The 101,399-nt window shown below is 43.0% G+C and overlaps 1 protein-coding gene across 2 annotated transcripts; it reads right to left on the bottom strand.

The window, feature by feature from the left end:
• Positions 1 to 14,864: 14,864 nt before the first annotated feature.
• On the bottom strand, positions 14,865 to 79,188 carry PGBD5 (piggyBac transposable element derived 5). Of its 2 annotated transcripts, none has more exons than XM_061378779.1 (7): positions 78,476 to 79,188; positions 49,152 to 49,579; positions 40,561 to 40,695; positions 29,860 to 30,040; positions 24,079 to 24,324; positions 18,599 to 18,704; positions 14,865 to 17,136 (listed from the first exon to the last, which is right to left on the bottom strand). In XM_061378779.1, the coding sequence occupies exons 1-7, from the start codon at positions 79,152 to 79,154 to the stop codon at positions 16,941 to 16,943; spliced, it is 1,971 nt and encodes a 656-aa protein (XP_061234763.1). In that variant the 5' UTR covers positions 79,155 to 79,188; the 3' UTR covers positions 14,865 to 16,940. The 2 variants fall into 2 exon arrangements, with proteins under 2 accessions (XP_061234763.1, XP_061234764.1); XM_061378780.1 differs by having other exon boundaries at positions 24,079 to 24,276; positions 78,476 to 79,184.
• Between the last annotated feature and the right edge of the window lie 22,211 nt (positions 79,189 to 101,399).

Here is a 101,399-nt window from a genome sequence, read left to right as displayed (position 1 = left end):
TCTTACACGTTTTCTGTACATGCTATTCTGAGCAAACTTCTCAATGTAAGTATCAGGACTGCATGGACTGTCCAGCAATGAACTGTTCAGCAAATCTTGCATTGCTACTGACCAGAACTCCATTGTTCCCTTTGCCTTATATTCAAGTATATGTATAGGGGAAAAAAAAGAGTTTCTCATTCAGTGTAATTCATTTTGTGGAATTCCAGGTTATATTTTTTAGCCAGCTTTTATTCATGGGTTTACTCTGCTTGCCCTTGTCTGCATCAAAGCAGGGGTGTTCATGCCTCTTTTACAAGGGAACATTTAATAGTTCCTGTTTGTGAATAAACAAAAATGTATTTTAAATCCTCAGTTTTCCAGAAGATGCCTGCGTGCATTTGGAAAGGAAGACAAGTATTGGGAGAGATTAAAAGACTGTGATGTATTTGAGGTTGAGGTAAGGACCGTTGTCTTCTTTCAAGTGGTTCCTGCAGAGCTTTGTCCAGTTCCTGGCTGGGGTGCTACTGCCATAACCTTAATTGATTTAAATTGCTATATTTTTGCATACAAATACCACAATCCCCTTTGCCTTACTTAATTGTATATTAAATATAGTGACTCTATAAAATTGATATGGTCCTGAGTTGCATGTGTGCATCACCTGTGTCCTAATTCAGACTGAAATGCAGTGAATAATTTCATAGCAATAACTTGTTATCGAACACTCTGGTAAGAGGCTGGTTCCTGCACAGAATGATTTCAAATGAATAGAAACCACTGAGAAAAAAATAGTCTGGGATAATGAGCCATGATTACGGAATGAGCACAAATGTCGGGGTTGCATCTTTTGTTAGACTGCACATTTTATTTACAGCTTAACATCCAGCAGCTATTTTAAGATCTCCTAGTAATCAAGCCTAAAAACTGGGAATAAAGTCAGTCCACAGATGTTCTCTCTGCACAGCCCTCCAAGAGGTTGTCTGAATGGGTGCAAAATACTCTTTTGATCTGATTTCATTTGGTTTGATTTCTGGCTGCACAGCAGCATGTTGTTGCTCCATATGCAGGAAGAGGGACCTGTTTGATTTCAAATTCCTATTTATACCCAGCAGATGTTTTTAATCCTAGGGGTTTTTATTATTGTTATTAATGAAAAGGATCTGAAATAGCAAATGGCTGCTGTCTGCCATACCTGTATTAATTAAACCTCACCTTTGGTTAATATGGGCATTGTGGCAAAAAGAGAGTTAGAAAAAGACCACCAAGAGCCTGTCGTGGTGTGGTTGTGGTGAGCACAGCTTCTGCAAAACACTTTTAACCTTGTTAACCTCTGTGCCCCTCTTCTTCCTGCCCAGCAAGTTGTGGATGTGAGGTGGGTTCATAGGGGGCAGCTCCCTGCTCAGCTGAGCCAGCCTATTTGTTAATGCTGATCCTGCCTCTCCTCCCCTGGGCTAACATTGGTGCCTGTTCCATTGAGACAATTAAGTGAATAAAGCAGCAGGATGAGATTAACTTTATTGTTGTCTCTCCATCTTAGAGAGTTGAGTTGGCCTTTCGAAGGCTCTAGAGAGCCGAGGGATGCTCTGTTTTGCTTTCCAGTTGAGATACCTTTAATGATGATAATATTTTTTATTACTTATACCAAAGCAGCCTTACTGGTGGTATCTGAGTCTTAAGCCAGCAACGCCTGTAGTGGCAACAGAGGAGGAAGAGGGAGCAAGGGAGATAAAGAGTTTTTAACTTAACACTTGGGCTTAGACAACCCTGAGAAAGAAAATGCTGTCTTATCTGCAGTGTGTGTTCTGTGGGGTATGGTGCAAGCCACTCACCTGCTGCTTTCAGGTTTGTATAAAGATGTTGCTTTTTCTTTTCCTACTGAATGAGTTATTCAAGAGAGGGTGACATCTTTAGGTCACTGGGTAAGGGTCAGGGCTTCTGCCATAGAAGGAGCTACAAGAGATGATGTGCTTACTGGTATCTTGATGTCTAGGTAGGGAAGTGAGGAAAAAAAGAGAAGGGGAAGAGAAAGAGGTGCAAAGTGAGAGAAGCAGCAGCAGAGCTGCATTACAGTGTATTTCAAAGTCAGTAAATTTATAGTTTAAGGTAAAAATGAGATGCAGGTGTCCTGTGCCCTACAGCATCAGCTGTACCATCTTCAGCAGTGATATCTGTTCCAAGTTCTCTGCTTCTGTTTGGATGTGACCTCCAGCAAGAGCATTCAGCCCAGACGTAGAAGATAGGATGCAATTTTCAGAAGGTCTGAGGACACATTAATAAGGTGTTTAACACATCTTGGGAAACTGATGGATTTGGGAACTGGGAGATGTCATTCTTCAGCGGGTGTAATTCTCTTCCTGTCAACCCTTCCAATGGAAGTTTTATTTAACAAATAACTACAACATGGGTTGTAACGTGTGAAGAGCTCTGTTAGCAAGCTGATGCTTTCTGCTCTGTCAGGGGCTGCCCTTCCGGCCAGGGGAGGTTACCACTCTTGGATATGGGGGGATTGCACGTACAAAAGAGGCTGGCTGAGTGCAAGGTATCCACAGAGAACATGCTTGTCTGTGTGCTTCTCTGTATGATACGGCTATTTCTGTGTTCAACTAAACATACCAGCACACTGCCTCTTTACCTGTGGGAAGCATCCTTTCCTTTCCGAGGAGATGAGCTTCTATTTGCCTGGATCCCCTCGTGGGAGGGCTCATGCCATAGGCCCTGCTGGCAGCTCCGTTTTCTTTGACTGAGAGCCCTGGAACGCAGGTTTCCCAAGGAAAGCCGGCGAGGGCAGGGGGACAAGTTTCCTGCAGGTTCCCTTGCTCCAGTTTCCTCCTTTTGGCAGAACAGAACCTGATTTACTCATGGCTCTTATGGGCTGCAAAGACCAGCTCTTAAATTAGCCCTGAGGACGTGGAAAGGTAGAGAAAGTTCACTGCAGGGAGCTTGGTCTGACGCATGTAACAAGCACAGGCTCTACCTGGTGCGACTGATGAGCCCTGTCATACGCACAGCACTCTCCTTAGTTTGTTTCTGTTGTTTTAATTAAGTTCTGGCAGCCACACCAAGCACAAGTCCTGTGTCTTTCTTCAACTGCAGCTGCAAAGTTACAGCGAAGCACTTTGGCCATAGCTTGACTTGGGAGGATCACATCCACCCAGGGAGCACACCACGGAGCTCAAGGCCTGTATGAAGGTGACAGAAGTACAAAACATCCCACCACAGTGACTCTTTGTCACTCTTCCCTAAAACACTCCTGCTCCGTCTTCTTCCCACTGCTTTGAGCAGCTCGGAGACCTACAGATCTGCTGTTCTTGCAGCTTCTTTGGGACACTTGTGTGCTGTTTGGCCAGAGATGCTCTTGCTGGACATGCGCTGAAGTGAGCACTTGCAGAGTGCTGTGAAGGGCAGAGTTCTTTCACCTGTACCGTGCCTGTGTGCACCCATGTGAGTAAGCACGTGTGATGCTGGTCCTGCTACTGGTGCCTCTGAAGACTGTCCTTCCGCAGGGTGGAATTCTCCTCATCCCTGGGGACTGTGGAGCAGTTGGGTTGCTCCGATCTGAGAGGATGCCCCTGGGTTGTCCCCTGGTGCCTGCGGGGGGTGGAAGCACGGTGGAGCATCCAACTGATGGGGAGGGAGGGAAGGCAGCACACAAACCCCTCAGTGCCCTGCAGCACTGACAGGAAAAGCAGGATTTAGGTCACCCCCCTTGGGAGTGGTGTGTGCTCCACTGAGTGCCTCAGTCATGCAGCCCTGAGGTGACAACAGGAGGGAAGGGGAACTTGTGAACCAGGGTTGTAAATCCCCACAGTCCAAGTGAGATGCTGTGCTGTGTCTTCAATGGGGGAAGATAACTTTGCAACCACCCGTTTTTAAATAAATCTGCCTTAAGAAGACAGAGCTGCTCGTACATTCCTAAGTGCTTCAGCTTTTGCATTGAACGGCAAATCTCATCCACTGCTGGTTTTCATTAACCACATGAGAAACTGGGTTAAGCTACCTCAGGCACTGAAACCCTGCTGGCTGCTGGGAGGCTGTCATTGCTGGAGAGGCTCTGTCAGATAGGAAAGGGCACTGCTGTCCCGCAACAACGAGCCAAAACGTGTTACTGTCCTGGTTTTGTATGGAACAGAGCTAATTTTCAAGTAGCTGGTGCAGTGCTGTGTTTTGCTTTAATCTGAGAACAACGCTGATCACACACCGATATTTTACCTGTTGCTCAGTAGCGCTTTTCAGTCCCATGCTGTGCCAGTGAGAAGGGGCACAAGAAGCCAGGAGGACACCTGACCCGAACTAGCCAAAGGGATATTCCATATCACAGCACATCATGCCCAGTATAGAAACCTGGGGGAGTTACCCGGAAGGCCCAGATCACTGCTTGGATCAGACTGGGTATATTGTGCATCACTTGTGGGTTTTCTTGTGGGGCAGGGTTTATTCTTTCCTCTCTCTATTTCCTGTCCACAGAATCACAGAATGGTTTGGGTTGGAAAGGACTTTAAAGCTAATCCAGTTTCAACCCCTTGCTGCAGGCAGTGAAACCTTCCACTAGACCGGGTTGCTTAAAGCTCCACCCAGCCTGGCCTTGAGCACTGCCAGGAATGGGGCAGCCACAGGTTCTCTGGGCAACCTGTGCCAGGACCTAACCACCCTCATAGTGAAGAATTTCTTCCTCATGTCTAATCTAAATCTACCCTCTTTCAGCTTAAAGCTATTCCCCCTTGTCCTGTCCCTACACACCCTCATAAAAAGTCCCTCTCCAGCTCTTGGAAACGCTTTTAGGTACTGGAAGGCTCCTATAAGTTGTCCCTGGAGCCTTCTCTCCAGGCTGAACAAGCCCAGCTCTCTTAGCCTGTCAAATTCTTAGTTCTATTATTATCGTTTTATCATCATATTTTACTTTCAGTGATATTCTTATCTCAACCTACTCATTTCTTGCATGTTTTCCAATTCTCCTCCTCATCCCATTGGGAACTGGGGAGGGGAGCGAGCAAGCGAGTGGCTGTGTGGTACTTAGTTGCCAGCTGGGCTTAAGCCATGGCGGTTATAAATAACTCCTCATTGTTCAAAAATAAACGGTAGGAAGAAGTATTTACTTTCTCCCGTTCTGTTCCAGCTTTCTCGCTTTTGGACAGCATCAAAGGGATGTGGTTTCTGCAGCACAAAAGCAGAGCTGGTTGGGAGCAGCAGCCATAAAACCAAGGAGACAACGGGTAGGATGAGCACATGGGGAGAAGAGGGATCTGGCGTATCTGGTGGTTAAACCTGATGCACAGGCATGAGGTTGTTTCCCCACCGATAGCTGCAGGGCAGGATTTCCAGCACCGCTGAGGTTTGGGCTGTAGCAGGCAAGCTCTCTTGGAGCCCAGTTGTGTCAGGCCCCAGTTCTCCCTTGCTCAGAAGGTGCCTGCTCACCACTCCTGCAGGCTGCTTTTTGGGGAAGTAGTCAGAGAAACGTTCATGCCAGTGCCTTGCAAACCATTCATGACAGGTGATGTACAGCTGGCCTGCAGAACCACCCTGCCTCTGCACACGTTTCCATTGACATTTGGTGGTGCTGTGATTGGAGAAACCCTGAGAAACAGATCCTTCATGGTGGCCTGTGGGAATAAAAGTTCACGAATTTCCTTTACTGCAGGAGCAATAGAAAGCTGATGCTGGCACTCACTAAGTCCTCTTGAGTGTCAACATTTGGTGTGTGCATGCTTGCCCCAGCCCAGGCAGAAGACAAGTGCATTTTATGCAATGTAAAAGCAGCTTCTGAAACCACTGTAGTGCACAACGCCTTCAAATTGGCTGCTGCCACCCCAGGTAAGAGAGTGCTGCTGGATATGGATGATTTTAACCTGGTGTCTGTTTGTTGTGCTGACCAAGACCCCCGTAAGGAATGCAGATGTTCAGCAGCTGGTCTGAGTCCTGCTGAAGAGCCCTGCAGGTAGGTCGGAGCTTCGCCAGGGTCACAAGCGCCAAGCTCCTGGCTGCAGTGACAAATCTCCATTAAAAGTGCTAGTATTGCTCTGATTTCACACAGCTTATTAAACCTGACCTGCAGTCTTCAGCCACACTGATTGCTCAGTCTGGCTGCAGAGTGTGGCTTGTCTCCATGTGCGGGTTAATAAACACTTGACATTATCTGGTGCCTGAAAAGACAGGAACTGTGGAACGCTGCAGGGGTACTTTTGAAACTGCTTTTCAGAGCGGAGCAGAGCTCTACCTGCTCCTGTGGAATAGCAGCAAAACAAAGGTGATTTGGTGACCACAAAGATGTTATGCTGTACTGGTGTTATACAAAGCTAGTTGTTGGGATAACTGTCTTCCATACAGTCTCAGAAGTAGCTCTGTACTGGGAGTGGGTTGTTGGGAATGGTAATGGAGAGGACTGAAAAAAGGTGGATCAGAGGCAGAATGGGAAGAGAAGATGCACAGACTGGAGGAAAGCTGGCAGGTGCAGAACAGTGCTCTTCTCTGCAAGTATCTGATGGGGACTTACTTCTGTGGCTGGGGGGGGATGCAGTTGCTTATGTTTGGAGACCAGGTTTCCAGCCCAGATGTTCAAGAGTGGGCACAGTAATTCATGTGTTTGCCTTTATCATCACCAGTAAACTCCTGCCTTGTTCTTGGGGAGTCCCAATCTGGCAGAAGGAACATCTAACACTTCCTGTAAGGCTGATACCCATCCCTGAGTCATGGAAATATGAAAAGGAGCATTGCACCTCAGCCTGTTTATGTCGCAGTTGGTACCAGCTGCCTGAGGCGCAGCGTGGGGCGAGGGCTGCAGTGCAGTGGGTGAGCCGGGCTGCTCAGGGGAGCTTATTCTCATCCAGTTTTGTGGATGGTGAATTCCCCAGGAGCCTGAGAACCTGCTTTGCTGCTGCTTTTCCTTGGAGGAAGGAAGGATTGCAGGCTCCCAGGCAAAACCTGTAGCAGGGAACAGATTCTGAAAAGCAATAGGGCTGAAGCTGGTAGAATACCTGAATCCCGTGCCACTTCCCTAATGCAGGTGCTCCTGGGGAGTCCCATCCAAACCCTTACCTGGGGAACTGAGAACAGTGAATTGGGGGGAGCTCTCTGGCTCCTTGGTTCTCATCCTCTTTTGCTTTTCTTAAGATCTCATTCCCAAAGACCAAACTGGCTGGCAGAGCATCTGACCTGTGCTGTAATCTAAGGAAACTGGAGCGTAGAGATGGTCTCTGAAGAGTCGAGATGGCTTCGCTTTGCAGGGGTCTGATGAGATGCCATTCACTGCTGCGTGTAAAGTGCTTGTTTAAGTATCAGATGAAAGTGCTTCAGGGAGTGCCTGTAATTTGACTTAATGATGGCTGGGGGTATTCTCCTCTGCAGCGGCTGTGACTTGGCAACTTCGTCTCTCTGCCCCTCTCCAGGGACAGAGGGGCAAGTGGAACAGGATATTAGAAACACCACAAAACGGAACATTGAGTTTGGCTTAATTAAGAAAGACTACGTTGCTGGAATTATTCATTGCAAATTCTCTTGAGGATAATTTCACAGGAGATTGAGTTACTGCAGGCCCTGGCCTGATCTGAATGGATGGCATTGATCTAAATGACAGCGCTGAGGTTATGTGCGTGTGTGTCTCAGTGTTAATCAGATCCTAGATTTCATAATTCTACAAAATAAATTCCTTGTTTTATTCAGTTGGTGTGTAAAGCTGATTTGCATTGCTTTTTGACAGCTCTGGTCCTGTACCCCTATTACACGCAGCATTAGCTCTGGTCGCGGCACATCCAGGGATGAGGGAGCAAAGCTATGTCCTGCTGGGGTTGGCTCTCCACCCGTGACAGTGAACCCAAAGCCGTTCTGCTTTGGTTTATGACACGGCGGAGCATCTTGGCTGCTGCGCAGCTGGTCTCACTGCAGGGGCTTGTTATCATCTCCTCAGGTCTCTCCTGCCTCTGTGTGCTGCTGCAGTGATGTATGGAGCCACCCGTGGATACCGTGCTGTGTGTGGCTGTTCACATCTCGGGGAGCCCTGCCACCTGCCAGGGTGCCAATCCACCACCCTGATGATGCACCTATGCGTTTCCAGCCTCAGCACCCATTTGGGATACACCAGCTTCCACAGTGTGCTTCAGGTAAGCACTGTGGTTTCACTGCTGCTTGATCATGGGTGCGATGTCTCAAAAGCAGAGAAGCAACCTGTTCCTTGGAGAGGCTGACTGTGTGAAGGGACCAGCGTGTCTTTCAGACCAGCACATTCTGGGTTGTCAGTTCAGATACCTGCAGGTTGAAAAGGTTTCTGGGAGCTTGGCTTTGCAGGACATGCCAGAATCTCTTGCCCTCACCCTTTTTTTGTTGTTAGCTAAGCGACTTAAATAAAACAGTCACCTCCCTAGGGACTGGGTCTACAGAGATATTAAACAGGTCAAGGGATCGCTGCTGCTTGCTTCTGTTAATGTTCTATTTTCCCTGAAAGTCTGCAAGAATTTTCTTTGGACAACCTAGATGTAAACTGAATTTCTTTCTGTGGAAAACTCCAGTTACTACGAAGAAACACTGAGCAAGCCAGACAGGCCGGAGACCTGACACATCACAGCAAGAGGTCAGTGTTGAGCCGCACTCGCACGTACCTGAAGGATGCCCTGCAGCCCGGTCCCCGGTGGATGGCTCTGTGGCCACGGGGGAAGGACGGAGGCAGGCCCAAAGAGTGGGGACATCTCTACTGTGGCTGTTGGCAAAGACCCACTGGAACCCCACTTACGTGTTCCCCTGCAAGGTTTCTACTCCCTCTGTGGGTTAAGGTGTAAACCAGGTCATATTAATTGCCAGCTTGGAGCTGAGAAATGGGTCACCCCAGATGATGCATGTCTGGTTTTGCCTGCAAATGACACTGATTTAAGCAGGTCATTTGTGGTTTTGGGTGGGTGCCATTGGCGGTACAGACAAACCTTGCCAGGAAGAGTCAGAGCAGCACAGACAAAGGTATCTCTGAGACCTGGGACAGCTGCCAGTGTCCTTGTGTCCACCCATCCCTGCCCTGAGGTGGCTGGGGCGCATCCCAGCTGGGTGTCAGGGCACATGTGGAGGCAACTACCCCCTTCAACGCCTGTGTGCAGACCATGTTGAAAGGCTTTTTAAACTCAGTTCTTGGTAAAGAAAATGACCTTGACCTCAATGGCTGGATAAAGATGTCAGGCTTTTGCTTCTAATGGGCTTAGAGTGAGAACCTGTAATTCAGACAGATAGCAGTATTTTCTCCCTATCCTTTCACCTACGCACCCAGAGGATGAGCACACATCTTCCCCATCTACGCCAGAAAAGAACGAGACAGAAGAGCAGCCGGTAATATATATCTGACTGTATTTCAAAGTTGTTGATCGTAAACAAACTTTGTTGAAGAAATAAAATCACATGACAAGAGATCAGAGTGATAACTATAAACCCATTCTGTTATTGTTGCCACACTTCACATTTTTGGAACTCAGAATTCAGCTCATGGTGTACAAAACTTGTAAAAATTTATTGCAAGCGTGCCTTTGTGTAGAACAAAACTGGTGTCACAAAAGTAGTTCCCTGTCCCATGCAGAAACACAGTTGGGTATCTCTTACCATGAAGAGGTCACACACCTGCATTTCCTGAAAAGACTTGGCTGTTACAGATTTGCTCTGAAACATCTTTAAAAGAAACAAAAACCCAAGGGGGTGGAAAAAGGAGAAAAAAAGCCATTGCCGTGAATGCTTTACCACTGGGATCTACACTGCCAACAGAAATCTCTACAATTATAAAGAATATGGAACTTTGCAACAGAACCCGCAGCTGCTGATGTTGAGCACAGCCCAATGGAGTCACCTGTGAAGCTCTCAGCCAGCTAGGGCTTGTCTTTGCGCCTGGTGCTGTCACTGCTCTTGGTGGAATGTAAGTTGCACGTATTGAAAATCAAGCCTATGAAATGTCCTTTTATCCAGAATCCCCATTGTTTCTGTTTCTACTGTGGCGTTTCCTCAGCCTGTGGCTTCCATGCTGTGCTGACATGCAGCAGTGCTTTGACTCCAGGGTTTATGACTACTGAACATGTATAGTACAGGGAAAAGGCAGGGAGGGAGGCCAGGGATGTAGCTAAAGCAGGGTTCATGTTGCTAAAGCAGCTGTGCAGACTTGTGCTAAATATCAGCCTTTCCTTTTTAATTCAAAAGCAGCAGGGGATGGGGGGGTACCCATGCTGGAAAGATGGGAGTTAGAAGGGATCACCTGGCTCCTCTCCCTCTGCGTGCCCAAACTCTGAACTTCCCCCTGCCTCTCAAACCCACTGCTCCCCTTAAGCTCCTCCTTGTGTCAGACTGCGGATTAGCCTCACCTATGTGGGATCAGATCAATCTCTGGCATAAATCTGAGTTCTGCCATCTCCAATCTCACCCCAGACCATGAGGTCAAGCTATCTTTAGTGTCGGTACTGACAGATTTGGTTTGTATCTAGAAGAAAAATCCAGGTTACAAAAGTAAGTCACAAAGAGACCCGCAGGTTGGTTTCCATTAAATGAGTAACTGTCTCACAGATAGGTGTGAACTGTTCAGCAGTCATGTTTTGCATACACCTTGACACATTAATTGGAGAACAAGACCACAGCGTTACTTTGACACCAAGTGGGTTGGGGTTTCTGGACAGATGAACCTAGTGTACAGGGCTTTGCTTTTCGGTTTGTGGAGGTTTTGGGGTCCTTCTTTTTTTGGTAACTAGTGCAAATAAGTCAAAATGCTTTGTTTCATGAAGTTCAGGTCACACTGTAAGTACATGAACAGTGACAGCATTTGCCAGTTTTATTTTTAGAGACAGAGTTGCCAGGGCTGGGAGCAAACTGTATGGGCCTGGCCTCTTCCCTTCCCCAGTAAAACTTCTGACAGTAGCTTGTCTATGAAGTCTGTTTGTCCAAGGAGCTTGGATCCCAAATCGCACTCCTCTCTCCCCTCTATGTTTATCCGATTAGGTCCCTTCAGGGCTCTTTCCCACTAGGTTCTTCATCCAGGTACCCCCCGACATTGCATTCAGGGGTTGTTGCAGTGACATCAAATGAGAACTTTTGCAGAGTGATGTTTCCATAGACAAGATTTTTGCACTACACATCTAATACAAGCTTCTAATACTTCTGAAGAGTGATACAAAAGGGATTTACCACTTAAGGCCTTTTGTGATACCTATCAGCTGTTCACCAGACCCATCAGAGGGGAAGGGCTTAAGAAACAAAACAAAAACATCAAAAACCTGCTCAGATACGTCGAAGCCCCCTCTTTGACAGCCATCAAGAGGATCTAGAGCTGAGGAATGTTACAGCCATTTCCATGGGAACAGTGGTGCGGTGATGCCGTTACCTGTTTTGGGTCCATACAAACCTGATGAGGCAGCACTAATGAGGCAAAGCAACACCTTCACAGTGATTACAATTAGTACAGGCTTCAGAACCAATACCCTGTTTCATCTGAGATTTGCAAAGTAGCAGAAAGGGCCAGCAAAGTAATACTACAGCAGTAGACTGAAAAGCCAACTCGCTGTGGTCATCTCTTCCAGACTGACGTGGAACTGGTGGGTTAATTTGGATGGTGGGAAGCAAAGGAAAGCATTGGGAAAGAAACTTCTCCAGAACTAGATTTCTGAAGACACAGAGCCATCTCTCAAAAGCAGAGGGGAGGCAAGAGAAGAGATCCTTCCTATACAAAGCACAGAACCTTACAACTGCTCCCCAGCAGTGAGATGACAATAAAGGGGATGCTCCAGTTCACAATGCCTCTGGAAACAAAGGTAAGTTTGGGAAGAACAAGAAGGAATATTTATCAAGTAGCACTGGGATAGGCTTGCATTTGAGCAGATGATGAGGTGATGTGCCTGTGCAAAACATCCTAAGTAATGATAGGCCAAATGTATGCATGTTTTGAGCTTAAAGTCCGTCGCCTTTGTGAAATGATGCTAACAGTGCTTTGTCACTTCAATGTTTCTCTCAACCAGACTGAGATGAGGTCTTGTCCTAGCAACAAGAACGTGCCATGGCAAACTCCACAACAGAGATGGATGGAAGACTTTATATTCCAGCTAAGCCGCAGGGATTTTTTTCAGGTCAGTCTCAGTAATTATTTGTCTGAATTTCACATTGATTACTGGACTATGGCAGAGCTTCGGAGTCTCCATTTATCTCCTCTAAGCTCCTCCTCACACAGGCTGGACTGCTATGTTTTTCCCAGTTTTCTCTCACCTTCAGTGCCATTTGGTTTTGACTCTCACGTATATGGAGTATGGAGCTTGTGCTGACAAAGCCCTGCCACCTGCACAGTGGAAGGATGTTCAGCATGCTTTCATTTCTAGTTTGGAAAAGTGCACGTGAACAAGGACCAAGTCACTGATAATGCAGAGCATGGGCTTAATCAGCAAGAGTGCAAACTCCACTTTACAGTTTCATAGCTCCCTTACCTGCGCTGTGCCTTGGTCTCTGAATAGGGCATAGGGAAGGGAAAGGAGCTAATGAAATCCCATGAGTACTGAGGATGATATAGCACTTTGCAATCCTTGTGCTGAAAGTGGCACCGATGTACAGAATTATCAGTGCAACAGAATTCCCCACTCATCACTAAAATCAGCTCCAGGACCAGGGCACTAAGACATGTCAGACTGAGATACTGGAGGCTTCTTTCACTACTCGCCAGCTCAAGGCAGATTGATAAATAAGGAAAAAACCCTCTTCAGCCACAGTGTAGCTGGAGGTAAAGAAGTGAAACACTGCTTCGAGTTGCCGTCCTTAATGTAATCTGGAAACTGACTAAACTCATTTTTCTCTAGGAATTGTCTGAGGAAAATAAAGTTGTACCCTTTAGCAACAGTGAGATTTCTACAAATTGGGATTCTCTGACTACCTTGTAAATGTGGAAGGGTTGGGGTTAGAGAACAGAAGTGGAAAATGGAGATGAGATTACTGTAAATTGCGCGCTAGTGTCAAGTGCACAAATGGGCTGAAGCAAGAAGTGGCAGAGTTTCTGCAAGCCCTTGAAACATTTTTCAACTGAGACAACAGCCGTGTAAACCATTTCACAGTGGCTTCTAAGCTCTAGCGAGTATTATATTACACACCGGGAGAAGAAATGTTTTCCAAGAATGGATTGGGGCACGACAGACACTTCTTGACAGGAATACCGAGCATAGAAGGAGGTCAGTATGTCTTACTCATGGTCTTGGTTCTATGCGTGCCACAAGCAATTGTCAGTTTTCAGAAGTACGTGTGACTGAAAATTCAGTTCAACAGGAGAGAAGCGAGACCTGCTGCTCCCTGGTCTACTTCACCTTCAACCTATTTATTTATGCCCCCCCCCCCGAACAATATAGACATATTCCTCTTTGACCTGATTGGCATTTCCATTGTGTTTCAGCTACTGCTGAGCTTTCAGATCTCTTGCCCAGATTATCTCGAGTCTACACAGAAAATATCCCCCAAACAACCCACACTTGCTATCATTTCACAAGCCACTGCACAACTAACACATGTGCGTGCACACTATAACTAGCATCCTTGCACTACTTTGAGCCTAACCCCTCATTTTTTTCCCCTCTAACCAGGGAGAAGCTTTAACGTTGCAAGCAGGTGGGGAAACAAATCTGAGCAAGCCAGTTTGCACTAAAGGAAATAGTACAGAAGCTGAGCTGCAGTTAAAAAACTTTTGCCTCTTAAAAGTGATTCAGTTTCTTCTTTAACTACTTTGCCTTGTTTGTAGTAACGCAGTATAAGTGCAAGATGCTTTCTCAACAAGGAGATATCATAACTTTCCCCAACCTTATTCACTCTCAGCCAATAAATGGAGAAGATGAGGTGGGAATAGTCATCTGTAGATATAGACTACGCTTTGGTGGCTTTTCTTGTTGGCTTTGAGAGCCAAAATTCAGGCAGTTTGCACATATAAATATATATATAAATATTTTTGCTTACTTATGGAATGTCAGTGCATATTTAGGGCACCAGTTCAAAATGATGAGGGATGGTTAAGGCTAAGAAAATTAAATTCATTGCAAAGCTATAGTTCTGTCTTCTTTTTTCTCCTTTACAAAGGAGACTAAAGCATCTTCCCTGTAATAGTCAGCCACTGTGTAATCCCCCGTCAACACCAATTCTAGGGAAAACTACTCAGGACCCAGTCCCTGAGGCAAAAATCTAGGAATTCATGGTTTTAGCTCAAGTAAGCACATAAGTAACAGCATACATTAGTGGAAAATTAAACATTCCAAGGACTTGGACCGACTGCTACCTGAAAAAGAAAAGGCATTTTCTGTACAGGATAGCTGAGATCCAAGCCTTTAAGCGTATATAGCAATGTAGCTATTGGCCAAGGGCTGCAGATCTCTCTCGCGGAGCTATGACAGCTGGAACATGCTATGCTGGCTCCGCAGAAGTGGCAAGTGGCTCCAAGGAGGTCCTGCAAACCTTGACGTATCTGCTGGGGGAATGTGCACCTTGCAAACGCTCTGGCATTGTGGGGAATTGCAAGGAAGCATTTGCATTGTTCATTCAAGCTGTCCCATTAGCAAAGTTCAAGCCAGACCTTTCCCTACTGCCCCAATTTTGACTGCCATATACATCTATAGAACATAATGAACGTACAGCTACTCTGAAGCAGGGTGCAGTAAGAACACTATTTGCCTTTAGGTACCTCTGTGGAATTCCCTAGAAAAAGGAAACTGAAGGCTTATGTTGCTGAACACTGCTTTTCATTCCTCATGCTAGCTCCTCTCTCACTTTGAATACTTGACAAGAACCAGCTACCACACTCAGTCTGAAGAGGGGTGATCTGAGTTCTCTGCAAGGCCAAGAAGACTTGAACTCATCTTGGGCTCCTATGCAGCTTGATGCTGCCAAGGACTACAGTGGTACAGACGCTCTCTTTCCTTTTGAGGCTTGTCCTTTCTTCCATGTTTCCTTTTTGAAGACCTTGCAGACTGAGAAGTAGAATGGGATGCTTAGGAACCCCACTTCTGTACATCGTGAAGCTGGCAGGCACAGCAGGACATGTGAGACAGTCTCCAGGCTGCATTGCAAGCAGAACCACCAGTTTGCTGTCCCCTTAATCTCCCTGCAACCAGGTGAGATCTGCCTCTAAGCCTACTCCAAACAAGTAAGACTTTGGTGGAAAGATGTCAGTGCAAAGATGTGCTTTGGGCTAGTCAGTAATTCACTAACCCGTGTTGGATTTTTCCCGTTATGATCTACATGCTATGCATTTGAACATCACATAACGAGGAAACCTGAAGAGTTCTCAAATTCATGCTGATTACCCTCTATTGGCTCTTGCCAGATAGATACATATACCCTGGTGAGGATTACACTGATGAAACCAATCAATCACTCCATTCCTCTGAATCAACCCAAGTCATTCTTTGGTAAAACTTTTCAGGTTTGGGCACCTAAAATCAACTGGTCCACTAAGCAACATGTTTTTGCCCTGTAAGTTAATGCAATTCTTTTTTGCATCCATTACTGATTGATAACCTTTGGAATACAGGGCTTTTGCTGATTGAGTTGTGGACTGAAATCAATAACATGTGGAGGGCAGCAGGGTAGTATTTCACCTCAGTATTAACTCTCCCCAGTTTCAATCATACATCTCTCAGCATTATTTTTCAAAGCTTCATCAGCCTTCAGATTCCACAAGAACCAAAATGTGGTGTTTCAACCCTGGGCACCAGCTTATGACTATGCTTGCCCTCTACAGTGTTACTCAGAAAAGGAGAACTGTTTGGGCTTGCTCTGTTTTGGGAAGGTTTAAGGTCTGGTTGAGATTGGACTACTTCCTTTTTGTAAAACACAATGCCATGTTATTTTGCTAAACATGTAATTTGCTTAATCACAACTACTGTGACAAGCCCTGAATTCTAATAAGAATTCCTACAGTCCACCCCACAGTGATAATGGGAAACACACTGCTATTAGCGACTTATTTTTTTCCTGCCAACTCTGTGCCAAATGAAGTCCTAAAATGGACCAAAAAAAGTCTTGACAAGTTACACAAGGAAAAGAAATTGCTGTTCCTAAAAACTTAACAGTCCATTACATTAGGTTTTTCAGCAACATTTAAGATACAGTTGAAATCAAGATGTACTCTGATTTCTCACCTGTACACAGACCGTGGCAGTTAAGATGTGAGGCAGTATTACTGGTTTACTCACTGTTTAATACTTACACAAACAAACAGTGAGTAATACTGTATAAAATGTCTCATCCTGGTTAAAAAAGAAAACCAATGTAATGCATTTCCATTTTAATTTCATGAAGATATTTGGTTTCTTCTAATTCTGCTGTGTTCTAACTGGGATCAAATTGCCATACATTACATTAATTTAAAAAAAAAAAACACAAAAAGAAACAAAAACATAAAAGGAAAGAAAAAGTCTGAACTGGTCCTCACTTCCTGGCTGCCTGCCTGTGAAGGTTGTGTTTGTCAATATGCTTGCTTCCGTCTTCATGTATCTGAACTGCTTCATTTAGCACACTGGGAGGACAGCAGCATGCCTTACAGGACGGCAGACACTCCCCACACCAAGCCCATGGTGCAGACTTACGCTACTTGTCCCAGAATTTAATAACTCCAAGCAAGGTACAGAGTCTTCTGTAATGCCCTCCTAGGACTGCTGAGCTACATGAGGTTATGACAAGCTCTTAGCCCAAGAGGAACTTTACAAGATGACTCTGTTCAAGACATAGTATTGAGATGACAACTCATATAAGTCTGTTTCTGGCGTACAGATTACCACAGGGCATTCACATATGCAATTTTGTGTCAGCTTTTCCAGTGGCACTTTCTGCAGGACATGTTTACATCCGGCTCCTACTAGGACAGTTTCCAACTCTATAGTGGCATCGCTTGGCATTTTTGGATGACAGCACTGGTGGTGTCACAAGTTCCTTGCTTTGTCATTCCAGGTGCAGTACCTTCTTCTGCTTACCCTCCAGCCCCTGTCTATGCCACCAAAAGCAATGCATCAATGGGAGGGTGAGGTGTCATCCAAGCCCAGAAGCTCCTTTACAAGTCTTTCCCCAAACTGTGCACGGCTATACCTCGTCACATGGTAGGCCTCTGACATTTTGTACAGGATGTAGGCATTGTTTATAGCGATGCTGATGGCAAACCAGAATACTTGCTGCCAGGTCTTGTTTGGTTTGTGAGAAATGAAATACCTAAAAAGCCAAGAGAGAAGGGGAGGGAAAAGCACTGTTCAGCCAAACACTTGCAGCTGGGATGAAAGAAATCACTGCAGGCAGAGATTCTGCAGTCCCAAAGGGGAAGCAGGCCCAGGACTTCATACCTAATGCAAGTACCATCGTAACAGTTTTTGTACAATGTATTTGACAGCCATTTCCAGTTAAGTTGTGAAATTTTGGGAACGTATAGTAGTGTCTAGAAGAAGAAACTTCCTTGCTCTCAGAAGCAAAGCCTCAGCAACACTCTCCTCTACAGAATTCCATGTAAAAGCGCCAATACAGACTCCTTGAGCTTCTCCATGACAAACATCCACGTGATGGGAGCTGTGGGTCTGAAACCCTTCAATTTGTAACTAAAATAAATGCCTCAGGCACACTATGTTACAGTTTAGGGAAGATTGCTGATGCTTCTCCTCTTGTTTATCTCTGCTGCAAGCAAAGAACGATTTCTGCTGCTGTCAACAGCAGGTGGGAGGATGTGGGGGTAGAGCCAGAGCGTGCAGTGCTGGTATGTGGAGCAATAATCCATAAGGCAGAACTAGAAAGGATTGACATCCTTATATTTAGGTTGTGACTAAATCTAGGACCACTCTTTGGTCATAAGATTTTCAACTTTCCTACTTTCATTTTTTTAGTAACCATTTAAATCTACTACTTTACCTCTTTTTCGTATTGATTTCCTCAGATAAGATCCCAGCATCAGTCTCCAGCAACCACCTCCTCCTCTTTCATCTCTTCTACTGAATTCTTGCTGCCTTGTTCAGAACTGGTTTAGAAAAATCCCTGATGCTTTTTCTCTCTTTTCATTTTTTAGTTCCTGAAATCTTCTGCAGTTCTTCACTATTGCCATAACCAAGCTTCACCACTGCTATTCTTGCTCATTTCTGTTTCTCCCTGCTACATTAAGAGCTAATATGAAGGACCACAACTGGAATTCAGAGGCTAAAAGACCAACATTATGCTGTTCCAGGTGATCTAGATCAGCTTTACATCCATAATTGAACATCTTTTTCTGCTGGCTCTAGTTGGGACAGATAATCACTGAAACACCACCTGCTGATAGGGGAGGAGAGCTGAGCTAGCCTGAGAGAGTTGTAGAGCTGCTAGACCCTTGCTGAAATCTCTGTTTGAGCCTTCAATTTGATGTGGCCAAGAACATCAGTTTGCAGGCTCATCTTCCCAATGCTTCTTAAAAGTCAAGATGTTAAGAACACAAGTCTCAAGTTTTGTTGACAGGTGGATATACAGATAGAGCCAGAAACAACACTAGCAATGCAGCTCTTGCTCGTGCAGACTCAGCTTCTGATCTTTGACTTGAAACAGGAATTTTGTTAGATATTAATACCCTGAAAGCAGGATTGGGCCCTCAGCTGCATCTCAACATGGAGTACTCAAATCAGCAACAGAGAAATATACACAGACACATATTCTTACTTACTTGCTGTATTTGTCATCGTATTTGCAGATATAGCTGAGGTGAGCAGCAAAGGCTTCAACTGCCAATGGGCATGGAATTTCTCCACTTTTTCTCTTAATTATAACTCCTGCATCAAATAGACACATAACAGTTTGAAATCCATTGGTCTAGCAATTAAAACAAATGGTTTCTATATACAGTCTGTTATAAAATAAATCTTATTGACAGTTTCTGACCTAAAACTGGGAAGTTCTCTGTAACAGAGACACTAATTTGATTTTTTCTTTCTTGGTAGTACACTGAGCAAGTGGAAGGGTAAGAAGAGGCGTCATTTGTCACCTGGAAATGGAGAGGCATTAGACACAAACACTTTTACCGTATGTTCAGAAAAACCCACACATGGCCGTGGACTCGCAGCAGCCCCCTACAGTCTTTCCTCTGTTAGTTCCCAATGTGTTGTAGTCATGGCTAGAGCTGTGACTTGCCAATTTATGCTCTGAGTTCTTAAGGTCCCAAATGGGCCCTTTGAAATTAAATCCCTTACCTCCACCCATGGAAGGCAAGAGCAACACTGCCTTCATGCCACTGGGTGTTAAATGATAAAGAAAAGAAAATACACTAAGCAGGAGTCAACTGGCTCAACCCAGTCAAGACAGAGGTGATGCTGGTGGGTGAGTTGAGGGAGTCACAACCACAGTATCTTTGAAATGAGAAGCAGCTTCATTTGCTGCTGTAGGGAGACAGAGCTCAGATGCATGTTTAGGTTGCTCAGTGGCGCTGAGCACACATTTCTCCCCCTGTGAGTGATGCTTCCTGCCCTGCCTGGTTAGTTGGCTTGATACTTCAGCTCACCATAGGGAAAGACTACCCTGCTTACTGCAGAAATCTGTGGTAAGGCAACAAGTCCCCTGCACCTACCTACCAATCCCTCTTTGCATAGGCAAAGATGTGGTGCCTAGAGCAGGTTACTCCAAGAACGGGCCCTGTTCCCTCTGACCTGGCCTTCTCCAATACTACAGCAGTATATCTGAGTTCAACACTCTCCCAAAAACCCCCCTAGCTCTTCTCTGATTTACTATTTCTGTCCTCCATGTTTTCCCTGTCGAGGGAAAGCTCCTTGTAGGAAGGAAGCTTGAATAAAAACTTACAGTATGTGAGTCTATTCCCTAACTTTTGACTTTATGTCCCTCCAGGGTGTGATGGTCAGCTCTCCAGGATGTGGGACCACCTCTTGCTCAGTGTCTGTGGCACACTGTCTAGTGAGGATCCCTGTTTGCTCCCAGGTACAACACTATTTTTCTCCAGGTCTAACGAAGCACAGACTTGGTTGCATCCTTTCTCAGCATTCTTCCAATATGGGTACAATCCTGGCCTTTCTCAAGTCTTCAAACACTCATTGCCCTTCTTTTGCCAACTCATTTTACAATCATCCCTAAAATGCTCCTCACGTTTTGATTACAGACTTTACCATTTCATTCCTTCAGCTGGAAGTCTCATTTCATCCATTATCTCTGTCAAGCCCCCTGTGCTGTCCTAGCTGGCAGGCTCTATTCTGAAGCAAGATGTATGACACATCCTAAATGTCACGTTACAGCTGAGCCAAGCAGCAATTTATCTGTGGTCTTTAATAGTCTGATTTTACAAGAGGCCAAAATGATATCACCTCTAAATTGTTCAATATACTCTCACCTCTGCCTCCCCAAACTGGGTTTAAATGTACCCCAAGGGCTGGGAAAAAAAAGCAATCAAACAAATAAACACATCTTTCATTACATTCACATACTTATTATAGTGCTCTTTTTTATTTTTTTGATCCTTTTAATGAGTCCTACAAAAATCTGTCCAGCACGAGGTAAAATGGGCTGATATATCACCAGTCTGCATCAGTGTTACAAGATCACTTGCCATCCCACCTGGGCAGGTCAGGAAAGGGTGAGTATGTTCCTGGTGCCAGTGTTTTACAGAAAAATCCCCTCCTTTTTCCTCTTACTTTCTTCTCCTTCCTCTCCCTCTCTACTTCTTGGAGGATTTATATTTCCTTTGCAATTTGCTTTGTATTCGCAGCCCTTTTAAAAAAATGCAGTGGCAGCTAAGCTGGTATCACATACTCCCTCTCACTTTCTATTGTATTCCATGTAACATTCCCCTGTTTTGAGAATACAAACAGCTTTACAGCCTTCCCTAGGCTTGCTTTGTAGGCATAGGCCACATCTCCAGGGAAGACAAATGCCAGAGCTGGGTCCTCCCTAGCTGCAGGTCTCTGTGGCAAGCAGTCCCAAGCCAGCTGACTCACCAGCACATCCGATGAGCTATTTCCCCTCCAGGTTCTCCCCCAGCATTGCTGTGTTCCTATCCCTGGCAGCACTCCAGGGAACGCACCGCCTGCGCTGTCTTTGCCTGTGTGCTGGAAGGAGTGCTGGCTGCCATGCTGCCACTGCGGACAGCCATCAGCTTTTGGGTTTGAAATGTAGTCTCACAAAGGACATATGGAAATTTCTAGTTAAAACCATAAGCTTCCCCATCCTAAACCATACTTTTTAACATTATGCTTATATCCTCAGACTTTCCACTTCCTGGCTAATCCCACAAGCTGATTTTTTCAGGAAACTAGATTGTGACTGGACACTCCTCACTCCAGCTTCTCCTGGGCTAATAACTGCACAGGGACTTACTTACGTAACTGCTTCATGCAATTGTGATGCCTCCACATCTCCCATCTTCTCACAAGGCACTTGTGAGATGCCAACACGACATTTTCAGCAATTTAGTCATTGCATGTGTGTCCCTACCTTTGTTTTCTACCCTTAGCTATTGTCTACTTAGCTTTTAAGTAGAGCTGGTTGGTGAAGAGCTTCAGAAAGAAGCTACTTAAAAATATCTTGGGTTCAACAAGTTTTTGCTAAAGATGTCATCCTGTGCATGCTGTCATTCTTGTCGTTCTGTGCAGCAAGTGAGGTTACTGCCTGCTCCATCCTGCTTCATCTGAGGAATAGAAAAGACTGTAGCTATTTCTAGAATATAGTAATGGAGATGCTGGGAAAGTGAGCACCAGATCTGGAGTGGAAAAACAAAAATGCAGCCTTTTCCCACAGATGGGGACATTTGGGTCAGCACATACCTCACCTGCTTTAGAATAAGGGTAACTTTTTTACTCTTTGGGGGTCCCAATCCCAATCTCTTTTGGTTTCTCAATTCTTCTGTAATACAGACACAAGGGAAAATTAACTCAAGTTAAAGCTTAAGGGAAATTTAAAACCCCACTGAACTTTGTTCTAGACAGAAATTTCATGCTTGATAGCAGAGTAAGCAGGGCATTTTTGCAAGACTAAAGATAAAACTCATCCTTTAGCATCTGAGATGATGTATTATGACACATTGGTTCAAAACATCTATAATAAATAACCTGCTGCATCTAAGAATAGTATTCATAGATCAGCTCTGACAGGTGTACTGCCCTCCTGGTGCCTCTGTCTTGGGTGGGATTTGCACTCCAAGTACAGGCAAGATTTACCCTCTTGACTTTCCTTTGGATTGCAATAAATAGCTCATTATTAGCTATATTCATCTCTTTTGTCATTCTGTTTGTTTTGACCATCTCTTGCCTTACGTTTTTAAGGTTTTCTCTCCATGGCCTCCTCCACCCCCCTGCCAACATTTACCCAGTGCAAACACACACTATGAATTGTCACGCAATCCCACTGATGCCAGTTTCTGTCCTACCCTGTGTCGGCTTTATTCCCCTTTGTCTCTGCCTCCTCTCCCATCTAATGCACGTTCACCAGCACGTTTGTGCTCCAGGCTTTCCTCAAGGACAGTAGATTCTTCCTCTATATTTACATGCCTTAGAGGACACTTTGGCGGTCCAGCTTTAAGGTGGTTTGAACTAGCTTTGCTGCACTGACTACGGAGATGCCAAATTAGAGGCAGGCAATCTGCTCTCCTGCCTTCCTACCGAGTCTCCATCTGTTCCCACCTCTCCACTAGAGACTCTCTTCTCCCCAGCACCACTCTTTAAAAAGGCAGTCCCTGTTTTCTGCTCTGATTCACCGTGAACTATGTCAACTGTCCCAGCCAGCATTTGGTGAGCAGTGTGTTGGGCAGGTCTTGTCCATCACAAGCTACCTCACACAGTCCCAGGTTTGCCAAAACAGACCCCAGGTCAATCACAAGAATAACAGCCCACACCTCTGTGTGCTTCTTGTAAAGGATGCTGCCAGTGCAGAGTCTGCTTTTGTTTTCTTTTTTTAACAGTTAACACTGTTACCTTAAAAACAGAGTATTTTTCTAGTAATATTTATGAATCAGAACCAAATGCTCTGGGCTAGCCTATAAAAACCAAGTGACATGTAGTGATAACTCTTGTCCAGTTAGAGCAGCTGAATGACCTAATTCCACGCCACTTGTAGGGAGCAGCACTGCTCTGGAGACTGGCTTCAGCAGGGTCCCCAAAGTGTCATACTTCTTTCACATATGTATTTTCAGCATTTGTGCTCAGACACTGGTCCATGTGAGTCACCAAGTCCTTGCTGTGCTGTACTGCTCAGCAGAACTCCTCAGGATCAGCCACACTTTGCTATGGTAATGAGCCTTCTGGCAAGGCACTGAACAACGCTAAGTCAACCTCTCAGCTTACCATACGGTAATTCAAGACCTTAACATTGCTTCTGCTGTCTGTAAACATGTGTGAGAGTCACTCAGGATTCAGAACATCAGTGTACAAGATGCCTTTGGACTGGTGGCTTTACAGTTAAAGATTTAGGTTATTCACACCTGTCTCATGCAGTTATACGTAAGTCTGAATAATAAAACTGAAAAGAAACTGAATCAAGATTTTCACTGAAAGATTAATTTCAGAGTGTTAGCTAATCATACTGCATCTTACAGAAGTTTCCAAAGTTTCTTAAAACCACCTGTATATGTGCACAAAGATTTCAGTGTCAAGAAGCTCTTTGCAATTTTTTGAACTATCCAACTTATCTGCTTTGGCTTCTTTTCGTCAACTGCTAAAATCAATTTATCATACAACAGGAAGCCTTAATCACATTTACTTCTGGAAAAAGATGTTTGTTTGTGACTAAGTTTTTACTGGATAGGATAAATTAATTTTAGGATCTGCTCAGAGCTCTAAGTACATCATGACATTAATATTTCTGTAGCAGCAATTCTATAAGATGCTTTCCAAATGGGGCTAGGATGGTGTAATACAACAACCATCTTCCCTTCTCTGACCATCAGCAAAGCTATCATCTTTATACCTAAAAGGACACTGCTTCCACCAGCTCAGGAAAGGAGGCTGCACTGCAGTAGGATTTTAACCTTTGTATGGGAAAAGAGAATAGCTTAGGAAGACACAAAAGGGAAGTAACCACTACTGCTACTGTTTATCTAGGATATTACTATCGAGCTCTTTGGTCAGGCTTACTTTAAAACTCAGTGACTCGTTTTGCCTTGTCACATAAAGCACGTGCATTTTTGAGATGAGCAGTAGGAATGCTGCTTACCTTGTTGAACTGGTGAATAGGCATTGGTCAGAAAACGAAAGTTCCCTTTATTGTACCAGCAGATCAAGGACATGTTTCCCTTCATTCTTATTCTGTACTGTCCTCTGGACTGGGGAGTTTCAGGGTTGTTCAGCATGGACGGAGGTAGGCCTGTGCAGTCACTCTTCCTGGTGCTCAGCAACCCACAGCAGTAAATCTCTGCATGTGAACAAAAATACTCTCTATCAGCAAGCCATTGCATGGACCCTGAAAGCAAGAGCAGTAGAGCAACTTCTTTGCAGTTCCACTGGCCTTCTCCTGTAATATCAAAGATTTGTGTCCTACAGTAATGTCTCTGGAAACAGAAACAAGTGCAGAAAACCTGCTGTCTTGATAAAATGTATTGACACCTCCTAAACATTTATGATGAAGGAAAAGAATTCAGGGTACCTTCTCAACACTAACATCTATAATCTGTGTAATAGTGTTCACAACATGTTTGAAATTGGACTGCAAATAACCCCAACAATGATATGCATTATGGAACAAATCAGGATTTATGCTCCAAGTGTCTCTGGTGCATAAATAAGAGAATAAAATGTGGAGGGAGCAGGGAGGTAGGGAAACATATAGCAGCTTAGATGTTAACTGAAATAAATTGTCCTGCATGACTCCCATAATGCTTTTGATCACAGCATACATAGCTGACAAACTCCAGTTTATTGTTTCATCGTGCTGCCCAGTTGTTGATTTTCAGCTCACTACTCCTTGTACCTGCATCATCTCGTTTGTTAAGGAAATGCTGCTTTAGCAATTAAGAACCACGGAAACTGCTGGTTGATTTAAAAAGTGCATGTGCCAGAAGGATAGAGAAGGTGGAAATATAAGTTCAACAAAAAGAGATTTTAGGGAAAGGAGATAAAGCAAGGCGCCCTAGCTGAATGAGCACTGATCTTGACTAGTACAGACATCAGAGGTTGCACAGGTGACACATTCTGCTGCTTACAAAAGCTCCTTGGTCTTTTGTGAGGCAAATATGTGAATGAATCAATTAATAAAATCTAACACCACAAAGCACATGTCAGTGCAACCAGGTAGGCACAAACAAGATTTGGAAACAACATTAATAATGACAATGGTTGAATTTGTCATTACGTGGTGAAATAATAACAGCCTGTTTCTGTTAGTTCAAGAGAAACAGAACTTTTTGATCAAATTAACTTTTGATCAAATTAACTGAACTCAAGGAAATCTTGGATGGGAATTTCCTCAGTTTCCCTAGGCTTTCTGCTAATCCACAGAAGTGGGAAAAAAACCCAACAAACAAAGGCCATGGATCATGATGACATCTGTGCACATCCTTCATATGGCAGCAGAGGCTTTTGGCAGTTCAAAGCTCATCTGTCAGCTAAGTCTGCTTGATCAGATTTTTCATTGTGCTGAATTCTGCACATTGGACAACTGGATATACTTACAGGGGACATGCCAAGTCAGACTACCATGTCTGGTTTCCCTTGAGCGTGTTGCCTCTGTTCTTGGGTTTCCATTTATGTGGCTTTTCTGCCTTTGTCTTTCTGGAATGACCTGAGTGCTTGAGTGCCTTTGTCTTGGTTCATGTAGCGGCAGGCATGCTGAGCATCCCCTCAACAGCTCACAGATGCTACAGGAATACTAATATAAAAATTGCTAATACTCATCAATTGGTCCAGTTGCTGTGAGCAGGTCTACACAGAGCTCCTCCATCACAAATTTAACACGCTCATTTCAGAAGATCAACCAACACAGCAGTGGGGAATCTTTATTCTGAATGAGGAAATCTGTACTTCATCAGTTTTTTCTAATGAATGAATCAATCCCTCCAAATTTCCTTCCACAAAAGACAACGAGAAAAGCCTGCAAGCTTGCAAACTTTGGCATTAACATAACAACCTTCTAGAAAGCTTTCTTCTAGTCGATATTAAAATCTTCCCGCTCTGATATCGGCAAGCATAAGAAGGATTTCCTTAGCTGCCTAAGATTTAGGACTCGCTGAACTCCCCAGGAGACTGCAAAGGTATAAAACCAACCTAGTAAGTACATTATTCTGCTAGAGCTTCAAAACAGCAACACCCATCTCTGAGATCACATAATAATTAATTGTAGCCTTTTCTTTAGCCTGAGCAATAAGCCTGCAGAAAGATTCTAGCAGGTGTTTCACTCCTCATACAGAATAAAGGATCCTCTCACTCCTGGGAACCTTTTCCAGTCTCAGGCACATACTGTGTAACTTTCCTGCTGCATAGCCCAGAAAAGTGCAGCACTTCTGCACATTTACCAGCATCTCTCATCATGGTTGACACCCTTAATCCGCAGAGTTCTTTAAAACCACCCAGTTACTATAGCAATAGAAGCAATAAAAATTATGCCCATATGGCTCAATGAAGTTTTTGTGTGTAATTAAATCAGAATCACAACAGGTGTTTGCAACATACACAGGAAACATTGGGGACAGGCTGTCCTCTGGTCTTTTATATACGCAGTATAAACACATACACCTAAACTAGCTTAGCAAAGATGAGGAAATGTGGTGTAGTCACCCAAGATTCTCCCTGCGGTCTGCAGACCCTGGAGAGCTTGTGCTGAAGCCTGTTTCCACATCTTCTTTAGTACCATATGCAAAGTTAGCCAGGCTTGAACAAGTTCAGGCAAAAATACACATTCTGCACTCATTCTGCATGCAACGCTGAGTCATGTCAGAGCTAGGGCAATTGGGGGGCCTATGTGGGAAGCAGGCAAGAGCTTGCTTTAGTCAATACGCTGGAGTTGCAGCATCCTTCAAAGCTTGTGGGAAGTGCCATGGTCAACCAGGCTGGCAGCTCCTGCAGCTTTGCCAACCCCAGCCGCTTTGCAGGAGAGAGCCAGCTGCTTCTGCTGGTTCAGAAAGTGCAAAAGGGACTTCAGGGAACCCTACGTTTAAGAGAAGCATGGGACACAGGGCTTTAGGAGGGGCTGTCCTCTGTAATGGACAACACTAATGCTTAGAAATAATGAAAACAGAAGCTGAGCTATGAATGAACGTCACAGCAAGTAACAATGACAGCTGTCTGCTTGCAGAACAGAGAATTTGGGGCATTTCAGTGCAGGTTTCCAGTCCTATTAAGAGGCCAGAGAAAGAAATGCTTTGTATGTCCACTGAAAAAAAGAGGTCTATGCAGGCTTTTTTGAAAAAGACCCAAAAGCCCTGTCTTATTTTCTTAAGTTTTCTCAGCTCTTGGTATCTTCATAGATCTTAGAATTATGTTCACCAACATCGCTTTACACTACTAGGCACAGATTCTCTACTGTGGTACAGTGAAGGTGCTACACAGCAGGCTTTCAAATAAAGAGCTGTGGATTTTGCAGTAATGCATGTGTGGGTTAGGGTTAAGAAAAGCAAACGACAGTTAAGGTTCCAAAAAAAGTCTTCATTGAATCACAGGATCCTATGGATTAAAGTGTATTTCAGGTTAGAAGGGAACTTAGGAGGTCTCTGGTCCCATCTCCTGCTCAGAGTAGTGTCAGCTCTGAGGTCAGATGGCACTGCTCAGGGCTTTATCTTGTCTGGGCTTAAAACCATCCAAGGACAGAGACTGCACAACCACTCTGGGAATCCTGCTGCACTGCCCACAGGACAAACCTTACATCTAGTCTGAACTACTTTTTTTGTTTCAGTTTTTCTGTTGTTTTTGTCCTACCATGATGCACCACCGCAAAAAGTTCCATTCAGAGAGTCATAGAACAGTTTGGATTGGAAGGGTCCTTAATCATCTAGTTACAAGCCCCCTGTCATGGTCAGGGACACCTTACACTAGACCATGTTGCGCAAAGCCCTGTCCAACCTGGCCTTGAACATTTCCCACTTCCAGGGATGGGGCATCCAGAGCTTCACTGGGCAACCAGTGCCAGTGTATCACCACCCTCACAGTAAAGAACTTCTCCCTAACGTCTCATCTAAATCTACCCTCTTCCAGTTTAAAGCCATTCGCCCTTCCCTATCACTACATGCCCTTGTAAAAAGTACCTCTCCAGCTTTCTTGTAGACCCCCTAGGTACTGGAAGGCTGCTATAACTCTCGATAACCTCCCTAGGATAGCATAAGACTGTTGCTGGGTCCTCTTGAAGCCTACACTTCTCAGGCTGAACAAGCATATTTCCCTCCCCATAGCAGAGCATGTGGTACTGCCTCTGGTCAGGCTTGTGGTTCTCCACTGAACTTACTTCAGTTTATCAGTTACTTTCTTGTACTGGGGGACATGCTGTCCAGAAGTGTGCTGAGTAGGATGCGATTATCACCTTCTCTATGTAGCCTCTACAGGCTACAGACCTCTTAACACAGCCCAGAAGGGTGTTGAGCATCTTTGCCGCCAGGGCTGCTCATGTTCAACTCGGTGGCTACCAAGACCCCAAGTCCTTTTCATCAAGAATTTTGAGACAAACTAATACATTTTCAGTGGGTGCTTCTTTCTGTATTTTCCAGAATTCCCTTTAGTTCCCTTAAATGTCAGTTTAAGTTCTCCAAAAGTTTATTATTAGCTTATTTAAATTATTAACTATATTATTGGCTTATTTGAGTCTCTCCCTATTTCCCCCCCAAAACCCAAACAATGTAAAGTAGTTAATATCAATACCAGTTTATTTTTGTTTTCAATTCTCAATGTGATCATTCTACTGCTGACAGTGCTCTAGCCCAAAACCCAAATTTTCTTAAACAATAAAAGCAAATTTGTCAGTTTAAGAATGTGTCTTGAACTGTCATGAGCACCTGAGCATGGATGCTTTTCAATAGGCTCTCATGACACTTCTTGGTCATGATGTGTCCCTGTTCAGATTTTGCTGGATAAGCCACACACCAAAAAAAAAGCATTAAGGTCACTGCTGAGTGTGGCTGTGTGATACATTAGGAGAGATCTCTGTTGAGGCGAGGCTTCTCTGCCTGCCTCTACCCAAGCCTACTGCCAGTGCAGTAGTATCCCAGCAGGTGCTGACAATACATTAACTGCTTTGCAGCAGAGTCAGTAAACACTCATCTCTTCCAGGGCTCTTTCTGACTTCACTGCTTGACATCTCTAGCACTTTACCTCTGCCAGTGTCTCCTGGTCCTTCCAGTTCAACATCACCCTGCAAAACCTCTGAGCTAGTCCCTAGTAACTCATGGCAAACACAGATAATTCCATGGCCTTCTTAAACAAACACTTCCATGTTCTCCCCATGATTTTCTTTATATAGCAGTGCCACAATATTTCGGAAAACCAATAGACTTTCTATCTTAGCGTCCACCCACCTCACAGTGTCACCCCTAGGAAGGTGATAGAGTGTACCAGATCTGAAATTGAATTTTGGAAGCAGCTGTTAAAAATCATAAAAATACTTATGAAGCAATATAACAAATCCTGAAATAAATTAAAATCTCAGTATAGCATTAGCATATTTAATCTGATGGGAATATACATGCTTTAGAAAGACATTACTGAATTTGCTACCTGCTAGATTAGACCTCACATTTGTGAGGCAAGGAACAAGAGTTGCCTTTAAATAATCTTATTTAAAATGTATTTCCATTCTCATTATGAACTTTATAAAAATTTAAAGAAGATTTGAAGAGCAACTTGGAAAGTCCTTTGTATAGTGCCTTTTCATGAATGAGAACTTTTTTTAGAGATGACCAGCTTAACTATACAAGGGATTGAAATACCAGTGAAGACTTATGGGAGTTTTTGTAAACCCAGTGGCAGGAAGCCCCTAGGTCTGTCATCATTTAAACCCAGTGAGTCACCTGATACGTACCTTGCTTCTCAAATTCTTCAAAGAGATTCAGGCTGGTAATGCTTGGGCCTGTGAAGATGATGTAGTTCTTCCCAGAGGCGTTCTGACAAAGGTTTTTGGCCACCATACTATGAAGCTGTGGTTTGTTCTTCAAAGCATCCAGCCCGTCAGCACCACTCCCTTCTTTGAGATGGACATAAATCTTAAAATCAGAAATGGGAAGAGAAGTCAGAAGGTTGTAAGGAATCCAGAGGGAGAGGATGCAATTGCTATCATACCTGCTCAGCTCAACTGGAGACAAGCTGAGAATCAAGGCAGCAGATACTTTTTATATACTGCTAATTGATCTAAAGTCCCTTTCAAGGGGCTGTTGCTTTAAAACCATTTCAGGTTAGCTGGCACAGCTACTGATAAATACAGTGTCCTTTGCCTCAGCTTAAGGGCTTTCTGAGGTTCTTGTCGCTATTGTGCAGTTTGAAGATTGCTTGCTTAGTTGTAGGGAATCTGCATAGACTTCAATGCTGCCAGCAAAAGGAGAGCATGGAAACTTCAGTTTCAAGAAAGGCCACTAAAGTTGACCAGAAGAAATGGCCCATCAGCTTCACTGCAGTAATGTTCAGATCTATTTCTGTTGGCAGGAACCATTAGGCTGCGACAAAAGTGTGTATGCAACCCCATAAAAGAGAGGAGCCAGCAATACACATACCCAACCAGCCAGAACATCCTCATCAAACTCTCCAGGCACAACGCTAATTCTCGGATCATGATTTGAAGACAACCCACAGAAACACACTGAACCAGGAGGCAGGGTACAGAGCAACATGTTGCTGTTAATAGGAAAATGCATCACGTTGCAGGAGCTTTACTTTGTATCCTGCTATAGTGCAGACCACATCACAATGCATTTCCTGAGAGCTGTCACCATCACCTATAGGTGGACATACATGTTTGGCTTAGAGTGCAGGAACATTTATCCCTTAGTAACATGATTATAATTAACAGAACACAGTCCACCAACTGAAACAGCACTTGAAGTAAAGCTGTTGAATAATTCTTACGAGTGATCCCTTTAGAAGAGGAGTCTTCTGCACTGTCATGCAGAGGCAGAAAACACATAACCCTTCCTTTGTACACAACCCTTTGATTTGATTTCAGTGACAGTATTTTAAAAGCCTAACTTCCACCAATGTTGAACGCTTATTAAAATCAACTAGGCATCCGACCTTCAACTTGTTCTGAAAGTCAGCAGAAATAGCCTGCTGGAAAGAAAAACAAGAAGCAGCAGACAGTGTGCTGTCGCTCAAACAGTGCTGTAACCATGGAACTTGCAAAGATTTAAAAACATACCAAAATGCAAATTTTGTGGAAAATTTGCCCAGGCCTGCCTTTATGATTTTGGCTCTGAAATACCCAAATCTTTCAAGAATTTCAGAAAATTTCACCATCAGAGAAAGAGCTGCAATTTGCTCAGTATTCAGGGGCAGGAAAAAGGAACTTTGCCTTGTTTGTTGGAGTGATGTATCTATGACAAGCTTTTGCTAAACTCGCTTGAGCCCTCAACCATCCAGAACATGCAGCACTGCTTTCTTCTACATGCATCTGTTTCTCTTACCAACACACTCCTTCCTACAGAAAAGTTTATTACAAATGCTCAGAGAACAAAAACGTTCATACATTTGCAGTAGTGCTCCCAATGATGTAACTCAATGATCTTGGAGAGGAACAAAATTCAGTTGAACAGCTGCTCCCTTTTTTACATGATGTATCCCCAGCACTGGTATTCTAGACATATTAATGCAATACTCCCTAGCCTCATGGAACAGACCCCAGAGGAGTGTTTCACGTATAAAAACTCTGAGGAATGAGACACAATTTGCATTTTGAAGTAATTGACACGATAAAGAACAAAGTAGGTGTGCAAGGACGAACACACACTAACCCCCAAAAGAAGTACAGCATAAATTAAAAGAAAGTATTAAATATACATTATTTAATACCCACACAAAAAAGCAAAACTAAAAAACCAAACCCAACTCTTTTTTGGCAGAAACAGTTTCCAGATGAGAACAAAGGCAGGAATGTTTGCAGACACCCAGATCATGCTCCATTCACTTTAGGAAAGCTGTCAGATTTGTCTTTCCCCAGCGCTAAGGCTGAGGGCTAGCTAATTATGATAGTCATTTAGGTTATTAATCAGAACTCCAGAGAGGTACTTCATGATTACTGGCAACAAAATTTAGATTAGGTTACTGGTACTCCAGTACAGAGACTATACATCAAACCTTTAAAATCTACAGACAAGGCAGTGGAGACAGAAGATGCAGGCAGATTAGTTTCAACCTTGGATAGCAGCTAGGCTAAAAACAAAGTAGGAATCTCTAAGTCTATAAAAAAGTGTCCTACATCTTCCCTCCCTTATTGCAGTAAGTCTTGGCCAACTGACAGTCTCCCCTGCTTCATGCTTACTTCATGTTCCTTGTGGAGCTACCAGCCCTCCAAGGGATGAGACAGTCTGCTGGCACTGCTGGTCTGCCAACTGCTTCCACACTGTGGGCTGGTTTGAGTCTGCAAGCAGCTAGTTTAAAGAGCATGCCTACCATGCAACTGTCCACTGAGATACCACTGTTTTCATATTAGTATGCTACATACTCCATAGGTTTTGTTCTCAGAGCTCCCTGTCCACTGGCACACTTCCTTTGCGCTCCTATTTCAAGGGTCCTTTGCAATGGTCACCTTGTGATCCTCATTCCCCTTTGCTTTGTTCGCCTCCCCAGTGCCCTTCACTCAAACATCCATACCCACTGCTGAACCTCCCTTCCTCCTCTAATGTTAAATATATCTCGCTTTCTTCTTGGCCATTTCCTTGCCTATCCAAGCACTGCCTTTGTTCTTCACATAATTTTTTCTTGTTTTGCAGAAGCATCATTCAAAGCTTTATCATGCTCAGCTCTGTTGGGAAGATGGGTGACAGCAGCATAATGTTGGAAGGCATAAAGGCTGCTGTGAAACACTGGCTGGGTACAGAGAACTGGCAAAGGCATAGCTTCAAATATTCTTGCAAGTGCCTAGGATCCCATATGGTCTTCATCTTCCCTCTCCCCATCCTCTTATCCAGCTTACTTCGTTCTACCTTAAATGAATAGGATCCTGCCTACTGAAGCCCACAGCATTCCCCACCCACTCTGCAATGCATTAGAAATTGTATTTAACAGTTAGCAGTCTGCAGAAAAAGCACAGAACTGCCAGAAACTGGCTTCAAGACCTTCATAGGCACAGTCAGAAGCTGCTCCCTGAAAATGTTTGTTAAACCATTCACCAGCACTTCTGGTTTGCCCTGTGACAGCGTTAGAGCTTTGTGCCCTTTCCATGTGCTCCAACAGCAAAACAACATCAGGAGTACAGTCTCGACAACTGCTGCTGGACAACAGAGGGAGATGTTGGCAGCAACATCCTCTGCTTCTATGGGTGACAGTCAAAGCAATGCTTCTCGAGCATCAGTAGAGATCATTTTTATTGTGTGTCTTTTGCTAGTGCCTACTGGCTCATTTGATCTACAGCACCAAATGGGTAACTTCTACAGATGTGACCTCATCTGTCTTCGGAGGCAACTGCAGGTTGAAGCTCTTCATCCTGCGGTACCGGTACACAAAGGGGGTTTTCTCTAGTCATCCCTCAATTATTTGTTTCTTATCAGAACAGCTACACATTGAATTCTGCAATTCCTGTCTACAGCAGCCCTACTGCACCAGATACTTTCAATACGTTTTCATCCTGGCGCAGCTCTCTCTTCTCACATCACTTAAGTTGTTGCTCAAACCCTCTTCTCTTCTGCCTTAAGTCTCCATGCAGCATCCCAACAGTCTCTTCCCTTTAAAAGCCTGACAGTAAAAGGCCTTCACAGTCTCTGGTTCATCTCTCCTTCCACCTACAGCTGCTTCTGCCCCCTTCTATCACAAACTCAAAAGTAGGTTTCAATCAATATACTTGAACGACCAAGTGACAGAATATTGGTAAAGATTGTGCTGAGTGATTCCAAACCAAGAAAAAGAGGGAAAACTCTTCCGGAAAGAGGCAGTCAGAAAAGAGATTACGTTTCTGAGTAGCGTATTTCAGATGTTGACAGATCAGAGGTAAATCAATCACCCGCCATTCAGAATCTCAAACCATGTATGTCTGGCTACAGAGGCAGACTTCTGGAGATAGTGCTACCAGAGAAAGGAAGGTCTCAGAGTAGACACCCATGCTACAACCCAGCAGGAACTTCCTTGCTCTGTGCTGGCAATTTACTCTATGGAAAATTTATGTGGAAGGTTCAGAAGGTCTTGTGAGAAACTGAGTAAAAACCTGAGCAAAAAACTGAGCACTTAGGAACAAAAGCTGCACCCTGACTGCACATTTAAGAGTGACCTAGAAGCTAAAATATTGGCGATTCTGCTCATATTCAAAGCTCAGATGGCAAATTGAAAGCATTTGTGAATAGAACATCCCAAATACTCTACATTCATACATAATTGAAGCACCCCAGGGTACAATTCTGAGATGAAATAGATGACATTTGGAGGAAAAAAAAGGGCAGGAGTAGTAATAAACAGGAGGAAGATTCTTGAAAGCTACATTGTCCAAAATATCTCACAAAGGGCAGACTCTAGACAACCACAAAACAGAAACCAAGCTTTTCGGTGACACAATTAGAAAAGCAAGAGAAGAAAGAAATACTGCCATACTTTCTGGATCCTAAATAGCTGTGGAAAAAAAAAGCTTCCTTTTTCTATAGACTTCACAGCCAAATACTCAACTGCTCTTTGCTAGCAGTGCTCTCTAGATCCTGCATCACTCTTATCTTCCCCTCTCATCCTAAACATCATCTTTAATTGTTGCCTTTACCAACACTGTTAGGAGATCTTCCTCTCCCCAATCTCACCCAAACCTGCTGCAGCTTATATTCCCACCTTCTCTAATGCCCTCTTCCCAAGTCAGCTCTTAGTTCTACCTCTTCCTCAGCAGCTGCTGGCACCAGTGATGGTGCTCTTACTGAGACCGGATCTTTCCATTTGTCTGATACTCTCTTCATTCTCTTCCTGCTGAAGGCTACTGTGAAAATAGCATACAAAGGACATGCAGCTTTCCCCATCTGTTACCAGATAGCTCCTGGGGCTCCCTACAAAGCTCTTTCTTTGGTCCCCTCTCTTCTCCTTCTGCCTCTTACTGTAAATTATTTCAGTCTGCATTAACATGCAGATCCAGCTAACATCTTTGTGCTGAGGACTGGCAAATATATGTTTTGTCTGCACATTTTCTTCAAAGTTTCCAACCAGATCTTTGGGATACTGGCAGAAAGATGCTGGTAGAGTTGACAATGCAAACCTAGTATGGCTTAAAATAAAGCTCTTTATTTTCCTTCCCATGATAGTCCCCTTCCATATGATTATCACTGAGGGCACTTCAACATCCTACCAGCATGGCGGACCAACAACCAACAACACAGATTTCTCTCTGTAGCTTCTCCCAAGCCAGCCACATCTGTGTCAGGCAAATTCATTATCTGCAGTTCCTCAGTGATAAAGCATTTCCTGTATTTCTAAGAGCTGCCTGGCCTGCCTCTCAATTACTGCAATCATCCTTCTTTCCTTTGGCTTGCTTAAACTTATCTTGACATTCAGACAGTGGTACACCCAGATATCACTTGCCTAACCCTTTGCTTTGACCACGTCAGTCTTTTGCCAGTTCCCTCTTGAAGCATCAAATGGAAGTGGGGATGGAAAACAGAGACAGGCCTTTGAAGTTTAGCATTACTTACTGAGTTCTTCCTATACATTTTCAGTATACTGATTCCTGCCAGCAACTGCCCTGTGAAGTCAGGCATCCAACCACTGATGCCAAACAAGGCCACATTTTCTTCTTTCCATTCTGCCCTTCTCCTGCCTGGTTGGAAATCACCATTAACCTCTGCAAAGCTCTTCAATACCTCTCTTAGAAAGGATTCAACCCACACAACACAATTGTTAATCCATGCATTGGTGCTGCTGCCTCTTAATGCTGCTTTGCAAGGGCAAGGACTGCATTTTTTGTTCCACCCACAGTACCCAGCACAAAAGGATGGGATCTGTGAGGGGCATTCCTGTGGCAAAACTACTAGGTGACAAAGACAGGAGGCTTTGGTGCTTTTAGCTTCCTTTCCCCAGCAGAATTGTACTGAGTGAGAACAGCTGCAGAAAGGACACAGTTACATAGGTAGTTTTATCATCAGAAACTCCAAGCACCTCAGACAGGAATTAATAAATAACCTTCATTCCTACCTGAAAATAAGACACTAGGACTGTGTGTAAACTCTGGGAGAGATCTTTGCATTAGGTTACCTTTAGATGTTTGGGTTTCTCATTTGTCTAGAAACATGGTAAGATTGTAAACTCCGTAGAAATTGATGGGGCAAAATTGATCTGCAAAACTACCTTCCCACTTAATACCAGTGAGCAAGAGGATAATGACTTTTAATAGAGATCTGAGATTCTCACATGCTGAGAGTACATGCACTAGAAAGGCAGAGCCTGGTGGGAACCAGAGTAAGAAAGGAGGTAGGATTTTCCACCTACCAGTGACTGACAAAAAAAGATGATCCTATTTCCTGGGATCCCATCCCAGCCAAAGTCTGACCTTGAGAACCTACTCAAAGCAGCCAGTACATCTGTACATTCCAGGTGCAACTGTTCCATCAACAGAAATTATCAGGGCACTGTTCAAAGAAGTCCAAGGGCTCAGACTACTCTCTAAACTGAACTTCAACAGGCTGAAACACCAACATTTCTGAGCTGCTTTATTAAACAAAAGCACAGATGGCTAACTCTCCTGCAACTCTGACCTTGAAAACAAAACTAATTCCAGGCTTATTTACCCCTCCCTTTCCCAGTGACTTAATGCACTTATGTGGTGTGTTGTGAAATTATAAATGCTTTGGGGCACTCTCTAAGCTTCCTTTAATTTTGGAATTAAGTTCTTACTCTGTGAAAATCAACAAAGTTATTATGTATTTGAGCTGACTGCACTCTGAAATCAAAAATGAGCTATAGCATTCACTATAAAAGCATGACGTTAGCATTGTCTGGGGTCATTTTTAGGCAACTGAGACCTCTGCCACTGATCTGTGGAGCGACCTCAGACATCTGCCTTCACTGAGTCTGCTTCTTCTCAGGGAGACCCATTTCTTACCTTCTTATGCAGGAGCCACCCTGATTCAGGTTGCACTCTTTAAATCATTCAGTAATGTGTGAAGATTCAAGCTGCAGAGGCACACAGTTCTTTTCTTAATCTGTTCTGACTCATCACTTTTTAAGGGTAAGCAGTGGAAAGTGGGAACTCAAATTCAGTCCCAGCATAAGGATCTAAAGGACCTCATAAATCTGAGCAACACATTTCAAAGGGTTATTAGTGAAAATGAAATGTATTATTGCAAGAAGCTTCTTCCAGTGAATGCTCTGCAAGCGCAGAGCCCATATAGGTGGGGACAGGGACTGGGTGTGGGAAAGGAAGAATGTCCAGAATAGCCTCAGAGAACGAATTTCATCCCAAAAAATAGAAAAGGATACACACATCCGTAAAGTTCTCTCTTCTCCACCTCATCATCACAGTTTTATAAGTGAATAATGAAGTTGATGACATAATTCTATTATCAACTATCACAATGATTAGTATTGCCAGACCGCCCCTTTTCCAGTGCTCTCTACCATCCACTTATTGCCTTCCACTTTTTTGATTGATGGCTTTTTGGATCAAGGACTGTCTTTAGGGTTATGTTTGTGCCATGAGTCTGTGGTTCAGGACAAAGCCCTATGGGAATAGCTCACCCTGCCTGACTCCCTGCAGGGTTCAGCGCATAGCACCAGCTTCCTGTGCTTCCTTCTCTTCCTTCTCCTTCTGCAAAATGACCAGAAAACCTTCTTGTGCAGAAAGAGTTATGCAAGGACTAGGCATCAGTAGTAGTAAGTTACTCATGTCCATGTTCATGCCTTATGAGCCACACAAGAATAGGAAAAAGAGCATAATGTGTCCTTACCAGGACAAAACAACTAGACCTGATCAGATAGTTGAGAACTCTCAGCAGAGTTTTAATAAGCCCTATTGCTATATCTAAAATGAACAAGTCCTACCAATCATATTTATTAGTATGTCTTGCAAGTGTTCCAGACTTCTTGAGAGAAATAAAAACTGACACAAATAGAGTTTTGATTTAAATAGGATGACTTAGCAAATACTCTAAGAAAGAAACACTTCTAAGCTACTGTGATAATTTAAACTATAATTAAGATACTAAAATATGGCTTGAAAAGAATCTTAGTGATAACACACATGTAGGGAAATATATTGGAAGGAAATGAGAAGATGGAGCAGAGAGGGACGCCTGTGCAATCTGAACTTCTTAAGCTCTCTTCTGCAGCAGCAGGTGCTGCCACTTGATGTCCAGCCTCAAGGATGGGTGAAGCTAAATTAGCCTGGTTGATGACATGCTTATAGTCCTATTTTATCCAGAATAAAATGATCTTTATGTCATCATGTGGAAACAATGAGGGAGGGAATTTATCCAGATAGTATTACAGAATTTCTACATATTTCCAAGGGGGTGCTGTAAATTTTTTTCTGACAGCAGACAGGTGATAGACCAGTCAGTCCTTAACTATTCGACAAGTCTTTCCTTCATGATGGCAGCTTCACAGATGGAGAAGGTGGTGTGCATGCAAAGGGTGAAAACACTGGATTTTCTTCTTTGTTAGATCAATTCTCTCCATATGTTAAACACATGGAGAAGAAAAAAAACTCTGTTTTAATACAGTAAATAAACCAACCAACAAATAAGTGCTTTGGATTCTGCTAGATCCTTCGTAAATGTGATGCATAAATGAACGTAGCATTTTAAGCATAACATAGTTGAAGATCCCCATCCTCCTCAGACTAGTCTTTTTCCATTTTAGCATGAACATTCATGCTCCTGCATTTTCTTTTTCACCCCTCCCTAAGGTCCTCCTTATCCAATCATTTTAGCATGATGATGATAATTACAGCCAAGTCATGGAATGAAAATAGAAGGCGGATGGTAAGATGGTCCTGGACGTCATCTGGATGCAAGTGATGCACGAGTATCTAATTCATTAAGGGAGCAGGAGGATTAGGATGGTGCTGAGCATCTATTCTATTTAATTTGACATTCCATTAATTTACTCTCTCAACGGACAGGACAGGGGGTGCAACATAATTATAGCTCCGAATCTGAAAACTCTGGCATGTTTGAAGACTTATTAGTTTGGTGGCAGTTGGCTGGGGGAAGCATAGCAAAAGAGATCAGCAAACTTTGTGCTCACTACACATATTACGCTTCGGTAATAAGGTGCATGTGGGACTGGTGGAGTTCACCTTGGAGGTTAAGGACACTGCCTCTGTGTAGAGAATGACTTTCTAAAAGCCTTGAGAGTAGAAACTTCCAAGGATGTTTCACAAGATGAATCTCTTTTGTATCAGACACAACAATTGCTTTAAAACTGGGATGGAAGATGCATGATCCTAATTTTCTTCTTGGAATGAACAGCACTGCTGAAAATGCAAACCCCTCTTCCCAGCAAGCCTCTTTTCTCACATAGCTACTCAAACAGTCATAGTGATTCACAGATCGAATTTTACTGTGAACAAATGTTCAACAGCAGCAAATCCACAGGCCATGCAGGTTTTACATGCATTCAGCCTGAGCAGGCAATGTGCATGTCCTGCCTGCACCTTCAAACTGCTGCTCTGGAACATGCAGGACACCATGTTGGCACAGAAACTCTTGGGAAAAAGAAATATAGAAAAATATCTGCACCCTCACCTCCAGGCATCAAAATAAATGGTCAGATTTTTCAAGATCTCTCAAAACACATCAGCAACTGGGGAATCTGAGAATTTGGAAAAGCGTCCCCAGTGATTTATAACACTAAACAAACCCTTTAACACATATCCCACTCAAGCTCGTATCTCACCTTGAAGCCACATCGGATTTTATTTCTTTGGTAGAGAAGTAGAGATGTGAAAAGAGATGTAACAGGAAATCCCACTAATATGTTTCTCACAGAAAAAGGGACACCATGATACCACAGTAATTCAAACTATTGGATACCACTGGCTATCACAGATGCAGCCTTAGAGAAGCTGACTCATTAAAAACGACAGAAGTCACAGTACCTAGACACTTAAATAAACTTAGGATGTACAAACAGACAGACCTTTTCACTCCATTTCAATTTAATTAGCTTAGGGCTGGCAGCCAGATGGACAGTATTAAACAGGCACCCTCAGTTAAATCATACAGCAGAGCATCAGGAACTTCTTGTCACCATCCGTCACATCCAGTATCTGTGGGAGACAGAGGCCTGCTGCATTCAGATTGTAGCCCCCACAAGGCAATGAAGAGAAGTGACTGTTCCCCTTGGTCCTGCAATTTGGTCGATGAGAAAATGAACATGAGCCGGCTTCAGTGTGCGCTCGCAGCCCAGAAAGCCAACCGTATCCTGGGCTGCATCAAAAGGAGCGTGACCAGCAGGTCGAAGGAGGTGATCCTGCCCCTTTACTCTGCTCTTGTGAGACCTCACCTGGAGTACTGTGATCTTAAGGTCCTTTCCAGCCCAAACTATTCTATGATTCTATGAGTCTATATTTAAGGACCTGATGGAACTGAATCAACATATCCAAAGAGGTAAAACTCACCTGGCAGATGAAACCAGTGGATGAGCATTGCCGAACCCAGAGACTAAATTTCCTCTTTTTCCTCTTGCGCAGCTCCCTCTCCGTGCAAGTGGCAATGAAGACAGGATCTTCATCAATCAGGGGTTCATGTAGTACCTGAAATCGGCAGGAAAGGGGAACAGGGGGAGGGAGGGAGAAACAGAATGGTGTATGATTGCAGAAAAAATAAAAATGGAGCTTCAAATTCTTCCAAGGAAATACAATCCTTGCACTGTGCTCGTGTGCATCACTTCATACGAAGGAGCAAACCCACTTTCTTTTAATGCTATCCAACAAAATACCATCCAACAAAAAACAAAGCCTGGTCAGGCACAGTCCATGGTGGATGGCTGCTCTACACATGGTTCGCAAACACTGCAAAGCATGGCGCTCACTTCTCACCAGCAGCTACAGTTTAACATCCCTCCAAAATGTGGCCTCTACCCGTCACTATCAGCTACAATTCAATATCCCTCCAAAATGAGGCAGGGGATAGGATGGGATGTGGAGATTGTTAGGAGCATCCTTCTCCAAGCTTCAGCATCAGCTTCATTTTGTTCGGCAGAACATCTTCCACCCAAACACCCCCTATAATACTTTGTAAGGGATGCTCCTTGGTTACAGAAAAGGAAAACACACAGCAAAGAGAGAGAGAAGTTAAGGAAGAAAAAGGATATTTTCTGCTGCCACTTAAGGAAGTGTTGAAGAGACAGAAAACATTTTTTCCTGGTGGCAGCAGCTTCAGGAAAGCCTCTCTTGCCTCAGGAGCTGAGGAGGCAGAAAGATAAAGGACCAGAGGCAGTAATAAAAAAAGACAAGACAGGCTGGACCAAGTAATGAAAACCTGTGAAAGTTAAGCAATTTCTGCATTCTCCATCCAGATGTTATAAATAGTTCCCTGTTCCTTATAGCTGTTTTGTTACATTTCTCTCCATTAATTCTGTAGCAAAGTCATTCAAGTTTTACACAACAGAACACACCTATAGGAAAACACTATTACCTCCTTGCAGCTCTTAGGTAGCTATGCATGACACATACATCCCTGTGAGTTGTTTAGCAAGTCACTTGTAAGCGTAAAAATGCTTGGGAACTGTTGAAAGGTCTCAGCTAATGAATGCTGACAGAATTCAGACACCTACATCTACATCAGAGCAAGCCACTGCAGGCTCCTGTCCTATTAGTTGAGGCGAAAGAAGCACCAGCAGGCCAGAACTCATACTCCTATAAAGAAATGTCAGTCAGGTAGGTCATCATCTAAAGGAGCTCATTCTTTTCCATTGACATAACCCCAGAATCTAGACTCAGATACAGGCATCCAAAAAGCAGAGGCTCACACTCTCAGACCAAGCCTTTCCACTCCTGCATGTGTGCTGCTTTTGTGTACATCTGCATGCAGCCCATGGCGGAAATAAGAACAAAGCTGCATTAAGCCCGGGAGTGATGCTGATAGGAGAGATGTGGTGGGTAAGCAGTTAAGCACCAGTGATGAGCAGCTGCTGGGCTCCTGAATACAAGATGTTTGGTTGAACATCACTCTGTCAGCCCAAAATAGGCACCCGTGCCCTCCCCGCGCAGTAGCGGCTGCACACTTTCCTTTATACACACTCCAGTTCTTAACAACTCATAAAACATTCACAAGACCATCTGAAAGCACTCTTATGAAATGTTCAAATTATACACCAAAATGCAGATGCAAGCAAGGAGAACTGCACACAAAGCTATTTGTTCTTAAGGCTGCAGCTGCCCTGTTTCCCCACTGGAGCCAAACCCTCTTCCTCTCTCAAGGTCCACACGAAAACACCGCTCTTTTTTTCTGAAGACCACCTGGGGCATGTCACACTTTCACCTATGGGAATTCTGGCAGCATTTTGCAAATATCAAACATGCCCTCATTCACTTTTGCCCTTCAGTCTCTTCTGTGCAGAGGGGAGGACCTTGGGATGGGGTTGGACACACCAGTAAGAATTCCTCAGCTTCTGGAAAAGCCCTCCTACCTGCCAGATCCCTCTGAGTGATGTGGTTCAGCTGTTATAAACTCCCCCGCTGTAGGACGGAAAGCAACAGAAAGAAAAGGGTGTACAAGCATCACCTGAGGACATTTTTTACTCTCTGTCATTAGTTAGCTCCCTCCTCTGCACCACAGCATCAGCTTTCCTCACAGCAGCTCTACTGCATCCTGCTTACCCTTCACACTCTTTCTGTCTTCCAGGACACAGTAAGGCCTGTCAGCCTTAAATTTAGAAAGCAAATCTGAATTTTGAAAACATCTCCCCATCTTCCTCTTCTCCCTGCACATGCTCAGCCCTGCCTTCCTCAAGAACTCAGAGCTTCCCTACCTTCACGCTATCCCAAATGTTTAAGTCATTCCCATTTCTCTGTAAGATGACTAATGCTCCACTGAAGTCCCTGCTGAACTGCTGGGAAGAGGGAACAAAAATGGACACAGAGCAGGGCAAGATTTGTTGTTGCTGCTAAGGGGAAATGCGGACAGGCAGGGAAACTGAAATAAAACCCTAGAGCTTGCTCTTGTTTTCTCCCGAGAGGGTGGAGAGAAGTGTTATCGCCCCCTTCATGTGCAATCACTGCTTTGACAACTGTAAAGGACTTTGCAAGCAAGGTACTGCATGGGTTGCGCCTCCTGCTATGACACATGATCCCCAACTCATTTTCAAAGGGGGCAATTTGCTGCTTCTGGCATCGACACAGTTTTCTTATGACAAGAGTTAGCCTTGTTGCCACTGTCTGCTCCTATTAGATGGTTCACCCTCCTCTATTCTCAGTGTCCTTGCTCTTCCTGTAACCTCAAATCCACTTCTTTGCCAAATTACCATGCAAGGTGTTATTTGCTTCTTTCCTATTTCCTGTTCTTTCTGTTGCTGCAATACCTGCTTTTCCAGGAGTGAGCTTACTTACCCCCATGGCATATTCTTTCCTGCTCCTCATCTTCTTTGATAAAAAAACCTACTTTTATGCTGAATTGACTCCTACATGTATTCCTTGCTGCCTCTTCACCATCTCGACTCACTTCCCAAGCCCTGCCCTCTTATTTTCACTTCCTTTGATGCAAGATATCTTGCAGATTTCTACATAGAATTATCCCCATTTTCTTCTCTAAAGTCCCCAGTTTTGTTCAGATCTAAGCAGCTCCTCATCTAGCTGCTTCACTCCCCCACAGCTATGCCACTGGTGTTATGGCTTGGTTTTTTTAACTCTTCTTCCTTATAGCCATTCTTGTCCCTGCTAGATATTCTTGCCAAGCTTTCATTCTTTGTTTTCTCCCCAGTATGTACATGCATTCTAAGTGTTGGAGAGCAAGACCCCAAGATAGGACTCCAGCAATTGCTCCATCCCACAACATCTTTCATTCACTGAACAAAACAGCTAGCCACTGTCAGGAGTGCCTTTCTCCATTTTAGATTGTCTCCAAAGCTCCTTCCACTCCTCAATTCTACCCATCCTGGTCTTACCACAACCCAAATAAGCTTGTAGACAAAGCCCGGAGGCAGTAACTCTGTACTTGGACTTCCTAGACTCCATTTACTCAGATAATGAACCAAGATGTGTTTGAGATATCTGATTTTCTCTAAGCTCCATGGCCATCCCCAATACAGGCTGTCTGTTCAGCCTGTCTCCTGGAGAAACTGCCTTAGCTTGCTTTGTCTCTGGCTTCTGGTGGGCACCATCCAGTTGCAAACAGAGTCCCCTGGGTATCTGCACCTCTATGCACAGATTCAGCCATTGCTTCTGCAATAGTAGCTTGTGCTTCTGCCTCTTTGCTTCAGTGCTCCTCCTGTCTAAACTGAATTCTCTGCTAGTATCTGACATCTCAACTTGCATATCTAGCTGTCAGCTCTGACTTTATTATGCTGTGCTTGAGAGCATCTTCCTCTCCTTAAGGTAACCCCTTAACTGCTTTTTTGGTCACTGCAGACATCCCTCTCCTGCTGCAGATCTCATTGGCCAGTGAATCTGCATGTTAGTCTTTACCTTCAACTCCTTGCAAGGTCTTCTGAGCCAGTCAGTGCCTGCATTTTTCATGCTTTCTGAGTAACAGCTCCAAAATGTTACTCATTTTAGAGTAACAACTCACTCACCCAGTCATGTTTTCATTCAAGCCCACAGCATTCCCACAGCAGTTTTCCTTCTGGCCTCAACATAAGGCAGCCTTGCTCTACAGATAGAATAGCTGGAAAGCTATTCTCCTTGTCCATCACACTGGCCACACCACTTTTCTTGATTTCTCTGATAGATCTTCTCAAATATGCCAGACATACTCTTTCTCTTCACTTTCAAAGTCCTGTTTGGCCTATCCACATATCACTGATCCTCTTTCCCATAATTCAAAAGTTAACTCTCAACTCTGATGGAGCCATGATTTCATGCTCCTCTGCCCATTTGTTCAGTCTTTAATTGACTTCCTTTAAAGAAAAAACAAGAAAAAAAAAAAACAACCAGTTTTTACAGCACTCCATTACCATTAGGGAATTTAAAAATAGCCATAAAGGTTCATCATTTTCTGCTGTCAAACTCTCCCTAAAAACTGGCTTCACCAGAGGATCAACTGGGCAAGAGCTGTGGGACATCAGCAATTTACAATATTCTTATTGCTCTTCAGCTTGCTCCATGTCTTTTACTTCGCTGATACCCTCTGAATACTTACTTATTTGTATTACACTCTCAGAAGCCCTAAGATGGAACAGTCCTGGTTTGGCCCAACACCCTTACTTACAAAGAATCATTTTGAAAACAAGAAAACTGAGATGTAGACTTGAACCGGTCTTCTAATTCAGAAATGCCCAACACCAAACTACATTTATTCATGAGGACACAAAAGAGCTATGAGTTGATCAGCCTGGTTCTGCACCTCTGTGTTTTCAGAGAAGCTGTTGCCTAGTGATGCAAGTTGATCTGGAAGAGCTATGATGAAACTGCTGAGAGTAAATCACAAATCAGTCCCCTATTAAATGGCTGAACTTTAGCATCATGCGCTTGGATTAAGAGGTTGGAGTTATGTCTCTCTTTTTGCCAGGGAGTTCACTCCTGCCTGAAGTAAGGACTTAAGCCAACTGTTCCCAGCTGATGTTTCACTGGGCAGACACAGAACTGTTTGGTTCTAAGATGCCAAAGAGAAGGTACTTTGGAAGGAGAATGAAGAGGAAAGTTCCCAGAGTTGTGCTCCTGAACCCTCCCACACGAGTCAGGGAGAGCCAAACACAGCAATCCTGTCTAGTCGCATCCTGCTGACAACCATATAACTACTCAGCAGGCACTGAAGGATATTTGAGCAGTGATGTTATTTTCCTGAGCTCCTCTGGTTTCTGGAATTGAGCGTATACCCTTGGCAGGTGAGTACCCTTGAATCTGTTGCAGCGTAACTCCTGAGCTCAGGCAGGGCCTCCTCCCTGTATCAAGGCTTCCACTTGTAAGCCAACATCACATCTACAAAGCTAAGCAGCCAAGAGACCACCAATTCCAGGTACAGACCCAAAACCCCACATCTTGTTGCTCAGGTAGAGACAGCAGCAATTTATACAGATGTCAGGAAGGGATAGGATGCAGAGAATATTCCTGTCATTCCTCCCCAATCTAGGTCAGGACGTTTTTTTACTTTGCAAATTGAAGCGAGTGCTCTGATATACAATTATAATGTTCTGGGCTTTCAATACCTTCACAAGCTGGAGAGTAATTATTTCCTTTTGTTTGCTCAGTATATTTAGCAAAATAATTACAATTCACTAGACTGTTTGTTTTGGTATATTGGCATAGTTCTCTCTCCCTCTGTTTCCTTTCATAGAAGCTATGGTGTCATTTTTGCATGTCTTATTTTCTGGGGGGGAGGGTTACACATGAGAAAAGAACCCTAAATAGTTTCTGACAGAAATTCCACTTGAATCTTTTCTAGTTCTCCAGAAAGAAAAGATCCACTCTTCAGAAGAAATAAATGTGAAGGAATAAATGTGAAGGCAGATGTTGCATTATCTGCTGGATGCAGACTGCTCTGCCCATAAAGGCCAGTTAAACATGGCATCTTACTAACCCATGCTCTGTGAATCCACACTGCCAGAGGAGGAAAGTCAGTAACAAGTCTACCTACAAGCCCTAGCCGCTTTGTTGCATTCAACAGCAAAGAGCCCAAGTTATTCCTCTGTTTGATGCCACTTACAAGATGTTAACCTAAAGCTTAAGCATAGATTTCAGCTCAGGCACAAGCCACCCAGATACCGCAAGTCTCATGTTTCAGACACAGGTGTGCCTTAAGGAACAAATCAATTTTGAACGTGGGATTCTAGGTATCACTGATTACAGAAACCTGGGCCCCTCTTCCCAAAATGCCTTCAGAGGCTGCACAACCGAAGGCTCCTCTGAATGGGTCTTTCCCTTGTCTTTTCCCCTTGTTTCTGTGCAACTGGGCTATTATTTTTTAACTATTTCTCACTGGGCCTGACATTCCAGGTTTGATATTTACTGCAGCCCACTAATCTGTACTCAAGACAATTTCCAGGGAGAGGCCTTTCCTGCTGTTTTGACCAGATGCGGTCCATGCCTCTTGAGACAGAAAGTATGCAGCCCTGCCTGATGGCACCCAGGAGGACATTAGGCCTGGAACATCCCCAGTAGTACCGGGGACGATGCTACACTAAAGTTATTATTAACAACAGATTCAAAACCTCTTTCTTTCTCACAGTTATTTTTGAAGCTGCATTTTAGTGCTTTTTGCTCCTCTCAGTACCACTGAAATGTGCTGTATAGTAATCACTGATGTAAACAGTGATAAGGGAGCAGAGAAGTAGAGGGGAAAAAGACAACTGGGCTGTCACTACTTCTCTCCCCTCCTTTTATTTTTTTTATTTAAAGTAGCATCACCTTACCAAGCTCAGCACAAGCATACGTTTTGCTTGTGGAGGTTTAGATGTTTGGCCATTGCAAAAGGATGCTACAATTTTGTCAATTCAGTTCTCAAACCTTTCTCGGGAGGGAGGACGGGAGAAAGGATATACATGCAAATCAAATTTTATCCTTTAATGGATCTGCACTCACAGCAGGTCCCACAGCACACCATTATAAGCATTTACATTAGACACAATGATCACATTTCTGAAGCCTTTATCTTCTGCCGACTGAAGACAGTGGCCATAAGGATTAGATTTCATATCTTAATGAGAGTTCAGTCCCAACAATATTGTGCCTCTCGCTGCCCATTTCGTCTTGATGGAAATGCACCTTGCTGGCATGGCTTAGTGAGAACATTCCTCCCTCCCTCCTTCTTTACCATAACAGCTTTTTAGACAACTGTGTTGTCCTCAATTACACAGATATGATTGCTATTGTCTATGAAATAGAAAACACTGTAATCACTCCCAATTTATTTTAGGCACACTTCAATGGATGTGATGCATCTTCATTAATTTTGTGCAGTGGGCAAAAATATGATGCCTCAGAGGGGAAGTAGAAATAAAAAAAAGATGATGGACACAACACCCTTTCCAAATGTCTAAGTGAAATCTTTATATTCTGGTAATGGAGTTGAAGGAAAAATTATTTCCAGCAGTAATGTATTTCATGCTTATTCCTTTTTTCATTCCAGACTTCTGAACATGACCAGCAGCAACAGCTCCAAAAGGAGATAATTTATACTGGAACAAAGTTTAAATTGCATCTGAGAATATTATGAGAAGATTTCTTTGCACTTTAAAAATAAAAAATTGATCAACTGTACACCTGTAGTCAGACAATCACCAGCTACATAAGTTTCTATATTTAGTTCCTTACATTATCTGCCCAGTCTAAGGAACAGTCCCCCTAGAGAATGGCGTTCTTCTGTACCCCTAATTAAACTTGGAAAAGAAAATTCCCTGGAGTCAGTGTTTGCTTTTATTCTTGGTAGTCTAGAAGTATTTCCAGTTCCCTGGCACTTTGGTTGCAAGGCCACACATCAGTAAGCTCTTCCATAGGAGCATCACCCATCATGAAAAACCAGGACTGACACAAGGCACAGGCAGTGCTGCTGAGGGCAGCTGCCAACTGCAGCAAGCAAAGGCACCTGCCCTGCTGCTTATTTTCCCTTTTCCCTGTCATGAGGGGAAGGCAATGGTGCTGGACCATACCACAGGCATTGGCTGCTAAGGTCAGGGATGCTCACTCCTAGCAAACTCAGCTCCTGTCTCCAACCCTCAGCCTGTATCAGGAGCAGTGACAGGCTTTCCCTCCAGCCCAGCTGTACCAGCTCTGCCCTTTCCATTCTCCCTCAGAGGAGCAGCCTGCAACTTAACATCCTCAGGATAGCAAAACTAGTGGTGCCAACCTCACCAAGAAGTGTTCAGGGTTGTTGAGACCACCAAAGCAAACGGCCCCAGCTCGGAGTGCATCATTCTTACCGAAACATGCCAGGTACCTGAGTACTCGCATAGGACAGTGCTGCTTTTTCTCATGTTTCATGGAGGCACTACAGCATGGCTTCACACTGTTGAAGCCTCACCTCTTTCTTCGGGTAGGCGAGCTCTGAACTTTCAGTCTTAGCAAGACAACCTAAAGCACGTAGGTTAGATATTCCTTGCCAATGGGTTAACTCTCACCTGGGCTTGCGAAGGTCTAAAAGCAGAGTCAAAGCCACGCTGCAGAGAGTCCAGAAAAGGCTGGATTTTGTAGAGGCCATGCGTTGTCTGGCTTGAACGGAAGGCCACGATGTGGAAGTACTTCAGGATCTTCTCAAACCGTGTTTGTGTCATGATAAGTGCAATGCTCTTGTTGCTGTAGAAGCCGCTGCTCCAGATGCTGAGAACAGACTCACAGTGGTGGATGCTGGTTGATATCATGTAGCCTAAGAAGGCTTTCATTTCCGTCAAGGTGACATCAATCCAGGCATCGTCGCTACCGAACCTCTCCTGGTACTTCTTGGCATACATGTTGGTTTGGACTACCATATTCTTTAGTACATTGTCAGGGACAAAGAGCTGAAAAAAGTCCATGGCACTGGCTGTTAGGGGCATTTTTCGGGTTGGACCTAGGACAAAAGCAAGCAGGGAAAGTAAGCTTACTCCTGATCATCACCAGCATCATGTCTAACATCAGCAATTTAAAGCAAGATTATAGAATCATATAATAGGGTTGGAAAGGACCTTAAGTTCCAACCCCCCTGCCATGGGCAGGGACACCTCACACTAAACCATATCATCCAAGGCTTCATCCAACCTGGCCTTGAACACCACCGGGGATGGAGCATTCACAACTTCCCTTGGCAACCCATTCCAGTGCCTCCCCACCCTTACAGTAAAGAAATTCTTCCTTATATCCAATCTAAAACTTTCCTAAAGCAGCTAAACAAGGCCAAAGTGATGGCATGTCAGCTAACTCCTTCGAAAGTGTACCCACCGGCTGACAGATGCCATCAGGAAATTCTTCCCCCCCCCGTCTTCCTCCTAAATGATAGAAATACCACACACTGAACAGTTTGTTCCTCTGCTCACTCTGTAGCACGCAGGTCTGTGAGGTAGCATGCATTTAATTTTACCACTTACACACCATCTGTACACTCAGCTGCTGTTCTGGCCTTTTGGGGGGATAGTTTTTTATTTGTACATATGCATGTCAGAACACTGCCTTCCTCAAAACAGCCCAGAAGAAAGGTGTCTGAGCCCTCCAGACAGAGATTACTGTCCCCATCCCAGCTGACATGATTCCTGGGCACTAGAACCTGATCCCACATTTTCTTTTGCACCTCTAATTCCTGACCGGTTCATTGTCATTAATCCTGTGACTTTCAGTCTGCTTCTCTTCACTCACAGAACCATGCAGATCACGCCTGTGTGCTTCTGAGTTCTTTGTGTCTGCACTCTGACATCCCCAAGAGAGCACCGTCCCAGAACAAGTCAAAGACATCATGTAGCTCATGTCACTGTCCCACATCACAGGGAATAATTTTAGCACTACAATGCATGCACTGGTCCTCTTCCTCCCATAACATAACAAACCTTGCAGTCCTGTGCTGTCATTACTCTAGCTTTTCACTGACCTTGCACCTTCTCTGCCAGTTTCAACTCTTCCATGGGAAAGGGGGTGTGAGACATATCCTCTGTTCTCCCACAGAAGCAGTGAAAATTAATATACCTGAGAAGGGCAGCATGGACAGGGCAGTGCTAAACAGTAATTCTACATCCATGTGCAAAAGATAGTGTCATGATTATAACCCCAAACGAGAAGTTGGATTCAAAACCCACTGTGCCTTCAGCCTTGGGACTGTCTGAAAAACACTCTTCCTGATCAAATGCAGGCAAGCACACAGCTTCTCACTTAAGCTCTTCTGCCTAAGAAGAGTGAAACTTCCTTGTACTATGTGGCTGCCAAGATCTCAGTATCAGCTCTCCCACCTGAATCAGAGCATGAGATTTGCCATTCTACAACCTGGTTCTGCAAAAATCCACTACTGTGTTGGGCAGGTCACATTCCCCAGGACCCCTGTAGCTCAGTTCACATCCTTACTTGCAGCAGCAACTATAGCATACAGAAATTTTGCATGAAACTACAATAATACTGTGGTTGGACTTGCTTTCAAACCTTAATGTTTGGGTGAGCCCTGGTGAACTCAACTATTAGAAGGAAAGCAAAAATAGCACCAAGATATTGAGACAGTGAACCTTCAGACTGCAAAGAATGACAAAAAAGCAAACAGTTCAGTGGGGAAAGAAACATATATTTAAAGGTTACTTCCTAATTTTAACTTGAAAGATAAAGAGACTGAGAGTGAAACAGTTCAATTGAAAGCACACTGATCTATATGACAAGACCAGAGTAGAGATCACAAATCATTTTCTGGTAAGGACAGAGCAGAAAATGTCATCTTAAATGAGAAAACAATTTCATTATTAAGTGAAAACTATGGGGCTAGAATAGATATCATTACTTAAACTTAACTGCTATTGTAATAATAAAGCATCTTAACAAAGAGTTCCCTTCTTTTGATCAGATTTATATTCTGCTAGCACCCACCAGACTGTTATAAAATGCTCTATGAATGATCCTGTATGAATATGTTACAGTACATCATCTCCTTCTTCCCTATAACATAAGTTTTGACATTCGACAGTAGAGACAGCTTTCTCATAACACACAGCACAGACTGTATTCCTAGTTATACATGAAGTCTTGAGCAGATGTTTAATTCAAATCCAGTGCCCAGGCAACCTTCCAGGTAGAGTGTAAAGGTAGTACTCAAATTCTTGCCTTTAGAAGCAGAAGCTGGGAGTAGGGATAAGATTTTAAACCTTGCCTACAGCAAACAAGATGCATTCATAAAGCATTAAGACTTACAAAACGAAATATGTTGGTTTGGAGACGGGCGGATATGGACAATAGATATGTGCTGGACTCCATCTTTAGGAAGTCAAGAGCAGTCAGAGGCACAAAAAGGAACCTTTGATGCAATTCAATTTGCAGTAGCTGCACAAGTTTACCTTGAAAAGTGATTATGGAAAACTGTCAGGTATACTGGATAGGACAATAGTCCTGCTCCAGCTACACAGAATCCCCTTATCTCCTCTCCTTCCTGAAATAAATGTAAGATTTGTATCCCATCGACCATGCAGAACCCACACAGCTCTAAAAAAGTGAGCTGAATCACTTTCTGACTCAAACATCAACTTAATTGTTGACTAAATATAATTCTGAAAGCCCCTGTATAATCTCAATGTCTTAAAAACCAGCCTCAATTGGCAAAGTGAGCACAACTGATTCATAATTTACTAAGGCACAATAAAACAAGAGTGACACTGAATTTCTGTAGGAAGAGAACTAATTTTTGCATGAATTGGGTTTTGCATAATGACTAGCTTAAAATAAATTACTTAAATATAACTAAGTATACAGATATATCCCATATATAGAGACAACTGCATAAGAAACTTGAAATAGTGAATTTGTACTTTTTAAGGACTTTAAGTCCTTAAAATGGCACTTACTCAGAAAACACTGATACGCAAAGGGTTCATTGTTCCATACATGGGCTGCTTACCTGTCAAAGCTTTATTCAGTCAAATAGAATAGTGGCTTTGCCTAGTCTTCTGCTGAATACAACTATGAGTGCACGTAAAATTCATATGTTTCTCTCTCCTCTGCTCTAAAGCGTGTGCATGGAGAATATATTTACTTATATAGGGAGTTTTCTTTTATTACTTTAAAAATCAATTAGCCTCCCAACGTAAGGTATAGCATCAGAGCACAAAAGCGCTCTTGGAGTTTCCAAACATGTAGCTAGAGCCAGGGTTCTGTGCATACCCAGGCAAGGACAGAGCTCTGCTGAATGCCTGGGCAGCACACAAAGCAGCACTAACACATTGAACTTGGTTTAAGTGACCTTGCAGAACATGGAAAACACATAAACTTCCTCGATTATGATAAAACAGGCACACACAAATGCTGCTTCCTTCTCACCAGCAAAAAACTTACACAGGTACCCAGCAGCAATCACTACTGCTACTAGATCCTGTTTTGACCAGGTTGGTTCCATTTTTTGGTTTGCACTCAGAAGGAACATCTCCCCAAGTGCCACAGCTATTTAAACTGTAATAATAGACTCAAAATAAATGAAGAAGCTAAGCAGGGAAAGCCATTTGTGTTTCCATACTGGAGACAGGATTGTGGAACGGAGGCTGGCACCTCGCCCTCAGACTGAGCGCATTGCAGAGCCCATTTTGGCTCAACTCAGCTCAGCAAACTGCAGCAGCCTTGCTGGGTCCAATGCCTAGTGAGAGAGCAGGCTGCACATTCAATGTCTCAGCAAACATCCACATTGCAGAAAAAAACAGAAAGATTAAGAAAAAATTCACATGAAACTTCCCTGTGACCATCCTTCAACCAGCCCCTGCATGTCCTCCTAAAGTCTCTGGTCTTCTTTCTTGGATGTGTTCCCATCAGTCACATTCTTCCCCCTGCTCCAATCCTACCACTCTTTCTAGCCTTCCTTACTGAACAGCACATTAGGAAAAAGCTAAGAACTCCAAGTGAATAAACTGCTTTTTCCCTACTTAACTGATTCTGCAGGACTAAGTAATTTGAGCACATTTTCAGTAAGTTAATTTATCCTTTTCCATTTCTCCTGTTCTGATTACCAAGCCATTTCTTAGTAGCTCAGAGTTTACAGACTCAGAATAAAGATGGAAAGTTTCAAAACCTACTGTAATCTTGGTGTTTCCAACATAACATACAAATCTTAAGGAGGTCAGAAGCATTGTCATTTGGGCAGGATAAATCAGATGTGTAAGAACAAAATGCAGTGGAAGGAATTCCTCCTTTGGCTCTGCTGTGCAAAAGACTTAGTGCTCTCATTCAAAGTGTAACCAAGGTTTGTGACATAAAATATCCTGTTATGTTGGTAGGCCCAGTATTACCATATGTATGCCAATCCAAAGTGCATGGTTTGGAAGCAAACCTTTTACAAAGCTAAACAATGGTTGATTTTGAAATTCATTTAACTTCATCAGCAATTGGGCAGAACCCAGTATTCCTGAATCAGGCACAGGAATGGTAGAAGCATCAGTTTAAGGATTCAGAAGTCATTTTATTGTCCTCTTTGTACAATCTGTAGTCACGCATGAGGATACCACATTTATGTGTGTTATATACTGACACCCAAGAAAAATCTATCCAGAACCTGTTGGGTTTTTGGCAATTGGGAATTATTTTCTACTTTGACATATGACACAGCTGTCAAAGACCAGGGTCTGAAAAACCAATTAATTCCTTCTTCCAAAATCCAAGCAATTGAAGACTGGTTTATATTCCTGAGAAGTTAACCTTTCTGACAGGTATGATTTTGGGGTCTTATTTAGAGAACATAAAAAAATGCTAATGGAAGATTTTTGTCAGAAAATACACAGTCATCAAAAAAATCATGATGGAGAGTGTCAACTGACGAAAAATGACAGGAAGTTCAATTCATTTTTCATCTTTCTCAATGAATAGAGACCAACACAAACAGCTCAAAAAATAGCAACAAAATCAAAACCCAATGTTTTAATATTTCCCAAGTGAGATTTTTCAGAATTCTGTTTCACACCAAGTTCTCTCACATAAGCTTTAGAAGCACTGGAGCTTATCTGGCTTGCCAAAAAATCAGCTCTATTTGTAATGACCTGGAAGAAATGTACATCACACTATTCTCAAACCATAGCCAGTTTGATGGCCTTATGACAAGCCTTGACAGCTTGAATCAAGTGCACATAATAGTTCTCTTCTGTGTTTTATTCCGGTTTGTTTCAGATACTATTCTCCTGTAAGAACTAGCAAGCAAATACCCAAGTCTTTAATGTAGGATATTATAGAATCATAGAATCACAGAATAGTTAGGGTTGGAAAGGACCTTAAGTTCCAACCCCCCTGCCATGGGCAGGGACACCTCACACTAAACCATGACACCCAAGACTACATCCAGTCTGGCCTTGAACACTGACAGGGATGGCGCATTTACCATTTCTTTGGGCAACCTGTTCCAGTGCCTCACCACCCTCACAGTAACGAACTTCTTCCTTTTATCCAATCTAAACTTCCCCTGTTGAAGTTTTAACCCATTACCCCTTGTCCTAACACTACAGTCCCTCATGAAGAGTCCATCCCCAGCATCCCTATATGCCCCCTTCAGACACTGAAAGGCTGCTCTGAGGTCTCCACGCAGCCTTCTCTTCTCCAGGCTGAACAGCCCCAACTTTCTCAGCCTATCTTCATACGGGAGGTGCTCCAGTCCCCTGATCATCCTTGTGGCCCTCCTCTGGACTTGTTCCAACAGATCCTTGTCCTTTTTATGCTGAGGACCCCAGAACTGCACACAATACTCCAGGTGAGGCCTCACAAGAGCAGAGTAGAGGGGCAGGATCACCTCCTTCGACCTGCTGGTCACGCTCCTTTTGATGCAGCCCAGGATATGGTTGGCTTTCTGCTGCAAGCGCACACTGCTGGCTCATGTTAAGTTTCTCATCAAATTCTCATCATGTTACGTTGCATATGTTTTGTTAATCTTCATTAAAAACAGCAAAGCTTTAGGGACAAGTCTCATTTGTTAAGTCAAAGGTACCAGCTGTGGTTCTGACCAATATTTCAGGCAACTAGATGTTTGCATTTCTTATTTTGGTAGATGAATCTTATCTTCCTTTTGGTCACATTCCCCCAGAAGTTTACTTTGCACCCTTGCCTGGGCACTCAGCAGCACACACTCTTGCTCTGCAGTTGGTTTCATTGAAGTTTATTCCAAGCTGTTTAGCAAAGTGTGATTTGACTGCACTTTTCCACTCTCTATAAGTAAACCTTTGACAATGCCTCCAACATCTGCACATAATAACTGTAGTCACAAAAATTGTTGCAGACAGCTTCCATGAAATGGCACTTTTTCTTCCCTCACCAGCATTAAAAAGGATTATTCTACTCACAGCCTCAACAATAGTGATCCACACATTGCAGTCTGACTTCTATCCACAGAGAGAATTAAGAACTGGGTCCAAAAGCAATTCAAGGACAAATGGAAAAAGACTGAAAACCAGCACACACTTTCTCTGTGTTGACTCTGGTCAAAGGAACCCCTGGTCTCTACACCAGACAGTGATGAGTTATGACAAGTTCAATAAAGAACTTATTTAGTAAACTAAACAGTAAAATTTAAACTAAATGGTAAAATTTAGCACAGTGTTTAGTAAACTAAGGAACTTCCTGCAATTCAGCTGTTTTCCCTGCTGTGTACTGGATCCAGATACTCATCTAACTTTCTTCAGCATTACAGTAAAACCTTTGTGAGACAAGTCTAGCATGCCCACCTGCCATAGGTCAGGGACAAGTAGCGTACCTGTTCCTACACAACACAAGACAGCCTTCCCACTCAATGCAACAGCAGCCTCCAAGGGCCCTGGGTGATAGCCAAAGCACCCCTGTCATTCCTCCTGCCTCATGCACCAGGCTGGCAGTTCGGCCTGGAAAAGGTGAAGAACTTCAGCAGGACACCAAGACTGGAATGCCAGGAGTAGAGAATTCTGGCTATCACTCACCAGGTTACCATATAGGGCAACAGTGTAAGAAAAGTTACATTTCTGGACATTTTCAGGGGATGAAACAGGCAGATTTTACACCATTCTCATTAACCAACTGCATGCTGTACCACCAGTAGCACTGGTCTGAGAATGAGAATGTGACAGATGTTGTGCCAGTCTTCCAAGGAAGTGTGGTTTGTTGTAGCTTAAAGCTACAGTCAAAACCCATTGAAGAGATTATTTCCTTGTGTCTCCCATCATGTTTAAAAGCTACAAAGTCTTCAAGCTGTGGCAAGTGAAGGAGAAAAACCAAAAACCCCACTGCAGGTAAGGCTGACACCTTTCATTATACACTTCCTTCATTGCTATGGTGAGATCTTGCAGCCTATCAATCACCATTATCAACATCCATCAGAACCTTCCCAAACACAAGGTCTTACAGTCAAAATAATTTTGAAAATCCAAACACCTTAAAGCAGCAGAGTCAATGCTGAAACTGTACCATGTCAGCTTACATAATGCTTTGCACATTATTCATTTGACTGTGGGAATGAACATGCTTGTCCCTCATCAGGGGAACTCCTGCTGCAGGAGTTCATCGCACTTGCTTCTGCCACTGCAGTTTTCTATTAACGTTCTACTATGCCCAGTCATCAAAGCTAACTGTCTGCTGCTGGCCATCCAGCTGACACCGAGTGTATCTAGCAGGTTAGACACAATCGTCAACATGCCAGCTTCATATGTCATTTTCATGCACAGTTCTGCTGTCCTCAGCATAAAAAGGACATGGAACTGTTGGAACAAGTCCAGAGGAGGGCCACAAGGATGATCAGGGGACTGGAGCACCTCCCGTATGAAGATAGGCTGAGAAAGTTGGGGCTGTTGAGTCTGGAGAAGAGAAGGCTGCATGGAGACCTCATAGCAGCCTTCCAGTATCTGAAGGGGGCTCATAGGGATGCTGGGGAGGGACTCTTCATTAGGGACTGTAGTGATAGGACAAGGGGTAACAGGTTAAAACTTAAACAGAGGAAGTTTAGATTGGATATAAGGAAGAAGTTCGTTACTGTGAGGGTCGTGAGGCACTGGAATGGGCTGCCCAAGGAAGGTGTGAATGCTCCATCCCTGGTGGTGTTCAAGGCCAGACTGGACGTAGTCTTGGGTGGCATGGTTTAGTGTGAGGTGTCCCTGCCCATGGCAGGGGGGTTGGAACTAGATGATCATAAGGTCCTTTCCAACCCTAACTATTCTATGATTCTATATATCATCTGTAATACAGTTCTGCATAGGAGAAGTTACATATCTGTCTGCAGGCACAGCTGTGCACATTAATGAAATAAATCTACAAAGCAGCCTGGATAGTTTCATGTCAGTGCAACTTCCATTCCAGCAGGGTGACCTTTGTAACTAAATCCCAGAGGGCTGCTTTGGGATGGCCCCATGGGGAGATATGCTCTGCACTGGAAACTTGCAGATGCGATCCACCATCACATCTTTCTCTCCCAGGCTCCTGATCTGTTCTAGCGCACACTATTCATGAACACAATTATCTGCATGCAATTTACTTGTTTCCAGCAATTTAAAATAAATATTGTTCTGTATAAGTATTAGCAATATTTGATGTCAGGACCCTGCTCCCTTCCAGCCCAAATCATTCTATGATTCTATGGTTTTGTGTCTGAAGAAGGGAAAACAGCCTAGTATATTTCCCAGGCAAATCATCAGGACATCTAATTTGTCTTTTGGAAATAAAAGTCAATATGCAAGTGACCCAACTAATGAGATCCTGAAAGCCTCCACATCAACTCCTTCATTTACATGCAGCACACACACATATGCCATTGAAAACTGAACCTCTTACTCTTGAGCAAGTCTCTGAGGAAATGGTTTTCTGCTTTGTTCAAAATTAATTTTTTTAAATAATCAAAAGAAAGAATATATTAATTGGAAATCCAGACAGTTCAGTAAAGCATTACAGACAACCTTTTCATGCCAGAACATTCATTTCAGTACAGAACCTCCTAACGATTCATCTCCATCCCACATGAGCTAACATGTAGCTACAGTAGTGGTCTCTGCAACTGCTTCCCAACAGCTACAGCCTCTTCCTGGAGAACACAGAGAACAGTTGTTAGGGTAAGCACATAGTCACCAAAGTCCCCATTCAGTGTTACTTTCCATGAACAGAACTAAGCACCTACTGCTGCATCCACTTAGGAGAGGACGATAAGCAGGGTGCTCTTGCTGCAGCCCAGCTAGAAGAGCTCAAAACCCAGAATCTACTCAAGGAGGCTGGTGCCAGGAGCTCCATGGGAGGTTTCTGCAAGAAAGCATGCACATGGATTTCCAGGTGAGCTTCAGAACTGCCCAGTAAAAAAAGGTTTCTCTGCTGCCATCACCCCAGACTAAGAGGCAAAGGTCATCTCATCATTTTACAGATCATAATAATCAACACTTCAGTCACTGGCACCATCACTTGAGGGCTACACCACCTTTATCAGAGAAGATTGTAACACATCTGCATTTTCACAGCTGCTTTTAAACTTACCATTTACTCACTTTATATTTTCCACGTTATTCTCCAACACCCTCAAAAACCTTGGGACAAGCAGTTACAAGCCACATGTTCCTCACTGGTGCATTAGGCTTAGGGGCTGACGAAAGCCCACATACTTTCTTAGGACACCTAAGATGCAAGCAGAGGTCATGTATTTGCAGTCCATGCTAGGGCCAGGGCTCCTTTACACATGCACAGTATCGCTCTGTGCACTGGTTTTTTTTTGCTCTTTTTCTCCTGCCCTTGTTGTTAGAGTGCCTTTTTCCATCCTTGCTCTGCCTGCCCTTAGAAATGACCAGCACCACAGGCTGTCTGAACTCAAAATAGCCCCTATGGCTGGAAAGCTCAATAAATTCTTTATACTGTGAATATCAACATCCCTAATCCTCTTACCACATGCAGGATACATGATGCACTCCATGGCACTCCAACTGCTTAGACTTCCTAACAACTCCTACAAACCCACAACTTCCCACTTTTAAGAAAACAGAGCATTTCATCAACAATTAAGTGTAAAAACTAAAACAGTCATCTGTGCAAAAAGGTGGATTTATTACTTGTGCTGCCTGTATTAACTCCAGGGTGATGCGGATGTGTTTACAAACCACTGTACCCCCAGGGAAGGCAGACAGGGAGTTGTATGCGCAGAGCAAGCCAGAAACACAACTCAGAGCTAAACAGTGCACAGAGTGTAATCCTCAGCAACACAGAACCACTACTGCAACCTCTGCCCAACTACTTGTCCAGCCAAACGTAATTGCTCAGCACCCCCCATGGCCTGCACCATGCTGCACAGCTGCTGGGGTGCGAGAGGAACAGGTAACAGGCCATGGAAATAGGTTTGCAAACAGGAGCATCATGTGTCTTCTCCCACAGCCTTTCAGGAGAGATGCTTTGTCCATCTCCTCAAACATACCCTTAGTATGCTGTACTCTGAGATCAGGCAAGGATCACTAGACAGGCACTGCTGACTGGTAGCTATCCATCACACCACTACTAAGCTTGCAGATCATCTTCCCCATGCTTCTTGCAGGCTGCCAACATATGAACCAATAAAAGCTGAAAGACCTTGTAGGATTTAATCACTGTAAGAACATACCTCAGCTTATAAAAGGAGAACGTAGCTTGTATTTCTCATTTTGGACCTAGCAGCAGAGATTTTCAAACAACTACACAGTGGGATCACATAAAAAAGGTAAAATTAAACATGGTTGTTGGTGATAAAATCTGGGTCATATTAAGTAGTGGAGTGGAAGACAAAGACAATAGATATTTCTGCTATACAAAAACCAGGCCTGAGCATCAGTTCCTTGAGTCTGCAGGTATAAGTATATAGAATGCACCTGCAAGGTAAACTTAAACTAGTGACATGGGAACAACCACTGCAAAGCATGTCCTTCCGTTTGCAAAGCGCCGAGCACTTCACATTAAGGATTGCTACAGAGGCTTCTGGGCATTGTGACAATAGAAAAAATAGCCTCCCATTCTGTAACCACAGACTGGGACATTTATAGCTTGAGACCTCACTGACTGAAGCTTCACATTACCTAGCTATATTCTTCCTCTTACAGAAGTGCACAGACTTCACAGTAGGGTTCAGAACAGATCTTTTTATTATTACACCAGAGTTAAATCTTCCATGATTTGGAAAACCTGTCTGGACTAAAAGCCTGTCCCTGATTAGAGGCCATAGGGAGAGTCAATAGAATGCTTAAAGTAATGTTTTACTAACATAGTAATAAAGAAGTTTGAGTGTTTTTTCTCTGTAAACCCTAGACCTATCCTGCATGCTCTTACCTACTTACAGACTGATTTTCTTAGAAGGGAAAGGTGCAAATTACTGTTTTCACATCAGGCTGGTTTATAATTTCATGATATGATGATAGAGTATATTTAGTCCATAAAGTAACTGGGAAAGTTCCCATTTAAATAAGGGCTGTGAATTTTGATTGCTGCTCAAAGACAGAAATGGTGCTTCCCTTCCAAACTGGCTGCCCACCAAGCCAGAGCAAGTATTTCCTGAGTGCAGGAACTGGGAGTCAGCTTTCCTGAATATTTTACTCTGTGACTGATAACGCTCTGCTATCTTAGGTTAATCATATCATCTGTGCTTCTGGCTTATCCATGTCTCAGGCTGGCACTGGAACCTATGTCCTGTTTCCCTTTGCTGCATCCTACACATTCCCAGACTTCCCTGCCTCCTTGCTGTTATCTGACCCTGACATACCCTAAGCTCCACCGCTCGCCACCCTTCTTCCTGCAGTTTTGAGACACTGCCACACCGCAGAGGTTAGTGTTCTCTTGGCATTTCACTGAAGCGATGAGATGAGGCTTATGTTAGTATGAATTCTTCAAGTCTACAACTGCTGTTTCTAAGGATACGTGTCTGGAGACAAGGATTAGCTGCCAGATAAAACGAGTGTTCAGCTGGGTCAGTGTTGGTTAGGAGTGTTTCCAACTGTATGTTATTCAGTTGATAGTCACAGAATAAAGATCTGCACCTGTATCTGGCCACACTGTGGCTGCTTAAAAAAGAATTGTATGTCCCAACCCACTCTGGCTCCTGTTCCACTTCATCTCCCTTGCTCCCAAGCACTGGCAGATGTGAATTAACACTGTGCTGAGATCTACAGTCATACTTTCATACACTATTTTTCCATTAAACCCTTTCTGGCAAGGAACACCTAATTAGCAAGGGAGCACAGATCAAATGCCATAACTACTGGTGAAGGAGGTAAGCCACTGGAGACTTTTCTTCTTAAAGCCATCGTAATGTTAACTGAAAATGTTCCAAGTTGTCCATGCCCCTTTTCCTACAACCCACAGTTATGAGCATGCCACGCATAAACCTTCAATCGTTCTCAACATAATGGAAGAAGCATTCAAAATCTTCAAAGAATGGATCCAAATTCTGTGGGCTTCAAAACAAAACACCAAAAAAGATGACGTGCATATTTCTGCAAGTGAGCAAAGACAGAAATGAACTCTTCTGTATAGCCCAGCCAGCCCACCAAAATCAATTTATTTTCATAGCAGATGCGAAACAACTCACATAGAACTGCTGTTGCAAATCCCTTTCTTACGCTGGCCAATCCCTGCAAGGAAGTGGCCAACATCTGCGTGGAGCATATTGGTGTTTACCCAGCACCACACCATCTTCTAAAAGGGAAACTATTCTCTAGATGCCTCACAGCCTCCACTTAAATAACAAATCACTGAGGGTTACTTAGGCAGGTCAACGCTCTCACATGGCAAAGCTTCTTCCGTGTATTGCTCCTGACATACAAACACCTCTGCATCTTTACCACTGAGTTGTCTAGAAAGCTGGGACTTCCCTTCCTGCCCTCACTGAGACACTGCCTCAGTCAATGTTCATTCATCAGAAACCCCAGTGTCTGCTCTCTAGGAGAGATCAGCCTATGCTGCTTGCTCCAGCCAGGGTAACAGCATCACAGTGCCAGCATCAAGAACACCCATCTGTTTCCAAGCCTGCTTCTGTTTTCTGATTTTTTTATTTTTTTTTTTAAAGTGCTCTTTGAAAGCAGAATCCCCCAGGAAAAAAGAGTATCCAGGAACCTCAAGTTTTGATTGCGAAGTTGCTCCCCACTCTCTGGGCTCTGTGTGCAGGAATAGCAAGGCAAATACAGAACAAGAATATGTATCTCCATAGGGAGTCTCTTGCTTCCTAAGCCTTCCAGACTTAACTGCTAATGCTGGTTTTGTATTAGATTTTGCTCTTTTGCTCTTTTGCATTGCCCTTCCACTTCCTCAGCCACCTGTTGCTGTGTTCACAAAGGTCTCTCATTTAAGCAACACTTCTCTCCATTCATTTTTTATTTATGTTGACCACCTCATAAAATAAAATTAAGCAAACCTCATTCAATGCCATCAGCTTTTTCCATCATCTCTGATATAGCTCCTTTCCCCCTCACTAAGTGTGAATAGGTAGCATCCTCCCTTGCACATCAAGAATTGATTACATTCCTTCCTTAGAGCCAGATTCTACGAGGTCCTAAGTGCTATAACCCCCACTGTTGTTTTAGTACGGAAACAAAAAAAAAGAAAAAAAAGGAAAAAAAAAAAGAAAAAACCCACCTTCAAATTATTAGCAAGGCTGAGCCTGGAATTTCCGTAACCTTGTGTGATCAAAACCTGAAACCTGCTAGGCAAACTAGAGTGTTATTTATTTGGGGAGGAGAGAGAAGACAGAAAGCAGGTGAACATACTGCTTTTCATCACAGCTAAATCTGGGTCTGGCTGTGCTCCTGTCAGAGAGCATGCAGCCACTTTACAGAAATCCCCTTTTTGGGTCTGGACTGAAATAATCTGGCAAATGTGGACACAAATGGCCACAGTTCTGCTTGCCCATATGCAAACTTAATATAAAGATCCTTTCATAGGCCCTAGCACAATGGTTTCCAGGTGGGGCGCCAGGGATTGCACAAGACAATCTGCTGGAGGAAAATCTCATACTGTTAACAGATATAAAATTAATAAATAGCATTTATTTAATTTTTCTCATCCTTTATTTCTTCATGTATGTTTTGTAATTTACATAATATACTAGCACAGTGCTGCATGTACATAACTTATAAATACAAATACATAGGTTGGGGGTACCTGCTCAAAAAAATTCTACTTGATAGGGGTGCATGATCAAGCATGTTAGGAGAACACTGCCCTTGAGTGTTGAGGACGGAAACAGCTGAGCAGACACAGTTCACCCTCACTTTGGCAGAGCACTGAGTTTGCATCCAAATCCTTTCAGCTTCAGCTGATCTACCTGTACTGGTGTATATACCTATACCGGTATAAAACCAGTGTAACAAGATTGCTTGAAAAGGAGTCATTTCCCCTCGTTCCCTCAGAAAAAAATGCTCTTGTAAGAACAAGGGAGTGGCGGTATCAGTGGTACTTTTGGATTGGTATAATAGTTTTCATCTTGCTCTACTGTGTGCTTATATCATTAAAGTAGCACCACATGTGCTTACACACTTCTCTGGATTCAAAGGATAATGTACTATATTAACATCCTTTAACACTCACTTTTGAGTTTTAATTTGCATAACTCTCAAATCAAAAGGATGTTTCACAGCATTGTGTTTTTCTCTAGTGGAAGGAAGTTTCCCTGAGCACAGACTCATGGTACAGTCAGCCATGCAAATTATTAATCCTATAAGCAAGACTGAGGCTGCAATATGCGTACTGGTAGGAAGGGAGGGAAGTATCTTTTTACTATAAAAATGCTCTGTAGTCTATCCTGCAGCCCTGCTGTCTGCCCTTCAGGGCCTTGCAACTACCACTCAGTAGATTCTGGTTGCTCTTCTCAAACACTGGCAAGCTAATTGAAAGTGATGAACATGGGTTGTTCCTTTTGATCATGAGTCTTCATGCTAGTTTCTACCACTTACAACAGCAGTAACTTTGGTATCAGATCTGAGTATATAAAACTGTTCATTAAAACACAATTAAATGCTATGTTTAGGGAGAAATCCAGTCACACAGTCACCATGTAACAATGTCTTACAGTCAAAGCAAACAGCTTGTGCTTTCAATAAACATCAAAAGGGATCTCTTTAGATTGGGAGGTAACTGACAACAATAATTTATTCTAGGGTTTCTTAGGCTCCAGTCCAGCAGAATGCTTTTGAGGCTGATACTTAGCCTTGAGCTAAGTTATCAAATTATTCTTACGCACCACTGCAGTGCTACACCACAGCCTATGTTTCTGAAAGTGAGATTATGCATGTTTCTTATCATGCATAAGAAACATGCATAAGGGTTGCTCCAAGCAAATGACACGGAGGTGTATTAGAATGTCAAGTGATGCACTCTGAAAACAAAATCCAGGAATAACTACAAATGAATGAGGAGTGAGAAATACAATACAGAGTCCTTGAAGACACAACAGAAGAGGTGCTTAAAGACTCTGCTTAGGAAAAAAAACTAAGTTTTTTAACTTGAGTTTGCAATCTTGCTTACAAGCAAGACAAAGCAACTTACATCAGCTGTCTGAAGCAGTGGTCACAGAAAGCAAAACTTAAAATATACCTGTGTGTCTCCTTTCTTTAGGAAGCATTCAAGCTCCACCCGTACGCAGAACAGCCAGTTCAGCAAGTCTCAAAGAAGAAAAGGAAAGCAACAGACACACCAAAACTGCTTAAAGATCACATTTTGTTTTCTTTATAGATCTTATCACTTGGGTTCGGCCACATTCTCCTGCCTCTAGAACCAGTGTCTGAGTAGTAAGGGGTTCCAGGGAGAGAGCCTCCCTGGAGTGAGGGAAGAGCCAGACACATATGACCTACCTCTCCCTGGCAATATTGATGAGGGAGTATAAGTGATAATCCTTTAATGCTTGCCACAAAGAATGGGGCCCATTAGCCAAAAGAATTGTGCATTAGCCTGTAAACTTCCACTAGTCTCTTCTGCTAGGCAGTAGGAGCACAGATGCATTTACACCTCAGTCCCAATAAAATGCTTACTCAAAACTCCATGCCAGGGCAGCACTGACAGCCCAGAAGTGCAACCTCCATCTAAACATAATGAAGAAGGTGGTTGATTAATCAGGGGCCAACTAAACCCATAAATAAGCACTATTCCTATTAGATCCAAACCTCAGATTTTGTTGAGCTGCATTCCTTCCAGCTTTTTCAAGATAAGTTTGATGTTGTGGTGGGTGTGACAGTTGTTCACATATTGCATCTCCCACACAAGCAGATCTGGAACATCAGCTGTAGCGGGTGTGGGTGAACAGCATAGTCAGGGGCATCTGGCCATCACTCTGGTATGTTAGAAGTACCAGCTGTCATCTTTATGTGACACTATGAATGCAAAAACAGGCAGAGTCTGGTTTCACATGGCCTTGCCTCTCAATATCAACTAGCTTTGGTGGCAGGAGATGCTGCTAAAGCCTACAGGCTCTTCTCACTACAAACGTGCAGTCTAGTAAGGACTGAACTCAAACAAGCAGTCTTTCAGCAAGGGCAATTCAAAAGGCTGTCACCCCCATCAGCTATTTTTCTGTAAGGTAGGTGAGAACTCAGTACCTGCAGACCTTTACCTTCTTACCTTCTCCTCCCACAGGAATGGATCTGTGCACAAAGGGCAGAGCAAAACTGCAAAAAGCCTGGCTTACTAAGCAGCAAAATTTGAACAATGAGCCCCTGCCCCAGCCTACCCGCACATTTAACAGGAAAATGAAGACATGCTGCCCAGCAGAACCCAAAAGAATAAAAAAAGAGGAAGCTTCATAATGATGACTAAGGACATAATGTTAAAATGTGAGGTATCAGTAGGATCTATATTAAGATGTAAGAGAAACGTTCATTTTTGTGACAGCAAAGGATTCTAGGAGGCAGAATACAATTAGAGAAACTAAATGCTGTAGCAGAGAAGACGAGGTTAGGAAAAGGTTACAGTGTAGATTAAAAGGATTCAATAGAAGCTAAAAGCTTGAAAAAGTTTTGAACAGCTTTTGTTATACTTGTTTCTCACTCATTTTCTGATTAAAATATTGTGCTGAAGCATTTTCCCTTTAGCTGTCCATTTCAGCTTAAAAAAGAAAGAATCCCACCTCCCTTTTATCTTAGGAAGAAAGCTGATGTTAGAACAATTGGTAGTGCACTGCTCAATGTCAAGCCGCTCCAGGTCAATACTTAGACCCCTTTCGAGTCAACCTTTCAGCAAAAGACCTGAAGAAAAGGCACAGTTTGTATATTAACACTTCACTCACCCAACTGCTGTATCTGCCCATAAAATGCCATCAAATTTTTGTTTCAGCATACAACACAAATGGCTGCTTTTAGAAAGAAACTAATGCTTAGTTTCTTTCCATTGATTCAGGGAGTGACAGCCCACAGCCAGGAAGAAAAAAAAAAGAGTTAAAACCTGGTATGATATCAACAACATTAACAGTGTCAAGGCCATTTCACATTCCTACAAAAATTTCGTATTTGGTACCCACTTTGACAGTACCAATTCAAAAATATCCATCGCTGACTATTTTACACCCACCATCTGTCCCAGAAAGCAAGTAGGTGCTTGCACTATAATTTGGACTTAACAGAACTCAAGGGTATCTATCCCAGTTTAGTGGGATTGTAGGATTAGGTACTTCTGGCTATATCCTCATCCCTTAGCTTTGTGTTAACCTAACACAAAACTGTGCCTTGTACAGAAAAATCCAAAATGCTCTATAACATAAAATGAGGATGAAGGGAAAGAAGGAAAAAGTGAAGCCAGTGCAGTTTTCAGGGGAAAGAGCTTCATGATAACCTAGGTGTGCTTCAGCTGTCAGGGCAAGGATTTTGTTTTCACTTTCAAGGCCACAAATGAGGTTCATAAGAGAATACATTTCATGAGTCTGAGGTCAGGACACCACAAGCTGCAATACCTGTGGCAGAGACAAAGACATTAAGAAAAAAAAAATAAAGATCAACTCTTGCAGTTTAGTATATATTTTTGTTTCTAATCCTCAAATACTAGGAGCCCCACAACAACCTAAGTGAATCCAAGTTCAAGGTAATACATCAAGCTGAGAAAATAAAGACTTTCAAAGAGAAATAAGAGGCCTGGTGACTTTAAACTTGTTACTGTGATCTCAGTACTCCTCAGAGACTGAACAGATTCTGGAGGAAAGATCAACCAAGGACATCAAGACAAATGCAGAGCATCTGTATCATAGGTCACCTTAGAATCATTTTTAGCAAGTAAGCTTCTAAGATATTACTTACAGGACAGTTGAATTTATCTGTTCTGTTTCTAGCTAGGTACTTGTTAATAGGCATCAACAGGGATGAGTAACAGTATTACTGTCTTCTCTTTACCCACATCTTTGAGAGAGGAGTTGGCTGATGAAGGCAGGTGACTATGGGAAAGAGATAGCTTCATTTTTCACTAGAACATGCAACTACAACTGGTTATATGATTAAGACACTAACAGGCAATGCTGAACTGACCGTCCTGATAGATAGTAGCTGGATTTGTTGGCCAAAATAAACATTACAGACCAATAATGACAGTTTTTTCTCTAATTATCTGCTCAAATCAGAAACAGTCTTATTCTGCAGAGAAGTGACGCACTGGTGACTCTTGACCAGTGATTCTCTAGACAGCATTAGGTAGGTTTTCAGTTATCTTCTGTGGAGATAGTGACATATTAGTACCTTTGATCAAGGAACTGTAAGACCTCATTTGGAACCTGGTGCAGTTTGCCAACAAAGAGTTGATCCAAAACTGGGAAAGACAGAATTACTATTAGAAGAAGCAGGGGTGTATTCTTTCAAAGGAAGATTGTGAAGAAACCTGTCACTTTCTAGTATTTAGCCTAGGAAGAAGAATCTCAAATCTACTTCAGTATCAGGAAAAGACCAAAGTGCCAATTTTGCAATGCTCACAAGAAAGTGAAGAAACAGCCTTCTGATACCCAGTCCATAAATTGGAGAAACATGGAGTAGACATTCTGCTGTCCTTTCTTGTACCTTGGTACATGGCCATCAGTTATTGCAGGCATCTGGCCTGTTCCAGATGTGTGCTAAGTCTTCCTTCATATATCCACCCTCATTATCTACAGAGATTTGTTTTGTGATTGGATTCAGCTGCAAGGGGGCTCCTCCTACCTCAAAGGGAGACATGGGCAAACGCAAGTACAAACCTAGGCACTACTGGGTGCCTTCAAAATGTAGCAATGGGCCACTATCCTCATTCAGCACACATACTGAGCATCAATCTGCTACAACAGGTTAGCACCACTTGTTCTTATGTTTTCAGTGACACACCTCATGTCTTTCACAGTACTGCACTGTCTGCCTGAGGGTTTCTATCATGTCTGATTTAATTATCCATCAAGTCAATTTATATCTGTTATTCCTTATATTCAGTTCTCAGAGCATACAAGGCAGATAATTCCCTTTCCTATAGTACGCCTTACTTATCTACATGACTTAAAAACAATACTGAAAGATGTCTGGTTAGTAGATTTTCTGCTTCTCAGCCTTTTCACATTTGACTTATTTGCTTCTCACATGGATTGGTGACCCAGACTCTCTCTCCTAAATGGCAAGCCAGTCTCATCGCCAAGTCTTGTACTCTCTGTTTAAATATCTGGGGAGGATGTTTGCCTTTTCACAACAACATGAGACTGAGTCACAATTGTCTGCTGTTCAGCTTCAACCTCCAGTTCCTTTTCCACCTAAACAACTCTTCCACTTCCCCTTTATTTTCCACTTCTGCTGTTAGTCACTGCTGTCTTCACACTAGGCATTTCTCTCTCGCACCATGCTGTCCATCCTCCCCCCTGGCTATTTCAGGCTGTCAGTAACCTTGCAAATTCTCAGCCTGTCCTCCAGTGTACATACAGTCACTCCCAACGTCATGTTATCTAAAAGTTTATGAACAAATTCAGTAAATGCACCTCCATTCAGGAAGGTGGTTTCAATTCTCATTAAATTTTATATATATATATATATATATATATATATATATATATATAAAATTCACCCATCAGAACATTTATCTTGTGCTAGATCATCATGCACCGCATTTTAGGACATCCTGAGCCAGACCTTATCAAAATCCAGTGGAGACAGACAGACATTTGTAGTAACGACAGCTTCACTGAGAACACCTGACAGGGACTAGATGGTGTTTATTGTCAGATATTTCTACATCTACTTGCTTCTCCCACCTATGTATTTTAATATCCACAAACTTTGTTGCAACAGATGTAGCATAATTCAAGGAACAACATCAAATTCAGAGCTAGTAATGCAGAGATGGTCCCCTGCCTCACAAATTTGCCTCCAAAAACAAGGAAAGCATAGAAAACAAGGAGGCAAGTCTGATGGGGAACACTGACTGTGGTGGGCCAGGCTGCAGCCTGTGCTGCTCTGCCCAGCCACAGGCACACATCCTGACATGACCTCAGCCCATCTCCAGGGAGGTAGCCTATACCAGGGGCTGCCTGATCACCCTTGGCTGCAACTGTACTGGCTGGGGCAGTAGGACAAGCCGTGGTCTGATGGACCCCGTGGGCAGCCACCACGCCCCATGGGGCAGAGACAGGGGATGGATGTAGAGATTTGAGAAGCTGGTTTATACCATCTCTGAAGTCAGTTTAAGTGTGAGTCATTACCCAGTAGTACAGAAGCAAATGAAAAAAGGCCTTTCAGGCAGGGGTCATTCCTTATTTATCAAGTATAACCCTGTCAAGTGGAAAGAACAGGATGTCATTTACTCCAAAACCCACCACATTTTCCCCAGTGAGAGAGGTTCGTGATATGCTTAAAGGTGCCTCCTTTCTTTACCATTAAAGGAAAGGATTCAGACTATTTGCAGCAATGTTAGCACCATGAAAATAGCTACAGATCACTCAAATGCAGTCAATGTCTTAGTGTTCAACTTCTTTTAATCTCAAAGCCAGTGACAAAGGGGAGTTAGCACAGATCAAGTGTAAGTATTCAGAAGCTGTATTTTACTTCATCTCAAACCAACCAACTACATAACAGGACAAGTCTGTAAGTAAGGAATAACTACGATGACAAAGAAATGAGGAAAAATCTTCAATTTACAGAGGTCTTATTTAGTGATGCCATTCAGGAATACAGTCCAGCGAGCTGGAAGCCCTTTGAAAGGCTACATAAATTTATATCCACATATGTATTTGTATCTATAATACAACAGATCCAGCATGACAGATGTAAGAGCATCTTGTATTTTTGAAGATCACCTCGGGAATCCATCACCTCAAAGGTGGTTCATTTTCTCCAGACCACTGCAGCAAGAGAAGGTCTATGAACCACCACCCTGCCACCTCTTGCCTTGCAGTCCAGTTCTAGTTCCACTGTTATCCCTGCACTGGGGCAGAATAAGTAAGACTAGATTCCCATCCTAAATGCCATAACCTGCATGCATAAGTGCATACATGTATGAGCTTCAATGCATATAACCTCTTCAAAGTAATTTTTCTGTGCATGAATTGACAAGATTACCATTGCCCGAGCCGTGTATCAGCAGGGTGCATCCATCAGCAGACAGCACTGTGACATCAATGGGAATAGCCGCACGCCCACAGCTACACACCAACCCTGGTCTGCTCACCTACAAGTGCTACCCCACCGGGAAGTTAGCCAGCATCTACCTTTCAAAAAAAGCACAAATGACTGTATGCACTGGAGTCAGACTTTCCACAACTGTGGATTTCGTAAGCAACTTTAAAAAAGAAAGATATTCTCATTTTTTTGCTTCAATTTAATCATTCATACACACCCACCTCTCTGCCATATGCAATCAGAAATGAATCACAGTTATAACAGCAGCTGCTTTAAGTCTTTTTTCTGCTTTTTTTTCTTCACTAGAAATAACATTTCCATTTGTGCCCACTGATGGGCTCGCTGTATCTCTTATCTCAGCCCAGTAATCCTCCTGTCCAAAACACAGCTAATTCCACCCATCCACCCAGGCACACACAGTATTCTTTGCTTCTGTGTCTCCTGCATACCCTTCTCTGGCATGATTTTTTGCATCCTTACAGTGTGCCTGATTGACCACACTTCAAAGTTTGCCCAGTCTTCAACTGCAGTTACAGCTTTGTATAGTTTGCTGAATAGAATTTGCTTGGGTTTGTTCTTTGTCCTTAATGGCAAATACAGCTTGTCAGTACAGGTCATGAGAACCCTTCATGCTGTCCGAGCAAGCAGGATCAAAAACATGTTTTCTATCATGTATCCTTAATACCAGTTCTCTTCACAGAAAAACAGGAGATAATCCAGGAGTAATTTATAGATACAGAATAAGCTAAGGAGCCTCCCAAGCCTATCTCCCTGCAGTCCCACAGTCAAGGAGCTCTTAATTTTTAAAAGACCCACTCAGTTATGTCTGTTCATTTTCAAATAGCACTAGTGACTGATTAACATCCTGTTCTTTAAGGAATATGAAGTGGGAGCCTCAATAAGCTCCTAGAAAGGACGCTTTGCCACAAGGAAGCAAGATGTCAGATGTTAGTATCCTCATGCATTTGTCTCAGCCATGCATTCTTAAATCCATCTGCTCTGTTTTCTAATAACATGCCCAATTTTTGGCAGTATTCAGAAGGATGAGGTACTTTCAGGATTATATCCCACTAACCTTTAGGTAAAATGTGTAGCTGTATCCATTATTACTTCCCTTTGAGACACACCTTGTATTTCCAAGCTGCTAAATCCATCTACTCCAAAATTTTGGAAGCTTGAGCATGGGAAGGAAACAAAACACCTACATGAACAAGCACACCTAAGAGAAATTTCCAACTTCTTTTTAAGTCTATGGCATCTAGGACAGCTTCCTGGGACCTAGCAGTCTATACAGAATTAGCAAGTTAACCCCACTATTAGCATTCTCACTACTCGGCAGAGAGGCTTATTTTCTTTCCAGGTTGACTTAAGTATGCAGACAAGGAAATTGTTTGCTATGCTGTTTCTGTAATGGTCACAAAAGGACATGAGTAGCTGTAGGAACTACTTTACTTATTTTAAATGACCTTTTCAATAGATGTAAGGGGAAAAGACTCATTTTATGCAGCAACAGATATAGGAGTAAATATGCTTTTTTCCTCTGTAAAAGACTAGACAGTGTCTACAGAGAAGACCTTGATCTGCAGTGTTTATAGACTTTCATGTCACAAGTGTTGACCAAAACTGGTTCTCTGTATAAAAACAGAGAACAACCTTCCCCCATGTAGTGAAGTTGTCAACACTAGGTTATTCCCCAAATGCATATTTAATAGCATAGATATGAGCAAAAGAAGGAAGGGAATGCAAATAGCCAAGTTGCACTAAATTTTAGAATCAGTAAGGCTGTCATGTCACACACTTGATTCACTTCAGTGATGACAGAAGCAGGAAAATGTGCTCTAAACCCAGTGAAACCACCTGAAAAGCACATTTAGCTTTTGTAAGGCGTATAAGATATTAAGCCTTTGCATAATTCATTTATTTAGCAAAACTTCAAGCCTTAAAATCCTATAAAGACTCTGCAAAGTAGTAATGTACACCTTTGTGACATGTATTTATAGTATCTTCTTGGAAGCGTTGTGATGCTGTCACTGTAAGTAATTTCTACTTAGAATGCAAGAATAGATTATGTAGATACACTTTTTTTCCCAGTATTTTCTGTGGTTATGCAAGTAAAAAGCAGCTACAGTCTCTGATTACATAAATAAGCAAAAGCAAGTCACATCAGTGGCACTTCATCCACTGATCACAGTCAGAGAATTTGGCCCAGATATTTCTGAAGCAGAATCTGCCATAAGCAACTAAGTAGCTTTTATAGCTTTTCCTCCACCTCCAGAATATTTTAAATATTGACCTCAATCTAATAGGACTAAAGCCTTCAGATTCCATTGACCCAAGATCATCAGCACTCTCAGATGGTGATATGTATATGCCCTCCTTTATGGCCCAGCCTGACCCAAGAGCTCTGCCTCCAGGCTCCTTGCTGCTGGAATGCCACCTTCCCATCCACCTGTCCATACTCTTGGGGAGAACATGCACACTGGTCCACGAAGACTTGCCACAACTCTCTGACCAGTTACAGTTATAGCCATGCAGGTAACAGCTAGAAGTTTTCCCTCCCTTTACCTGTACCACTTTCTTCTCCTTTGATTCTTTAACTGAATTGTTTACCTCTAGTAAAAGTACTCAAACACAGGTCAAATTAACTCCATGCCATATCAATATACATTGTACCGCAGGATTCACTGGTGACTAACTTGGAGGAACTAAATTCATTTTCCTTATTTAACATTCATAAAATAACAACAGCTGAAAAATACAATCAAGAGTGATGTCTTATCAGCTGACATGCAAACAGACATTTGTGATTAAACACAAAAAACCTTTCTACTGTGATGGTAGTCACAACCTAGCATTTAAAGGTGTGCCTTGCTTCCCTGACTTTAGCTGGAACACGCAGGTTGATTTCATCTGTCAGACTGCATACCCTCACTTGTGCAGAAGACCATCTCTCCTGTGGCAGCCATGACAGAATAAATGCCTGTTTCCCACATCCTGGTCTTTCTGGAAATTAACATTCCCTCTAAAAAAAAAAAAAACCAAAATAAATTGAAAAATTAAAAACTACTTTATATATTCATTTAAACCTCTTCAAGGTGATAAGGAGAGCCTGGTTGCTAGACATGGCATATGCAACTTCTCCTTGAGAGCATCTTCTTCAAAGATGGTAACTTAGGACAAACTGTTTTAGAGAAGTACTCTGGAAATCCATAAAAAGCTAGCTACACTCTCCAAATGCAAGTTGGAGATCAAGTTGCTACACTCTTTCAGCAAGGAACATTCTTAACATTTTGTCTTCAGGTCTAGATTTATGAAAGGGTTCAGAGGGTGTAGAAAATGAAAAAAACAGTAGCACCGATTGGCTGTAACTTTGAGGACTTCAGCACTAACTCTTGCTCAGAGCACCATCACTGCTGCCACTCTAAAACATTATCCTTAATAAGAAGTGCTCTTACACCTGAGGTCCAACTTTCTGGTCACTGAACTATATTGATATAGGAAGTATTGGACTCAGGAAGGGAACACCAGCTACCCCAATTCAGGAATATGAAACTACAGCAATACCAGGATATTTGTACCTTCTAAGACCCTGCATGAGGAACAACCACAACCAAAGGCACCTTCATCTATTACAGAACATTTCCTGGCCAGATTACTGAGCTAACAAGGGAACGTATCACTCATTCACCCCACTCAGGAAGGAAGGAAGAGCATGCCACTGGCACTTACTAGCTTGCCACTAAAAGTAGTAATAGTTGCTCTATTTCGATTATGCTTTCCTTCTCCTAGCAGCAGTTTGTTCTCTTACTCTTTCTGCACTTCCACAACTACCTCTGCCCTGCCCTCAGATGAAGGGAAGCCAGAGGAGTCCCAGCTATCCCTGCTTTTACAATTACAGTACTGTTTGGACAGAGGTCAGACCTTTCCTAGAAGCCTACCTACATGTAGGTTCACTTTCCATCAAATCAATTCTGCTTCCCCTTCACAGGGAGACTGGGAGAGAATGAGAAGGTAGATGCCAAAACATGCTGGGATCTAACATTTGATCATAAACGCTACCTTTTTCAACACATACTGATCTACCCACAGACCTGCTTTAACCAGGCACTCTTTCTGAAGAGAGGGCATTGCAGCAACTGTCTCCAAGACCTCCTATCCACTATTCATACCCCAGTACCTCAAAATGTGCATTGCTGCTTTCATATTTGTAACAGGTACTTGTTTCTTCAACCTTTTTTAACCAGAACTACACAGTGCCACTAGTTATAGTTTAAAAATCAGGGCATCACAATATGGTTTGGATTTTTCTCAGCAACTAAAAAAAATAATTTCACAGAGTAGCTCAACTGGAAGTAACACACAGTGCCAGCAAGCCATCTGTTCCAACCTCTGTGTTAAAGTTAACAGCTATTTTGGACTTCCACAAAGGAAGTCAGCTAAACCTATTCATGTTGTGTCTCATCCCATCGTCCCCGTTCCCCAGGGAGTTTAAGCACCCACTATTTTAATTAAACAGAACAGGAACAACAGTATTAGAGATCCTGAGGAAGAGGCAGAAAACAAAGATTACAGACACACACAGTAGTGTTGCACAGCAATACCATCCAGTCGCTTCTCTCCTGACAGGCCTTTCCCAGTTTGTCAGAACCTGCTACACAGCCAAGGCAGGTGACACCAGGAAAACATGCAGTGACTAACTTCAGATTGAGGACATACTGAACCATCTAACGTTGCCAGCAATACCCAGCACTCCTGGGACTCGACTATACTTTTTGCAATGAAGTACCAGTTAGCCTGCCTGTGCTCAAGACTAATTCTAGGAATGGCTACAATACTTTTCAAGACATCAATTTAATATCAAGGGAGAGAATGACAGTATTAAGTAACTTACAAGAAAAAAAAAAAAAAGGAACAGAATTTTCTACTCGTAGTTTAAAAGGCCACAAGAGTTTCATAAGTGGCTCTTCAATTTTTTTTCTTTCCCTTAGGAGTTTTAGCTCATTCTCATTAACTAACCTGAACCTCTTCGTTCTACGCGCCTTCCCTTTCATGAAGGGGCAGTCCCAAACCCCAAAGCTTGACACCAAGCTTGATCCTAGTTTAATTCAAGGATTTATTTCCAGCACTGACATAGCTGAAGTCTCACGGAACTTCAGTTCACAAGGACATTTGTCTTCTGGCATCAGATGATATCAAATTGACACTATAATTCTTCTCTCTCTGAAGTTTTGGTGCTAACCAAAGATAAGCTTTAGCCCAGTCTCAGGAAAACCTCTTCCTTTAAGCTCAGAACCTGGAAATAAAGGATTCTTACATTTAACACATTTGAACCGAGAACACAGTTTTGTAGTGCTCTGTGTCTGATCCTGCATTTTTTGTTTGTACTCCATCAGGGACTAAAAGATGTGCTGTCACTGCAAGGGACAGCTGTCTTCACCTCAGCAGACACCTTTTCCTCAGCAGGTATGGATCCAACCTCTTGGGTCAGAGCAGTGTCCAGTGAAGCAACAATGGTGCCAGCACAAGTATGCCTAGAATGACTCCAACTATGACATATGCATGGTCTAAAATTGGTCAATCAAAACCAGTATTATAAGAGCTTAGTTATATACAATGCAGTAGTTTCCATTGCTTGGAATTTCAGTAGTCAAAATATACAGCAGGTACACATTTTACACGTATCAAATCATGACACTAACCGAACTTCTATCAAATCAAATCACAGCATGCAGCATCTATCATCATCGACACAATGAAAGGGCAGCAGCAACCTCTTCTCTGTCTATTACTAGGAGGAAACATTCACAGCAATACCCATACACGTTCCTCAAGAGACGTCTGCATCTGACAACCATAGATCAGACTTCTTTATTTCAAAGGAAATATGAATTCTTGAATTAATAGGTCATCAACTTAATTCTTTTCCAAACCAGATCCTAATCCCAGGTCTGCCTATGTTAAAATGGATATTACTATCAAGTAACTGCATGAAAAAATAAGCCAGCAAAGGCAGAGAAATTGATAGTTGATGCTGAAACAGCATCACACCATTAAGCCTATGGCTCATGATCTCAGGTATGCTTATGAATAACAATCATCAATAAAACTTGGGAGTTCTTTAAGAATGCACATCAGCTTTATATTTAAACATTTTACAGGCTCTAGCTGTTTCTACAGGTAGATGTAACTTCTATTTGTCAGAAGCATGACAGAACTTTCTCTGGCCTCCAGTGCTAGCTTCACCTTACTCCCTCATCCCAAGCTGCTTCCTCAGATAGATTTGTACCTGTCCCATTGCACAAATGTCAGCACGCCACTCCAAGTGTAGCAGCACTGTTCTGCATTTACCTTTTAGCAGCAAAGCGAGGGAATTAAACACTATGAAAAAAACATTGATGACAGGTGACCTTAGGACAGGCAAACTATTAGCTCAGTTGATGATGACAGCAATCATCACATCCTGTTCTGCGGTCCAAATGTTTTATTTCACATTCCAGCTCTTCACAACTATTAATCGCTTTTTGCCAAGCCTTGCTGCTACACAGTCGACTTGGATACTGAGGCCTGCAGACAGACAGGTTATAAAGGATCCCTAGGCAAACCAGTGGCTCAACTTGTCACACAACGCAGTCCAAGGAGATCTCAGTGCTGTGCACTGCTGCTGTAGGTCACGTCATGTCATTTCACCACTATCCTGGTATTCACTCTGGACAAAAGCCACACAAGAAGGGTTAAGGTTAAGGACGGCTGCACAGAAAGCCTTGCAGCCAGAGGGAACTCCAGCTCCATTCCCAGAGCCCTTCTGCACACCGCAATGTGTAGGGCAGCTCAGGTCACCCACCCTGCACAGACCAGCAGCTTTCCCCACCTGTAACGGGGGAAGAGGAGCCACCGGCTACCCCGGAGCACGACCGAGATGGGGACCTGCGCTCCAGGGACAGCCTGCCCGAAGTCCGCGGGGATCCCGTGGCAGCTGGCGCTCAGGGCACCGCTACGGCGCCGGGGTGCCTGTGACTAAGCACACACGGCCTCCCCTTGCCCTCCCGCGCACTGCCTCGGCAAGGCTCTCCCCGCACCAGCGGTCTGACAGCAAGGCCGCTCCCGGGAAGCAGCGGGCGAGAGGCACCTGCCTCCCCCCCGCCCCAAGGCCGAGCACCAGCCTAGGCCGACAGTCGGGCCCGCAGGGGCTTCCCTGCCCGGCGCCGCGCTCCGGGCATCCCCCGCGGGCATCCCCGCTCCCTAGAACTGCCCGGGCCCGACGCCCCTGCCCCGGCAGCCCGCTCCCCGCGTACCGCTGCCATCCTTGAAGTGAGGGGGTGGGACGTCTCGCAGCGACCGGGTCCAGCCCCCCTTCTCCGCTTCCTCCTCCTCCTCTTCCATCGGGCCGGGGCCGCCCGGGACGGCGCTGCTACCGCCGCCGCCCTGCCGCTGCCGCCGCCTCTCAGCCGGGGTGGCCACCGCCCGGGGGACGCGGCGCCTGGCCGCCCTGCCCCGCGGGCTCAGCCCCTCCGGGCGCCCCTCGTTCTCCTCGTCGTCGTCCTCGTCCTGGGAGGAGGCGGCGGAGCGGGAGTCGGCCGAGGTACTGTAGAAGGGGTTCCCGCTGCTGTCCTGGCCTGACTCCCCGAAGACATCGTCGGAGATCTGCAGGCTCTCATAGCGGGAACGGGCCGCCTCCAACAGCGACAGCGCCTTCCTCCGCGCCGGCCCGCCGCCGCCCTCCGCCATCATCTCGGCCGCCGCCAGCAGCCGCCCGCGCTCCCCTTGGCCCGGCTCGGCGGGGTCCTGCGGCCGCAGGCAGCAGCCCAGCAGCAGGAGCGGCTCGGACACGGCGGTCGGCAGGCAGGGAGTGGGGGGCGCCCCACCACCGTCGGGGCTGAGCCCTGCCTCCCGCTCCCGCCCGCACCACCCGCCCCTGTGTGTGTGCAGGGACATGGGGGGAAGGAGCCAGCTCAACATCTCCAAGTACCACATCCAGCCAATTACCGCGGCAGTCCGCGCCCGGGAGGTGGGGTTATATGGGCGCCGCGGGCCAGCGCGGACCGCCCACCGCCCGCCCTGCCGCCCGCTGCCGCTCCGCCCATTTAAAACCACAGCACCGGCTGCGGCGATGCAGCCGCTGCGCGATGCCGCCGGAAGGGGGGTTCCTGCGCCGTGACCGGCCCCGGGTCCTTGCCGGTTCCCCGAGCCCCTTGACCAGAGTCCTTGTCCCTTGCTCCGACCCCATGCCGTGGCCCCGGCTCCGGCCATGGCTGCGGCCCTGTCCGGAGCTGTCCACTCGCTTGTGGTGCTGCAGTCGGACAGGGCAGCGCCAAGAGCGCTAGTCTCGTTGCCGGCGGGCCCGCGAGTAGCGCCCGTTGTGCGGGGAGTGCGGTGAAGGGATCCCGCGGGAAAGGGGCTACCGGCGGGGGCCTCTCGCAGGGACGAGAAAGGCGCTGAGGTAGTACCCGGGTGGGCCGGGGGCTTGACAGCGTGGCTGGAGCCTCACCAGCTCATAGTGGCTGGCAAGGTTGACCCATGGCAGTCGGGCCCCTGATGTTGCTGCCTCAAAATAGGGCACAGAGCTCCAGCACTGGGAAGTCCCTTGAATCAAAGCAGGGAAGGTGCTGGAGCACAAGGCTGTGAGGCGTCTTGGCTGCCGGGCCTGCCACCTGGCTCATGCTCCAGTCAGGCTTTGCATAGGCCTGGGGTGACATGGGTGCGCCTGGCCACTGCTAGAATCAGCTCTGGAGCATGTTGTAGGTTGTGGGGCTGAGCCCCTGCATTGTGAGGTTTGGCTTCTTGGGCAAGTATAGTGTGAAGTAATCATTCTTCCAAAATAGCCACTGATTTAAAAGCAATATGGTGGCACAAGAAAAAGGAGGGAGGTAAAAATACCCATACCCTTACTGGTTTAGTTAAACATGATTCAGAAGAATCCCCGGAGTAATGGAAGGATTTCATACAGCAGCTGGAGCCACTGGTTGTGCAGCAGTCAGAACAGTCTTTCTGGTGTTACAAGAATGTTTGAAATCTCCGATCAAGGTTTATTATTATTACTATTGGCATCCCACTGTGCTGGTTACTGTACAACACTCATTAAGACAGTCCCTGCTTCCTTTCTCACCAGCAGCAACGGCAGCTATAGAGCCTATCCTTTCACAGCAGCACTTTCAAAATAAACAGTAATCGGATCCTGTAGATTGGTCGTATGCAAGTGGGGGAGGAATAGTACTTAAGTTTTTTGATGCAAACTTTCAGTGTAGGTTGATCTGAAGATTTACTGCTACAGATTTTACAAATTTTGTAATACCAAATGTTTCTGTCTTTAAAACAACAAAATGTCCTTCTGATGATTCTCAAGGACTCTAGCACAACCTGGAATATGAAGAAAGCTGGACTGTGTAGGTATTTAAAAGACCAATCTTATGTTCTATTCAGATGTTTTTAAATTACAAGCACTTCATTAAAACTTTTAAGTTCTATGTAGTGCACACGGCCAAATCCAGAGAAAAGAATCCATCTCCTGCGCATCCTTTAGAAAACAGGAAAGCCCAGTACAATTTCAGGGGTGAGATTTAAGCTATACTTCTACTTTGAAAAGTAGACACGTAACTGTCTTATTGATTATATTAAAAAAATACTAAGTTTATATATAAATGGATTTTTAATTACTTTTTACTGCGAGCTCTGCCAACTTAGCCTGTAACTTGGGTGTCACACTGGGTTTGTTTCATCTCACTGCTCATCAGAAATCATACCTTTGTAGGCAAAACTATCCTTTTAATCCATGCCACCATATCTCCTCAGAATACCCTGACAGGGAGGCATTGCTGGGCTTGCAGAATTTTATCTTGCTGTAAATGATAAGCAGCCAGCTTGAACCTCATGAATCTGGTTTGCTGGGTTGGCATGTAGGAAACCACAGATTACTCTTCACAAATGTCCTCTGGTTTATATGCAGTTCCCCTGAAACAAAAGATAGTGATTTCCTGTGATGACCTTTCACACAATGGTTTTTAAGATGGAAAAAATCCAGTTTAAAGATGTCGACAGGTTCTTTGTATTAGAGACATTGAAATAAACTTTAGATTTGTGGATGCATGGAGGTGTCCATCCAGGTGATGTAGCAATCACCTCTTCCAGATTCATGAAATTGTAAATGGACACTCAAATGTCTTTAAGTTTGCTGTTTTTCAGTAAAACACGACAGTGGGAAGGACTGCTCTGAAGTCCAGGACGTTAGAAAGATTTATCAGAATGGGCTCCCAGTAAAAGTATTAGTGGAAACAGTCCAGAGGCTGAAGAAATCCACCCAGCCTTCTCTAGCTGCTGGTTCCAGCAAAGACAAATTCTCCCAACTCACGCCATGCTTCATTCTGAAAACAGGCTCCCATCACAGCTGGATACTGCCAGGACCTTCCCTCCTAGCGGCATGCCAGATGTCAGAACTTGAGCTTTCCTTTTTGAAGAGAATGCTGGACACAAGAGCTCAGGGAGGACTGACCGTTGCAATTACCAATCCAAAGTGATGTTTTAAAGATGGAGTACATGCATATGCACCTTGAGTTGATGGAACTTTCCCCTCTTTCAGCATAGTCTGTACAAAGACAAGTTGTTCGTCTGCCTGTCCCACAAGCAGAGAGAATGCTTTAGTCTGTCGTGCATGGGAAGAAAAGATCAGTTTTCTGAGACAGGACTATAAAGGCTCCTCATAGAGTTGTATGCCTTAGGTTTTGGTTTGCCTTATGATCTAAGATGTAGCTGTTCATGTGTTCCTCTCAGACCAGCCATGCAAACACCAACTGGATTACTGTAACTCCAAAGAAGGGTTCTGAATTGTGAAAATTGCCATTCTAGTGATCCCAAATGACTGTGGAGAGGCAGAGGTAGGACAGGTGGTTCTAAAAATGGCCTCATCAGCCCACTGGGTTTTTCTGAACAGTCAAGAAAAAGGCCATCAGGGGTGTTTTGCAGTTGAAAGAACTAATTATATAAACCTAATGGAACATTACAAACATAGCTGTGTTTTCCCCTTAATCACTTATACTTGTGTTTAGCTGCTAGAAAACACTACTAAAGTAAATGGACTTTTGTATCCATGGCAACCTGTGGATCTACTTTTACTTTGCCTACAGAGAAAATGGGTTTTGTTTCCCTGAAGTTTTCTGGGTTTATTGCAATAGCAAAGGTGCCTTTTGTGCTCTCCTTCTGTCTCTGCCAACCTTCAAGGTTAGGACTATGGCAGGCCTGAACCTCTCATCCTGTGCAAGAGGGTGTTAAAGTCTTTAGTGCTTCCCTTGCAGCCCCAAAGGCCACTGTCACTGGTCAATTTCTTGAATAATCTTTCAACTAACTCATAAAACATTCTGAGGAAGGCACATGTTGGATCACATCATAGATAGGTCAGATGGTGTGCTTTGTATTCTCTTTGCAGAGTTTCAAACTTTGCCCTGCTTCTACTGCAGCCAAAAGTACTGTAATTCCATTGCCTGGATCAGTGTGGTTTCTGTTGGGCAGGTGATTGGGCTCTTGTCTTATTTCTCAGTTATGTTGCTGAGGAAGACCACTTCAATTTCGCATTTTCCTGCTTTGGTGCTTCTGTAGCTCCCATAAATTGACTCTAGGCTGCCTGAAGGGCTGTGAAACTGAACCACTAAAAGGTGTCTAATCATATGTTTCTAACTCTCCTCCTCTAACTACTTCCCTTTAATGTTCAGAGCTAGAAAAGCATCAGGGTTTTTCTTGCACTGCTCTCCCACGTGTTTCAGGAGATGGTAATCTCTTGCTGAAGCCACACATGCTATAAGAAAAGGATTATAGGCTAGTTTGAGGAGGCCTGCTAAGCCTACATGTAGAATGGTGAGGTTTTAAAAGCAATAGGATAAGAAAAGTAGGGCCTTGTGCCTGTAGTGGGAAGTTCTGTATGTTACTTCTCGGTAACTTACTCTTCATTGTTAGACATCATGCTCTTTGAGGAAGGGTCTTCTGCCATCTTTGTGCATTATTTACACTGTCAAAGCTTGGCCCAGATCCAACAGAATATTGACATTTCTATCTCCTGTCTAAGCTTCCTCACTTACTTATTTCACAGAGTCTATAAGCATAAGCTTTGGTGTGTGCCTGGTCCTTTCACAGCACAAATACAGCAAGATGGAATAATATTTAATCAAGTTACAAAATTATTCTTTTTTAATGCCCTGTTCTGCGAGTGCAGCCCAGAATCTGAATTTCAAACTGTCTTCTATCTCAAACCCCTCCTAAAAGAACTCTTGTAGAATCAGAGTCGATTTGTTCCCCCAGTGTGATATCAGTAGGCTGCAGTTCTCTTTCAATATTGCATTGCACCATGTGAAGAGGACCTGGGGAAAAGTTTTCATCAAGGCTGAAAACAGCAATGACTTGGAGCCAGTGTACAGCTTCCTTTCAGGTCTCTGAGAAGAGGCAGAGAGGGTCTATCCTGTTCCTGGGAAAGACTGCAGATCCATCTATTTCTCAGCACATCACTGTGTGATGTCCCTACTTCACAGGGAAGAAATCTATACAACCACAACCAGTCATGTTATATAGCTCTCACTAAAGGTGAGAGTATATGCTCTGCACTGAAGGTTTCTGTTGTATGCCTGGCTGCACGGCACAGCGAAAAGCAGCTCCATAGGGCTTGAGTTGCCACTGTACTCTCCTGTGTAATATACTTGCTCCATACAGCATATGGGATGGTGGCAACACACTTGTTTAATACCTTTTACTTTCTGGTTTTCAACTTCTTCATAGCATTTGAACCATCTAATTCTTGGACTGATATTTTTACATTGCCTAAATATGATGTTAACTCAAAGTTCAAGGAAAAAATCAAGTTGCTGTTTTGAAGTGAGAGAAGGGGAACAAATAAGTTTATCTCATAATATAAAAGGGAGAGGTGATTTTTGAAACTTCTAATACTGAAGTAGGTGTGGTCTGAAATTTAAAATTTAGCAGAGAAATTTGATTGTTTAGGTGATGAACACTTTTTATTTGCTTGGCTTAAAAGCCTTTGGAAAACATGTATTGTGTATGCATGGTACGTTTTCAGCCAAAGCTGTATTATGAACAAATCTCACCTAACCTCCAAAAGGGAGGATGAGGTGTGTTGCTCATGCATGCATGGAAGATTAGCTGTTTCATCAATAATTTATGGATGGTCCATAAAGTATGCTGCAACAGTCTGCAAAAGCCTTGACTTGCTCTCTAGTGTGTACCATGGAGCAGAAGCTGTATCCAGTAGGCCAGAAGCGCAGAACAGTGCTGTCTCTTAAAAATCAGTGTGCTGTAGTGCTGCACTTATTTTTCCATTGAAAACCATGCAGTTTTGAAATGCAGTTTTTGAAGGGCTGACCCCAAGCACACATTTCACAATAAGACTTGATTCTGTAAGGCAGAGCCTCATGGGATCGCTGTTAAAGGCTGCAGTTATTAAGCCAATGCCCTGCAATAGCCTGTGTCCCCCACAGTGTAAATCATGTTTAGCTTTTGATCAACATGGCAGTGGAACCTAGAAAGTCATGAGGATTAGGAAGGAGTGTGGTGTCATCTGGTGGCTTTTTAGTTAGCTAGTTAATTCTGTTAAAACACACTATGGGATCATTAAGTTTGCAGTGCATGATGCCCAAAGCTAGTAATAGGAACATTGCTCCCCAAGACCTACAACTGACAGTCAGGCCTGTGAGATGATGTTTACTCCATAAGGAGTTAGGCAAATAACCTGTATTTCTACCATCGACAACCCTGTTTGCTCTACATGATAATTTAATAATGTATTACAAACATTAATAATTTATGATAAATATTTATTAATTAATGATTAACTGATAATTACATTATAAATATTATTAATAAACCATTAATCTCTAGAATAATTGCATCATGAAATAAGATGCTATTGAAGAGCAGCTCCAAAGGTACACTGTTGTTATGGATACATTTTCTTGGAGACAGAAAGCATAGCCCATAAGTCGGTAGAAGAGCTACAATGCCCCAGAGCAGTTCCTTGAGTTATTTATCCTTGTCGTCTACCACTACTTTCCTTTTCTATGCTGAAATGAATTCTGGTTTTTAGCATTTTCTTCTAAAAATCCCTTTGAAGCCACACAGTATCAAACCTGGCAGTTGCCAAGATGCACCGAGTAGTGTTATCTAAGTAGACTGCAGTCCATCAGCAACCAATGCTAAACCTTCTCATAACAGATTACCTCGTTTTTTATGCTACTAACTTCTCAGTTATAATGCTGTTGAAATGAGTAGTCTTTGCAAAGCAGTACAGGTCAGGAAAGTAAGTTGAGACTAACATTATTGCATTTCATCAGCCACCAAAACAGATTCAATTACGTTTTGGCCAAAAGCAACCCCCTTGATCACATTCTTTAGGGGATTCAACTTTTCTCCAGAGGAAAAACAAAAAACAGAAAAGATGCTGAAAAGATAAAATGTTCTTCTGTGTAGTGTGATTTGAATTGCTTAAGGATATGAAATGGAATCACATCTTCCTACAAAAAATGAAATAATGTTAGTCATGGAGTATGGCAGATGAATGTTAGTCACCATTAAATTCAGGTACTTTACCCATGCTGTTCAACCAATACAAACACAAGAAAGACCAGTTCTCAATTAGTTCCTGCAAAAAAAAGTCTTTCAGAAGTCAAAATCTGATTATAAAAGGGAGCAATATTGAAAATGTGTGAGGGGATGGGAAGAAAGCCAGAGAGACTATTTTCATTAACAAAAATAATTGTTAATCTCAGAAATATCTTCTGCTTGATATCTGCTATCCCGTAGGAGGTTCTTTCTTTTTCCAAGCAAAGGTCAAAAGTTCAACCATCAAAAAAGTAAGTGGGCTTTGCTCTTGAGGGTAATTGAACATCTGCGGCAGTGAATGAAACATTCAAACACTTTCCAGCTCTCAGAATTCAGCCCATCAAGTGGTCCTTTCAGGGCACATCAGTGACTGCTGGCTCGGCACACTCTGAGTTTCTATTCTGAGATGCACCACTGGAAGCTACCAATTCCAGAAGCTGTAGTATCTAAATTGCTTGTAATGTTAGAAATGGGATATTTAAAAGACATCTGGAAAGATGTTTGTGGTCCTCTGTCAGAAATGGTTTATTTGCACGCCAGTTTTTCTCCAAATATGCAGTCAGGATTTGAAAGAGGAACATTTCCAAAGAGCATTGGCAAGATAAAATTCAGACTTTGAGGAAATGCAAGATGAAGCAAACTATTAATGGAAATGTATTTTTAGAAGTTGCTTGTATGTGATGCTGAAAATAATTGTACAAAAATTAAAAAATAACACAAAGCAGCTTTTATGTCAGGTTTATGTTCTCCCTTTGCTTTTTGTTGCTTTTATGTAGCTTAGATAATTTGTATAATTTATTTAAGTAATGTTACTTCCATTCAGATGGGCATGCCCTAACAAACTCCCTTGGTTTTTCACAGTTTGGTGACCTTGTTGTGTGCTGGGTTGATTACATTTTAAGAGAAGCTTATAATTTTCTTTAAAAAGCCTGTTCCCACTATCTTAAGAAAACACGGGAAAACATTCTTATGTGATGTAATCCTACTTTGAACCTCTTTTGCAGGGAGCTTATGTGGTCTGAGAGGTATTAAAGCAATGCTGGTGACCAGCTACAGGTAACTCAAGCTGGAACAGCGTTTTCTTATGTATGCCTTATGATTGTTACATGGTGGATTACTGAATGAATCACCATTGCCAAGAGTGCCAGCAAAGTCCAGCTATTGCACTGTCTTCTTCCTGACAATACCAACCTATGGTTTTAATCCAACATACGAGTATAAAGCCACCGTTTCTTGTTGTATCTGAGTTTATTACAGTTCATTGTTCCACAGTATGGACCTATTGTGCCCACTGGGACTTCATGGCAGAGCAGTCCGGTCCTCAGGCCTTGGAACATTTCCTAGTGGCTTTGCTCTTCTTAAGTCATCAGAGACTGCTGTAGGCATCACTTCAATCTTCATGCTGATTCTGTCACTGCTCAGACATTCAAGTTGTAGTTTGTTTGGAGTAACACCATTGGATTTCAGTCTGAGCATCAATCAGCTACCACAACTCTACGAGGATCAGGCACCAGCCTGGATGTGAACAGGCACCTTCTCTGACAGCAAGCCTTCTCTTTTGCTTGCTTTCTCAAAAAAATGGACAAAGAAAATACCATTTTTTTCATGCTCTAAAAAAAATAAAAATAATTAAAAAGCCTGATAGGTGAGCACTACTTTGCTGAGATTTTTATTTGGAAAAACTATCTATGCTGGAAGCAGCAGAATGCTCATGGAAATTCAGCTACTGCTGTAAACCTGACAGTGCTTCATGTGTCATGTGTTAGTCTGCTTAATTCCACAAAGTAAATGAGAAACCACAGTGGGTAAAAGCACTGGGTCTTCACTAAATTCTGGAGGGACATTTATGTTTGTCAGATACTTAATTATTAATCCTTCAAAGTTGCTCTGTAGCACAGACAGTCTAGTAAAAAAAAGGAGGGAAAAGAAAATAAACCCTTCTGAATGCCAGTTTAGTTATTGAAGTTTAAAATAGATATTATGCAAAATATGCCAGCTGCTTGCTGTCAAACCATTCATTTGTTCACTTCAGTGCCTACTTTTCTTCACTTGGGTCACCTGCCTTTTCAAAGCTCTTTATGTCCCAGGAGGAGATTCCACAAATAATATAGGGAAATATGACATTTCTGTCCTGATTTATACAACAGCTGTATCTTTCTTTATCATCCCCACTTTATGCATCTATTGCTTGTTCCTCTGGGAAGCCTGCAGTCACAAACAAGAGCCTTCTTCACAGTCTATAGGATGAGGACACACTGGTTCCCTGCATTTTGCTTACTCAAAGCACTGAATCGATCTCCCTGATCACATTTGGCTCACCCCTCTTATCAGGACCAACAGGGCTTTTGTCACTGATTTAATTGAGCATAGGTTCATGGGCTTTTTCTTCCTTGTAAGGTTCGCCTGGTTGAAATTCTGATTTTAAAGGTCTTTTCCCACAGTGGCTTACTGGGTTTTTTGTGGTATTTTGGGGGTGCTTTTGTTTTGCTTTCCTTCAAATTCTCTTTCCCTCCATGCTCAAAATACAGAAAAATTACAGATTAATATCACTGCCTGAGATCTATTTGGAAAGCAATGAGGAATCAGTATATTACCTTTAACTGATTTAACTGACATAAACATATCTTGTTTGGGTTGTTTGGGGTTTTTAGTTGGGTTTTGGGGTTTGGGGGGGGAGTTGTGTGGGTTTGGGTTTTTTTTTGGAGGGGGGGTGGTTTTTTTGCTTTAGTTGGTTGGTTGGGTTTTTATATAGTCACTACTCTTAAAGAAAGTTTGCATGGTCATCCTTATTAGTGGATTGCCACAATTACAGTGGGAATATTCTCTTCTGACTACAATTCTTTACCCATTAAACAGGGGAAATCACACCGCTCTGTAGACACCGCTTTCCTTCACAAGCTGGACTGAATAATAGCTTACCCTTCTCACAGGTATGGACTGGATAGCCACTGAGTCACAAAGAAATGTCATGGGTATGCTGTTAACTTAGTGATGTGCCTTCCAGTACCTAAAGAGGGCCTACAGGAGAGCTGGAGAGGAACTTTTTAAACTGACAGAGAGCAGATTTAGATTAGGTATTAAGAAAAAGAATTCTTTACTGTGCTTTTGCATCCTGGGCATCTTCAACAGTTTCAACACCTACTAGCAAGGAGGTACCTCAGGAACATAGTGCCAGAATTATACCCCCCTCCCAAAGACAATTATTCTCAGCAGTACTTAAAGATTGGTATGTAAATTACATTTCTCTAGAGTCTTACACTTCTTAGTAAAATAGACATTTGCTGCAGGCAGCTGCAGTACAAGTCAAGCCAATTTATTTAGTGTAGATTAATAATTTGATACAATTACTTTCCAAGGACCCTTATTAGGGTTATTTTTGAGTGTTCAATTATTTTGCAGCCTTAAATGTACTGTATGATAAATGTAACTGGATTTATACTTTTTAGTCAGCTTTGTTTAATTTCTTTTTTTTCCAAGCAGAGTCTCTACAAAGATGAGTAGAGGTCAAATCATCAACTGTTGGCTGTAACGGTGTCCCTTTTCTCCTAGTTCAGTGAGCTCAAATCCCACAAATCTCCTTGATCTTAAAATATACAAAAACACATTGAAAGTTAAAAGTAAAACCTGAGCATTTAACTGTCTGAAATGTATATCCAAATAAATATTCTGCAAGATTTATCTTGCAAAGCTTGTTAAATAGATCTGTTCCGTACTGGGCACTTTCTGTTTGGTGGTTCGAGTAAAGAGACATTGATTCCACTGAGAGAAAATAACAAGTAAAGGCTACTGAGGAAATAGCTGACCATCTATCTACACTTCTTCAGGAGTAAGAGCACATTTAGGTAATTGATGAAAATGTACTCACTTTTTAAGGAAAGTCTGGCTACCCGTTCATTGCATTAACATTCTATATTTATCATTTGCCATGTCAGTGAATGGTTGCTAGTTCATGAGGATATGCATTTGCGCCAGGTATTGAGTGAGATTAGTCAATAGGTTAGGCCAGATCATCTTGGGCTGTAACTGTCTGATTCAATAATATTCAGCCTTATTAGACTTATCTGGCAATAAGATGTATGCTGATCCTGCTCAGGAAGCTCCTATTTGACAGTGATTGAGTTTGCAGTTTTTCTCCTCCTCCACTTTGTGCACACCACAGGGAGCAGCACAGAAACGCAGGCTCGCCAGGCTCACAGCCCGGATCCTGTGTGACCTGACAAGACCCACCTCGTCTGTGCTGCTTTTTCCTTCACAGAGGCTCTGCCATGCTCTTTCAGAAAGGCTCTTCAGACACAGCAGAGAGCTGGCTGCTGGCTGAACAAGTTGTTCCAGCAGTGACAGCCAGCTCCAAGTGACTGGATGTATGCACATCACATTAATAAAGAGAACAGAGCTACCAGTGGGTGATGGGTATGTGTCAGGTTGCTTGACAGAGAGCGCTAGATGCCATGCTCAGATGCCACATGAATATCCTGTCACAAGACAAGGAGAGGAGCTACACTGGTGGGCCCTCCATTGCAAGCATCCCTCTCTGGCATGAACCTGGAGCTTCCTTTCCATGAAGGCTCAGCTGGGCTGGATTTCACATATCTCCAGCACAGTCTTAAATTTTTCTGCATTAACTCAGAAGAAAAATTCACTCCCTGGACCAATGCTGAATACAGAGTGCACCCATCCATCTCTTTTTTCTTTCTCCTGTTTCTGTTTTCCTGTTGATCTCTGCTACCACATGAAATTCTGAGATGTGTGCATGATATTACAAAGCTGGAAGATACAGTGACATTTCGTCATCCCTGAAGGCATTCTCAGCAATCTGCAAATGTTAAAAACAAAAAAAAAAAGTGTCATTTTCCAAAATCGGTTGATATTTCAGTTCAGGTTGTGACACATACACTAAAGGTGTAAAGCTAATCACGATGCATTTCCAGGATGACTCAATACCCAGGAATTCCTGTAAAAGAGGTGGAGGATGTGGGAGTGTTTACAGTAGGAAAGGTGACCTGCTGGAGGGGAAGACCAAAAGACAGGGTCCCAACAAGAGGGAAGGAAAGAAAATAAGAATTGTAATGTTGGAGCAGATCAAAGGTCTCTTCTGCCTACATACTCCCTCTGTGAAGCACTAGTAGCAAAAGCACAGAGGAAAAGCCTAGCAGGACTGTCATGTCATGCTACCATGGTTAACCTGCAGCTTTGAGCTGTTCTGCTTAGGAACTTTTGGAGACTGATGTAACTACATCTCTCTGTCTCATGGTTCTGGTAGGCTTTGTTTCCAATCATTTTTCTAATTGCTTTTTGAGCAGACTTGTACTTCCAGCCTTCTCAACACCCTTCAGCACATGCTGCGGCGATGAATGCCACAATTTAAGAACAGCTTGTGAAATATCTCCTTTTAACCTGCCACCTGATCATTTCATTTGATGTCCCTCAATTCTTGCATTGTGAGGAACAGTCAATAATTATTCCTCATTCATTTTCCTGTGGTGTTCATGTTTTAAATTCATATTTTATTTTTACATTTTCTACTTTTACCATATCCTTTTAAACATTAATTAATCAAAACTGCATAAAGTTTTCAAGGCATGAGTGCATTGCAGATTTAGTAACGCCTTACTGATGTTTTCTATTCTATTTTCTGCTCCTTTCTAACTAGTTTTTAGCCTTCTATTTTCCTTTTTTCTGGGTTTCATGTTTTCAGGAATTACACAGAAAAAAAAACTATTTCTCTTTCATGAATAATCTTTGCTGATTAGAACATAATGAGATGCAGAACTTCAGAACTGGACTGCTTTAATGTAAAACTAGAGACAAAAGTGTCAAAAGGGAAAAAAGGATTCATAAGTTCATATGAAGATTAATGATACAGACTTTTTCGTCCCCGTTAGCCCTTCTCCATAAAGAACATGTAGCTAGATGAGAGGATGCTACAGAGAAGCAAGTTGCAGTGTGAGAGGTAAGAGTTGACTGACATGTGGGCCATCCAACCTCTCTTCACATTTGGATGAAGTAGACTTTATCAATGAAGAGTAACAGGATTTAGTGTAATTCCTGATGAGGACAGAAAATAATCAAAGATGCTGCAATTGTGAAAATGATGGCATTTCAGCAGAGACAGGAGATGGAAAGATGAGAGGAGAAATTATATGACTATTCAGCACACAACCGCGCCAGGGACCACTTGTCAGAGGGGCCCAGGTGCAGTCTAGGAAGATGGGGAAGAAAGAGGTGAATGTCAGCAGCTGGTAGGATAAACAGCATCATCTAGATTATTGCTCTGCACTTGTAGTAAGCACACAGTACATAACAATAAATGAAGAACTAGAAGACTACTCACAAGTTCCATTTCTGTTATTTTTTAAATCATGAAAAGATGAAATGAGTGAATAAAAATAATTATTTTGACCACTATTTTCCACACATTTACTGGCAGCAAGGTTCTTTACATGTAATATATTGGCTCTGATAATGAATTACATATGAATTTACAGCCATTATTGCCTTGAGAGGCTTCCAGCAGTCCTGTCGTAGGATATGTCATGTCAAAATTCATGTGCTCCAAACACTATTACTCTTCATTGCACCTAGGGGATTATGATGCGCATATCTTAGCTTTATATTATCTCAATAGTTTAATCGTTTCAGTCCCTTGCAAGGAGATGACCATCAGTCAAAGTGATTTTTATACTTCTCTGTTGAACCCATAAATCTCTGAATAGCTAAATTAGCCTGGTTTTCTCCTGATTAGTAAAAAAGTTAGGAACAGGATGGAGACCAGACAGTTTCTCCTTATTTAGTTATAAATCTGATTTCTCCTCACTTATTATTTTTAACTGACTAATTGATTTAGCTTCAGTTAGTTACTCTTTGTTACTCTCAAGTATAAGGGAAAAGATAAATGTGGAAAGTCCGAAGAGAAATTGACAGTTTTATGGAAAGAAATGTCTTTTTTTCAGCTATCCTTGCTTGAAATTAATTGTTTAGCGTAATGTAGCAATTTCTAAAGCAGGCAAATCAGTGAATTAGAACAAAAAACATCCAGGAATTGTGATGAATGTACTCATTACCATACTGAAAAAGCATATTAAAAGCCGACTTCAATGGGGAAAAGACGCCAGACCTGAAGAAATCCAGGTAGTAAAAGAAACTTTGGAAACTGGTTTATCCTATCCCTCTATATAAGCAGGTCAGAGTGGAAAGGGACAGCTTCTTCCAGACGAAAACAAACACCACACTGTTATCCAGGAGCGATGCAGAATTACAGCAGGTTTCCCCAAGGTTTGGAAAGTGACTGACTTGTTCCACTACTTTGCTAGAGGTCTCACACACAGGTAATGAATGGCTGTGCAGTCCTCAGGTGGTGTCCCCTGGGCACCAGAGAGAAAATACTAGAAGAGGAAAACCTGTTATGCCTTGCGATTTTCCCTGTTTCCCTCTGGTGAGAACAACAAAGACAACTCAGTGGATCTTGTTGTCCCTATGCATTGATGAACACTAGCGCTGCACCAGTGCACCAAGTACACATGTCTGGCTGTGAATGGCCATGACTAGAAGCTTCTCCTCAGCAGAGCTCCACTCAGGACACATGGACTAGGCTGGTTCATGCTTAGCTTGGATAGTGCTGAGGCCACCCAGAACACCCAAAGGGATACTGGGTACAGGCTAAAGCACCCAGCAAGCCTGGTTGTTTCCCATTCAGAGTGCCCTGTCACCATGCCAGAGGGTGGGTTTTCAGGCCAATATATATATATGCCTATGCTGGATGAATTTGATCTGGAAACCAGGCTAGCCTCCATGTTTAACTGATGTCATAGATAAATGTTTTGTTACCTTAAAGCACTAATCACACGTATGTTATTATGAATGGCTGTGAACCATCAAAGAAAATCTGTCCCCATCTCCTCCAGTGCCAGGGGTCAGACTTTGGGCCCAGAACAAGAAGCTGTTGCCACTTAAAAAAGCTCCACTACACAAGCAGAGACCCAGGAGAAATTAGGAAATCTCTTGGGCCTCCATGAATTCGAGTGTATAAAATAAAAAGCTAGGGAATGTCTGAAGTTCAAGGCTCTCTTTTCCTTAAGAGAGCTCTGTTTCCACTTCACTTGCTATTTGAATCATTCCTTAACCAGTATAAGAAATCACATCATCTTGAATTGCTCTTTAGTGTGGTAAAAGTCTTTTCTAGACCAACCTAGGAAAAAGTGTCAGATCAGAGAAGAGATATATTAAATTTATCTGGCAGACTGACAGCTCTGACTTCACACATGGACTTTAATAGCTATTTACCTCACAGTTCAGAAAAGTATGGATGTTAGTTCATTGAAGCAAATGACATTAAATCAGGGTAAATAATCAGTGACAGTCTTAACAACTCATTAATTTAAAATATTTTTCTCATCCATTTTGTTGCAATGGTCAATCACTGTGGACAGCCGTCTTGGATTTTAGGGGACAGGAGGAAGTCTGGGGAGACTTTGAGCCATGATTCCGGGTGATGGTGTTAGAAATGAATACAAATGTTTCTGGCCTCTGAACCTAGAGTCTTATTAGGCTTATTTAGCTCAACAAAAGGATCAAAGGAGCATCAAAGCACGACAAGAATTATAATCCAGGCTATGTAAAGCAGAGTTAGAGAAGGAGTCTGCTCTGGGATTATGGTTACTAACTAATAGGTCCCTGTGATTACAAACGTTACCTAAAGTTATTCATCTGGCATCCTGTAGAAGGGGTGCTGAAGGCTTCCAGTCTGCCTTCATGTTCAGCACCAGCCTGGTGATGCTGGCAGCTTGCTGCCCAACCACAAAGCCGAAAGGACAAGGTTTGCAACTCAAAGAGAAAGCTACAGACTCTTTGTCCAGGTGTCTGTGTGGTCAGAGGGACAGGATCAAGCACAGAGACAGCTGCATAATGCAGTACTTGTCCTACCTCAGTCTCCTTGCCCTTCCCAAAAAGGAAGAGGTGATCCCTTCTAGAAACAGACAGTGCCTTCTTAACCTGCTAAGTCTTACGTGAAAAATGGCCAGAACTGTCTTAGAGTAAGAGAGATTCAAACAGATGGCTGAGCTGAGACAACCACCTGCATTTACGACACCATCTTCAGTCCAAAACAGATCAGCTCCCAAAGATTTTGCACACACTGTCCCAAGGATAAAGCACATTCTCCTTGCTCTTTGAAAAGAACTATAGGAATTTAAAGCCCTACACTTTTCTTACATCATCATCTACCCTTTATTTCCTTTTGTAACTGTCAGAAATACCTGTAAATACAGACAGAATGCCATGAGGATACTCCTGCAGGAGCTGGGTCAAATCATTAATGCTCAGAAATATCCACCCCCATTTCTTTGCATGACTTCTTTGCTCTGTCCCCACTTCTTGTTCTCTCACTGCCACCCCATGCCCTTCCTCCTTAGTTGTTGATAGAAGTGGAGAGCAGGTGGGCAAGGATTGTGTGAGGATGGTGAGAAAGGGAGGAAGAGCTCCAGTCCTCAGCCTTGCTAGCTGTGCTGACAGGCTGAGTTGTTCTTCAGATAGAGATACACAGGCAAGAAGAAGGGGTGGCTTCAGGAGAGCGACTGTGCTTGACAGCTCTTTCTAATGCCCTAGATATTGCTGGAGGTCAGGAGAAGGGCGCTGCTCCTTTCACATAACGCATTGGTGAGCAGCCTTGGTTTATAAAGGGAGAAGGAAGAGGACAGCATGCACATACTCCCTGCTCATTGGGGGTCTACCTAACCAGAGATGGTGCCTAGGATGAGAGGCAGGTAAAAGAGGTAATTATGGAGCAACTGCCCTCCTGAAAATATTCCCCCATCCGCTATCAGTCTGCTGTCACCAAACGTAATACTGATGTCCTATATATGAATATACAGATATAAACCCCCATGCCTAATCTATGTTCTCCAACTGTGTTTGTGGTGGGTTTAGTGCCACTCAGATCCGCTTGGTCCCACAGCTGCAGTGCATCCAGCCCTCTCAAGAGAGTGAAGGTTTAGCTACAGGCTGCATGTGATGCGTTTATTTTTGTTCTTCTTTCACATGCTTATCAATGGCAATTTGGCTTGAGGCATTTAAAACAGGCAGGATGTGCTGTTATTGCTCTGCAGAACGTAAGAAGGAGGAACACCTCCACTCTGTTTTATTGGAAAGAGCAGGAAGGTTGTCATATATCAAAACCTTCCAGATGCTCTCCTGGAAAAGCCCCACTCCTTCTGCTGGGTCTGTGGAACTGCAAGAGCACCAGGCATACAGGAATAAATAATACATAATAATTACTGGTGATGGTTTTCAGTATTCATTTGTTTGCATGGTATAAGCTAAACTCATGGTATAAGCTAAACTCACCCTCCGTCAGACAGTGAGCAGAGTCTTATTTAAAAATGCCTGCTGGAAACACACCTAGTTGGAAAACACATCTATGTGCTCATTTCCCCTAAAAATGTGATTTCCCACTAAAAAGAACACCACAAAGGTATGCCAACTTCTTTCACATATTCAATAGAGAACAGTCATTCATAGCTTAGTTTTGTCTTGTTTTGATAATTTCATTCAGATTGCACTGTTCTCATTCACTTAATTTTGACTCATATTAAATTGCTACGTAGGGCATTGTATCGATCAGTACCTGTAATAACTATATTTATATTTTATGCTTCAACATTACTGAAGTGTTTCAGTAGAATCAGAATAAAGTCTATCATATTTAAATTAATCTAAACTCTGAATTTAAGTTTGTGTTGTTTTAATTAAATTTCAATTTGATACAAAATACAACCTCTCTTTGCAGCTTTGTATTACCTGCCAAAACAAACTGAAGTTTTGGCAGGTAATACAAATACAAAAATCTTTGGCAGGTAATACAATACAAAAGTCTTCTTTGATGCATGCATCCTTTCCGTGAATGTTGGGAACTTTCTGAAAAACTGCTTCCTCTGAATGTAAGCCATTAGGATCGTTTAGGATGCTCATCTGCTGAGGAGCCTCTGTGTCAGAGAGGCCCCTTTTAGGCATGAACCCACTTGCAGTAACAAAAGCTGTCAGTATTGCTTTATACCTATAACCTACATCTGTCTTTCTCTCTTTCTCCAGCACAGGTGATATTTTCCACATTCCAAGAGTTGCCATACATCACACAAGAAAATGCCAGATGCCCAGTCACTGGACCTCCTAAACCTCAGTTAGTCCAGTTATTTTTAAAATTAGTTCTATTCAATTTCAGATTTGACTACAACTAAACCCTTTCTTTCCCTTCTTTTCTATCTCTATAATTGAAATCAGAACTCATTTCTTTACTCCAAGAGAGCATGAATGCTGAAGCTTGAAAGAACGGAAATTGAATGCAGAGAAATTGCTGTATGTGGTCACTTTATTTAACAGGGATTCAGCTGTTTCATAATCCATTGTGTGATTAGAGAATTAAAGAGCAAGGAAAATCTGGAAAAGCAAACAAAAATTATAGAGAACAATTACCAAAATGAAATAGAATAATGCACCCTAAGATGAATGATGCTTATTTAAAAATGATATTTTATTGAATTGGGCATAACTTGACCTATATTGAAAACAGAAGGAATTATAGTGATTATGCTGGGATAATGCCAGAAAGCAGCTTGGCTGTGCTATTAAGCTCGAATGAATCAGCTTCCACTATAAAATGCATCGCTAAACAGACAAGGACAGTAGCAAATTATACAAAGGAAAGTGAGGGAGTTGAGAGGCCATTTTGTCACTGCATTGTCAGTGTGCAAGCATTGATCATCTGTCTTGCTGAGGACAGTGCAGGGAGGTGGGGAAATACCTGTACTCTCAGGAAACCAAAACAAGCCTTGGCGCAAGGCCACCATAGAAGGATCATATCCAATCCTAGTGAAACCCTGGTAGCAGCTCGCTGATCAGTATGTTTAACAGGATACTGGGACTGGAACCATTCAGGAAGAGGCTGGTCTTTTATACCTCCAGGAATTGTCTTGTGTTGTACCTCTTTGCCATCTTGCTGTTTCTAACAAGTCAAACAGTTGAATACAGGCCTTGTTTAAGGTACTGAGAATAGAAACATATAAATATACTTGCAACACGAAATATAGAAGCATAAGGTGCCAGGGTGAAAAGGGCAATTGCAAATGGAGATTAATTCAGTGTTGGTTATGCCTTTCTTACATCTTTGATGCTAGTGAAGTTGCTCAGTTGTGACTAAAATTAGTTCCCAAGCCAAGAGAAATGAATACTGCCTTGAGGGCCATAGCAGGAACGTACGTATGTGACTGTGATATATGCCTATCATATATGTGACTGTATTTTAAAGCTAGCGTTTTCAGAACCAAGAGATGCTAAACCAATAAACAACCATGGAAGAGCACACTCCAGGCCACCTTTGGCCTCTAGAAGACAGATGATAACTATGATAACTAGTTCTTGGGGGGGTTTAGTGTGCCAGTGTTCATGAGGGGGTGGAAGTGACCTGATGCTGCCTTGAAACAGAAGACGGTTGAACGACAGGAACTGATATTCTAATTGCCAAGATAAGGACGTGCATCAGCATCAAAACTAACATGTCATTAATGGGTCATGTTTACTAAGTGAGAGTTCTTTTGCAGATATTATACAGTGTGACCACAGATGCTAACATTTAATAATAGAACTTGAGTCTGGTCTTGAAGCTTTCCACTGCAGAAATTTCCCTGGTGCTAATTTTTGCTGAAAGGTTGCAAACAGCCTATAGAATTCACACTGGAATTTTTAGACCTTTATTGTGCTTTTCTAAGTTACAGGCCCATTCTCTTCTGTTAGAGAGTCTCTCATGGGCTTAATCCACCATCTGTAATTTCTTTATGGTGCTGAACTTTAAGACATTAGTTTCTTTCACAACTTAATCAGGTTCCTTTGGAAAAAGAAAAGGTGCAAATGAATATATTAGTGTTGTGAAACTATAGTTTCTGGCTAACTTATGAACTAGATGTAGGTATATTCACCCAGACTTTTCTTAGGAAACCCAAAGCAAACACAAAAAGAAATCATGTGAAATCCTGAGATTGGGGCAGGGAGAGAAAAGGAAAAAAGAAAGAAGCTTGATGTCAAATTTTGTTTCAAAACTGGAAATATTTCTGCTGGATTTTCACAAATTATCTTACTCAAACCCTGGATTCTGTTTCACCATAGGGAAACCCTCTAAACACAATGGAAATGTGCTGAAATGAGTAAATCAGTTATGTTGAAACTTTTTAAAATCACTTTTGGACATTTTTTATGGTAAAAAATAATCTGTTGCATGTGAGAAAACTATTTTTATTATTTAATTTAATCAAGCAAAATTTTGATCGATTAATTTTAGGGGGATTTGAAGTCCGATTTTTCAGTCTAAGCTCAATTTGATCTTTTGTTTTTAAGCTTAGACAGGATTTCTTTGGCCGTCTGAGTACTTCAGCTTATGTAATTCAAGATAAATCAGTTTAGAAAGCAGAGGCATGAATTGCTCAGCAGTGGATAGAAAAGAACTTACTTTTTTGGTATTTGGTTGAGTCCAAATATCTCTTTTAAGAGCTAAAGCACTAAATCTACTTGGAGGGGAATTAGATCAGCTTTTCAAAAAGACCAGTAGTTTTCAGTGGATGCATCCCTACTTGTGAAGAGCTGTTTGTGGTTTTAGGTTGATCCAAATTTGGACTGATCATGCACGATGCTCTGTGAAATGCTGGATTTGAAGGTTATTCCCTCTTCTGATGCAAAATGCCCATGGGTTCACAGCAGCATGAAGGAAGACATATGGTGAGGAACCCAGCCTCTGGAGGGGAGATAGGCGGTCAGGAGTCACAAGCAGAGCTGGTCCTTCCACTGACTCTGTCACATCCAGGATCCAGTCTTTGTTTATAAAACTGGAAAAGCAGCATGTTTTCTCTGTTCCTTGGGTAAGTGCCAAGGTTAGTTTCTGGACATATATGAAGCATTTAAGAGTTCACCCAGTGGAGGGTCTGCATAGCTTAAGGTTTTATAAAAACTCCAGATTAAGGCTGCTGCAAAGTAAAACAATCTTCATCAAAGGCGTACTTAAAGAAAAACAACTCATTAATATTCTTAATCTCAAAATCAAGAAGAAAATTAAGTTAGCACTTTTGGGGCAGGGGTGTGTGTTACAGATTATATATTTGAAAGTGGAACGTTTGAAACTCACCAACGCAAACTTTTCTTGTATTGACTTTTTTGTTCATGTCCCTTGAGAGGTACAATTGTTGCATACTATATAGCCACAGTGGAAGTAGTCATCTGTGATACTTTCCAGTCCATTGCTCAAGAGCGTGTGGGAAAGAGGGTTGGCCATAACCTTTAAGCAAATGAACCAATGTTGTCTTTGGGTTACAATCAGATTAAATTGAACAGCCACAGATGTGGCCCACTGTTTCAAATCACATGCTAATAAAGAGAGTGACCTCTGCATTTCTGACTGCTCACCCTTAATGTTCCTTATCATTTGCTGTAGTCTGTTGCTATACCCAAAATATGTGTTAAAGCACAAGAATTGTTCAGTATTGACTAAGCAAAAAATGTGTCCTTTCAGCCATCTTAACATTAGAAACCTTTTTCTCTCTTCAAGATGCAACACAGAGGCAATGCTGATTTCACTTCAGTTTGATGTTAGGCATATCTGGCATCTCTGTCAGAAGCGCCTGTTGTATTGCATAACTTTGTTCCTTCAGCTTATCTCTTAACTCTGCATTTTTAAGGAGAACATGGAGGAAAAAAACCTCAGTTTACTAGTTCTGTCAAATTCTTTGCTTCTAAGCTATTTTGAAGACTGAAAGTTGGGGGAGGAAACTGATCTTGCTGAGCTACAGATCTGTTTTTCATTTGGAGAACCAAGAAAAGATGTTCACACCAGAAGCCTCTTTGAAAGAACACCCCTGTATCAACTGTTTGGCATCTGTTTGAAAAGACACTGGTACAGTGAATGGATGAAAGGCATTGCAGCATGAGGCGCATACCAGGTGCCTTTGTGTTGCATAACTTTGAGCTGTTTGTTGATAATTTCCTGTATGACAGATATAGTGATGGAAAATGTTAGGAGCAGTGTCATGCTTGTGTCCTGCATGCATGGGCAGCTTAGACATTTCTGCTGCAAGTTAGGATTCAGAGGATCACTTTGCTCCACATCAATCTGCTGACCTATTATGACTTATGCTTGGGATCAGCTCAAGCACAGTAAAAAACCAGCACCCTCCTCTAATGCATGGGCAATACAGCATGAGATCTATCTCAGAGCCCCTCTTGGGGGAGGCTCCCCCCAGGTTTGGGGAATGTCTGTCAATATGTGTGTTTGTTGGTGGAGCTGTTACTCCTGGTGTCGGTGGTGGTCTCGAAGTCTCCTGTGGCAAGTTTGTTATTGAAAACTGGGCAAGACACTTCCAAAAGCAGTGCTGGTGAGCTGTGTTTCCAGGTGCACAGAGAAGGCTGAGTCCAGCAGTGAGTCCCGTGCCAGTAGCAGAGTGAGCACCTGAAGAGTAAAAGGCTGTCGTGGTTTAACCCCAGTTGTCAACTAAGTACCGTATAGCTACTAACTCACCCCTGCCCCTCCACAGCAGGTAGCGAGAACTGAAAAAAAAGATAAAACCTTGGGTTGAGGTAAGAACACTTTAATAATTAGAATAC

Source organism: Neopsephotus bourkii, unplaced genomic scaffold (genome assembly GCF_033783945.1).
Source record: "Neopsephotus bourkii isolate Nb327-2 ecotype Australia unplaced genomic scaffold, CSIRO-AGI_Nbou_v1 NB_1767, whole genome shotgun sequence".
NCBI lineage: Eukaryota > Metazoa > Chordata > Aves > Psittaciformes > Psittacidae > Neopsephotus > Neopsephotus bourkii.
This window is presented reverse-complemented; position numbering and strand designations above follow the sequence as displayed.

Bases quoted from the DNA above. Each gene is read 5' to 3' on its own strand.
- PGBD5 (XM_061378779.1), bottom strand. From the start codon at position 79,154: ATGTGGTACTTGGAGATGTTGAGCTGGCTCCTTCCCCCCATGTCCCTG. The intron at 30,041-40,560 runs GTGAGTTTTACC...TCTGATTTTAAG, and splicing joins CCACTGGTTTCATCTGCCAG to ATTTATGTCCATCTCAAAGA. The intron at 17,137-18,598 runs GTAAGTAAGAAT...TTGGCTTTTTAG, and splicing joins TACGATGACAAATACAGCAA to GTATTTCATTTCTCACAAAC.